Here is a 144,179-nt window from a genome sequence, read left to right as displayed (position 1 = left end):
TAAAAAAACATAATTAGAAAGAAAAAAAAAATCCTAAAGAGCAAGAGGCCTATGATGGAGAGAAACCAAAAAAAGGGTGGAGGGAGAAGGGCATTTTATCAGGGATTCTAGTTCACCATTGATTGATTTACTTTTTTAGAGAAAAGAGCACAGCAGGGTGGGGTGGGGAGGGGAGTAGAGGAAGAGAGAAAGAGACAATCTTGAGCAGGCTCCATACCCAGTGCAGAGCGTAAGGTGGGCTTGATCTCATCACCCTGAGATCATGACCTAAGCCAAAATCCGCTTAATCCAGGTGCCTCCATTAATTAATTTCTGATGCAATTCATTGACTGAAGCATTAATCCAATTCTGGTCTATATATACATTTGTCCTTTTTTTCTACTGGATTTTAGGTATATATTTTAAAATCCCAAATTATGTATTTCTATTAACATTTTACAGAAATAGTATTTGTTCAGCTTTATATACATACAACTTTATTCCCTCATCATTCTTTCATCTCCTACTATCCTCCAGAGATCATTTTCAAGAAGAATCTTGAAATAAAACCTTTAGAAATGCCTTTAGTGCAACTCTCTTGGTGACAGATTATTCTCATGTGTTGTTTTTATGGAAATGGCTTCATCTCATCCTTGTTCTTGAGAACATGTTGAATTCTCCAGAAGATGCAGAGATGAATTTTGGGTACAAGATGTTTATAAGGAAGAGATCTGTGAAGGAAAGGGGTGGAAGCAGGACTGGGCGAAGGAAGAAGTGACTTGCCTGCCATGAATTCTGATAAGCCTCCACAAACTGGTACGGAGCCCTGGAGCAAATAATGACCTTCCAAAGGTCCCATGTTGGGCCAATAGCCAGGCCTTCTTAGCCCATCCAGCAATTGCTAGTTGCAGGCCATCCCAGGAAGGGCATGAAGTCAGAGAAGGCAGCTCTCTGCAGCTGAAGGGTGTCTGCTAACCACACTTCCTGCAACTGAGCAGCAAGTCTTTTTTTGAAGGGTATCTGGCAGTGCATCTCCATGTTTACCACAAGTTTCACAAGGTGCAAAATTCTGGTTGAAATTTTTTTCTCTCCATATTTTAGAGATAATATTATACTGTCTTCTAGCTTTCATTGTTATTGAGGACTCTATAGTTCTGTTGGTCTTTTTTGTTATTGTTGTTTTTGTTGATCTGTCCTTTCTTTGGACTGTTTTCAAGATTTTTGTCTCTGTTTTTCCCCCAAAATTTCACGGAAGTGTTGATTTCTTTTTATTTATCCTGCTAGGGCTATACAGTACCTCCCTGATCTGTGGATTCACGTTAGCAGTTTTGGAAAATTTGCAGCCATTATCTCCTTAAATATTATCTCTTCTGCATTATCTCCATTTTCTCCTCAAGGAACTCACTCCTTGGACTCTAATTAACCTCTTTTTAGGACTTTTCATTCTGTCCTCCATTTCTCTTAACGTTACTTTCGTATTTTCCTTGTTTCTCTTGCTGCATTCTGGATAACTTTATTTTCACTTACATACACTAGTTCATTAAATTTCTCTTCAAACAGTAGTCTAAACTGTGGTTTTGCATTTCAGAAATCCACTGAGTTTCTATTTCAAAAATTATGTTTCTAGACATCTAATTTTTAGAAAAACTTATTTATTCCAAGTAGTTTCTTGGAGATTGGTAATCTTTGTGACTATATCTGTTATTTCTATAAATATTACATGCTTATTCAGTATCTCACAATTTCAGTATCTGTAGTTCTAAGTTTGATGTTGTTCTATCCAATGACTCTCAGTCATAGGGGCTTGTTTTCTCATGTGTTTGGTAACATTATATTGTGAGCTCTTTGGTTAATCAATCAGTGGGGATCCTGCAGAAAGAATTTGCTTCTGCTGATTGCCAGGAGGTATAATTAACTTGCTAACACTTCAACCTCTGACCCCGGTGACCTAGGCTCACAAGAGAGTACCTGACTCCCTGTCTTAACATTAAATTCCCAGCTGGCCCAGGTCTCAATTTCCACCACCAACCACCACACTCAGGCAGCCCTTCCCCTCCCAACAGCCTGAGAGCCCCTATTTGACCAGCCCTAACTCCTTATGTGCTGGCTCCAATTCATAATCATTTTTGAAGTGAGGAACCACTTGGAGATCTCTCTTAAGTCATGTAAGATCTGTGATGTCTCAAATAATGTGTTCTTCACAGATTTCATTGGTTCAGGCTTTAATTGTTGATGCTTCCATTCAGACATATTGTCAGAAGTCTTAATGTCATTAGGAAGTGGAGCATATTTTTAATTTTGCTAATGCTCTACTTTAAGACAAACTTCTCAGAGCTCTTTAGCAAACTTACAAAATATTAGTGAACTCAATGACCTTAACATAGTCTATAAAGTCACTGATAGAGAATATCTGTGATTCACTAAAGGACATAAAATGGAAGATTTCCCATCTGACATGATCAGGCAGGTTGTTAGCATTAAAAAAAAAAAATCACACACACACAAAATATTTATTTGAACTTAAAATAGTTAAACATCCAATGTAAGGTTGAGGCTTTTTCTTTATTGCTCATCTGCTAATATTTCAGTTTTTTCTTACATGCTACAAGCTTATCACCATCCGTGATTTCTATTTTATTTCTTTAAAGTAAACGTAGCAAATACTCATAAAGCAATCTATGTGCAAATCCTAGATTTTTACAGTCTCCTCAACCAGATCTTTAACAGTTCATCTTGCCTATATTAACTTCAATAATAATCTTTTTAAAAAACAACCTGACTTCATCAAATCTTTCCAAAGCAATCAACTTGTTTTCATGAAAATAATGCTTCCTTGGGGTGCCTGGGTGGCTCAGTTGGTTAAGCGTCCTACTCTTGATTTTGGCTCAGGTCATGATCTCAGGGTCCTGGGATAGAGCCCTGTGCTGGGCTCCCTGTTCAGCAGGGAATCTACTTCAGGATTCTCTCTCCCTTGCCCCTCCCCCTCACTCACCCTGTATCTCCCTCTCTAAAATAAATAAATCTTAAAAAAAAAAAAAGAATGCTTTCTTTTCCAATCCATTCTTCACTGATTTATCTAATATTTAATTCCATACTGAAGTAACACATGCTACTTAACATAAACAGGTTCTAGATAAACATAATGAATTTAGATAGACATAATAAACACCATTAACACATAACTACTGGTAAGGAAGAGAAGTCTGGCAGGTATTCCAGAAAATAGTCTTCCAGGAGAAGCATCCAACATGCACTGGTCATCAGTTTATTTTATAGAAGGCTTGGGAAATATCCTCCAACCTAGCAAGCCAGCTAATCTGAAAAGTGAGTTATTTTGAGCATACTGGTATCTGTACATGGCACTTTTTAATTTTTGAGGGAGCTCAAGTCTCACCTCCTGGTTCTACCTCTACAGAAAGGTGTCTGATATGGGCCAAGAACAGAGTGGAATCCAGAGAGGACAAATAAGCCACTGTACCAACAGATGAACATTTTGTAGGAGAAGGAAAATAACTGAAAAGGATTGGGTGAAAACTCTAATAACCCTCTTTCTCTTTTTTCCCTTGCTGATGTGTCCCTTCCATTGGAAGGGCTATTAGAATTAGGAAGGAATCGGGAAGAAAATAAGCATAGAGAAGGGTAGTTTATGAAGGCTCAGCTTTAGGCCTTAGGTAGAAGAGCTATCATTTTCAGATCTTCACTCACTTTCTCCAATTATGGTACAAGTAAACCTCAGAAGACCAGAAGTCGACCTTGGGTAAAATTTATAAGGCAGTTCTTTTGGCCTTTCTCTTGTTAAGAGGGCAAGAGGAAATCCTCTAGATAGATAAATGGACACACACACATTGCTTTGCAAAAATCACTGTAAGCAGGTAGTCAAAAATTTGGGCTTTCAAATTATAGCCAACATTCTCTTTCTATCAGCTATGCAAAATTATACTGTAATGTTCACATAAGAACATGTACTTGCATGCATAGTGCTTGTATTTGGTGGTAAATTTAAGACATCACTTATTTTAATTTTTTCCATAGTTACCCTTTGAGATTGAAGTGCTATATTTTATTTGAGGGTTAAGATGATAAAACATTTGGGACGCCTGGGTGGCTCAGTTGGTTAAGCGACTGCCTTCGGCTCAGGTCATGATCCTGGAGTCCCGGGATCGAGTCCCGCATCGGGCTCTCTGCTCAGCAGGGAGTCTGCTTCTCCCTCTGACCCTCCCCCCTCTCATGCTCTATCTCATTCTCTCTCTCAAATAAATAAATAAAAAGAAAAAAAAAGATGATAAAACATTTATCTAAGAAACTGTTAAAGTGATTATCTGGTCACTTTTAAACTTTAGGACCTCAGGAAGCATTTCCCTACTCAACTTATAAAGAGACATATTTTAACTTGGCTATGAAAAATTTTCATTGGACATGCTGGAAGAATAAATGTACTCTTCTAAATTAATCTTTGTATACTTACTAAACAACTTGTATTTTTAGCTATAAAATAATCCATATCATATTTAAAATGTTTTCACTAGATTTCTCCGTATTTTTTTTAAAGGAACAAAAGAGTAAGAACTCACTTTAGTCACAGAATTATCTGATTTCCATATCGATTTTCTCCTACTGAGCTAATGAATTCCTTCAGAGTAGAAGCTGTATTTCGGCACCGTTGCTTTCTCAGCAACTATCAATATGCCTGAATGTTAGATATATGTAATAAATGGTTGTTGCATTAATGAATTTTATATAGGAAGGGAAAGAAGAAACTGTGGCTTATGGGAGAAAAGTTTCTAGATTCATTTAATACCAGACTGGTAAGAACATTAGAGATTACTCAATTTGATCCCCTAACTTTAGAGATGAAGAAATTACAAACTGAGTGGTCTAAAGACACAAAGTTAATCAGAGATACAGCCAGAAACAGAATGTCTCCCAAATACTCATTCATATAAGTGGTTTTTTGTTTTTGTTTGTTTGTTTTGCATAAGAAGAGGTGTAAAATGATGTAAAACTGTGGGCTTTGGAATCAGAAAGACAATTCACATCCCAGCTCTATCACTGTATGAATTTGGGTAAGTTGTATAATTACATGAGACTCAATTTCCGCATTTGTAAAACTGAGTACAATCTAACTTACTGGGCTATTCTGAGGATTAAATGAGATATGTGTATAAATTTGCTGAATACAGGACCTGGTGCACAGTATACTTAATAACTAGAAGCTTCTATGATTATTATATTATGTTGCTTTCTATTTTACTATTCCCATAAACTACTGAAATTATTTCTTCTTAAATTGGTATGGTGATGCCTTCAAAGACTACTGGAAATAAGATTTATTGGCATGTCTTTATTATAGTGACATACTAGAATTTATTTGTATTTATTACAGTGATAAAATAGAACTAGATTATACTGAATTTTTTTTTTAAGTAAACTACACTCAACATGGGTCTTGAACTCACGAACCTGAGATCAAGAGTCACATGCTCAGGGTACCTGGGTGGCTCACTCAGGTCATGATCTCAGGGTACTGGGATCGAGCCCCGAGTCGGGCTCCCTGCTCAGCTCCCTGCTTCTCCCTCTCCCTCTGCCTGCCTCTTCCCCCTGCTTGTACTCTCCCTCTCTCTGTCAAATAAATAAAATCTTAAAAAAATAAAAAAGTCACATGCTCTATCAACTGAGCCAGCCAGGTGCCCCTGTATTGAATATTTTTAATGCCATTTTGCAGTTCAGTAAAATAATGATTCTCAAAAGCTGTAATGAGAATGAAACAGTGACAATTTACATGGGACAGAAAAACACCACAGGTCACCATTCGTTGTTATAAATATCAAAGGTGATATAGAATAATGCTTGCTATAGATCAGGGGTTGGCAAACTACAGCCTCCAGACCAACTTTGCCACAATTCTGTTTTTGTAAATAAAGCTTTACTGGAACTTCATTTGTATATACTGTCTATGCCTGCCTTTGTATTACACCAGCAGAGTTAAGTAGTTTAAAAAATATATATATATATATATATATATACAGCCAGCAAAGCCTAAAATATTTACTATTTGACCTTTTATAGAAAGTTTGTTATGCCCTGCTGTAGACTGTGGCAAGTACATTTTTTCCTAAAAAGGTGTTAACCATTTGGACAGCAGATATATCTACAAATAAGACTTACACTGAACTCATGACTTGGGCTATTCCGTGTAACAGAAGCCAGAATAATAGCAACTTGCAGGTTTTAATATATTTTATCCAAAAGTGCCATGTGACAGGATTTTACAACCTATACATAAAGTATTAATATTTTATTATTATTATTTAATGTTTTATTTATATAATATTTTATATTTTCCTACAAGAGTTTTAGAATATATATATTTTTTATTTTATTTATTTATTTATTTTTAAAATTTTATTTATTTGCGAGAGAGAGAATGAGAGACAGAGAGCATGAGAGGGAGGAGGGTCAGAGGGAGAAGCAGACTCCCTGCTGAGCAGGGAGCCTGATGCAGGACTCGATCCTGGGACTCCGGGATCATGACCTGAGCCGAAGGCAGTTGCTTAACCAACTGAGACACCCAGGTGCCCCAGAATATATATATATTTTAAAAATTTATTTATTTGGGGCACCTGTGTGCCTCAGTCAGTTAAGCGCCTGCCTTCGGCTTAGGTCATGATCCCAGAGTCCTGGGATCGAGCCCCGCATCAGGCTCCCTGCTTGCGGGGAGGCAGTTTCTCCCTCTCCTCCCTGCTCATGCTCTCTCTCGCTATCTCTATCAAATAAATAAATAAAATCTTTTAAAGAATTTATTTATTTTGAGGGGGGAGGGGCAGAGGGAGAGGAAGAGAGAGTCTTATGCAGACCCCACGCTGAGCATGGAGCCCAACGCAGGGCTTGATCTCACAACCCTGAGATCACGACCTGAGCTGAAAGTAAGAGTTGGATGCTTAACCAACTGCGTCATTGAGGCGCCCTGATTTAGAATATATTTTTTTCAGGGAATTCCCACTCTTTTCCTGTATTATAGACACTGAACAAATTTGAGGAAGTTTGGTGCTAGGAAGTCACAGACAACATATTTACCACTTTAAAAACTAGCAGCAGAAAAAAAAGATTAGTAGTACTATATATTTACCCAGAATTACTCACTGTTGCTCATGTGGGAAATGTAAAATATACCCATTTCTCCCGTGATCCTTTCATACACATTGCTGATCCCTTTTGGAATTGCATGGAAGCACTCTTATCAGAAAATGAAGCTAAAATCATAACAAGTTAGATTTGACATTATTCTGCTATTTTTGTATTTTTCTGGATCAAGACTAGATAAATAACAGATGGGTTCCCTTGTGTGACTGAAAGAATACAAACAATATTTTTTGTTTGTTTTCTATAAAAATGATTTTTTTTTTCAGAATTCTACAAATGGCTCTAAATGTGAATGTGACAGTCTCAGCTAAGCTGCCTGTATTATGGTAACATATTTCTATTATGAAACAGAGGTTCTAGAATCAAAATTCCTTGGGATATAGAGCACTGAATTAGATGGATGGAAGAGATGAAAAAAATGAAGAGGCACTTTAGGAAAGGAAACGTTTTCTTTTGAAAATCAATGTTTAGAAGAAAAAAGTGAAGGATGGGAATGATCCTCCTTCAAACCTCAATAATTATGTACTTGCAACAAAAGAATATTGAAAATTTGCTTTGTGCAAGGCACTCTACTACAAGGTTTAAATTTATTATCACATTTAATCTTCATACCCATGAGGTAGATATTATATTTAACATGTTATTTCTTGTGTTTTACATAAGGAATTGAGGCTCAGACTATTAGAGGCAGGACATAAACCCAGCCTATGACATTAAAGCCCATTTTTAAACCAATATATTATATTCAAATAGTTCTCTAGAAATATTAACAATCTTTGAGACTTTAACTCTTTGAGACTTTAACACTTCTATAAAATGCTTTAAGCCTCTTAGAAGGCACTAAATAAATATAGGGAATTATTTTTAAAAGAAAAAAAAACAACTCCTCAAGTACCTGGAAAACTACTGTGTTCTTTAAATAATACATAAGATGGAAACATATTCTAGGAATAAACCCTACTGATTATAAGCTGTAAAATATGCATTGTTCTGACAACTCAGGCTGTATTTCATAATTCTGGATTCAGGCAATAAATATTACTTTCTCAAGTATTACTTAATACATTTTTAAAAAGCATTCTTGCTAAATAAACAGTTGGTATAAAGTATTTAAAATATTTTAGACTACATCAGCCCATTTTTCTTCAAATTAATTAAATACATGCAATTTGCATTAAATCCAATTAGTACTCCAGAACAATGTGATCAACTACTTCACAAACCCATTTTTTAAATATTTGAAAACTTCAGTAATATGCAAGATGACTATTAAGTAACCTTACCGATTTTAAAGCAAACATATTCAAATATTATGTTCTTTAAGTTACCTGAGGAGGCTACTGTAAGGATAACATCATTGCTTAATACACTTAAAAAACTTCTCATTAGGAATTATTATCCGAGCCTGCTAGGTATTCTTTTAGATATTCTCAGTGATAGCAAATCTTGTTCAATTACATGTGGATATGACTTCAAATAGGAATTTAGTAACTCTGGTGCTCAATTTACAAGTCTGTAGAAGATTCCTCTAAGGTAAAATTCTGAATTAAAACTAATATAAAAATTCTAGTATTTGAATATTAAAAAATCATAAAGTAGGACAAATATTTTATGATTCCACTTATATGAAGTACCTAAACTAGCCAAATTCATAGAGACATAAAGTAGAATGATGGCTGCTAGAGGCTGGGAGGCAGGGAAGAATGGGAGTTATTGACTGATGGGTACAGAGTTTTAGTTTAAGAAGATAAAAAACTTTCTGGAGATAGAGATGGCTGCACAACAATGTGAATGTATTTAATGCCACAGAACAATACACTTAAAAATGGTTAAAATGGTAAATCTTATCGTTATCATTTAATGGGGATATTTTACCACAATTAAAAAAGAAAAAAAATCCAACCTACGTGGCTGGCCCTATTGTTTGTCAGTGGGCTATAGATTGCTGACCCCTGATACACTTTGTTTTTTTGGTTTTTTTTTAAACATATTATTTATTTATTCATTAGAGACAGAGAGAGAGAGGCAGAGGGAGAAGCAGGCTCCCAAGGAGCAGGGAGCCCGATGCGGGACTTGATCCCAGGACCCTGAGATTATGACCTGAGCCGAAGGCAGACGCTTAACCATCTGAGCCACCCAGGCGCCCAACACTTTGTTAATGTGACTCTGTATAAGCCATATTATTTCTTACTGCTTCAACTTCCTCCCATTAAATTGGCAGAAATGAAGCCATACTATCTATTTCATAAGACTGTTGTGGATATCAAGTAAGATAATAGGTTTTAACCACAATGAAGTTTATACAATTAAGAGTTCATGTTTACAGCACTTTCTTCTTCTTTTTGGGGGGTGGGAGGGGCAGAGGGAGAGGGAGAAAGAAAATCTTAAGCAGACTCCCTATGGAGTCTGGTGCATAGGTGTGGAGTCTGGTGCAGGGCTCCATCCCACAACCCTGAGATCATGACCTGAGCTGAAAACAAGAATCAGAGGACACTCAACTGACTGAGCCACCCAGGTGCCCACCCCTACAGCATTTTCTTCTTTTTTTTGAACAAGCCAGATTTAAAGATTTTATTTCTATTTAATTGAGAGAGAAAGAGCAGTGAGAGAGAGAGCACAAGACGGGGAGAGCACAAGAAGGAGAGGGAGAAATAGACTTTCCGCTGAGCAGGGAGCCCAACATGGGGCTCGATCTGGGACCATGACCTGAGCCAAAGGCAGATGCTTAGCCACCCAGGTGCCCTTTAAACAAGCCAGATTTAATTCAACATCTATTACTTAAGCAAGATTGAAAAGCAGGAGTCACAAGGGAATTAATAGGATCACACACACAATAAAGCTTTAATTGTACCTGTACTATCTTCCAGAACAGCCTCTGAACTACTGTGCTGAAGAAAAAGGTTAATACTAACTCTGGGGAAAAAAAATACATACTGCAGGAAATTAAAAACAACAACAACGTCTGTATATGAGTATTATTAATCCATGAGGTGTTAGTGTGAAAAACAGTTCTTTTATTAGGTTTAGGAAAACTTCAATAAAAAAAAAAAAACTAAGAGATTTCCTAACCTGAACTAATAAAAGGTTCCCCCCAAAATAAGTAAATAAATAAATCACGAAGATGCCTGAAGCCAAGTATGGGAAACAAAATGAATGAACAATCAACATGGTTAATAAAAGATTTTTGGTTAAACTTAAAATGACTATTAAATGCACTTTAAAAATTTAGAAATACTGAAAATGCATGAGTTAACCTTTTAAGAATTTAGAAAAATGAAGCAATTCTAAGAGAAGCATTAGTAAGAAAATAAGAACAGAAATAACTGAATTAAAAAGATAATCCTCTAGCAAGATCGATCAAGGTGGAATAGAGAACATACGTTAGAAACAAAAAAATGGTAAAAATTTACAAAACAAAAAATATATGAATAACTTGATACTAATGTATTTGAAAAGTTAGATAAAATAATCTTCTAAAAGTAAAATTAACAAAATGCCTTTATAAGAAATAAAACACCTGAATAAAACTATTACTATTTAAGAAATTGAAATAATAGTTTAAAAAACCTAGTGTCTTCCACAACTTCTCTCGCCTAGCTTTAAAGATCCTAGGAGAGAGTTTTTTGTTTTTTTTAAGATTTTATTTATTTATTTGACAGAGAGAGAGAGCGAAAGCAGGAACACAAACAGGGGGCACGGGAGAGGGAGAAGCAGGCTTCCCGCCGAGCAGGGAGCCCGATGCAGGGCTCGATTCCAGGACCCTGGGATCATGACCTGAGCCAAAGGCTGACGCTTAATGACTGAACCACCCAGGCGCCCCTAGGACAGAGTTTTTAAGAGGAGGATATACCAACCCTTTCAAAGAGCAAATAGCCCCTACTTACTGTAAAAATTGAGAATTAAAAAGAAAAAAAAAAAAACAAAAAACCTCACTTCATGAAGCTGTTATAACCTTGATACCCAAACTGGACAAGGACAATACAGGAAAAGAAAACATTATCACAATCTATCTTACTTACGAGTATAGAAGCAAAATCTTAAAACATAACTAGAAAGCAACGAAAAGACAAATCTGTTCTTATTTGCAGACAAGTACTTCTACAAAGAATATATAAAAGAATTTACACACAATTAGAATAAAAGAGTTCAGCAGGGATGCTCAATATAAGACCAATATATGCATTCAATTAATGGCATTCTTGTACACCAACAATAATCGATTTAAAAACATAATAGAGAAAAGATCCCATTTACAATTGCAACAAAAACTGTAAGGTACTAGGAACAAATAAATGAATAAATACATAAATAAACAAAAAAATATTAAAACTCAGTATTACAATGACGGCAATTTCCCCCAAGTTCACTTAAAATAAAAAATAATTTCAATCAAAATGCCAACAGTGTTTTATGTTTTACATGGATAAACGGATTCTAAAATTCATATACAAAAGTGGCAAGAATGGTTAACATAATTTTGAAGAGCAAGGTAGGGGAAATGTGGATTAACACAAAGTTATAGAAATAGACCAATGGAACAAAAGAGAGAGCCTAAAAATGGAACTTGAATATGACAGAGGTTGCATTACAATTTAGATGGGCTATTTGATAAATGGTGCAGAAAGCATAGTGCTTATTCATATGAAAAATAAAATTATGTTCTTCATAACGTAGAAAAAATATATTTCAAGGGATTAGAGATATGAGTCAAAAAAATCAAATTTTAAAAATTGCTAGGGGCCCCTGGGTGGCTCAAGTGGTTAAGCATCTGACTCTTGAGGCTCAGGTCATGACCTCGGGTCCTGGGATAGAACCCCACATAGGGCTCCTCACTCAGCACAGAATCTGCTTCAGATTCTCTCTCTCCCTCTGCCCCTCCCCCTGCTCACGCCCACTCACTCTCTCAAATTAATAAATAAATCTTTTTTAAAAATAAATAAATAAAATAAAGCAAATAACCTAACAGAGCAATGGACAAAGTAGCAAATGAGTGAAATCACAGAAGAGAAACCCCAAATGGCCAATAAACCTATGAAAACATGATCAACCTTAAAAGGGGAATAAAAATTACTATGGCATTGAGATACTGTTTTAAAGTCTGGCAAAACTTAAAAGCCTGAGAACACCATGATGGGGAAAAATGGGAAATTCATACTCAACTGTGAGTGTAAATTAAAATAACCATTTGGTTTGATGATGGATCTTACAATGCAACAATTTCACTTTCTGGTACATACCTAATGGAAATTCTTGGACATGTGCAAGGAAGATAGATATTATAAGAACGTTCACTGCAAAATGGTTTATAACAGCAAAAAAAGTTGGAAAGTACATGTTCATAAAAGAATGAGTGAATAAATTGCAGTATATTTATATATTAGACTAAGGCAGTTGAAATGAACAAATTAGTAGTACACACATAAAACTGAGTGGAAAAAAGCAAACTACAGAATGATTTCACTTAATGGATTTTTAAAACTTGCAAATACCAAGTTTTACAGATCTGTAAATACTCAGCCACAATATAAAAATATTGGGAAGAATGAAAAACCACCATCTTTATGAGAAGGGTTACCTCTGGGGAGGGAGAGGAAAAAGAATGTGAATACCTAAGGGAACAGAGGCAGGCATCAGCTGTGTGTTTAATGATAGTTAGCCAGCCAGCCAGAAAAACAGAAAGACAGATATAATGTTAAGATTTCAAGGCAGTTTGGATATGAGTGCACAGGTGTTTGCTACGGTATTTACTATACTTCTATATATTTGAAACATTTTATAATATAAACTTCCTTAAAAGGAAACACATTTTTAAAAATGAACTAGAGGGGCCCCTAGGTGGCTCAGTAGGTTAAGCGTCTGCCTTTGGCTTAGGTCATGATCCCAGGGTCCTGGGATGGAGCCGCATTGGTCTCCCTGCTCAGCAGGAAGTCTACTTCTCCCTTTCCCTCTGCCCTCCCCCCAACGTCGTGCTCTTTCTCAAATAAATAAAATCTTAATAATAAATAAAAATGGACTAGAGCTACAGCATTAATATAAATACATCTCAAAAACTAAATGTTAAGTTAAAAAATCAAGTTACAGAAACATGTATAGTATGGTATCATTGTATTACATATTTTTGTAAAACAGTTTTTCCACAGTTACATACATATTGGTAGGTTGTATAGACTTTCATGGGAATGGTATATTCCAAATTCAGGATGATGGTTACCTCTGGGCAGGGTGTAAGAGGAACAGGACTGGGGAAGGGTACATAGGGAGCTTCAGCCAAATCTGTAAAGATTTCTTTTAAAAGTCTGAAGCAAGGGGCACCTGACCAGCTCAGTCATTAAAATGTGAGACTCTTGCAGGGTAGTGAGTTCAAGCCCCAAGCTGGGTGTAGAGCTTACTTAAAAATTTAAATAAATGAAAGTCTGAAGCAAATATGGCATTTGGTAAAGCTTGGTACTGGATGGTTTTTAGAATCCCGTATTTATATATATGTATGTATGTAAATAACAGCAGGAACAATAATAAATGAAGAAAATGAATGAGAGTTAACATCTACTTATTATGTAGTAGGCACTCTTCTAAACGCGTGCATGTATACTAAGAACAACCCGAGGAAGTAGATTCTGCTTATTTCTAATACTATCTATTATTATTTTAATACTGTTAGATTCTATTACTCATTTTACAGATGAGGAATTAAAGCAGAGAAGTGAAGCTGGCCTAAGATTATAAAGTTAGTAAATAGTGAAAGTAAGATATGAAGCCAGGATTTGTGCTCCAGAGCTTAAAGCTTAATTACCATGTTACTGTTATAATGTCATTCTCTATTCTTTTCAGTATACCATAAATAATTAATTTCCAATGTTATTTCTGTATGTTGGAAATTAAAAACACTTTTAACCCATGACCACACAAAAAAATGCATATACACACATACATATTTCTGTGCAGCTCACACTGGTTCTAAAGATGCTGAAAGAATTCTAGGAATGTCCTGAAAATAGTGGCATCCCAACTACTCTATCAATTTATATATTTGAGGTTTGGTATTTTTTAGATTGTTATTTTATAATCAAACATTATTTTTCAGTAGTCCTAAGATAATATATATCTGAAATCTTAGATAACTTATATAAAGAAGCATATGATTTAATTCAACCATCTCTTTCTCTCTCATTAGAGGCAAAATTCCATTACTTAGCTTCAGGCCTGAAAACTCATATTAAGAGTTTTTAATAAGTCATTCTGTCAAGAAATTCAATTTCAATCATTCATTTTTTCTGGTCTCTCAATATAAGTTGTTTTTTAAAAGCCCATAGCTAATATTTATACAATAATAAACTGGCATTCTCAGTCATTAAATATTTATCAGCAGTGGGGTGCCTGGGTGGCTCAGATGGTTAAGCTTGTCTGCCTTCGGCTCAGGTCATGATCCCAGGGTCCTGGGATAGAGCCCCACATCGGGTTCCTGGCTCAGCGGGGAGCCTCCTTCTCCCTCTCCCTCTGCCTCTCTCCCTGCTCATGCTCTCTCTCTCTCTTTCTCTCTCTGTGTATCTCTGTGTCTCAGATGAATAAATAAAAAAAAAAATCTTAAAAAAAAATATTTATCAGCATTGATTATGTGCTAATCACATACTCTTTGTCCGTGGTACCACTGTTACCATTTCTTTTTTTTTTTTTTTAAGATTTATTTATTTATTTTAGGGAGAGAGAGAGAGAGTGAGAGTGAGTGAGGGGTGTGGGAGAGGTGTGGGGCAGGGGCAGAGGAGGGAGAGGGAGAGAATTTCAAGGAGACACCCCGCTGAGCACAGAGCCCACAGGGCACTCAATCTCAACCCTGAATTCATGACCTGAGCCAAAACTAAGAGTCAGACGCTCAACCGAGCCACTCAGGCACCCCTACCATTTCTTAAAAATGTCTTTTCTCCATCTACATAGCCACATTCTCAATGTTATCATCTACTAACCTATAGAATATGTATTCAAAAAATATGAAAATATGAAAAAGTTCTTGCTTTCAAAGACTTCACTGTCTAGCAGGAGAAAGAGACAAACAAGAATTATCTATAATACATAAATACTTTTAAAAAGGTAATTAAACCTTAACGGTCAGGAAAGATGAAAGGATGGCTGGTGCCCTTTTAACAGCTAACCTGGAACGTGAACAGGAGACAGCAATGGAGACTGTTCTTTCGAGAAAACTTATCTTAAAAGGAAGAGAGGATGATAGCTAGGGGCACAGGTTCTAGAGAAGGTTTTAAGATAGAGAAATACTTAGCATCAACTATTCTGAACTACTTTCCTTGCTACATTCCTCTCCTAACACTAAATCCCAGTCTGGATATAAGCAAGTCACTTAACATTTCTAAGCCCCACGAGAGAGATGTTTAAGAACTCTAAATTATGAGGAAAATTGAATAAATTACCTCTAAAGTTCTTTCTAGACCTAAAATTCTATGATTCTGTCACTATGATTATCTGACCTGTTTAAATTCAAAGGTAAATCATAAAATACTCAGTATGCAAAAAAGAAAAACCAAGACCAATTAAGAGATGAACTAGTTTGTACAACTGCATTCTATTACTTTTGCAAAACAGTTAAAACAATTCCTCTTCTGGCCATCAGTAAAATTTTCACAAAAGACAGTGCATTTTTACCAGTTGGTAAAGAGCTTCTCACCCTCAAACCTGTAGACTTCTAAACAATCCCCAAGCAAACTGTTCTGTGACAACAGAAGTAAACTGCTTAAAAGCCCATAGCTTAGACTTGTAAAAGTCATCTTTTAAATGGAAGAGGTTTATAGAAACATGTATATTACATTCTTTCTACAATATATTTGTTCATTATCTTTAAAATTTTAATGTACCGGTTCATAAACAGTGTTTTTTAAAAAACTAGCTAAGATTAGATCTTCACAGTAATATGCTTTTTCACTATCACACATTCTGAAATTTAGAACAAGGTTTCCCTTACCTGATATGGACATGGAATGTGATATTCTCTGCAGCGTTCTTGTATCCATGTTGTTTCCCAGATGCCACGGTAAGCTTGTTCATAAAAGTAGCATCCAATTACAACCAAGAGTGGTACGAGATAAAGAATGCTGAAAACACCAATCCGGATCATAAACTTCACCAACTTATCTTGGTTCTCCTTTTCTAATGGAATTTCAATTCGAACTCTGTTTAGGGATATAATGCCAGCTAAGAGGAGAGAAACTCCAACTACCACATACAGGCAGAGGGGAGCAAGAACAAAATATCTCAATGCATCAACATCGTAGAGGCCAACAAAACACACGCCACTGATATTGTCACCTTCAATTTTATTCATCGCTAAAAGGATGATAGTTAGAGTTCCAGGGATGCCCCATGCACTGGCGTGAAATAGCAATGCTTTCTTCTCAATAGCTTCACTACCCCACTTTGGCACAGCTGCCAAGAACCATGTGATGGTAAGAATTACCCACCAAACACTGCCAGCCATAGTAAAAAAATAGAGTACCATAAAAAGCATGGTACAGGCTTTATTATGAGATCCTTGTGTCACTGTGGAAGCCTTATACTGTGCAGGGCTAGATGCATTGCAGGCTACTCGGTCTTCAAGCAAAAACCCAATGAAGAAAATTAATGATACCATCATGTAGCAGACAGCATAAAATATAATAGGTCTTTCAGGATAACGGAATCTTGTGACATCAATTAAAAAAGTTAAAAAAGTAAACAACGTGGCAGAGAGGCAAATGATTGAAATCAATCCTATGAAGTATCGAGCAAATGAAAGTTCTTCTCTCCTAAAGTACATATTTGGACAAGGAGGTGAACAATCACGCACGTGTAAAAAAGAATAACCAAGATCAGGATCAATTTTCAACTCTCGAGGACACCAAAAACCATAGTCCCTCTGCACTGCCACTGGAGCTCCTTCAGTAGGATCACCAGCTAAATTCAGATCCACAAGTCGAGGATATGGCTCATCACAATCTGGGAACCTAAAAAAATACAAGATGAGAACCATTTTCACTTATTGGGAAGTCTATTGATACTTAACAATTTGGATTTCCAAATTTAGCACTCATGACCTTATTCATTCTAATATCCTTGGAGTACAATTACATTAAGTAGGAATAAAGTAAATGTTGATTCTTGTTTATGGGCCATACAATTAGACTGCCCACTGTTGATCAAAAAATGATATGGTTTTATACTTAATTTAGTTTTGGCTTCAAAAACAATACTTTTTAAAAGTTTATTTATTTTTTTTAGTAATTTCTACTCCCAACATGGGGCTTGAACTCACAACCCCTGAGAACAAGAGTTGCATGCTCTTCTAACTGAGCTAGCCAGGCGCCCCAAAGAGTATTCTTTTAATTAAAATAGTCTAAAATAGCCATCAATAAGTAACACTGTATATAGAGAGTATTTAAGACACACACTTTAAAATAAGATTTTAAAATATATACATTATTATAAAAGAAATGAATACATAGCTCTAACAAAAGAGTAGCTTTTTCCCAATCTTTAACTAGTTACCCTAGATTCAGTGGAACTTCCTTAAGCAGAAATGTTAAAAAAATCTTTCCCAAATGCATAGCCCAAGGTGTTTTGAATTACATTAGCAATAAAAAATCCTTATAAGTGGCTGAGTTTTTAGATCTTTTCTTCCCATTTTATATTTGCTCCCTGCTTAGCATATTGATTAATTACAGTCCTTCTAAGGTCTCTAATGTGAACTACTTCTTTCTTACCACCCCTAATTTCTCTCCAATCCATTACATTCTCTAACTCAGTTATTCTCAAACTTTGGTGTACATAAGAAAAACTTAATATTGTTTTAAAAATAAAAGTTCAGGGGCACCTGGGTGGCTCAGTTGGTTAAGTGCCTGCCTTCGGCTTAGGTCATGATCCAGGAGTCCTGGGATCAAGCCCCAAGTCGGGCTCCCTGCTCAGCAGGGAGTCTGCTTCTCCCTCTTTCTCTGCTCCCCCTCACTTGTGCTCTCTCTCTCTCACTCTCTCAAATAAATAAATAAATAAAATCTTTTAAAAAAATAAATAAAAATAAAAATAAAAATTCTTGGGGCGCCTAGGTGGCTCAGTCAGTTAAGCATCTACCTTCAGCTCAGGTCATGATCCCGGGGTCCTGGGATTGAGCCCCATGTCGGGCTCCCCGCTCAGCAGGGAACCTGCTTCTCCCTCTCCCTCTGTCCTCTTGCTTGTGCTCTCTCTCTTGCTCTAATAAATAATAAAATCTTTAAAATAAATAAATAAATAAGAAAATTCCTGCTTCCCACCACCACAAATCATATTACAGTATACCTGTGTGAGGGCCCAGAAATTTGCATTTTAGCAAGTTTCCAAAGGGACAAGATCTGCAGACTTGAGAAAGTATCACAGCTGCAGGACAAATAAAACGGGTTTGTGGTGCAGACATGAGTAAAGATACCATTCTCATGAACTTCTTGCATCTTCAGTTGTCTTGCCTGTATCAGTTCCTAAGCCTTCAGACTCCCACTAACTAGATGTCTAACAGTTTATATGCATCAAATAGTTTCCAAGAAACCATCGTTGATACTAAGTTTGACAAAAACATGCATAACCTTATGCTGTAGCTGATTAATCTTTTATTTTCTAACATAATCCATTTTCTTCACTGGACTTGGAATTATAAATCTAAATGAGAGAAACTTATTGCATTTAAGCATTTGTTTATATCCTGCAGTATGTTAGGCATTAAACATAAAAAGACAAAAAACCAGGCTTTCTATCCCGCAGTCTAAAAGGAGATACAGGGGCGCCTGGGTGGCTCAGTCGGTTAAGCGGCTGCCTTCGGCTCAGGTCATGATCCCAGGGTCCTGGGATCGAGTCCCGCATCGGGCTCCCTGCTCAGTGGGGAGCCTGCTTCTCCCTCTCCCTCTGCCTGCCTCTCTGCCTACTTGTACTCTCTCTCTCTAATAAATAAATAAAAATCTTTAAAAAAAAAAATAAATAAATAAAAAATAAAAAATAAAAAAAAATAAAAGGAGATACAAACTTGTAAATACAAAATTCAGCAGTGGGATATATGAACAAACAAACTCTATATAAAGTATAAAAATAATACAAAGGATTAATTCTTCCAAAGGATGAGATTATGAAAGACTTCATAAAATAAGACTCTCAAATACAGGATTCTGAGTCAGTATTTGACAGTTCTGGTGGTATGCCAATCAGTATTCTAGCAAGAAATGCAAGCAATGGCAAAGAGATTTGAACAGGGTAGTTTAATATTGCTGGAGCATGAAGTGGGCATGACTTGTGACAGGAGATCAGGTTGGAGGGATAAGCATGTTGCAGAAGAGAGAGAGAGAGAACAGTGATACTAAATTTAAAACCATGCAAAGTTATACTTTATGCTTTTATGACTGTGTTTGTATACCCAATTGCCCCTCAATATATATATATACTTCACTCTATAACCTTTCCAAAAACCAAACTCTTGATTTCTACTCCTTAAGTTTCCCCATTTCCATAAGTGGTAATTCCATTCTTCTAGTTGCTCAGGCCAAAAACCTTGGGGTCATCCTTGAAATACTTTCCCTCTAATACATACCTCACAATCTACCAGCAATTTCTATCATTGTACCTTATGACATATCTTCTCATTTCCTCCACTGCCTCTGTGCAGTTTGAGCCTAATATTAATACCTCTTCCCTGAACTTCTGGAGTGTCTCCCAATTGATCTCCATTTCCACACAGCAGTCAGTGATCCTTTACAGACATGCCACTCCTGTGCTCATGATCATGTCTCTCCTGCTCTAAGTCCTCTAATGCTTTCCCACCTCACTAAGAGTCAAATCCAAATTCTGTATCAGAGCTACAAAGACCCTACGGCCAGTATTTTTCTGATCTGATATCCTTCCATTCTCCCTAACTTACTTGGCTCCAGATTCTCTGGTTCCCTTGTTCTTTGACTAATCCAAGCATGCTTCCATTTCAAAGCAGTTGCACTAACTGCTGTTTCCTATGCCTAGGTTATTCTTCCTTAGATATCTGGATTATTTGTTTCTCATTTCGTTCGGGTCCCTACTCTAATTCTTCTTTATCAAAAAGGCCTTCCCCAATATCGCCATAGAAAAGAGTCTTCTGCTTCCACCCAACCCTATTTTTTTTCTTATTAGCATTCATTCCCATCTGGCATTATCTATTTATTTGTTCTCTCTCCCACCACTACTAGAATTTTAGTTCCATAAGAACCAACACTATATTTTGTTCACTACTTATCTTCAGCATCTAGACTAATGCCTAACACACAGGACACATCCAATTAATATTTGTTGAGTTAATGATTGTTGAATAAACATACTCATACAGACCTAACCCAGGTAGTTAGAAAGATGACTAGGAGCAGTGTCAAATGGGAGCAGAGATATTAGTTGATTCAAATAATACCAGAATTAAAACAGATAAGGCAGGGGCACCTGGCTGGCTGAGTTGGTAGAACATGTGACTCTTGATCTCCAGGTTCTAAGTTTGAGCCCCATGTTGGGTGTAGAAATTACTTAAAAAAAATAAAACATCTTAAAAAGAAATAAAGCTAGTTAAGGTTGTGGGAATGAGACAGATATGAAATTAGTTAGATAAAAGCAATACAGTTTGTAACTGATTGGATGTGGGAGCTAAGGTCAATGAAGGAGGAACAGAAGGTGACTTATAGAGAATTAAAAAATGAGCAAAGGAAAATCAATGTTAGACATGTTGAAATTGAGGTATTTGAGACAAATGCAGGCTAGGATTTCCAATGGCTGCTAGATATGCAGATTTGGAACTCAGCAAGAAGATGTCAAAGCTATAGATTTAGGTGTAGGAGTCAGCAGCAAATGAGTAAGAGTTAAAATGAGTGAGATGAGATCATCCTGGGAAAGCACATAGAATCAAAAAGAATAGGAACAGAACTCTGGAAAGCACCAATACTCAAGGGGTAGTAAGAGGAAGAGGATCCAAAAAAAGAAATTAAGAATAATTGGTCTGAGAAATAGCAGACCAGAATAGTTCACATATGATGGCTTAAATGATTTTCACGAAAAGAGGGAAAGCTGAGGTTGTGGAGAATTAGTATGAAATATAGAATAAAGGTGAAATATGGGTTTGAAGTGAGTGATACAGATTTGACAGAGGTGCTGAGAGGAATAAACAGAGATTATTCTGTTGACCAATCTGGAAATTTGCCAAAGACAAACAGCAAACAGAACTGCTATGGTTGACATCTTAAATATATAGCACAATTAATTTGTAAGAAATGGGTTGAATCAATCCAGTTGGAAATCTGAACAAGTTCAATAGAAGGAATGAGTTGAAATTGCTAGCAAGAGTGTCATTTCAAGTGATAGACCACAAAGCTTAAGTAAGGAAATAAATGAGATTAGGAAGAGTGATATTAGGAGAGGGGAAAAAAAACCCCAAAGTCTTGGAGTGTCCAGGTAGTTCAAGAGCAATAGGAGCAAGAATTAGGAGAGATGTGGAAGAATGAAAGGTTGTTATAAAAGACCGGTTTGCCAGAATTTAAGGTTTCATGGTTAGTCAATGCCAGGCAACAGTGAGGACATAAAACAGATTTAATCCCATCAAAATAACGAGGATGATAATGAGATTTCTATACTTGTATATAAACTATTAATATAAAAAGACCACTAAATAATGGGAGTTAGCTACCAGAAACATAAAATAGAGTTCCTGCCCAAGTAATTCATAACTGTTATTATAAACACCAAGAAATTAACAGACTTCTAAAAGAGGGGCTGTAAACACTTCTACGTGTTTGGGGATAAAGTGGATGGTTACATGGGACTAGATAAGGAAACATGTTAAACAGGTGGGAAATAAAGTAGACAAATACGAGAAAGCAAAATGTCAGTGAACTGACTATAAGAAACTGATATGTTTTATTTCTGAAGTTTTTCCAAATGCCAAATGAGAGTAACAACACCTGCTTTTTACCCACCTCCAAGGGCTATTTTTAGATGACAAAATTAATTTTAATATGAAGGAGAAAAAATGTTCATTGCAGCATTACTGATAACAGCAAACACCCAGAAATAACTTAAATGACCATCAATAGGAAATGGTTAAGTAACTATGGAATATTAACATAGTAGTCCATTACGTAGCAATTAAAAGGAATGAACAAACCTACAGATATAAATATACATATATTTTTAAATTTTAATGTTGTTTATAGATCTGTATATATGTAGTAAGAGTATAAAAACAAATATAGAAATGATTAACAACATAGTCAACATAATTATTACCTCATCTCTGGGGAGGAAAGAAGGGAATGAAATCAAGATGGGTACCAAGGAAGGAACTTTCAGCTCTACCTGTATTATTTCTTAAAAAAAAAAAAGTGACTAATCCAAGTATCACAAAATGTTAAGACTGGATAAAGTTAGACAACAATAGTACATATGCATTTATCTTATTATTCCTTATTTCTGAAATATTTCACAATACAAAAAGGTACATTATTATATTAGAAATATAGTATTACTCTATACATTATTACTAACAATAAGCATTCTCTCATATAAATCTATAAGACTGTCTAGTAAACATCGTCAAATCTTTAGGAAATGCTTATAATCTATATTTTGGAAGTGATCTGAAAAGTATCTGACATTTCCTAATTCTGGTTTGTTAATTCATGACAAAAAAAGAGTTGACAGAACTACTTTAGTCATTAACACGTCTAAATCATACAGATATTTAATTTCCACTAAGTGATCATTAAAGACATTTAATGCTGAGGTAATGAATGATTATTTTCTTCTCTATATTTTCTAATTGCATTACTAATAGCATTACTTGTATAACCAGAAAATAAATTTTTTGAGGGAAGAAAAATCAACTTTATGTCTTGATTGTTTTTCTTAATTCTTTTAAAAATTTCTTCATTGAAATGTTTTTTCCTTTTCTATCTTTTCATTTAGTGATTTCAAGTTCCTAAGGAAATGAACAATTCTGAGGCCATGAAACTGCTGTTCAAAATTAAGATTAATACATACTTCAAAAAAAGTTTTTAAAAACTGATGAATTAGAGAACAAGTAATTTTAAACATACTGTAGCATTAAGTAATGATCCATGAAAATCTATGATTTTCGCACCTACTGCATTCCATATCTTCAGGCCAAGGAACACCAAACATCTCCATGAGCTCCGAACACTCACTGTAAGCCCGCTGACACAGCCTACGACAGGGAAGTGTGACACGTCCATATTCCATACAAATAGGAGCATAGAGTGCACAAAGAAATGGCCGAAAATCCCGAGAACAATCCAGATTCACCATTGGGTGGAACGGCTAGGAAAAAGTTAAAATTGAATAATTAGAGAAAGAATTGTATACAAGTTAAAGCTTCCAATATAGAATATTACAATATTCTTTTTTTTTCCATTTTAAAAATTTCTGAAGGCTATTAAAATTTCTGAAGGAAAGTTTTTGGTTTTTGAAACAAAATCTTCTTCTATATCCCTAAAGATTCTGAATTGGTTAAGACTGAGGTGTATTTCAGAAACTATATGTGTATTTTATTAGTTAGAGGTGATATTAATGAAGAGGCAGGACTGAGAATCACAGTATGATCCATTTTACATAGGAAAGAAAATCCATAAAAGATATGTGCCAAATGCTCAAAAAGTGATTATTGCTTGGTGACAGGATTATAAGAGATTTTAATTCTCTTCCTTTTATGTATTTCAATTTCTACATTTTCTTCAACTAACAAGTATCAACAGGAGAGAGCAGACAAAATGCTAAAAGAGGAAAGGGAGTGGGAGTGGAGGAAGAGAAGTAGTTATACATAGCAGTAGTTATTTTCAGAGTGAGGGAGAGGGAAGGATCTCTCACATTTGTCTCATATTTTCCTGTTCTTGTTACATTAAAAAAAATTTTTTTAAACTGATATCACATGACATAAACAGAACTAACGCTGTAAACTGATACTAAGGAAACAAAAGGAGAAAATAGTGGCCCCAGACATAAAACCATGCTTAAATAATCATTATAACCACAGGAATAGATCAAATATCCCAATAAGTATGCATCAGAGTTTTTTACTATTAAATATTTTTTCACTTATTTATATAATAGTTTCAGAATCATTGCTGATTTTGATCTGGTAACAGATATTCTCACCACTAAGCCTTTCTATCGAGTAAGAATCAATCAATTTTTACATTGATATATAATATTTTCCAAAGGCCTCCTATACAAGATGCAGTCAGAAAACCAAGAGTCACTTAAAGAAACTGAGTTAATTGTATAATGGACATGGTACCCAACATATAACAATAAACTATATGTGACCATCACTCCCAAGGATGAAGGAGTAGCTTGTGTTAAACCAATGTTTCCATCAAGAATAATTTTAAAATATAGAAAAACAGTTTTAAAACATCTATTTAAAGCTACTGAAGAACTGTTGAAGCAAAACAACTAGAGAGACCAAGAATATAGAGAGTAGGAAACATGGAAAGGGGCCTGATAAGTGCAGCTGCTTTTCCAAGGAGGCATTCGTTGAATCTGGGCATAAGGCAAGAGGCTGAGAATCAAGCTTTGACTAGGCTGGTGCTAGAAACCAGCACAGCTTTGGTGGTCTTACAAGGCTACAGACAAAATTCAAAATGAAAGGAATAAGACGTAGGTGAGAAGGGGAAGTGCCAAGGATTGAGTCTGACACAGAGCCAATTTTCCCTTCAAGAAATCTGAAAATTCTGAAGCTGCATGAGGAAGGAGCTAAGAAGCTAAGCAGAAAGCCTCAGAAAAGCAGAGTGGAGATTTTGGCAGTTTTATCATACTGAGGAAACATGGATTAGAGTTCAAGTCCTGCCAGGGGAACTGAACATACCAGACTCTCTCAGCTGGAAGCCTCTGAATAGCTACACTCTAGTTGCAGTGGCAAATCAGGAGGCAGAGACCTACCAAAAGTGTAACCCTGCCTCAACTCAGCTCAGTCCCTGATGGAATTAAGGTGATCCACCATTTATCTGCTAATTAGAAGAAAGGGTGAACTTTCTCTGGAGTAATGGAATATCTTCTGGAACCTCACCAACATTTCATAATGTCTAACACTAAAAAAAAAAATTACTAGGTATTTCAAGAGACAGGACCATATGGGGTGCCTGGGTGGCTTAGTTGGTTCAGCCTTTGGCTCAGGTCATGATCTCAGGGTCCTGGGATCCGGCCCCCCATCAGGTCTTCTGCTCAGCGGGGAGTCTGTTTCTCCTTCTCCTTCTGCCCCTTCCCACCTGGCTCATGTGCACTCTCTCTCTCTCCCCTCAATCTCCGTCTCTTTCTCTGTGTGTCAAATAAATAAATAAAATCTTTAAAAAAGAGAGAGAGAGGAGACAGGACCATATGATTAAAACCAAGAAAAAAAATTACAATGTTTTGGTGATCCAGCTATTGAGCTTAATATACAAGACTGTATATAACTATGTCAAATATGTTCAAGAAAATAACAATGAAGAATTTCGGAATCAAGTGGAAATTTTGTAACTGAAATATACAATTGGAATTAAGAACTCATTAGATTTATCAGAAGACAGAATTGGCAAAACAAAAAACAAGGCAATAGGAAATATCCAAACAGAAGCACACAGACCAAGAAATACTGAAAAATACATTAAAAAAACATAAGAGACATGTGAAACATGGGAAAGCCTAAGATATACATAACTGGAGTCTTAAAAGGTGGGGAGAAAGAGAATGGGCAGAGGCACTATATAAAAATATGATGACTGAGAATTTTCTAAAACTAATTGAAGATAACAATCTACAGATTCAAAATCTTCTGCAAACCCCAAAAAGGATAAATATAAGAAAATCACATGTAGGCAAATGTTAAATTGTCGAAAACTAAAGAGAAATATCTGAAAAGCAGCCAATGGGGGGTGCAGGGAGATAATTTACCTTTAACAGAGCAACAGTTAACACTCAGAGCTGACTTTGGAAAACTATAAAACAATAGAATGACTTACTTAAAGAGCTAAGGAAAAATAACTGCAAACTTATAAGTCTACAGCCAGCAAAAACATCCTTCATAAATGAAGGCAAAATAAAGACATTTTCAGACAGACAAAAAAATCAGTCACCAGCAAACCTGCACTCAAGTGTTCTTCAGAAAGAAGGAAGATGATCAAAGATGAAAACTCAAAAGTACTTAAAAGCAACAAAAGGGGTGAATATGTGGGAAAATATAAACGAATACCCCCTGTACCAATAAAAAATAATAATGTCTTAAAATACATACAAAACACAGATATATATATATATATATTAAGATTTTATTTATTTATTTGACAGGGAGAGATAGTAAGAGAGAGCACAAGCAGGGGCAGCAGCAGGCAGAGGGAGAGGGAGAAGTAGGCTCCTTGCTGAGCAAGGAGCCCGATGTGGGGCTCAATCCCAGGACTCTGAGTTCATGACCTGAGCTGAAGGCAGACACTTAACCAACTGAGCCATCCAGATGCCCCCAAAACACAGGTATATTAATATGCATAATAATAAAATGGAAAAGATGGTAGGCCAGAGGGAACACTAATGGGGTAGTGTTTAAAATAACGATTTTATTAAGAGTATTATAAGTCATAAGTACATACCATAATTTCTAGGATAAACAATAAAAGAATGCACAATGAGGTAAAACAGAGGGAAACAGTAGAACACAAAAGAAGACAAGATCGGAGAGAAAAAGAAATGCAAAACAGTTTGGTCACATTGAAATCAAATAGTAAGATAGTAAATATTAGCCCAAGTACAACAGTAATTACATTAGATATACATGGATTAAAAACTCTAAGTAAGGGGTGCCTGGGTGGCTCAGTTGGTTAAGTGTCTGCCTTCCGCTTGGGTCATGATCCCAGGGTCCTGGGATCGAGCCCCGTGTCGGGTTCCCTGCTCTTTTGGGGAGCCTGCTTCTCCCTCTCCCTGCCGCTCCCCCGGCTTGTGCTCTCTCTGTCAAATAAATAAATAAAATCTTAAAAAAAAGAAAAACACTTTTAAAAAGACTAAGAGTTTTGGACTAGGTAAAAACAAAAACAAAAACACTATGCTGTTTACAAAGACACATTTTTCAATATAAAGAAACAGGTTAAAAGTAAAAGAAAGGTAAATGGTAATGCAAGAACTAACCAAAAGAAAGAGTAGATTTTTATGACAAGAAGTGTTCCCGGAGATAAAGGGCATTTCATAAGACAAAAGAATCAATTCACCAATACTAAAAAGTAGATCTAAACATATATAGACCACTTAACATAGCTTCAAATTATTTTAATCAAAAATAGACAAAACTAAAAGGGAAAATATACAAAGCCACACTCTGAGTGAGAGATTGATACACTTCTCTCAGTAAGCGACAGAAGAGCAAGACAAAAATTCTGTAAGAATACAGAAAATCTAAACAAGCCAATTACAAATTTGATCTAAATAACATTTATAATCATGATGTCTAACAATAACTGGATCCTATTTAACAGACACATGGAATCTTTATCAAAATTGGCCATATTCTAGATCCTAAAGCATGCCACAACAAACTTCAGAGAATTAAAATCAGTCACAGAAGGTTCTACGACTAAAATGTAAGGTATAAATCAATTACATAAAAAGCCCAAACCCAACTGCTTGAAAATTTGGAAATTAGACAACAAACTCCTAAATAACCCATAATTAACAAAGGGAATCATAAGAGAAATGTAAGTTATATATATAATTATATAGATTATATAATCTATGTATAAATGTAAATAAAGACAAATATCAGCAAAAGCTGTACTCAGAGAAAATTTACAATCTGATATACACATATCAGAAAATAAGAAAGCCTGGGGTGCCTGGGTGGCTCAGTCGTTAAGCTTCTGCCTTTGGCTCAGGTCATGATCTCAGGGTCCTGGGATCGAGCCCCGCACCGGGCTCCCTGCTCAGTGGGAAGCCTGCTTCTCCCTCTCCCACTCCCCCTGCTGGTGTTCCCTCTCTCGGTGTGTCTCTCTCTGTCAAATAAATAAATAAAATCTTAAAAAAAAAAAGAAAAGAAAATAAGAAAGCCTGAAAATAATCAATGACTTAAGCTCCATCTTAAGAAGCTAGAAAAAGAATGGCCAAACGTAGGGATGTATAAGGAAGGCAATAACAAGAAAAGAAACAACTTGAATTATCAATATCAGGAATGAAGGAGAGAACATTACTAGAAAAATAATGTAGATACTATAAACAATAAATTTGAGAGGTGCCTGGGTGGCTCAGTCGTTAAGCGTCTGCCTTCGGCTCAGGTCATGATCCCAGGGTCCTGGCATCGAGCCCCGCATCGGACTCCCTACTCAGCGGAAAGCCTGCTTCTCCTTCTCCCCCTCCCCCTGCTTGTGTTCCCTCTCTCGCTGTGTCTCTTTCTGTCAAATAAATAAAATCTTTAAAAAATAAATAAATAAATAAATAAATTTGACATGATGAAATGAACAAATGCCTTGGGGAAAAAAATCACAATTTACCAAAACTCATAAAAGTTTATCTTCTATCGACAAAGAAATTTAATCCATTATTAGAAATGATTCCCCCCAAAGAAAACTCTAGGCTAAGATGGCTTCACTAGAAAAATCTGTCAAACATCAAATCAAGAAGTTGGCAGTAATCTCACACAAACTCTTCCTAAAAAAGGGGAAAAAGGAACCTTTCCCAATTCGTCTAATGAAATCATCCTAATTTTTATAACAAAACCCAACAGGAACTATCTAAGAAGAACAATTATTCCTCATGATTATAGATATAAAACTTATATCAGTAAATTAATCCAGAATATGTAAAAAAGGAGTAATACACCATACCAAATGAACTTTTTTCCCTAAGGATAGAACACTGATTAACATCTGAAAAACCAGTTAATGTAATTAATGGCATTAACAGAAAAAGGGGGGAAAATCACATGATCCGCTAATAATATAGATGTAGTAAAAGTATTAGATGAAATTCAATACCCATTTATTACGAAAACTCTTTGCAGAGTAAGAAGAAATTTCCTCAAATCTTCTGGGAAGTACATACATCAAACCACAGCAAACCTCATACTTGGTGGAAAATTACTGAAAGCTTCCCAAAATCAAGGATGAGGCAAAAGTACCTGTCATCAACATCTTATTTAACACTGTATTGAAAGTCCTCACCAGGGCAGTAAGAAAAGAAAAAGAAATAAAAGGTAAAAGAATTAGAAGGAAAGAAATACAAAAATTAAAGGTACATGGATCAGAAAGAAAGAAACTATCATTATTCATAGATGACTTGTGTTCCAGTTACCAAACTTTTATCTCTCTGTTCCAAATTCACCCCTCAATACCTGCTCTATGATAATCGATGGGATTCATTCACCATTTCTCCTTTACAGTAAGCATGAGTTTAAACTTTCTCAACAAAGAGTGTTGGAGGAAGACTGCAGGGCAAAAGGGCTTCCTTGTTGGTTGTGGTTGCTGCAGTCAGGCAGCAGGGCAAATGTAATATCTATGATGCTCTGTCCCACCATGTGCCCAGAAAGGCCTCTTAGTAGCCTCACAATCACAGCATAGCTTGGTGACCCCCTTCCTGCAGCCCTTCCAATATGGACATTGGATGCTTGAGGCCTTCTACCTGCAGCACTGCCCTGACTCCCTCTTTTTGCTCCATCACCAGCTAACACTTGCTCATGTCCTGAAGACTTGCTTCCTCCTTGCCCAGCAAGTATGGACCAGCTCTGGCCCAGCCAACCCAGTGAATTTCTCTGCCATCCATTGAGCTGCGACTACATCACCTATAATTAAGGTCTGAGCCTTGGTGTCTGGTTGTCCCTTCCAAGACTGTCCCTCTGCCCTAGAGAACCCTGTTGAGCTCTCTATCTTATAAATACTCTCCTATACTAGCTTATTAATTCTTTCCTTGTTTAAATCATTGAGTGCTTCTGTCTTCTAATCTGTTACAAAGAAAATCCAAGATAATCTATAAACCATTAGAATAAATGAATTTACCATGAACACTGGATACAAAATTAATTAAGACAAAATTCATCTGTATTTCTACATTCCAGGAATATATTAAATGAAATTTTAAAATATCACCAATAGAAAAGGAAATTAAGAAAAAATTCCATTTTTAAGAGCATCAAAAAGAAAGCATAGCATCCTATACTTAGGAATAAAGTTAACCAATGTGGTGCAATACAGAAAACGATAAAGTATTACTGAAAGAAACTGAAGAAGACCTAATAAATAGACATCCATATTCATGGATTAAATGGCAATGTTATTGGTGATACTCCCTAACATGATCTACAGATTCAATCTCAAATAAGAGCTGGTTCTTTGAAACTACCAATAAAATTGATAAGTTTCTGACAAGACTTTTAAAGAAAAAGGAAAAACACAAATTACCAATATCAAGAATAAAAGAGAAGGTGTCACTGAGGCTCTGTAGACATTAAAAAGACAATAAGTGAATATTACAAACAACTCTATGCACATAAACTAGACACCTTAGATGAAGTAGACCAATTCCTCAAAGGCAGACTACCAAAACTCACCCGAGAGGAAACTATCTGATAATCTAATAGTCCTGTAACTACTAAAGAATTTGAATTTGTGGTTAAAAACCTCTAGAAAAAGAAATGTCCAGGTCAGATGGTTTCATAGATAAAATCTAACAACATTTAAAGAATAATTAACACCAATTCTAAACAATCTCTTCAAGAAAATAGCAAAGAAAGGAACACATCCCAACTAATTCTTTGAAGCAAGGGGTGCTCAATATTAAAACCAAACAAAAATAATACAAAAGAAGAAAACTACAGACTATTCCTCATGAACATAAATGTAAAGTCCTTAACAAAATAGTAGCAAAGCAAATCCAAATATATATTAAAAGCATTATATATCACAACCTAATAGGGTTTGCTCCAGAAACTCAAGGCTGGTTCAATATTCAAAAGTGAATTAATGTAATCCATATTAACAGGCTAACAGAAAAATCACATTAACATATCAAATGATGCAGAGAAAGCACTTATGATTTTAACTTTTCAAAGAATTAGAAATAGAGGGTAACTTCCTCAACTTGATAAAGAGCATCTACAAACACCCTACAGCTATCATAATTAATGGCAAAACATGGATGTTTACCCCTAAGATTGGAAATAAGGGAAGGATGTCTGCTCTTACCACTCTTATTCAACATGGTACTGGAAATCCTGCCCACACACTATAAAGCAAGAAAAGGAAAGAAAAGGTATAGAGATTGGAAAAAGAAATAAAACTGTTCCTATGTGTAGTTAACATTACTGTCTACATAGAAAATCCCAAGGCGGGGCGCCTGGGTGGCTCAGTCGTTAAGCGTCTGCCTTCGGCTCAGGTCATGATCCCAGTGTCCTGGGATCGAGCCCCGTATCGGGCTCCCTGCTCTGCAGGAAGCCTGCTTCTCCCTCTCCCCTTCCCCTGCTTGTGTTCCCTCTCTCACTCTGTCTCTCTCTGTCAAATAAATAAATAAAATCTTTAAAAAAAAAAAGAAAAAAAAAGAAAATCCCAAGGCATCTACAAAGAACACCTCCTTGAATTAGTGAGTTCTGCAAGACTGCAGGATATAAGAAAAACATACAAAAAAACCCCAACTCTATTTTTTTTTTAAGATTTATTTGTCCATTTTGAAAGAAAGAGGGAGAGAGAGCACTCATGAGCTAGGGGGAGGGGCAGAGGGAAAGAATCCCAAGCAGACTCCCTGCTGAGTGCAGAGTCAGTCAAGGAGCTCAATCCCATGACCCAGAGATCAAGACGAGCCAAAATCAAGAGTCGGATGTTTAACTCACTGAGCCACATAGGCACCCCAACGCTATTTCTTTTCTTTTCCTTTTTTTTAAAGATTTTATTTATTTATTTGAGAAAGAGATACAGAGAGCATAAGCAGGGGGAGGGGCAGAGGGAGAGAGAAAAGTAGGCTCCCCACTGAGCCCAGAGCCCCACGCAGGGCTCCATCTCAGGACCTAGAGATCACAGTCTGAGTCAAAGTCAGATGCTCAAATAACCGAGCCATCCAGGTGCCCTGGCCTAACTCTACTTCTATATAAAACTGTATTCTATTTATAAAGAGCACATGAAAACTAAAACAATACACTTACAACCACAAAAAAAAAGAAAGAAAAAAGAAATACCTGGGTGTAATCTCAACAAAACATGTATAGGACTCATATACAGAAAACTATAAGTGATGACAAAATAAATCAAGGAATATAAATAAATTAATAGATACACACTGTATTAGTTTGCTAGGGCTGCTGTAACAAAGTACCGTAAACTGAGGGGCTTAACCAACAGAAATTCACTGTCTTACATTTCTGGAAGCTAGAAGTCTGAGATTAAGATGTTGGCAGAACCATGTTCCCTCTGAAGGTACAAGAGAAGGATCTGCTCCTAGTCTCTCTCCTAGTTTCTGGTAGTTCCTTGGATTGTGACAGCATAAATCCGATCTTCACTGCATTCTCCCTGTGTCTCTTCATATCGTCTTCCCTCTACGTGTGTCTATCTGTGTCCAAATTTCCCTTTTCTAAGGACATCAGTCATATTGAATTAGGGCCTACTCCAGTATGACCTCATCTTAACTAATTACATTTGTAATGATCCTATTTCCAAATAAGGTCACATTTTGAGGTCCTGTGGGTTAGAACTTCAACATACACATTTTAGGAGGACTCAGTTCAACAAGTAACAACACTGTTCATGGGTTAAAGATTCAACATTAAAGTGCCAATTCTCCGGGTGCCTGGGTGGCTCAGATTGTTAAGCGTCTACCTTCGGCTCAGGTCATGATCCTGGAGTCCCGGGATCGAGTCCCACATCGGGCTCCCTGCTCAGCAGGGAGTCTGCTTCTCCCTCTGACCCTCCTCCCTCTCCTGCTCTCTGTCTCTCATTCTCTCTCTCTCAAATAAATAAAATCTTTTAAAAAAAAAAATAAAGTGCCAATTCTCCCCCAAATAATTTCCAGATTTAATGAAATTTCTACCAAAACGCAGCATGACTTTTAGTAGATAAAGATGAGTTTATTCTAAATTATATGAAAAAAACAAAAGAACAGATTTTGAAAAAAAAATTGGGAAGAATCATGCTATCCAATTTTAAGACTTACTATATAGCTAACAGTAATCAAAACAGTGTGGTTATCAGTGGAGAGACAGATACAAAAGATCAATAGAACATAATAGAGAAGGGGCGCCTGGGTGGCTCAATTGATTAAGCATCTGCCTTCAGCTGGGTTCATGATCCCAGGGTCCTAGGATTGAGCCCCACATTGGGCTTCCTGCTCAGCGGGGAGCTGCTTCTCCCTATCCTCTCCCCCTGCTTGGGCTCTCTCTCTGTCAAATAAATAAATAAAATCTTTAAAAAAATTTAAAGAATAGGGAAGCCAACATAAGGATGGACAATTAATTTTTGAGAAAGGAGCAAAAGCAATTCAACGGTGAAAGGATAGTTTTTTCAACAAATGGTGCTGAAGGTAGTGGATACTTATAGACAAGAAAATGAACCATACCTTATACAGATTAACTCAAAAGTGATGCATGGATTTAAATGTAAAATATAAAAACTACAAAACTTCAAACAAAGAAAAAATCTTCCAGACCAAGAGTTAGGTGAAGAGTTCTTATACCAAAAGGACAATCCATAAAAGAAAAAAAAATGGTAAACTGGAGTCAATTAAAATTTAAAACTTCTGTTCTCTTAAAGACCTTGTTAAAATGATGTGAAGACATACTACAGACTAGGATAAACTATTTGTAAACTATATTATCCAACAACGGATTTGTATCTAGATTATATATAGAAGTCTCAAAACTCAAAAATAAGAAACAATTCAATTGCAATATGAACAAAAGACAAACAGACATTTTACCAAAAAGGATTTATGAATGGCAAATGAGTACATGAAAAGACATTCATTATTAATAGCCATGAGGGAAATGTAAATTAAAACCACACGAAGTATCACTATATACATATTAGAAAAACTGAAATAAAAAATTTTGACAATACCAAATGGTAGTGAGAATGTAGGGAAAGTAAATCTCTCATACGTTGCTGGTGAGAATGTAAAATGGTACAACCACTATGGAAAATAGTTTAGCAGTTTCTAAAATTCCAAACATATGCTTCTCATATGATCCAGCAGTCACACCCCTGGGCATTTATCCCCCCCAAATAAAAATTTATGTCTGCACAAAAACCTGTACACCAATGGTCATAACAGCTTTATTTATAATAGCAAAGAGCTGAAACAACTCAAATGTTCTCCAATGGGTGGCTGATTAAACAAATTGTGGCATATCTGTTTAACAAAATATTCAGAAATTAAAAATAACTATTGACACATAGAACTTGTATGGTTATTATGCTCAATGAAAAAATCTCAAAAGATTACACACTGCATGATTCCATTTATATAACATTCTTTTTTTTTTTTTTTTTTAAAGATTTTATTTATTTATTCGAGTGAGAGAGAATGAGAGATAGCACGAGAGGGAAGAGGGTCAGAGGGTCAGAGGGTCAGAGAGTCAGAAGCAGATTCCCTGCTGAGCAGGGAGCCCGACGTGGGACTCGATCCCAGGAATCCAGGATCATGACCTGAGCCGAAGGCAGTCGCCCAACCAACTGAGCCACCCAGGCGCCCCCATTTATATAACATTCTTAAAATGATAAAATTACAGATAAGAGAACAAAGTAATGGTTGCTCAGGAGTGGGAAAAGGGAGGAGGGAGAAAGGAAGCATAAGGGAGTTCCTTAGTGGTGATAAAACAGTTAATTGTAGCAGTGGCTACATACATCTATATATGTGATAAAATCGCAAAGACTAGGAGTGTGCATGGTTGGCTCAGCCCGTGGAGCATGCGACTCTTGATCTAGGGGTTGTGAGTTGAAGGCCCACGTTGGGCATAGAGCTTACTTAAAAAAAAATTGTGAAGACTACACACACAGACACATGCATATACACACACAAAAATGAGTACATGTAAAAACTGGTGAAATATGATAAGGTCTATAGATAGTACCAAGGTTAACTTCCTAGTTTTTATCCTGTATGACAGTTATATAAGGTACTAGGAGTGGGGTTGGGAGGGGGTGGGGACTAGGAAGGGTACACAGAATGTCTCTATACTCTTTTTGCAATTTCCCATGAGTTTATAATTATTTTAAAATTAAAAGTTAAGGGGCGCCTGGTGGCTCAGTCGTTAAGCATCTGCTTTCAGCTCAAGTCATGATCCCAGGGTCCTGGGATGGAGCCCCGCTCAGCAGGAAGCCTGCTTCTCCCTCTCCCACTCCCCCTGCTTGTGTTCCCTCTCTCGCTGTCTCTTTCTCTGTCAAATAAATAAATAAAATATTTTTAAAAAAATTAAAAGTTAAAAACATTATATTCACATGATGATGTATGTACATACATCATACATAGACGCATATGTATGTCTTAAGTCTCAAAACTTGCTTGGTACTTAGCAACACATAAAATATCAACCAATCAGATATTGTTATGTTACTATGTTAGTAAAACCTCGATCTGTGAATTATAGATGAATTATAAAATTGATTTGAGTGATTATTTTGTGCTGCCTGCAATGAGCCTAAAGCTACAAGTTTATGCTCCTGCCACTTATTAGCTATAAGTACCCTGTGCTATGTATCTCAGCTGGCAGGATTTACTGGCACTAAAGGGATAGGCAGTTAAGTGCCTTATACACATTATCTCATTTAATCCCTCTGATAATTATTAATCACATTTTATAATACATATGAAGAAAATGAGACATTAAAATTAAGTAACTTGCCCAAGATCACAGAGCTACAAAGACAGACCCAAGAGTCAAGACCCTGGCATTCCTATCTAGAGCCCTTGAACTTAACCAATTTTTTCCACATAACCTCTCTAAACCTCAGTTTTCTCCTCTGTAAAATGGTCTTGATAACATATAAATAATAGTATATAAAACAGTTAGCATACAGGACCCAGTAAAAGCTTAAAAGGGGATTAGGGAAGAGTTGCAAGTTAACAGAGCTATAGCAGTCCTATATGGTGGGCCTAAGGAACCCTGCTGAATTTGAATGCCCTGTTCTCAACAAGTGAAAGTCAACTGGAATGATGTCATTAAAAAGCAAAACAAAGCATTGATGACTATTATGCTGGGTGAAGGAAACCAGAGATAAAAAAAATAGATACTGTATGATTACATTTATATAAAACTCTAGAAAATGAAAACTAATCCACAGTGACAGAAAACAGATCACTGGTTGCTTGGAGCAGGGAGTGAAGAGGGGGGTAGACTACAAAGGCATACAAGAAAGCTTTGAGGTAATGGAAATGTTCTCTATTTTGATTGTGTTGATGGTTTCACGGTATATACATGTGTCAAAACAGTGAACATTTTAAATGGGTCAACTTTGTTTTACACTAATTATACCTCAATAAAGCAGTTATATAAAAACAGAAATATCAGTATTTTTCAAATGAGCAAATTGCCTTGGTTTGAACTCTAACAATTTTTAACCTCAGCAAAATCAAAATTAAAAGAGGGAGCCTGAATACTGTAAAGTTGAGAATATATCAGATAATACTATTAAAGCTCTATCAAACAGAAAACAATTTGATTAAATTTTTAAAGATTCCTGCTGCGTACCTCCTTAAATAGTAATACTTTTTGTTCACTAAATCAAGACCAGGGTATAGGAAGTTTACAAACTGAAAAGTAACTTTCTAAAATTAAATTTCTGGTTTCTACAACAAAGGTGCACTACACGGAAACTTCCATTCTTTGTTCAAATTCAAATCAACCAAGCCTTTGTGCTCCCATTCTCTTTCTTCTTTCAAATTTCCATTCCTGTTACCATAGGAACCCGATAGCTGACAAGCCTTCAAGCACAGCCACAGCCCAAGCTTAGCAAGGGGTATGAAAAGAGGACAGAGTCAAAGGCCAAAATTTGACTCATGAGAATCAGAATTCCAATCTTTGTCACTCTACAAAGGGTCTGGTAACCATAGAAACTGTATCCTACTGCGTTTGGGAATGTTATGACTAAATTCACTAAATGTGAAACCAAATGTGGAATGGCCTTGGAAATTCAAAAAATTGTATTCATTCTATTTCAGATCCAAATTAGAATAAGAAGTTATTCAAAAACAACTTTTTAGAATAATTTCAAGTGATGTAAAAAACTCCTTTTCTGTAAAAATAAATTCTCAATAAGATCTAAAATTTTAAGAATTATTTTGTATTAAAAAATTCTAGGTTTGAAAAACACCTTTAATCCTACAGATTTTTCTTCTACAAATCTCAATTTTAAAAAAATGTCTTGAGATAGTGTACTAAATACTTTCCAACAATATTTCAGTAAGGTGGTTTACAGAAATTTGCCATTATGAGAGGAACACTTTTATCTTCTTAAGTCAAAGGGGAATTCCCAGAGGAGCCCATAAAATTTGACTTTTAAGGAAGTTTTAGTATTTCAAACATCATGAACAGTTCTGAACTATGATCTCTCTCAAAAGATAAAACCTTACAAACAAAATTCTACCACACTTCATAATTTAATTGCAAATAAGTATTTTAAAGGTATTCCTTTAAAGTGATTTGTCACACAAGAAAATCAAAGAAAAAATTTAAAGCTTTTTTTTTCCTTAAAGTCAGAAATAACTAAATGCTATTAATTCTCCACTGCTTGTATGTACATTTTTCAATTTAGAAGATTCTTAATTCCTGACTGGTTTCCCTGTCACACAATAGACTTCTCAAGCCACTTCACTAGGTGGTTGTTTGCTTCAGGAAAACCACCTTATTAATAGTAAACCCAAACAAAAGACAGTAAGGGAAGTAAATCTGATAATGCATGTATTCTGACGATATAAACCATGAATTGCAACCAAATTTCATTTTCTAAAAAGCCTACGCACAAAATGTGAATAATTACTACTACATAGGAGTATATTACACTATTCTCTTACAAAAGACAAAAAAAATCTTTCAAGACCCATTCAAATACTGTCTACAACTGATCCCTTTAGTAGAAGATCCTTCTCTCTTTTGAATCCCCTTAGCACTTTATGCCTTTTTTTGTGGCATTTACCAGGTTCTTCCTTGTGTTTCAGTCATTGAATCAAAATATATTTAATAAATACTAACTCCTGGGCACTGTAACTGAGAACTAAACAAAAAAGAACGGTTGGGATTATTAAAAATAAAGTTTCTGCACTAATTTTACTATTTTAAAAGCATGTGTTTCTTACAGAAAAATAAAAAAAATACAAACATTAAATAAGACACAGAAAACATAAATTGTGCTAATTCAGGAAAACCACTGTTGGCCTTGGTGAAAATCCTTCCAGATCACTTACTCTGCATAAACACACACATACACATTTTTAACAAAAACAGGGTGATACCATAAATAATGTTATCCACTCCTTTTTTTTCCTATTTAATAATGTATCAAGTATAACCATTAGAATTTTGACAAAGATCAAGAAGAGAATATTTAAGGCAGAAAGAACATTAAAGCCCTAGAGATGGGAAAGATGGGTTGCTCTGTTCTTTTGCTTAATTACACCACTTATAAGTACAAACACATGATGCCCAAAGCTCTGAGTCACTTTGATTAGCTACTCCCCACCCCTCAAAAGGCAAAGTAAAATACTAGTGTTCATAGTTACATGGTACCTTTGGTATTGGGATTACCATCCCCATCAAGCACACTTCTATTTACAACCGAAGGACATTAAGTGCTCAGGTATAATATAAACATGACCAAGACTACTATTATCTCTTAAGGGACTTAGTTTATAAAGTTTCTTAATTAATTCAAACATTTTATTTTTTAGCAGTTTATTTAGCAGTTCCTATGTATGAGGCAGTGTTTTGGGTGTTGGGCATACAAAGATGAATAAGGACAAGCCTTGATTTCAAAAGAAAAAGACTGAAAACAACCCAAATGTCCATCAATAGTAATTGGATAAAAAAATGAGGGCAACTTAACACCCACTAGGATGACTATTAAAAAAAAAAAAAAAGAAAAACAAAACCAGAAAATAACAAGCGTTGACAAGGATGTGGTGAAATTGGAATGTTTGTGGCACTGTTGATGGGAATGTAAAATGGAGCAGCTGCTATGGAAAACAGTATGGTGGTTCCTCAAAAAATTAAACACAGAATTATCATATGTCCAGCAATTCCACTTCTGGGTATATATATATCCCCAAAAATTGAAAGCAGGGACTCAAACAGGTATTTTACACCCATGTTCACAGCAGCATTATTCATAATAGCCAAAGGTAAAAGCAAATCAAGTGTTTGATGGATGAGTGGATAAACAAAGTGTGGTATACACATACAATGTAATATTATTTGGCTTTAAACAGGAAGGAAATTCTGGCATATGCTACATGGATAAACCTTGAAGACATTATGTTAAGTGAAATAAGCCAGTCATAAAAGGACAAATATTGTATGATTCCTCTTATATTAGGTACCAAGAGTAGTTAAATTCAGAGAGAAAGAAAAATGGTCGTTGCCAGGGGCTTGGAGAAGGGGAGAATGGGGAGTTACTGTTTACTTGGTACAGAGTTTCAGTTTTGTTAGATTAAAAGTGCTAGAGATGAATAGTGATGATGACTGCATAACAAGATGAATATACTTAATGCCACTGAACTATACACCTAAAAGGGTTGGAACGGTGAAGTCTGTATTCTAAAAATTTCCATTTCTAAAAGAAATTTCTAAAAAATTTTTCTAAAAAAAATTTTTAATGAGCAATATCTATAAATACTACTATAGAATATCCATGATATACTGTTAAATGAAAAAAGATAGAAAAAACATAGTATGATGCTATATCAAAGAAAGGTGAAAGAATACACATGGACAGATATTACATAAACATTTTATATAAATTTTATGTTGTATTTACAACTCTTTAATGGAAGAATAAACAAAAAACTTTAAATGACTATGTTTAAGAGGAAGGAAAGAACAAGGTAGAAGGGAAAGGGCCAGAAACTAGACTTCTCCGTCTACAAAAATTTAAAACACAATTAGTTAGAAAGAAAGAAAGTTAAACCAAAAAAAATTTTTTAAATCATTCTTCAAAAAATGAAACATATGAATCTAAATGTGTATTGAGTTTAACCACACAGAGAAGTATTTAACTTTAAAATACAGTAATTTGGGGGTGTCTGGATGGCTCAGTCGTTAAGCGTCTGCTTTCCGCTCAGGTCATGATCGCAGGGTTCTGGGATGGAGCCCCATACCAGGCTCCCGGGTCGGTGGGAAGCTTGCTTCTCCCTCTCCCACTCCCCCTGCTTGTGTTCCTGCTCTCGCCATCTCTCTCTCTGTCAAATAAATAAATAAAAATCTTAAAAAAATAAAATAAAATAAAATACAGTAATTTGACTGTATGTCCTTGGTGAGTTATATCCCTAAGGACAAAAAGAAGTACAAAAAAAATCAAACTGCTTTCAGTAATCATATTGTTAGTAATAATGTTATTATTCTTAAATTATATAATGTATATGTATACAAAGCTTTAGTATAAGAAAAAAGAGAAACAAGATTTTAATATGTTAAATAAAAACTCTGCAATATTATTTGAATTGAAAGTATCAGTATAAACTCATGATGTACTTTCTTTTAAAAAAAAAAAAAGTGTTTCCTAGCTTTGCCCACAAATAGGCCTAAAAATGATTAACGTTGTATCAATAGGCTTAGCACTCAGATAGTGGTCTCTAAATATCATTTCCAACTAAACAGAACCAGTGCTCTCTAAAGAAATCTGATTCAAAGTTTGAGGCAGAATTCTTTTTTTCTTTTAAAACTTTTTTTTTTTAAGATTTTATTTATTTATTTGACAGAGAGAAACACAGCGAGAGAGGGAACACAAGCAGGGGGAGTGGGAGAGGGAGAAGCAGGCTTCCCGTGGAGCAGGGAGCCCGATGTAGGGCTCAATCCCAGGACCCTGAGTTCATGACCTGAGCCGAAGGCAGAAGCTTAACGACTGAGCCACTCAGGCGCCCCTGAGGCAGAATTTTAAGGAAACAGTTTCTTTGGATCATACCAGAAAGCAAGGAAGCTATGACAGACTACTAGGGTAGTGTCAAAAACCAGGAGCTACCTTGAAGAGGCTTCTATTACCAAAGACAGTACAGTTAGAGCCCCAGTAGGAAGAATAATAACTGCAATGGATTGAAAAACATCAAACATGTTAAATCCATGAGTTTATAATGATACTTTGGGGGAAAAAAAAAAAGACTTCATTTGTCACCTTTGAAGGATGCTTGAGAATCAACTCATTATCTTAAAAACTAATAAATACAGGAGAATGATCAAGTACTTATCCTGTCTTTCTTATATAAACTGTAAATGAGAGTAACTTTGTAGCCCAATAGTCAATAACAGGAAATTTCTGTTTATAAAAGCATTCCAGCTAAGAAATGAAGAATGCAGAATTTTGCCAAACTTTAATGATATTATCAATCTAGCAGATGATCATGAATGGATGCCAAAATTATAAAGAGTGACAACCAGATATTATGTGCCTATGAAGTTTTCTTTAAAAAAATCAAAAAAGGAGACAGAAGAACATGGTAAACAAAACCACAGGGATGCAATCAGCAAAACAGATTATGGGAAACTACAGTGCAAACATATTACAAGAGAAAAAGGAGAGAAGAAAGGGAAGGAGAAATTATATATTAAAAGAAACTTAAGAGATATATCAGTTCAATGCAATATATGAATCCTGATTTGAAAAGCCAACTATAAAAATACTGTGAAATGATCAGAGTAATTTGAATTAACTGGAGAGTTGATGGTATGGAGGAAGTGATAAAGATGATACTTAGACATTTTGAAACAGTTCTTACTTTTTAAGAGATATATACAGAAATATTTATAGATGAAACTATGGTGTTTGAGATTTGCTTCAAAGTAACCCAGTTGGATGTACAGTCATAAATGAAACAAAACGAGCTGTGAGTTGATAATTTTTGAAGCTGGATGATAGGTAATGGGTATATGGTGTCCATTATACTCTTATAGTTCTATAAAACTGAAATTATCTATAATAAAAAGGTGGGGTTTTTTTTAAGTTACAGTTTGAGTTTGGATAACATGAAGACTGGTTCAAACGTGCTTTGTTCTTAATGAATCATAAAAGATACCAGGAAATTGAGCTTTTAGGTTCTGTGTTCCCTGAAGGATGTATCCCGCTGCCAGCTTTCCATGCTACAGAACATCTTTAATGAGGATGACAAAAGAAAACAAGAAATGGAGGCAAACACAAACAATCCCAAGAGTTTCTTCCTCTGATTCTCCTACAGCAAGTCTAGTTTCTTAAAAAAAAAAAAAAGAGTAGGGGCATCTTGGTGGTCAGTTAAGAGACTCCGGATTTTGGCTCAGGTCATGATCTCAGGGTAATGGCATCGGGCCCTGCATCAGGCACTACACTGGGCATGGAGCCTGCTTAAGATTCTCTCTCTCTCTCTGTGCCCACCCCCACGTCCGACTCCGACTCAAGTACGTGGGCTCCCTCTCTCTCGTTCTTAAAAAAAAGAGTAGACAAGTGATCATCATCATAAAGAGATGAATGCTTGTTCCACACACTAACTGAAGTTAAACAGGGTGATAGGCAACAAGGACTACTGCTTTGCATTCACACAGCACTTTAATTTTTCAAAGTTTTTAAATTTACATACCATTTACATCATTTGACCTTTTTTTAAAAGATTTATTTATTTGTCAGAGAGAGAGAGCACAAGCAGGGGGAGTGGCAGGCAGAGGGAGAGGGAGAAGCAGGCTCCCTGCTGAGCAGGGAGCCCAATGTGGGGCTTGATCCCAGGACTCTGGGGTCATGACCTGAGCTGAAAGCAGACGCTTAACCAACTGAGCCACCCAGGCATTCCACATCATTTGATCTTAACCACCTTATAAAATGGATAGGGACAAAAATTTACTTCCTAGAGGAAACCAACATAAAGAAGTTACAAAACTAGTTAGCGGCAAAATACAAATTTCCTATCCCCATTTCAATGCTTTTTTCACTAAACTGTCTGCTTCCTATTCAACTGTATTTAACTATCCAGTATAGGGGGAAAGGCTGTTCAGATCTCTTTCATTACTACTGCAGTCACAAATACCTAATAATGTGTGGTTGGTAAAGACAGTTACTAACAATTTGTTGACAATTTGTTGTCCATGCTGGACAGCTCCCAAAAATTTACTTAGCAATTTGGACAGCTCAAAATGGTTTAGGAAACTCAGGAATGAGATGTTTTTTTCGATCAAAAGCCACTGATAGGGGAAAAGATACCAAGTTAAGAACTCATAAAAATTTAGTTGTGTGTTTGTGTATAGATGACTACATTTTAGAAGGGGCAGATAGAGAAATAATAAACATATTAGCAAAGATTTTTTCTTTCCAACTTAATGACTTGACACTTACATTATCCCATTTATTTAAACATGTCCCAATTTCAATGAAAGTACAAAGAATCTTATACCTACAATGAAAGAATAGCAAACTGACTGTAAACAATATTTGAAATAACCCAGATTCTGTACTTTCTCTCATCCGTGGTATCCTAGCTCACTGCCATATACTATTCTATTACAGGCACTCATTATGATTCACCAAATCAGTACAGGAGTGAACCCAAGGCAGACTTGAAATACGGGCCAGCAGAAAGATGCTAGCCCTAAGAAATTATCTTTCAATTCACCTTGTCCCACAGTGAACACTCAAAAATGTGCTTCAATTGCTCCAATTACTTGCTCCTGGTAAAAGCTGACAGATACATTCTAAGATCAGAGATAGAGGGTATCATCAGCAGATTCGAGCCCTTGTAAGAACCCAAGAATCCTTACTTCCTTCTGGAAGGGTGGAAACTGCTGAGTTTCCATGCCCTTTGCTATTACAGAAACTTTACACTCTCAAACCGTCTGACAATTCTGTCAGTGGTGTTAGTGTCTTGATATGACAACCATGCAACAAACAACTATCTGCAACATTATTTACTTCAAAGAACTAGAGCTTTCTCTTAGAAGATATTGCCCACTTTGGTGCTCTCCCCAGAATGTGTGGAATTTAAACAGAAGCAACCTTATTGCCAATAAAATATCTAGACTGCACAGGCAACTCTGGGAAGAGGGCAGTGATAGCTTACTATGCCATTATTATGAATGTCCCAAGAGCCTACACCTGGAATGCAAGGTCCCTTGGAACAAATACATTATTCTTCTAGTACTTTCTCTTTAGGATCATTTAGAAATGATATTTGGAATAGAATTAACATTTGAAGTTAACCTACTGTGTGCCATACACTTTGCTAGCTACTTTATAAGTTTAACCCTAACAGCCCTTCAAGGTTTTTTGTCATTTACTGCCTTTTCACAAATGAAGAAACCAAGGCTAAGGGACTTGTTAAGTGACTTGTTCAAAGTCCAAAGCTACTACAAAGCAGAGACAAAAGTCGAACCCAAATCAGTTCAAATATCTTGATGACTTGCATCTTAGTACCCTATTTGCTTTTTAAAGCAGTTATACTGACTTAATGATACTAAAAACAAAGGTATTCCTACTCCAATTTTTTATAGGAGAATTGATGGGTTTAATACACAGTAAGGACTACTATGTCCAGAACCAAATTCATGTATTAAACCAATATCCATTTTCATAACCTAATCTGATAGTCTATACCAAGTCTCTCTCTACCATTAGACCTTATATAGTCAGAAGAGCAGAAAATGTTTTGTTCAATCTCTATAATATTTTCATATATTTGTAATACATAAGATGCCCTCCACATTTCAAAATCTATAAATAATAATCTTTCTACAAATTTGCCTAGACAAATTTATGTAGTCTAGTTGGAAGTAATGAGTCTTTGGGTTTTACCATGAAATGAAGCTTTCCAAAACATGTAGGCTTCAATGTGCTGAAAGCACTATAACAATAGATTAAAGACTAAAATACAAAACATTCTCTGTATAATTATTATTAGCTCCACTTTACAAGCAAAGAAACTATGGTAAGAAAGCTCACATAATTTACTCAAAGTAATAAAGCTAGAAAATGGTAGAGCTAGAATTCAAACCTAGGTTTGTATAACTCCAAAGCCTATGCTCCCTATTGCCACCACCTGCTGCCTCCTAGTTCCTATCTGGTAAACATATTATCCTTGTTCAGAATTCTAAAACCCTTATAGAAATGAATGCATACTTATTTAAACCTATTGTTAACTATATTCATTAATTTGTCATAGTTTCTAAAGTAAAATCATTAAAAAGTTACCTGAAGAATTACCATTAGAAAAATTCAGGTAAGGCAACACATTTTCATAAAATTTGGAGAGGTCAAGAACATAATTTATACAACCAAACCTTTTTGTTCATCAGGAGTTATAATTCTTAAATTGATGTGATGGTAAAACCAGAAAAATTTTTTAAAATTTTAAGAAAATTCAAATACCATAAACCACCAGCCTATAGGCTGAACAAAGAACTTATTTTATAAGATCACATTACCTTCAATAGTTAAGGACTGAACTGTGACTATTATTATATTCTACTCTTTATCTGAGGTTTTATTAACAGCCAAACAGAAAAAATGGAATCATATCATAACGTGGACAATTTTAAACTTCTGAATGGCTATTATTTCCCATGTTCCAAGTGTTTCATATTTCTTTATAAAAGCATATCTAAAAATAGGTCAAGAGTAACACTCCCCAAACATCAATTCTTCCATCTATTAGAGCTTGAACCTAAATATATAACTTCTTAATGTACAAGATATAGTTAAAAATAACATTCTTCTGGTTTTTTTTATCAGACACATTCATTAGATTAGTTAATAAGACAATATAAGAATCATCGTCTAAGATATGTCAAATAATAGATCAAGTCTTACCTCCATTGCTAAAGCTGCTGTCTGTTGGTCATAGTGATTCAGAAGATTAGGCATGAAGGTAGTATTATAAGGCAAATCTTGGCACATCCTCAAGGTAATGGGTTCACAAGAAAACAAACTGTGCCCACCTGTATGTCCCACAAACATAGTCAACGGCCAAAAGTAGAAGACGATCCAACCCACAGCCATCCTTCCTGGATCTGAATGAGATTTGGATGATCAGGCCTACTCAATATGTATTTTAGATCTTTATACACCTGCAGGTCTCAGCTTGAAAGTATTTCTTCTATATCTTACTGTTAAGTTCTTCAAACAGTTAAATACTCTTTGCACCGTCAGAGGTTTGTTAGCTTGGTCTCACAAAAGGCATTTGTTTTTGGTTTCACAATATGGGAAAATGACATCATCTTGTCTCTTCTTTTCATTTTATTACATAGGGCACATTTGGCCAACATATCAAGTTGATCAACCACATTCCCAAACAACAGATTCCATCTTAGGAGAAGAGCTATTTCTTCCTTTGACTGAAATATCTGAAAAGTACTTTTTTTAATGGGAGATATCAGTAATTTCCTCTCAAAATATTGTAGTCTTGATACTAAAGTCTTTGATGAGTTCCGTAAAGTTGCAGGATACAAAACAATATACAAAAATCAGTTGTGTTTCCGTACACCAACAACGAACTATGAGAAAGAGAAATAAAGAAAACAATCTTTGATGGGAGATATCATACTGACCTCATAGATAAAATACATGGGTATTTCAGAGACATAGTATAGTTTTTCGACTTTATCATTTATGCTACAGATATACTAAAACAATCCTTAACCAGAATTTAAAGACAAATTTTCTTCCTTCAATTGTTTATATAACATATGGCTTAATTTCTTATCTAGAATGGCAGTTTTCATTTGTCACAAGATATAATTGATCCATTTTGAAAAGTTCTTATGCTGGTGTCCTAAATTTAAATATCTGCCATACCTAGACAAATAAATAAATAAAATCTTTAAATATCTGCCATATTTATAACCAAAACTATTGAATTTATATGTGTTTTAATCATTAATAGTGCATTTTTACATTAACTGACTTGGCAGAAGGTATCTGTGAAAACAGTGAAATATAAATAAATTGAAAGATATGAATTCAAGTCCCTTATTAGTTGTGTAAGTGTAAACATATCATTTAACTTCTCTGAACTCAGAATTTTTCCTCCTGAAAATACTCTCTTACAAGGATGCTATCTGAGTGAATTATGAGATAATATATGTAAAAGTACTTTATAAAATGGTAAAGCAGCATCAAACATTAGGTAATTTTATTACTAAATTAGTTATATAAGGGCTATCTCCATCAACCAATACTGAACTGGCAGATAGAAGGTTCTAAAAGCACTACCAAGAAATTTTTCCAACATTACATCATCTTTTTAGATAGTGCAAAAACAGTATCATAGATGTAGAAATATTTGACTAACAAATGTTTCATTGCACAGCCAGGCTGCAGAGAATAAAAAAATCCCTAAAAAAAAAAAATATCACAGCAGGAATAGGAATGATTCCCAGTACAGTTTCCACTAAGCTTTAGATTCTTTTGACTTGCCCCTACTTTTCCAGGGGCAAGAATACATATCTTATTTGGGGCTGAGAGGGTGTGGGCAGAACGAAAGGTAGGTCTGGAAGGAAAAAGCATTTACTAAGCTATCATACTTTCATTTGGCTTAATAACGATGTTAAATTTAATTTCATTTTGTTTTATATACATTGGTTATTTCTGTGTTTGCTGTGGACAGCCTATGTTCGAAAAACATGAGTTCAGGTTCAGAAACTCTCAGAGACCCAAGTTAATAGGACAACTTAAATACTAAAGCCCATGATGGCTCAGACCTTGAGACCTGGACTGGTTTCACTGAAGCAGGGAAAGAAACTGTTCTTTGTTCACTATCAATGCCTGGGACCTCTGTATCCCAAGCTTTAGTTACTAAGTAGAAAAAATTATTTGGAGAAAATAAAGCAGTGGCTGAATCTTTCTAATTTCTTACTCTAGTACATGGTATTGAGTGCTGGAAGGGAAAAGGAAAGTCTATGAATTAGGAATACTACGAATTAGGAATACTAAAGTTATGAGCAATCCCTGCCCCAAATGACTATTCTCTCTATGCAAAATCTCTAAGTCAGAGATCTTTGCGACAGCTTTCTGGCCTGCCATATTTTTTTCCTCCTTCAAGCTGGCCCCAGAAATGTGAGGTCTGGCTATAGAAAACTGGTAGTAAACACAGTCGTTTATATTTAAGCTTAATTACGTGCAACACGTAACAATTATGCATATCATTAAATATGTGTCAAATAACTACTGAAAGCTTTATTTGGTCACAGTATTAAAATATCCATGTAAGTTTAGTCTTTGTAGTTTATTGCTTATGCAGCATGTTCATCTGCTTGCAACTAAAAAAAACCAAAAAAACAAAAAACTAAAGAGAACATTGCTCCTTTTTTGAATATATACATAGTAATACCAATAATTTTTCAAATTTCATTTAGACTAAAGAATTTTTCAAATTTCATTTAGACTAATTTTTTTAAAGATTTTATTTATTTATTTGACAGAGAGAGAGAGAGTGCACAAGCAGGGGGAGTGGAAGAGGGAGAAGCAGGCTCTCTGCTGAGCAGGGAGCCCAATGCAGGGTTTGATCCCAGGACCCTGAGATCATGACCTGAGCCGAAGGCAGATGCTCAACGGTCTGTTCTACCCAGGTGCCCCTAAACTAATTTTTCAAACAGGTGTTTCAAATTTGTGGGTTCAAGGAAGACTACCATATAAAAGAAGGAATGAGAAATACCTCATTGGATTTTTAAAACTAGAGGACACCCCCTTATACTTCTACCTACTTTATTTTACCTGATTTCCTCTAAATTATTCCTTTTGCCTCATGTACAAGTGAAGCTTCCCACTGTCTTATAAAAGTTTCCTTTATGTAATACAACACCCAAATTACCATATATCAAAACACTTCTGTAAAATCTATTGTTAGGCTGGAGTAGGATGAAAATCTTAATATTTTAAGACTGTAGTTTATGATTATTGAAATAAAAAGTGAATTCAGTAAGACAAAAAGAAAATAAGGCAGTAAAAATATTAAAACAATTTATATTTCCTCCAAATAAGAGGTTCTCTAATTTTAATGTGTAGTAGATTCATTCATTCCCCTTAGAAGTCTAGAAATCTGAATCTCTGGAGAATGAACTACATTCTAACAGTCACCTCAGGTACTGTTACAAATGGTCCATAAGTCACATTTTGAGAAATTCTACCCTAAAATAGAGTAATTTAAAAGAGTACAGGTACAGGGGCGCCTGGGTGGCTCAGTTGGTTAAGCATCTGCCTTCGGCTCAGGTCATGGTCCCAGGGTCCTGGGATTGAGCCCTGCATCGGGCTCCCTGCTCTGCAGGAAGCCTGCTTCTCCCTCTCCCACTCCCCCTGCTTGTGTTCCCTCTCTCGCTGTCTCTCTCTCTGTCAAATAAATAAATAAATTCTTTAAAAAAAAAGAATACAGGTATATTTAAATATAATTTTATGCTTAGCGAAAGTAATACCTAAAACAAATTTAAAAAATAAAAGCAGATAAATAACACTTTAATAGGAAAATGGGAAAAGGACATAAATTTATGAATGACAAATAACCAACGAACACACGAAGATATTCGACTTTACTAATAAAAAAATGCAAATATGAGAGAACATTTTTGCCAATCAGACAGGCAGAAATAACAATGAAGGAACACAGTATGGGAGAGGATGCAGAAAAAAGCACATTTTCAACATTCCAACAATTAGAAATACTACTGTAAACCGCTTGGTATTTTAAAAACGGCTACTTGGGCGCCTGGGTGGCTCAGATGGTTAAGCGTCTGCCTTCGGCTCAGGTCATGATCCCAGGATCCTGGGATCGAGTCCCGCATCGGGCTCCCTGCTCCTTGGGAGCCTGCTTCTCCCTCTGCCTCTCTCTCTCTCTCTCTCTCTGTCTCTCATGAATAAATAAATAAAATCTTTAAAAAAAAAAAAAAAAAAAAAAAACGGCTACTTACCTCAAAAGCCCTTAAAATGTGCACAATTTGATGCAACAAATCTATAATTTATTCTAAGTAAGCACACAAGTACACATGATGCATAACCAAAATATGTGAGAGTAACACTGTTTATAAAATAAAAAACTAGAAATAACTGAAAAGTCTACCAATAAGGGATTCATTTAAAAAAAAAAAACCTACGGTACAACCACATGGTGGAATATTATATAGTCACTAAAAATGATGAGCAAGATCTCTATTTACTGACATGGTAAGACGTAACAATACAGTAAGTAAAAAAATAAAACAATTTTCTAAACAGCATACATATCCCATTTCTGTCAAAAAATATATGCACAGAATAAAACTATTTCAATTGCTTAAATATATTATAAATGCTCTGAGATTTTATAAAAGAACCTACGGTACATTATTCTGTGTATGGAATAATTAACTCTGCTAAACCTCCCAATGTGTGTGGACTAGCTAACAAGAATAAATACTAGTTGAATCACTGATTTATTGGCTGTTAATTAAGCAACAAGCCAAGGGACACTCTAATGCCCTATTGCAGACAGTAAGAAAAGGAAAAAAGTGATGATCAATTTAGTTTGAGTAAAAACTGATTTTCAGTATTGAAAAAAATCAGATCACTGATCAGCTGAATCAAATGGTAGGCACAGTTTAAAAGAACTTTGGATAGATATTCCAAATCGCTCTTCAATAACATGGGATACCACTTCTAAACAGGATTGTGTGGGTAGCAAAAGTCATTTTTCCTAAGGTAGGGTCATCTATGGAAAAGCTGTAAGCTGAAGTTCCAGACCTGCAGGAAATAGAGAAGATCCTGCACCCAAAGAGGTCCTGCCAAAATATAGCAACTCATTAAACAAAGGTTAACAGTCATTTCGGCATTCTTACTGATATTGTTTATTATCGGAATCTGCCATATCTCAAATAAATAAAGGGACCTGCTGAGTGAACATAACTGGAGCAAACAGGTTCAGGGGCCAGGGGCCATCAAAAAGTGAGTGATATGGCAACAGCTGTTCACGTCCTACCTGTGGGAAGAGAGGCACACTCACTTCTCCATAGAGCAATGTAAGATACATGGAAAACTGATTAAGTTGCCTGATTATCATTCCATCAGAAAACAAAAGGACATCTAATTTTTATAAATGTGTAATATCAGGAATCTGATACTCCCTAATTACCAGTTAAATTGTAAAAGCCCTTAAAATAAAATAAGCTGAGTATTTGTCCCGAACAACAGCAATAAAGGGGTAGGAGATTCAATTTTGGAAGACTGTCTTTCCAGGCTGGCTGCGAAACCAGACCCAAAGAACTTAGGTGGGAAAAGCAGGAGGTGGCAACTGTGAAGAGGAAAGCAGGCTGAATCCTGAAGAAATACTGACAAAGCAGGTCCTGAGGGCTGTGAAGAGGGTCCTGCAAAAGATTAGGTTCAGTAATTCTATTCCAATTCATACTTTTTGTACAGAAAATGATCCATTTCATTATTCTTGGTTTAGATTTAATTTTCTTGACACCTTATAAATATAAACAACATTTTGCATCTCCAATTCAGAAATACTATCCGAAGGCTGCCTCACACACAGTGGCTACAGTTGGAACAGGGGCGATATTCTTTGTCTTCTTTCAGTTTTCCAAGAATGCACTGCAAGGATTAACAATGACTATCTCTAAATAACGAAGTTTCTCCTCTAAGGGAAATTACTGTATTGTAAGAGAAACAAAATATACACTCAGAGCATATTCACTGTGCTAAGTATTACTTTCCTTTTCCTAAAATCCACGTGTCCTCTGGCCTTTTGTTTTCCACATCTTATTATTTAAAAAATGAATTCATTCTCAAAATTTTGTTTCCTGGTTGCTAAGTTTATATAGCTTCATATTTAATTCATAGGGCTTAGATTCCTATTAATCTCTGAATGAGGATCTCTTTTCTGCTCTATTTCATCTCTCTAATTTTTAAAGTCCATCTGGGCATCTACCTATTTCCACAAATAACCTAACCATCCAATGTGCTGAGTGATGATAGGGCTTAAAAAAACCAAACAGGAAAAACAAACACATCTACGTTCAAAATTAAAATGAATGATAGGCATCAATGACTGGATCAAAATCCAGTCCATTTTACAAATTAAAAATTACTTTTAAGACTAAAAAAAGCAGAAGATCTTTTAAAACTAACCTGAAAAGAAAAATGGAAAGTTAATGGGGCATCTTGCTGGCTCAGTGGGTGGAGCACGTGACTCTTAATTTTGGAGTTGTGAGTTAGAGCCCCAAGCTGGGTGTAGGGATTACTTTACAAAATAAAATCTTCAAAAAAACAAAATGGAAAGTTAAAAGATGGCCAGATTCTGAACTAAAAAAAAAAAAATTGATTGAAATTCCAGCCCAGTTTCCCCTTCCAATTAAGATCTACTCATCAGAAAACCCCCTAATATCAAGCCCAACTTTTTCCCTTAGCAGGGTTTGTATGCTTTGACTATAAAATTATTTCAGTGAGATAAAATTTAGAAACCAGGATTTTTTTTTTTAAGCTCACTAGCCTAGTTTTTTTTTTTTTTTTAAAGATTTTTATTTATTTATTTAACAGAGATAGAGAGCACAAGTAGGCAGAGCGGCAGACAGAGGGAGAGGGAGAAGCAGGCTCCCTGCCGAGCAGGGGGCCCGATGCGGGGCCCGATGCGGGGCTCGATCCCAGGACCCTGGGACCACGACCCGAGCCGAAGGCAGCCGCCCAACCAACTGAGCCACCCAGGCGCCCCCAGGAGCCTAGTTATATACTTCATTCCTTGGATCCACCAAAAGTGTCAATAGTTCTCAGGGTAATGAAGTGAAAAGCATTTGATGCAATCATCAGTTAAAACTCCTTCCTAGCCAGTAAAGAGTTGTTACTCTTTCCTCAAATCTATATTGAATAATTTCTTCAACAGACATTTTCCAAATCATTCTTTTTATTTGCATTATTGCTCTTTTCGTCAGCAGCTACAGGTTTAAGCAGTCACAGTTCTAGAGTTTTAGGAGTTAAAAAATAAATAAATAAAACATGAGGCCAACATCACTCTCCTCTGTGAGAGGTAAAGATGTAAGAACTGTCTCCTAACACATTTCCTAAAGAAAATAAAGTCAACAGAAGCGTAACATCAACAAACTAATATGCTCAGAATTACTTTTGAGTATACAATCTTATAGTTTTACTAACAAACTAATATGAAATTTAAGATGGGTAGAGAGTTTTTCCTGAAGTGGGAAACAGAGGACTTATTATGAGTGAAAAACTCCTTTCTCCTTCCCCAATGACAAAGCCTTCCACACTGTACTATACACAGGAAGAATGTGCACTTTATTAAATTCCTCTCAACCTTCCCTACTTCAAATACCTCAATCGTGGAACTCCCAAGAAAAATCTACCTAAATGTTCAAAGCACAAAATAAAGCCCCCAAAAATATAGTAGCTAAGATGGGGAAAAGAATGAAAGAGCCAACAGTCATTTCTTCTACTATTAATGGGACAGTTATAGATTCGGGAGAAGTGTAGAGGTAGAGAGTATTAGTAAGTGGATGAGATTAAAAAAAAAAAAATAGTAGGAAAGAGAAGGCAGGATGGTAGATTTTATTATTTACTTATTCTCCTGATAGTTTCAAAACATTTGGTGGGTAGAGGAGGAACATTTCACTAAATAAAAGGCAGAGGGTAAGAGAAGGGCTGCATCTTAATTATATTTTATCTTCAACTCCATCCCTTCAAGCCCACCCATTAAGCTTTCACGCCTCTTTCCTACTTTCCCTAACTCTGAATCTTTTTACCCTTATGCTGTGGCTTGGTAGTTCATGTAAATGGCCCCACCCCCCTTTTTTTTCCTGGAGGAAAAAGAGAGTATTGATTTGCTTGAAAGTATGGATGGAAAGCATTATCTTGCTTCTTAATAACAGAACTAAGGATTTATCTATTCCTTAGACTGTCAGCACACCACTGAAGACTAAAAGAAGGTTGAAGAGGGAGGTAACATCCCTCATGTCATTCAGGTCTTTGTTTCCTTGCTCTTGCGGTATTGGCTTTGCAAAGTAACCCAATTCCCGCAAATAAACGTTACAGTCTATCAAAACTACTTTTATAAAATAAGATTTTGTTTGGATACTTTTATACAGCAGTCATTTTTATAGCTGTTGGTCTGCTCTGATGCTGCATCTGCCCAAATTCAGAAAGGAACCAAAATTCAAAATTTCATTTTAATTCTGGGCAAAAAATTGGACCTCCTTTATTGGGTAGATACTTTTCAACTTCAAATCTATCCCATACCTAAATTAATGGCATGCGCTTTTGTTCTAAAAAAAAAAAAAAAAAGAAAGAAAAGAAAAAAAAAAAGCCCTCTTTCTCCTACAAGGAGGCACCTAACTCCAAGACTCCTGAGATTTAACGAGCTTCTGGGAAGATGTTAAAATGTCTTGAAATGTTTTTACAGCACCTTTATTTGAGAGGCCATCTATTAATTACCCAGCAGTACCGTCACGGCAAATACACATTAGCATAAAAGAGGGCAGCTGGGGGAAGCATTTGGGAGGGAGTGCAGACTTTGGAAACTGATGGGATGGAGGGGACAACTTTTAAGCGTTGGAAATAAAAGGTCGGCCAAATGCTAAAACATCTAGTCAAGGGGCAATTCTAACGTGGGTCTCGGGCCGGCCCCAAGCGCCCGAGGCGCGGGAGCCCTAGATGCATTGTCCTCCCCCCCGCCGCCGCTGCCACCGCGTCCTCCACCCACGCTCCCGCGAGCGAGGAGCGCCACGCGCCCCCGCGGCGCCGACCCACAGAATGGGCGCCCATCCCAGACACCCTCCTCCGCCCAGGGTTTGGGCCGGGGGTGGCGGAGAGGGAGCCGTGGTCCACACTCGCACAGGTTGCCCAGCGCGGGCTTAGGATGCAGAGGGTTAATAATCTCCCGAGCATTTGCCCACCTCAGCCCGCACCCCAAACTCGGCTCCTCCGCACCCCTTCGGCCCGCCGTGGGTCCCGAGAAGCCCCTCCGACACCCCGCCACAGCCTGGCGCCGAAGGCTTTTGTTTTGGCCGCGACGAGAATAACGATCCCTGAGGAGGAGGCGCCGGAGCTGCTGGTGGCTCCTCAGCACAGGGTTAGGCAGAGGAGCGGGCAGCCGCGGCGGCACCTCCTCATTCCCCACACTGCCCGCGCCCTTTTCCAGCTAAGCCGGACGGGGAGCCGCACGCCTCGTCGCTCACCTCACACCTCGGGGCCGGGCTCCAAGGGGGCTGCAGCGCCGGCCCGGGGCGGCCACGGGTCTCTCAGGTAAACGGAGCCAGCGAGGACCAACAGCGCGCGCCGCCTCGGAGCGAACGCGAGCTTTCGGGAGCGCCGGGGCGCGCGGCCCGGGGAGCGAGCGCGCCCGCGCGCGCACGCACGACGCAGGCGCGCTGCGCACACTCGACCGAACGCTCCCATTTTGAGCCCCGCTGAGAGGTACCTGCTCTCTGGGCTGGGTTGTTCTCTACCTCGTGCTTCGGGTGACGCCTTGCACTGTCCCGCTCCGGCGGAGGGCTTTCGAACTCTGGAAACGTTTTTCTTAAATGCACTCAGTCCTCTTTGCAAAAGCCCTCCCTGCCCTGCTGAGAAAGCGCGGCGACTCTCATCACCCAAGCCCGGGATGCTGTTACTGCAAGACCGCCAAAACCTGTTCTGAGAACGAGTGTGCTGACCTAGGGACCCCTGGGAATTGGAGTTGTCAAGAGTAAGGTTACAGATGTTGAGGGTGGCACTGGGTGCAGATAGGAGGAAGCATCTGGCCTGTTGCAGAGCTTCACGCTTAAACAACAGAGCAGACTGGATAGCTGCCTGGGAACAGTTTATATCCGCGTGGCCAACACCTTAGTGCACAGGTGGAGCTTGTGGTTATTGGTAGCATTCCCCCATCTTTTTCTCCGTAGAAAATGTTTCCCTTCTCTTCTACATAAATCATTTCAGAGTTGAAAGGGTTCTTAAAGATCATCTAAACCCAATCTCTCATTTTTCAGACGAGGAAAAGAACGCTTAGAAAGGTTAAATGACTTACCCAGAGTCCCGCAGCTTTTTTTTTCTTTTTTAATTTTTTATTGTTATGTTAATCCCCATACATGACATCATTAGTTTTAGATGTAGTGTTCCATGATTCATTGTTTGTGCATAACACCCAGTGCTCCATGCAGAACGTGCCCTCCTCAATACCCATCACCAGGCTAGCCCATCCTCCCATCCCCCTCCCCTCTAGAACCCTCAGTTTGTTTTTCAGAGTCCATGTCTCTCATGGTTCGTCTACCCCTCCGATTTCCCCCCTTCATTCTTCCCCTCCTGCTATCTTCTTCTTCTTCTTTTTGTTTTCCTTAACATATATTGCATTGTTTCAGAGTTTTAATAGGAGTCCGGATTCATTCAAAGCCAAGGCTGTCCTTTTTACTATGCTGTTTTACCTACCTTTCGCTTCCTTTTCCTCCCTTTGCAAGCTAGACGTCACAGGCATCATTTTGTTCTGTTGATAGCACATGGGTCTTAAAGTAATATTGATCCTGTTGCACAACAATGTGAATATACTTGCCACTACTCAACTGTACACTTAAACAATGGTTAAAGTGGTAAATTTTATGTGAAGTGTATTTTACCACAATTTTTAGAAGGCACTCAAGTGTTAAATAAATAATGAGTATTGAGCTTAGACAGTCATAAATATAGTTTAACATCAGATGGTGAGCTATGGGGGAAAGCATAATAAATGAGATCTGAAGTGACATTTCAATTTTCTTAGTAAATATTTGGGCAGTAATAGTTGTTTTTTTTTTTTTAAGTAATACGGATCCTTCAGCTGATTCTAAGCAAGTCAGTATGTCCTGTTGAGCCAACACTGCCTTTTCTGAGGGTGAGTAGGCAAATTGTGTATGTGAAAATCTGTGTGTGCTTGCTTCATGTATTTCCAGATCCTTTGTACCTGCAGAACCTCTGAAGACGTGCAGCTAATGTATTTTTATGCAATTTACACACCATCCCGTGAAAACTGTCAGGCATAGGACATATCATACCCCTAATGGGAAGGTGGGAGTGATGTAGAAATTATCACTGCATGTATCAACATGATTAAATCTCAAAAATATAACATTGAAAAAAGCGAACTAGGGACGCCTGCTCAGTCGTTAGGCATCTGCCTTAGGCTCAGGATCAAGCCCAGCCTGCTCAGCAGGAGGCCTGCTTCTTCCTCTCCCACTCCCCCTGCTCGTGTTCCCTCTCTCACTGTCTCTCTCCCTCTGTCAAATAAATAAATAAAATATTAAAAAAAAAAGCGAACTAGAAGATACGTAAATTATTGTATCTCTTTAAAAACATCTAGCCATATTGTTTATGCTTACATGTAAAAAGCATAAAAAATGGACAAGTAGGCTACACACCAATTTCATAGATAGTGGTTGCCTCTAGACAGGCAGAGAGGGGAATCAGATCTGTAAAGTATACAAAAGGGGCTTCTGACTGTTAATCACACACACGAAGCAACAATGTTAATATTTTTAAAATTTTTGGGGGGTACAAGGGTGTTTCTTAATGTAGTCTCTAAATTTATGTATGTTTGAAGTAATGTTGAAGTATTTCAGACATTGAGCTGGTGTGTTCACTATGAACATAGCCTGACTGATGTCATTGAGGTCAGAGGGGAAGGGAGCATCTGCAGTTAGACAGATGAGGTGCTGGATAAGCAGATGCCCAGAGGGTGCTGGTTGAGAGGACAGTCGACAGGGAGCTTATTTTCAGGTATAAAATTATGCAAATTCAACAGGGATAAAGTGAAATGGTTTCTTTTATCCCATCTCTCTTTCATTCCATGTTGTAACCACCAATAGAAAGTTTTTAATGAGTGGGAACTTCACAGAGAGACATAGCATGTTGTTAAAACTGGTCTCTTTCTAGATGAACCCGTTTTGAAACCATAAATGTTAACTGGTAATACGGTACATGGTAATTTAGTATTGTGTCGACTGCCTCCCCCAGACCCCTACCCCCCACCAAAGGCTTTGTTTATTCATTTACATACAACCTGATCATGTGGAAAAACCACTAGGCTGGAATTCAGACAACCTAGGTTCCAATTTCAATTTGGCCACTTACAGATCCTTTGTTAACTCAAGGGAAGCAACAATCTCTATGAGCTTCACTCTTCTATTTCAAGTTGGAGATATACAAATGCTGCCTATTTCAAAACTATGAAACAATACAAACATAGGTTTACATTTGTTTAAGTTGGACGGGAGCATATTCTTACCTACTTTAGGAAGCATAAGATAGTGAAGGTTTGGGGGGTTTTTGTTTTGTCTCTTTGTGTTACCTGCTGCCCATAGGAACTGCTTTGTATTTACCGAAGTAGCTCCGTCTGGAATTTTGAATTTTTGGTTGTTCTCCAGCACGTGTTTATAGTTCTATCACAACAGTTATCAATATGGGCCTTATATTTGTTATTTACACACTGCATTTTCCAGTCTTTCTCATTAGATCTTTTTTATCCTTGTGTTCTCACTCTGCCCCTTATTACATGGTGGGTGCTCAAGAAATTTAATTAAATTAGACCGGATTGTAAAATTTTCCAAATTTGTAGTTATTCTTATTAAGCCATGCCATCTGCTGGTTCCCTGGTGTATCTGTCAGTCAGCCTGAATTCCCGTTGAAATTCATGTTGAATCATTTGTGAGATTGTGTGTTGGGCAATTTTCCCACGTCCTTCCACTTCCGGTTGCAGGTGCTATTCTTCCATTGAACCAGCGGCATGTTCTTTTTCCTCCTACCCCGTTTTACCTGTTGGCCACTCTTAAAACCCGGAAAAGTGGAGTTTACATTTCGGCGCCCCGGAATGACCAGAGAACTATAATTGGGCATGCTCAGTAGGTTGCCCTCAGTTGGAACACAAATATGTCTTGAGTGCCTGTCAGTGCTGCTTGTGTTGGGATTGGACACATCTTTCTCCCAGCGTTATACTGGGAGATTGCAGCCCCTTCCACCCTCTTGGCGCTCGGGCTTTTTAATATTATCCGTGTGCCGAATTTTGGAGCCAGCCCTCCCGAATCTCTTGACCAATCAAGAGACCACACATTGTTGCCTAAGAGACCCCGGATGCCAGCGAAAGGATTTATAGGTGGTGATTGGATTACTGGAAGAAGGGTGGGGGCTGGACAGAGGCAAAGAAAAGGCTGCCATGGCAACACCAGCGCTTGAGGCTTGAAGAGGGAGGTGAGCTGAAAGAGGTGAGAGCAGTGGGCAGTGCATGAGAAGGATGGAGACTCTTTTCAGAGCTCCACTCTGAGATCCTCCTGGGCCTCTCGGAAACCTTGTTAGTGCTCCTGGGGATTACATTTTGCTCCGTTTCAAGGGCAGTTAAAGTGCCAGATGCTTCATACTTACGAAATTAACAACAACAATTTATTTCTGTGCCTATCAAACACTAGCTCTTTGTCTTTAGTGTAGCTTTTGCTTTGTTTCTAACTAGTTGAATATAAGAAGAATTTGTATTTAAATCTAACCATACCTTGTTTCATGATGATATCATTTCCTTCTCTGATGATACTGCAATGTACAATGTGTGTTGGCAGAGAAACTCAATCCTATTCTGCTCTGTAAATTCCAAATAAAAACCCGATAGTCCTGAGTTTAATTCCAGTGCTCAGTTCATAATGTTGTGAGTTTTATCCTACATTTCTATTAGTTTTAATCTTTAAACTGCTTCTTCTCCACTATTGTATTCATTCATTCAGTTGATTTGACAAATATTTGAGCACCAATTATGTAGCACTGGGATTAGGATTCACGTGAGCAATGTAAGAAAACCACATGAGGAAAGAAGCATCAGAGTTCTGTACTAGTTGTTTTGTACCAAAGTTCAGTGTGTCTGGGCAGATAGTGCATGAAGGGAGAGAGCGGGGGATGAGGCTGAAAAGGTAGATTGAGGTAAATTCATAGTGGACCTAGACTTCCATGCTAAGGACTCTGATTATGTTGTAGCCATCAGAGAGCCTCTGAAGGTTTTTGAGCTGAAAAGTGACACAATCAACTGGTCTTTTTTTCTTTTAAGATTTTATTAATTTATTTGAAAGAGAGAGAGAGCATGCACAGGCAGGGGAAACAGCAGGCAGAGGGAGAGGAAGAAGCAGACACCCCGCCGAGCAGAGAGCCCAACTTGGGCTACATTCCAGGACCCTGGGATCAGCCAAAGGCAGAGGCTTAACCCACTGAGCCACCCAGGTGCCCCTCAACTGGTCTTTTAAAAAATATTTCCCTTAGTAGAATGGTGGTTACCAGAGGCTGTGGGGTGAGGGAAATGGGGAGACATTGATCCAAGGGTACAAACTTTCAGTTATAAGATGAGTAAGTTCTGGAGATCTAATGTCCTGCATGGTGACTATAATTAGTAATAATATGTTTTATACTTGAAAACTAGTAAGAGAGTAGTTCCCAAGTGTTCTCACCACACCCATACACACACACACACACACACAAATGGTAACTATGGGAGGTGATGGATGTGTTAAATACTTTGATTGTAATCATTTCACAGTGTATACATATATCAAAATATTAAGTTGTACACTGTAAGTATATACATTTTTTTGCAAAAAAAAAACCCCTAACAGTAGACTGCATGCTCTATTAAAGCAGAGACTCTTATCTTTGTACCCCCTGACACAGGACTAATAGGTCCTTAGTGAAGTCAAATAATGGTTGCAGTGTGAGGAATGGCTCAGAAAATGGGATTGGAGGTTTGTGACCATTGAAACTTTACCAGAGGACCCATCCTAGCTGTGGAACTAGAACCATACATTGAGGATTAGGGCCAAAGACCCTCTTTCTTTCTTTTCTTTTTTTAATATTTTTTATTTTTTTTAAAGATTTTATTTATTTATGAGAGACAGAGCACGAGTGGGGTGAGGAGCAGAGGGAGAACCAGACCCCCCACTAAGCAGAGAGCCCGATGCAGGGCTCGATCCCGGGACCCCGGGATTGTGACCCGGGCCGAAGGCAGACACTCAACCGACTGAGCCACCCAGGCACCCCTTTCTTCCATTTCATTCAGAGAAAAATTAAAGATCAACATTCAAAGACAGCCACTAAGGTGGAAAGAGGTCACACCAAAAACAACAGCAAGCTTATATGTGGAAGGAGAGGAAGACAACTTGCTTTCTCTTGTTGACAGAGTGGGGACAGTTCTTTCTTGTGTATGTTATATAAAAATGTCTGTCTTTGTAGTCGTCCTGAGTGTTTATGCCGTGAACATGTGTGTGCATGCAGATATGTACAGTGCCCATCTTCTGGAATGGAAGGAGGAGGAAAAAAACACAGAAGGATAATGACGAAAGCAAGGGCAGGACAACCACATTTGAATGCTTCAGCAGGACTGTATTACCAAGAGGGCTGTTTCTCTTGGCCAGCCCCACCCCCTGAAAACCAAGCTGATTGAAGAAAGTCTAATTCAAATAATTTCTAACTGTTAGGAACCAGGAAAAAGAAAACATCCAGTGCAGGGCCTTAGGAAAGCCCAAGAGAAGCTACTTTGTCTTAATTCAGAAATTGTGCCTAGCTTGTTTCCTCCACAAACTAGAAAGTTCTCAGCTTATAGTGGGAGTTTTTCACCTGGGGTAAGCAAAATTTTATGTTCATATGCAGTTTTGTAGGGAAAGGATTCATAGCTTTCATCATGTTCTCGAAGAGTTTTATGGCCCTCAAAAAAAAAAAGATTAAAAACAACAACTGGTTTAAAGAGAGGAAAGATCAGACGTAAATAAGAACAATAAAAAAAAAAGAAATAACATGATTTTTAACTGGGCAGATCTAGGCTCAGAGACCATGCTTTGTATCTATAATTTGCCCACTCACACGTACTTTTATAGCTGCCAATTAATAATACTGTAATGAAATAATTTCTTATACCTTTTGCAATTTGGCTAAACATGTGTGACTCAGATACTTAGGTGTTAGAGGTTGGGAAGAACGTGAGTGCTGATGTGAGTCCACTTTATACCAGTGGTTTGGTGGCAGTAGGCAACTACCAAGAAGGATTGTGTAATGATGCCCCTGTGGTTTTCAGACATTGGCTTTATCTTCAGCTATAACTCAAACCTGAGAGCGAATATTACCTGTCAAGGGAGAGCCTCAAAGATTTCAGATCTAGCTTTTGGGGGAATCCCATATCAGCCAAAAAGTAATGTGGTTTTTTTTTTAATTGTCCAATCTTTGCTTCTGTAGAGTAATTTTTGGAGCCCATAGATCATGCAGGCAAGCCCTGGCTCTCTCAGTCACCACTACCACCTTCTGATATGAAACCCACCTTCAGAGAGGAAGGAAGGCAGAAGCAAGCAGAAACTCTGAGGATGTAATATTGAAACTATCCTCAATCTGCTTTAAATGTTTTCCACCTTAAAATATTTTGCTATGGCCCTTTAATAGTTTTTTTACTATTTTATTTATTTATTTGAGAGAGAGAGAGCATGAGCAGAGAGAGGGGTAGAAGGAGAGGGAGAAGCAGACTCTCCACTGAGCAGGGAGCTTGACCCTGAGATCATGACCTGAGCTGAAGGCAGATGCTCAACCAACTGAACTACCCAGGTGCCCCCCTCTGATAAGTTTTGAGGCACTCTGTAAAGTTCTAAGAAAGACTGCAGGAAAGTTACTAGTTACTGAGACTGCCCATTTGTCAGGCACTCTGCTGGACCCATTTTCTCCTATCTTTGAAACAGTGGTTGAAGGTAGATGCAGATAGATTGAATGCTCAGATAGACTGAATAATTTGCAAAACATTATATAGCTAGTAAGTTTTAAAGCCAGGATCAAACCTGTATAAAGGTAAAAAGTTTTGTAATTTTTTAATGTAAGCAAATGTAATATTTGCAATGTAAGTAAGCGAAAAGAAGAAATTTACTGCAAGGATATCAGGTGGCTCACAAAAAATGGGCAAGAAAGGACAAGGGGCTTCTGAGGGGTGAGGCAGCAGAAGCAACTTAACAGAGCATCGATGCTATTGTGAACAACCACCTCAGCTGTCAAGTTTAGGATGAGCTAGCGTCAGTCCAACTGGCCTAGCTTGGTCTCAGGCCAAGGTCTTAGCTGGAGAAGGTGAGGCCACCTTGATTAACCAACCCAGCAGATTCTAAACAATGAGGGGAAAGTAATTCTTCATGGAAATTAAAATGTTTTAATCAAATGAATGTAAACCTATACTCGGCACCTAAAAACAGCACATTTCCCCCGGTAAACTCAAATCTGTCCATCTCTAAGGCTTGGCTTTGTCCATTACAGCATTCTACTTCTTAAATATGATATCAAGCTAGAACCCTTGTTACTTAGATATCACAAAGGGGGGAGGAAGAAAGACACAAGGGACCAGGATGGAGTGCTTTCTAATGCACTATGATTTTATAAATTAAAAGACTTCTTTCTGGCCATTAGGGTATGTTCTTAGCTAAGAGTGATTTAAATAGACCTGATCTGATTTCTAGTTCCACAACCTACTGTCTGTATAAAGTTAGGCAGGGTGTGTAATGTCAATGAGCCTCATTTTCTTCATCTATAAAATGAGCTAAAACCCACTACCTCACCAGATTGTTATGAGCTTTAATTGAGCATGCGTATAAAGTGCCTGACCTGTAAAATTCTCCCAGTAAATGTTCTCCCCGCCCCCCAATTCTCTATCTCAATGTACTAAAAGATGGTATGGTGTTAGTATTTTTAGTATTCTGAAGATTATAAGATTCATTTCTTCTGATAGGTATGGTTTTTCTTATGGAAGAATAGTCCGTTATTTCATGATGGCATTTGCACCTCCAAAAAGCATAGATGGTCCCAAAATGCAGACAAAGATGAGTACCTGGACACCTCTAAATCATCAGCTTTTGAATGACCGGGTAAGTGACCAGAGCTATTTTATCAGTTGCATCCGTGCCTTAAAGAAAAAAAAGTATTAAAATCTTAGTTATCAAAATATGAACAGGAATTGTTTAGGATTGTGTAATGGGTTATAATAAAAAGCAAATGGAGAATTTTTTCAAAAACTTTTATTGAGCCCTTGCAATAGACAGAATCCCTGCCCATGATGAAAATGTCTTAGATTTGTTCTTTCCTCTACTGTTATTCCTCCTCTCTCTCTCATCCCAAATGCCTTTTTTCTTCCATCACTGGTTCTCTGCTGGAACCACCAGGAATGAGAGAGGAGAAGGTAGTCTGTGAGGAGTTCCCAGAAAAAATTTTCTTGCTAGAGTTGCAGTTACTGGATAATGCTTCCCATTTAACCAAATAAAATGAGTAAGTCTCAATTGATTACTCGCATTACTCAGCTTCTCCTAAGAAGTTTATTTCCTACCTGCATTCTGGGAAAGCACTAACAGAATACACCAAAGGATCGCAGAGGTGGGAAGCTGAGTGTCATGCTGGGGTGTGATTGGCTAGCCTCTGGGGATTTCTATTCCTGCTTCAGTTGGGAGCAGAAGTTACCAACAGGTCAGTGAACTCCTATTATCAATACCTATTATAAGGACCACACCTAGTTGTCAGTAAAAAACAATCAACATCAATAAGACTGACTTCAGGGCGCCTGGGTGGCTCAGTTGGTTGAGCGACTGCCTTCGGCTCAGGTCATGATCCTGGAGTCCCTGGATCGAGTCCCGCATCAGGCTCCCTGCTCGGCGGGGAGTCTGCTTCTCCCTCTGACCCTCCCCCCTCTCATGTGCTCTCTCTCATTCTTTCTCTCTCAAATAAATAAATAAAATCTTAAAAAAAAAAATAAGACTGACTTCATTATCTTGCTCCTACACACCAGTTCCTTCTCCTGGTAAAAGGCACCACTTGACACCAAGTCACTCAAGCCAGAAATTATCCTTCTCCCTGCCAGCTCTGGGTTGGTTTTCCCCAATTTACAAGCTAATAACTTAGCCTGTTACTTATGGCATAGGAGACACTACTGTTTCTTAGGAAAACACAAGATTCTTGAATCAGAGACAAAAATCTTTGTTACTCACCGTGCAGCAAGCGGCAGGAGCATCATATTTGCATTGGTCCTCTTTGCCTACCTTGTCCCACAAGACTCCAGAAGGCCCAGAAAAATACTACATACACCATGGGTTTGCATCACAACTGAGGAACAGTGAGCGCAGGGAATCCTTTGCTTTTATAGTAAGCAGTAAGAGCCTGCTCTTGGTCCCAAAGGGAGATAGTACCTCATTACCCAAGGTTGCCTTGCTCCAAGGCAAGAAATGGCCCAAGGAAAAAGCAATGGACACCTAGCACTCTTGGCATTCCAAGACATTTAGGAGTATGAGAAGGAGGCTCAGGAAGGTGTGTCTACCAGCACCCCCTCACTTCCACATCCAATTCATTTTCAAGTTCTAGAAGTCTTCCTCTTCATCTGGGCCCCTTTCCTTCATTCATCTATATGCCTCCAGCTTCACATTGTCGGTTCACACCGTCATTACCCTTTGCCCGATGCACCGCTGTAACCCCTAACTGGTTTCACTGCCTCTATCCCTACCAGTCCATCTTCTATTCTGGTCCCAGAGTGATTTTTCTAAAATACCAAACTAAAAAAAGAAGAAGAAATAGAATAAAAAAATAAAATACCAAGCTAATCCTTTCATGAGAAATTGATAACAGACTCTGCTCCAAAGAGTAAATTCCAAACCTCTACACCTAGCACAGGGGACCTTTTGTAAGTTGACCTCAGCCAGCCTTTTAATTCCAAACCCTGCCACTGCCTTCCTCCCATCCTAGGTCCGGAACAACTAAGTGGCCTCCAGATGAGCCATAATCTCTCACACCTCCACTCCTTTGTTCCCCTTGTTGCCTCCCCTAAGAGCTAACTCAAATGTCATTTTCTTTGGAAAGCCTTCTCCGGCTTGCTTCTCTTTGCTCTCATCACTGTTTACCCACTTTCCCCCTCGACTGTAATGTGTTAAGAGTTGAGATTCTGTCTCTTCTCTCTATATTTCCAGTGCCTGATAGAGTTCCTGAGGCACAAAAGATAGAGTCAGGGTTCAGCCACCCTCCCTGGGACCTCCTTCACTGAGGCTCCTCTTCTAGTCCCTCCATCCCTCCTTCTTAGTCTGGATTTGACCCTTTGCCTCTACACCGAACAGATATGCTAATCACCCTGGGAAAACAAGAGCATCAGTCCCTACCCCTCCTGTTCAGTACTTTCCTGTTCTACTCCTCTGATGTGAAACACGAGCAATCTGGGGAGAAAGAGAGCAGCGAGTGTAGCGATCGGAATAGTGAGAAATAAAAGGGAGAGAGACTGAAAAGGAAAAGATAAAAGAAGTGAGGAAAGAAGAATGAGACATAGAATAAGAAGAGGGGCCAGGAGAAACAAAAGGAAAGGCAGAGAATGAGAGACAGACGTCTGGCCTTCATCTGGCCCTGAACACAAGCAAGTCTGTTGAAAGCCCTTTATATTCAGCTCAACAACTGTTTATTGAGCACCTGTTTGTAAGTGTTCTTGGCACTCCAACAGTTTATATAACAGCTTCTCTGCTTTGCCCCCCTCCCCCTAAAAAAAACTTCGGTGTTTAGTTTTGAAATCTGTTTTCTCCTAGAATTGTGAAGGCTCTACACATATGCAAAAAAGTGACTTGAATTGAAATACCTATTTGTTGGATGCCTTGATTTCAGAGATTTTCTTCGAAAAATTCGAAGTCTTGATCGATTTAACAGCTAGGGAGAAAAAAAAAGTATCTTAATTGCCTGATTGCCTGTTGCAGGTTGGTTTACTAGAGAAGCAGACTCTGAGATTAGCATGTAGGGCATCGATTGTGGAGGGCTCTCTGGATTGGCAGCAGGGAAGGGAAGGGAAAGAAGGGAGAAGTGGGTGAGGGGAGGAGAGGAGGGGAAGGGAGAAAAGGCCACGGGTTTTGAGGCCTGGCCCTGTAGCCACCAGCCTTTATACTTCCACACTGGGGGCGCCTGGCTGGCTTAGTTGGTGGAACATCTGACTCTTGATCTCAGGGTTGTGAGTTTGAACCCCACGTTGGGTGTAGAGATTACTTAAATAAATAAATAATAAAAAATATACTTCTACACTGACCGTTCAGTAGATGCTAGCTGCCCCATGAAGGGCTTGACCTTGAACAAAGCCGAGCTCTCAAGCTTATGGCTGACAGCCAGCAGCACTCCCCGCCAAGTGGGTGAATAAATCCTGGACAGTGCATCACAGCCAGCATTACATTGTCTTATCTTGGTTTTTTAATAGCTTTTGTCTCGAAATGATAATCTCTAGAGATAATATTTATTTTGTTCTTTAGACCTCTCATTTTTTAAAAAGATTTATTGTTTTGAGGGGGGTGCAGAGAGAGAGGGAGAGAGGGAATCTTAAGCAGGCTCTCGGCTGAGCGAGGAGCCTCACCCAGGGCGTGATCCCACAACCCCAAGATCATGACCTGAGCCGAAATCAAGAGTCAGATATTTAACCAACTGAGCCACCCAGGTGCTCCTAGACCTCTCATTTTTTATCAAAAAGTTATTTTGTGGTTTCATTAGGTTCCAGTTTGGAGTAAAACTATTTTTTAAAATCTGTGCATGTGTATATACATGTATGTATATGTATAAATGTACATAGATACACATAAAATTTGTATACAGGTATACCAAACTATTTTTTTTAAGTAATCTCTACACCCAGTGTGAGGCTTGAGCTCACAACCCTGAGATCAAGAGTCACATGCTCTACTGACTGAGCCAGCCAGGTGCCCCAATACCAAACTATTAATAGTGGTTTCCCCAGAAGAGTTGGATGGCACTGGGGGAGGTGGTCCTGTTAGAAGAAAGCTTTCATTTTTTACTTTACATAGTGCAATACAATTTCTAAAATTCCAAATTCGAAAACAATCTAAAAACAATATAAATTAGAGAGAGAACAATAATTCTGGGAATTGAAAATTCTGGTTCCAGATCACTGATAATTTCCTGTGTGACTTGAGTAAGTCACCTACTTTCTCTGGGCTTTACCATCCTCCTTTATAAAATAAGTATGTTGGATCAGATTACCTCAGAGGTTGCTTCCAGATCTAACATTCTGACTGTGTAAAAGACATTAAAAATAGACACCAAGGATATAGCTGGTCAGAAGGAGTCCATACAATAATTTCAAGGTTTTTTCTATACTTCTAAATAGGGCATGTGTCACCAATGATTGGTATAATTTTGAGGTTCTGTTGTCTGTTTTATTTTTGTCTTCAATTCTGTAGTAAAATAGAAAATATGTAACTATTTCAGTCTTAAAAAGGGTCACAGGATTTTTTTTTAAGTTTTTACTTAAATTCTAGTTAGTTAACATACAGTGTCATATTAGTTTCAGGTGTACAATGTCGTGATTCAGTACCTCCATACAATACTCGGTGCTCATCGGGGTACAGGAATTGAACTTCACAGCAGACTTGAAGCAGAGAGATTGAATTCAAATTCAGATGTCTTCAAAGAGAGCATGATCAGCATAGGCAAATGTAACAGATTTCAAAATAACTTGGGCATTATGAATTTTGAGAGGAAGAATGTTTTTAAAGTATGCATTTCTTTGCCATCTAGTGTTTTATTTACTTTTTTAAGATTTTATTTATTTATTTGACACACTGAGAGAGAGAGAGAGAGCGCAAGCAGAGGGAGGGGCAGGCAGAGAGGGAGAAGCAGACTCCCCAAGGAGCAGGGAGCCCGACATGGGGCTCTGGCCCAGGACACTGGGATCATAACCTGAGCCAAAGGCAGACGCTTAACCAACTGAGCCACCCAGGCGCACCTGCCATCTAGTGTTTTAATTGAAAGTAACCAACATTTCTTTTTCGAGATATAGTACAATACATGTTAAAAGGTGTTCTGAGAAAAAGCACCTTGTTGCCATTAATCAATCATAATTTAGGAGCCCCTAAATGTCTCACTCGTACACTGTAATGATGTCACATGGTGAAATATGTAACTGCACTGTCAACAGACTAAAATAACAACCGTAGGATTTTGACTTAACAGCAGGCTCCAAGTAAACTGTGATATAAACAAACTGCAGTGCTCTGCGAGGAAAGAAGATCCATTTTATATTTCTATTTTGAATCAATACTTTGTTTTCCAGCTCTTTAAGATGACAAACCTGATTGCAAATCTTTGGAATAAAGACTTGCTCCAAACCAGAGAATATAAGACTGACTGAGACCCTGACAAATAATGTGTCCCAAATTCTCTTTCTTACAAGGGTAGAGTCAGAACCAGATCTGAGCTTGTCTATTGGTTTTCCTCTCCCCCCTCACTCCCATCAGTTTCTACTTGGGTCTAGTGGCCTTTGTAAGAAATGGATTTGCTTGGACCTGCTTAGACTTGGTCATTGGCCTTCTAAAGACTATTGTTTTAGGGACGCCTGGGTGGCTTAGTTGGTTAAGCATCTGACTTGATTTCAGCTCAGGTCATGGTCTCAGGCCTGTGAGATCTAGCCCCACATTGGGCTCTGCACTGGGCGTGGAGTCTGCTTAAGATTCTCTCTCTCCCTCTGCCTCTGCCCCTCCCCACCCTCCAAAAAAAAACCAAAACAAAAAACTACTGTTTTTGCCTGAGTGACACTCCCCACCTCCCACCCCATTCCTTTCCTGCTACCTTCTCGCTAAGTTTCCTCTCCTCTTCAAGTCAATGCCCCTTTGTTTCCAATGCCCCATATTGTCACTGGGTGCCATGATGGTCATCTCATCTTCCTTTTAAAAAGAGGTTGTGGTCTTGGGACCTAACATTTTCTTCTTCCCCCAACAGTTATTGCAAATGTATGGCTGGAAGTCAGGTTAGGGAAGACCATGGTTCTAGTGAGGAACCCAGTACAGAGTTGAGCTGAACAGACAGCCTGGAACCAGTGATTTTTAAAAATTTTTAAATGTAAGCCTTTGGTCCTCTTCTTGTCCTCTCTAAAATAAGGAAATTCAAAAGATCTTAGGGGTTCCTTTTAGCTCTAAAATGCTATGACTTTTGAAACTTTTTTGTTGTTGTTCAATCAGCAGGTGTTTATTGAGGGCCTGCCTTGCAACCTAGACAGATTATAGAGAAAGTGGTTGTAATCCACATGGGAAGATGAAATGACCAGAGACAATGAGAGAGCCATAGCAAACCCTATAAAGCCCACGTGGAGCGTGGGCTATAACTGGAATATGAGTTGGGAGGAGCTAGATCCCCTGGGCATCTGAGAAGTGCTGGTGCTGGTGACTTGGATTGACCAACAGATGATTGATAGGCTTTGGTTAGACAGAGGGCAAGAGTTCAGGAAATATCTGAATCCACATTTTTAAATCTTCTATATTCTATAAGTTCTCTTCTATTTTCATCCAGAAATCCCATGTTTATCTGTGCCATTATTTGAGGGTCCTAATAGCCCAGGTGAAGGTTAATAGGGGGCAGGGGAGAAGGGCATCCTTTTCCTTCTTCTCTAATGTGAGAAAAGTGTCTACCTGTAATGTAGGAGATTCTGTGGCCAGGAACAAAACTGATGTTTCACTGGCCTTGAGATTGTTGTTGAACCAATTATTTCAAACCCCCTTTTGTATGCCCTTTCAAACTAGCATTTGAGAGCCTAAAAAAGGAAGGAAAGCATTATCTTGTTGGAAGCATAAAACCAGGGGCGCCTGGGTGGCTCAGTCGTTAAGCGTCTGCCTTTGGCTCAGGTCGTGATCCTGCGGTCCTGGGATCGAGCCCCACATCGGGCTCTCTGCTCCGTGGGAAGCCTGCTTCTCCCTCTCCCCTCCCCCTGCTTGTGTTCCCTCTCTCGCTGTCTCTCTCTCTGTCAAATAAATAAATAAAATCTTAAAAAAAAAAAAAAAAAAGAAGCATAAAACCAGCTCCTCCTCCATAAAAAGGGAAGAAATGAGCCTTAGCTAGTCTCCAAGTGGGAACATTCTTACAGCGCTAGAGAATTTAGGCAGCGCTAAAAGGAAGGGAAAAACATCAATCCCAATTTTGAAAGCTGACAAGAGGGGCTGAGTGTGGGATTGAGAGAGACATTCGCATCTGTCCATGACTCTCCCTTGCTTCCTCTCTCCATAACTCCTCTGCCAAACATTCTCCCATCAGTCTCCTTTCCTCATTCATTCAAATACACATATGACTGAGGCTCAGAAAAACATCTCTACACTAATACAGAAATCCACTCACATTGTACCGATACATCCGTAAGGATATTCCTTATCACAACCGATTCATTCAATCCAGCAAACAGGCATACCTGTAATATGCTATGTACTCTACAGTAGAGATGTAACAATGACATGGTGTCTGTGCTAACTAGTATATAATAACAAGCCTATCCAGATAAACACTGAGTTGTAAGCCCAGAGGTACACATACACAAATTTCTAATCCTACAGACATATCAGCGCATGTACACCCATGATATGTGTACACACCGAAATATAAAAAACAGAGCTGCTCATTCATAAATTTCACAGGCTCTCATACTATTGATATTTGGGGGAGGATCCCCACTTTCCTGTTTTTCCTTTGTCCGTTTTTTCATCTCCTTTCAAATTCCAAAATTGGTTTCACTTTGCCATTCCATTCTTTTCTTATTCTTTCCTCTAAAAAAAGCATTGCTTTTTCTTTAAGATGAGTTATTCCACATGGATAAACTGAGAAAAACGATATCATCTCCAAGTTAAAAATAAGTAAAGTACCCTCTCAGGAATGAAATCTGTCTTTTTATACTTGGTTCGTATAATGAAAAGACTGTCAATTTTTATTTATTGATAGTTTAATGATATCTTTCTTATAATGGGTATTTTGAACCATGAAATATAAAATCATTCCATTCTTTTTATTTATTGTAGATATTTGAAGAAAGAAGAGCTCTGCTTGGAAAATGGGTAACCATTTAAAATATAGTTACTTCTCTATTATGTCACATTATCATAGAGCCCAAAGAATTCAGTTTGAACATAAAGTAATAAGTGATCACTCATTGCCTGAGAAATTTGACTGGTACTCTCTGTATGTATCAATAACAGTTCTATACTCACAAAATAGCATTCTGTCTCTCACGAAGTAGGGCTTATAAAGGGGAGTTGGATCTGAGATGACAGCTTGGTAACTAGCACAGTTCATCCACTGGGCTACTTAGCATCCTTCTATACCCTTCTACCTATACTTAAATTTCCAAAGGAAAACTGTAACAACTTTATGCTTTTATTTAACAAGACACAACTATCCTCTACACAACTGAAAGCATCCTCACCCTTTCCTCAAAGGAGACACAGAGTCCCAGTGATCATTGTCCTTCCCTGGGTCATGATTAGTCTCTGAGCTGTGTTGACTACTCATCAAATTCCTCTATGGCCCCACCTGTCTCTACCACCCAAGAGAATTGAAAGTATATGGTCATGCAAAAATGTGTACATGAATGTTAATAGCAGCATTAATCATAATAGTCAAAACGTGTAAACACCCAAATATCCATCAACTGATGAATGGATAAACACAAAGTGGTCTATCCATACAATGGAATATTATTCAGCCTTAAAAAGGAAGGAAATTCTGATACAAGCTACAATATGGATGAACTCTGAAGGCAATACGCTAAGTGAAATAAGCCAGACGCAAAAGGACAACAATTGTATGATTCCATTTATATGAGGTACCTAGAGTAGTCAAATTCATAGAGACAGAAAGTAAAATAGAGGGCGCCTGGGTGGCTCAGTTGGTTAAGCGACTGCCTTCGGCTCAGGTCATGATCCTGGAGTCCCGGGATCGAGTCCCGCATCGGGCTCCCTGCTCGGCAGGGAGTCTGCTTCTCCCTCTGACCCTCCTCCCTCTCATGCTCTCTGTCTCTCATTCACTCTGTCTCAAATAAATAAATAAAATCTTAAAAAAAAAAAAGTAGAATAGAGATTACCAAGGGATATGGAATTATTATTTAATAGGTACAGAGTTTCAGTTTGAGAGGATGAGAAAGTTCTGGAGGTGGATGGGGGGATGGTTGTGCAATAGTATGAATGTACTTAACGCCCTTGAACTGTACACTTAAAAATGGTTAAAATGGTACATTTTATGTTACATATATTTTACTAAAATTTTTAAAAGGTAAGAAAATTTTAAAAGGTAAGAGAAAGAAATAAAGTACTGATACATGCTATAACATGGATAAACCTTAAAAATAATCCGCTAATTGAGGGGCGCCTGGGTGGCTCAGTCGGTTAAGTGTCTGCCTTTGGTTCAGGTCATGATCCCAGGGTCCTGGGACCTGGGTGGCTCAGTCAGTTAAGCATCTGCCTTTGGCTCAGGTCAATGTCTCAGTGTCCTGGGATGGAGCCCCACCTTGGGCTCCCTGCTCAGCAGGGAGTCTGCTTTTCCCTCTCCCTGTGCCTCTGCCCCTCCCCCATTCATGCGTGCACGTGCACCCTCTCTCTCTCTCAAATAAATCAATAAAATCTTGGGGCACCCGGGTGGCTCAGTTGTTAAGCGTCTGCCTTCGGCTCAGGTCATGATCCTGGGGTCCCAGGATCGAGCCCCACATCTGGCTCCCTGCTCAGCGGGAGGCCTGTTTCTCCCTCTCCCACTCCCCCTGCTTGTGTTCCCTCTCTTGCTGTGTGTGTCTCTCTCTCTCTCTGTCAAATAAATAAATAAAATCTTTTAAAATAAATAAATAACTAAAATCTTTTTAAAAAATAATACGCTAAATGAAAGAAACTAGACACAGAGGCCAAATATCATATGATCCCATTTGTATGAAATGTCCAGAATAGGCAAATCCATAGAGACACAAAATAGATTACTGGTTTCGGGCGCCTGGGTGGCTCAGTTGGTTAAGCGACTGCCTTCGGCTCAGGTCATGATCCCGGAGTCCTGGGATCGAGTCCCACGTTGGGCTCCCAGCTCAGCGGGGAGCCTGCTTCTCCCTCTGACCCTATCCCCTCTCATGCTGTTTCTCTCTCTCTGTCAAATAAATAAACAAAATCTTTAAAAAAAAAAAATAGATTACTGGTTTCCAGGGGCTGGGGGATTGATGGTAATGGGTATAAGATTTCTTCTGGGGGATAACGAAAATGTTCTGGAATTAGATAGCAGTGATGGCTATACAACCTTCTGATTATTCTAAAAACGACTGAATTGTATATGGCATGTGAACTATATCTTAGTTTTAAAAAGAAATCAGGATTACTTTTTAAAAAAAACTGTAGGGCGCCTGGGTGGCTGTACTCAGAGAAAAATTACAATCTGATATACACATATCAGAAAATAAGAAAGCCTGGGGCGCCTGGGTGGCTCAGTCGTTAAGCATCTGCCTTCGGCTCAGGTCATGATCCCAGGGTGCTGGGATCGAGCCCCACATCGGGCTCCCTGCTCAGCAGAGAGCCTGCTTCTCCCTCTCCCTCTGCCCCTGCTTGTGTTCCCTCTCTCGCTGTGTTTCTCTCTGTCAAATAAATAAATAAAATTTAAAAAATAAAAATAAAATAAATAAATAAAAAAAACTATACTTAGATTCCTTAACTCTTGTTATGTGTAATCAACTTGAAATATCCCATCTTTAAAGCATATAGTCAACGCTTTTTCCTTAAGGGAACATCTCTGACCTGGAATGTAACAGTGGACAGGACGCCCTTTCCTAGCAGTTTCAGTAACTAAGTGTCTTAGAGAAGTTTGGGCTTCTATAACAAAATACACATCAACTGGGTGGCTTATAAGCAACAGAAATTTATCTCTCATCGTTATAGAGGCTGGGAAGTCCAGGATCAGGGCGTGGGCAGATTTGGTGTCTGGGGATATCCCATTTTCTGGTTCATAGATGGCAGTCTTTTCGTTGTGTCCTCGCATAGCAGATGGGGAGAGGGAGCGCTCTGGGGTCTCTTCTATAAGGACACTAATCCCATTCATGAGGGCTTCACCCTCTTGACCTAACTCCCTCCCAAAGCACGCCCCTCCTAGTACCATCACCTTGTGGGTTAGGTTTCAACGTATGAATTTGGGGGGGATACATTCAGTCTGTTGCACTAAGATTAATATAAAATACTATTTTTTTAAGTTATTATTATTTTTTTTTTGACAGAGAGAGTGTTAGTGAGAGCAGGAACACAAGCAGGGGGAGTGGGAGAGGGAGAGAGAGGAGCAGGGAGCCCTATGTGGGGCTCAATCTCAGGACCCTGGGATCATGACCTGAGCCGAAGGCAGACGCTTAACGACTGAGTCACCCAGGTGTCCCTAAAATACTATTTCTTAATGTTCTTGGTTGTCTTAGTTGGTCACTAGTTCTTTTTTGTGCTGGCCTATAAGCTCCAGTCTAGGATATTTGTTACCTAAGTAAGTTTTTAAAAAATTATATACATAGTATATCTGGAAGGATGCACAAGAAAAGGGGCAACATTGGTTTCCCCCAGGGAGAACTGTGAGTCTGGGACAGGGTGGAAGGGACTCCTTTAGCTGAATAGCCTTTTGTACCTTTTGATTTTTTTAATCATGTGACTGTATTATCTAAAAAAAATTTATAAAGTAAATATGATAAAAATTAAGAAATGAAAAATATCAAAAATTTAAAATCTAGCTGAGTTTTTCTCAAATCCTATTTATATTTCTAAACTAACTTTATATCTGTTACCAAAAACTTAAAAAGAGACTTATTTAGAATGACTGTTTTTACACTACCATTCCACATACTATCAGTGGAAACCCCTAATTAATGTAACCAAGGCCAGTGTTCAGCCAGTAGTTGTGGTGACCAACTTTTCATTGGTTGGTGGCATTAACAGCTGTTAAGTATTTTTTATATCATCCTGTAAAAAATTCAAGGTCTTTACACTTTGTAAAGATCTTGCTTATTCTTTTCTTTTACCAAAGCTAATAGAAATATATTTGCAAAGATCACTAATTATCTCTCTTCTCCAATAGACTAATTTACAGAGGGAAAGACATGGTTCTATATCTTGCGCCTTACACATTCTTTAACACTACGAGGCATTTAATAAATGCTTTCTAAATGAATAAATGATATTGGTTTTTCTCTTTGTCCCACAACAAATTTATTCCTTAAATTCACTATATCATATGGTAGTCTATATACCAGCACAAAAGCCACATGAATTGTTTAAGGGGCATATTTCCAATTTGCCTTATTTAATTTTCTCTCTCCATTTTAGTTTTTATTATTATTATTTTTTTAAGATTTTATTTATTCATTTGACAGAGATGGCGCAAGCACAAGCAGGCGGAGTGGCAGGCAGAGGGAGAGGGAGAAGCAAGCTCCCAGCCGGCTGAGCAGAAAGCCGCAGGCAGGGCTGGATCCCAGGACCCCAGGATCATGACCCGAGCTGAAGGCAGACGCTCAACTGACTGAGCCACCCAGGAACTCCCGCATTTTAGTTTTTAGATTTTTTTTTGTTTATTTTCAGGAACACCATAACAGGTTGATAACATAAGAAATACACTTCCAAGAAAAGAAAGGAGAAATAAGTATACAACTTCTTTTACTTAGCATTACTTGGGCTATTCATTGTAGGGATCAAGTATCAGTTGAAGGCTCAATCTTGTATTAGAAGTAAAGTCATTTTTTAAAATAATCTGGACATTGTGAAGTAAAATATAATATGAAATCTATCCAATGATAGATAGTCCAAAAGATATTTGGCCATAGAATGTCATTTTTGTTTATACATTAGTACATGGTCTTGTCTGATTGTCTGTACAGTAACAAACAAAATAATTAAGAGAAACTGAAAAGCTCCTCTACTTTCCAGTTCCATGTTACTAGTTAATCCCTTATCTCTTAAGTCTTCTCTGCCCTTCAATCCCTGTTAGAAAAGGCAATTGCCTCCTAAGAAAAACAACTCCCAGAACAACAGCAGAAATATTTTAGTTGAAAAGAAAGCATCTCAAACTTTTTCTCACCTTCTGTGTTGTTAACAGAAATAATAATGGGGGCATCTAGCTGGCTCTGTTGGTAGAGCATGCAACTCTTGATCTCAGGGTTGTGGGTTCAATCCCCACATTGGGTTTAGAGATTACTTAAAAATAAAGTATAGGGGCACCTGGGTGGCTCAGTCAATTAAGCGTCTGCCCTCAGCTCAGGTCATAATCCCAGGGTCCTGGGATCGAGCCCTGCTTGGGCTCCCTGCTCAACGGAGAGCTTGCTTCTCCCTCTCCCTCTCCCACTCCCCCTCACTGTCTCTCTCTCTCTCTGTCAAATAAAATAAATAAAATCTTTAAAAAATAAAGTATAAAAAAATAATAGTGTTATTTGAAAAAAGTAGAAAGCATTACTTTTAATTTGCTGGCAACAATCATAATCAGAGCTAAAATTCAAAAGAGAAGCAGGAGAAAATATTTTGTAAGTTGCATGATAGGTAAAGATTAATATCTAGGATTATAAAGAGTTCCTACAAATCAGTAAGAAAAATACAAACCCCCCTCTGGAATAAGGAGCTAACAGAAGAATGAGAAATATACAAAAATATATAAATGGCCAATAAACATATAAAATATGATCTGTTTCACTAAAGTTAGAGAAATACAAATTAAAACAATGAGATTCCCAACCCCTCCTTTTGCCTATGTGACAAAATTGAGGAGCTAGGTAATATCCTATGTAAGTAAGGATTTATTGGAGAGTAGGAGGATATGCATAAACACATTTGGAGGGACTGTCAAATGGTAAAGACTTTTTTTTTTTTTTTAAAGATTTTATTTATTTGACAGAGAGAGACACAGCGAGAGAGGGAACACAAGCAGGGGGAATGGGAGAGGGAGAAGCAGGCTTCCCGCTGAGCAGGGAGCCCGATGCGGGGCTTGATCCCAGGACCCCGGGATCATGACCTGAGCCGAAGGCAGACGCTTAACGACTGAGCCACCCAGGCGCTCCAGATGGTAAAGACTTTTTTTTTTTTTAATTTTTTAAAGATTTTATTTATTTGAGAGAGAGAGAATGAGAGAGAGAGCATGGGAGGGGGGAGGGTCACAGGAAGAAGCAGACTCCCCGCTGAGCAAGGAGCCCGATGCGGGACTCGATCCTGGGACTCCAGGATCATGACCTGAGCCAAAGGCAGTCGCTTAACCAACTGAAGCCACCCAGGTGCCCGATGGTAAAGACTTTTAAAAGACAATTTGACAAGATTGATTAAAGTTTTAAATGCAAATGTCCTTTGAACCCGTAACTCCACTTCTATTTATCTGTACTAGAGAAATATTCACATAGCACATGAAAAGGCATGTTTCAGAATATTGCAGTTGGGGGTGCCTGGGTGGCTCAGTTGGTTAAGTGACTGCCTTCGGCTCAGGTCATGATCCTGGAGTCCCAGGATCGAGTCCCGCATCGGGCTCCTTGCTCAGCAGGGAGTCTGCTTCTCCCTCTGACCCTCCCCCCTCTCATGCTCTCTCTCTCTATCTCATTCTCTCAAATAAATAAATAAAATCTTTAAAAAAAAAAAATTAAAAAAAAAAAAGAATATTGCAGTTGGGTTTTGTTTTTTGGTTTTTGGTTTTTTTGGTATTGTAAATGGTGTCGGTAATAAATTGAATAAATAGATTGTGGTATAGCTGTGATGAAGGAATGAATAAAAAAATGAATATGCCATGAATGAATGAGAAAACAATATGCTCTGGGTTCTTTACATATCAGGTCATTTATGGCTATATTTTGTTTGTTTTTTAAACTGCTGCACAGTATCCTACAGGATGGGTATACTCTTTAATTTATTTAACCGTTTCCTTATTGATGGCTCTATGTGTATGCTAATGCATAGAAATGCATAACTTTAAATTGTGGGGATGCCTGGGTGGCTCAGTTGTTAAGCGTCTGCCTTCAGCTCAGGTCATGATCCCAGGGTCCTGGGATCGAGCCCTGCATCGGGCTCCCTGCTCCACGGGAAGCCTGCTTCTCCCTCTCCCACTCCCCCTGCTTGTGTTCCCTCTCTCGCTGTGTCTCTCTCTGTCAAATAAATAAATAAAATCTTTAAAAAAAAAAACAAACAAACTTCAAATTGTGCAGCAAATTGTGCATAGTGTCCATCTGGAGGATGGAATGAGATTGGATGGGGAAGAGCAGTCACAGAGGATTTTCATGTTTAATTGTATATGTACCTTTTTGAAACTTTTAAATAATAATATGTTTATACTTTAATGTGAAAGTCAGTTTTTGATAATAGGACTCAGAAATTCAACCAGAGGGATGCCTGGGTGGCTCAGTCGGTTGTGTCTGCCTTTGGCTCAGGTCATGACCCCAGGGTCTTGGGATCAAGTCCTGCATCTGTCTCTCTGCTCAGCGGGGAGCCTCTTTCTTCCTCTGCCCCTCCCCCAACTTGTTATCTCAATCTCTCTCTCTCTCGCTCTCTTGCTCAAATAAATAAATAAAATCTTAAAAAAAAAAAACTCAACCAGATTGAGATAAATAACCAATAAGCAAACAATAACAAGCCTTCCTCTTCATCTTGTCCCTCACTCGCTGTGAACTTTTCCTTGCCAGTCGGAGTGAGATAAGTGGAACCCGAAGTCTCTAGCAACTGTCCTCACTTCCTGCAACTGCAGTAAAAATCCTTGGAACAACTACTCCAAACATAGGATTTTCACAGTTCTATTGAGTCCTGAAAGCCCTATAAAAAGGCATTAAAATAATTATAAAATATAATCATATCATAATTGTGATATAACATAGCATAATACAATTGATATAATATTTTTTAAAAGGAACTAACTGTAAAGGGAGGTACCGTAAGTGATACCAGGATGGAAGAATGGTCCTAGCTCCTCCCCAAATCTCACATCTTGGATTCCTGGCTACTATGTTTTGGGTATTTTTACTTGAAAGGTGATGGGAGAGATGTAGGAGATTATTGAATTCCTGGACAGTTAACTCTTCCCCGGATTATTTACTTTTTGGATTATTCCTAGCACCTTTTAAATTCCAAAGGGATTTTCCCCAACCGTGAAACATTCTTCTGAGTCCTCAACCCACCTTCAATTGGTAGGAGTTCAAGGAATGCAAATTCATTTTCTATTAGCCTAAACAAACACAATTAGAAAGGAAAAATCCCTGAGGCAAAGAACACCTATCAAAGCCAGATATAAATTACCTTTTGACCACGGTAATCAGGGAAATAAATGAGAAACCAACGTAATTATCTTTTTAATCTCTAGAGGAAAATGTTTTAATGTTTTCTTTTATAGATTTCTTAAGCATTTTATAATCCTAGGTTCTTTTATATTCATTTTAAATCACTGTTCTTCAACCTGAGCTCATTCTCTTTGTGGGCAGCAATGAAAGTAAATGAGCTAACCTCAGTCATTCTAAATGTGCTTCCCATCCTTGCCAATGCACGGACATGATAATCTTATGCTTTTTAATTTAATTTAATTGTTTGCATATATATTCTTTTCACACTGATTTATTATTCTTAACATCACTTTGATATTTTATAGTGATAGCTACCATGTCTACAATGAGGCATGCACCTTATTAAGAATTTTATACATATAGCGGGGCGCCTGGGTGTCTGCCTTCAGCTAAGGTCATAATCCCAGAGTCCTGGGATCGAGCCCTGCATCAGGCTCCCTGCTTAGTGGGAAGCCTGCTTCTCCCTTTCCCGTTCCCCCTGCTTGTGTTCCCTCTCTCACTGTGTCTCTCTCTGTCAAATAAATAAATAAAATCTTTAAAAAAAAAGAATTTTATACATATATTATTTCATTTAATCCTCACAACAACCCTACAATTTAGATATAATTATTCTTAATGTATAAATGAGGAAATTGAGAAGTTGTTAGTGGTGGAACTGGGATTTAGTGATTTATTTTTAAAAAGTATTAGAAATAATAGAATACTGTATGTGAGACTTCCAATGGCCTCATTCCCAAATCCACCATCAATCTGTAATGCCATACTTTCTCTTATCATGTTGAGATATTACAGTTTGCATAGCTGATTCTCTGTTGTTAGACATTTTTGGTTATTTCTGATTTCTTACAGTGATAATAATATCACATGAAAATTTTTTTGTAACCATAATCGTCCTGGGTCCCCATGTAGCTCAGTTTCTACAGAACCACAGAGCACTGCCTAAAAGTAATTTTAAAATGAATTCCAATTTTCATTTCGTGTTTCAAAGAAAAATCACAGCAGAACCAGTTTAAAACTCTTGACAGTATTTATCAGGTCTCCCTTTGTTAAATAACAGAAATTCAACTGAGTAATTTAAAAGACTAAATTGACTCTGTTGATCAATTTGTGAATCAGGTAGCATCCTATCTAGTAAATAGAAAGGAGCTCTGTTGAGCTACAGAAAAGGACAGGTTTTGAAAGGTAGAGAGAACCTAACAATGGAAATTATTAGCAAAGAACACATTGTTTTAGGTAAGGTTGCTTTCCTAAGGGGAATGGAAGGGGTCTGTTGGTAAATTTCCTAGTGCTGACTAGGAAATTCCATGTTGACTGGTTAAAGGTTATATTCCTGGGGGATATATAATACTACAATTAGGTTAGTATTAAATCTTGGTTTGCTAACATGGGGCCCTTAACATAAATGACTCCATTTTGGACTATGGTTTTCTTTTTAATACCTTCCTTCGTTCCTCAGTTCTCTCACAGTCTCTAATTGGTGTCGAGGCAATGGCATTCTGAACCCCCAAACTCCCAACAAGCCAAAAACCTAACTGCTTTTCTCTCTCTTCACACTTCCCCCTTGGCTCTTGATTTTATAGATCAGTGTGGTTTCTCTGGCATGGTTCTTCCCCTGGCCCAAGTCATTCTGCTCTGGCTTCTCTCTTCATTCTTTTTTTTTTTTTTTTTAAAGATTTTATTTATTTATTTGACAGAGAAAGACACAGCGAGAGAGGGAACACAAACGGGGAGTGGGAGAGGGAGAAACAGACTCCCCGCCGAGCAGGGAGCCCGATGTGGGACTCGATCCCGGGACTCCAGGATCATGACCTGAGCCGAAGGCAGTCGCCCAACCAACTGAGCCACCCAGGCGCCCTTCTCTCTTCATTCTAATAATCCATCCCAAAAGGAAAGAAAACCCCCATTGTGAGAGCTGGAAATATGAATTGTGCAGAAATAGGGAGAGGAGAAATCAGGAAACACTCGCACATGAATAGATTTTATTCATTTATTTGTACGTTGAGGTTTTGGGTTTTTCTTCCCTGCCACGAGCCCACTATCAAGGCCCCTACATGAGTTGTGTCTTTCCACAACGTCAGAATTCCAAACTCAGTGACATGTTACTGTGCATTTAACTTGGCTTCATACACAACACACAAAACAAAGTACCATACAAAATCACACAACAGAGAAGCTATAACAAGGGGCAAGAAGTTACTGAACCAAATGCGAGGTCAGTCCCTGAACGCACAATTGAGGTAAGGCCTCGGTCCAGTCTAGGTCAGCTCTCAGCTCATACTGTTTATTATGTTCAAGCAGTGGAGAATCTCTCTGATGTTTAAGATCAATCAGGCAAGGCCTTCGGTCAGTACAGTCAGAAGTGGAAGGCTCAGTGTCTGCAGAGTCTGACAGTCTGCTGCAGAAATCCTCTGTTGAAAGGAGTTTAATCAGTCTGGGGCCTTTGCAAGACTCTCCTGGTTCTAGTGATTATCAGCTCTTGGTTCTTCCAGGTTCTCCAGCCTTACTGATTATCAGTTCTTAGTACTGCCAGTCTGTGCTGGTTTTAGTGATATCTGGTCTCAGCTGCAACATCCTTGGCTGCTTACGTCCCTGCTTGACATGAGTGACTCCATCTTGCTCGCTACATCCCCCCTTGAATAATAGTTTCTAAACTGAGATTCCTGGATCATGAAATAGATCTATAATAGTGAATAGTTTTGATCAAGAAGTCTTCTTGCCAATTAAAAAAATACATCATATGACTATAATGAAGTTGACTTGTCATGCTTTATATGCCTTGTTAGGTAGTCAGTGTATTTTATGATTACAACTAAAGTTCCTTATAAAATTCTCACTAGCTTATGACAACCATAGAAAATATCTATATGTGAAATGCAATAGTATACAAAATACAGGTCGCTCTAAACTTTCCTATTTTTCTTCTCTAAAATGGGCTAAGGAAAAAAAGAGAGGTTTAGACCTCCAGTAAAGTGGCTCATTCGATTGGTGGGTGTTCCCATAAGAGCCTTTCTTTTGGTTTTGGCCAGCCCTCAAATTCTTATCTTTGATCAGTCATTGATCTTGGGACTGATTTAGGGTTATCTCTGGGGAAAATAGTGAAGTAACCAAAGCTTTTGTTTGGCATGCCCCAGATTACTCTGGCATCTACTTCGTGTCTCTGGCACTTCCCCCCGCCCCACCCCCCAGGTCTTCCTATTGACATATTCTCTCCAATCAATCATTTACACATTAGTGGGACTTTAACCCTTCTCAGGGATATTTGCATAGTATACCTTATCTCCAATGGTGAATGCAAAGCTTTGTTTCTGGTCCTGGAGTTTGGCACTTAGGAGCTAATACAGAAACTCTGGCCAGAGAGGGACTGCCCAGGTGCTTTCTCTTGGGGGGGGAAAAAAAAAAAATATATATATATATATATATATGTATATACACATTTTTTAAGATTTTATTTATTTATTTGACAGAGGAGAGAGAGAGTGAGAGAGCACAAGCAGAGGGAGCAGCAAAAGGAGAGGGAGAGGGAGGCTCCCCTGCGGAGCTCAATCCCAAGACCCTGGGATCATGACCTGAGCCGAAGGCAGACGTCCAACCGACTGAGCAACCCAGGCATCCCCGAAATTATATTTTTAAGTATATATTTTCTCAGTTTATGAATATGGCCAGCTCGCAACTTACTGTCCTTATGTAACTACAAGTTCTGAGGTCAAGTGCACTTCAGTGTACACACTCACGTCTTGCACATGCTCGCATGTATAAATGTGAGAAAGGACAGGTAAGTGGCAAAACATCAAATTTATTAATTAGGGGAAGATATACATGCTATTCATTAGGAATAAAATATTAAACTCAATTCTATGCCATTCTTATCCCTTCCTCTAATGAATCTCTGGTATCAGACTGAAACTGCACAGTTTTTTTAATCTTTCTTTTTTCCAGTTTGATAAATGGACAGACTCTCAACGGAGAAGAATCTTGACAGGCCTGTTAGAACGTTGCTCCCTGTCACAGCAAAAGTTCTGCTGTCGAAAACTTCAAGAAAAAATTCCAGCAGAAGCTCTGGATTTTACTACCAAGCTTCCAAGGGTGTTATCTTTATACATCTTTTCTTTCCTGGACCCCCGAAGCCTTTGTCGTTGTGCACAGGTAAAGGCAAAGAATCAGTATACAATGTTTTGTAGTGATAGCCTAGAAAATTCTAAAAGCACATATGCAAAACCAAGAAATAGATGAGATGGTCAATATGTGTAGTCTATATAGTTTGAATTAACCCCGGTCTTCTTTGTGCCTCTGTATTTAGTGCTCAAAAGTAGTTGTAAAATGATGTAAGACGTCATTAGTGTCCACAGAATGGTATTTGCTGGTTGGAGAGACAAACATATATATGAAATGGTTCATCAGCAGAGTAGTCTTATACTGCATAGCATACAACTAGAAAACAATTCTAAATTGTATAGTGTAGGCTATTCATAAACAGAAAACCTCAAAATAAGGTACTAGTGGGGTATGTACAAAGAGTACAAGACTAAAAGAGTTCCGGGGGCACCTGGGTGGCTCAGTCGGTTAAGAGTCTGCCTTCAGCTCAGGTCATGATCCCAGGGTCCTGGGATCGAGCCTTGCAGGGGAGCCTCCCTCTCCTCCCTCTGCCCCTGTTCGTATGCTCTCTCTCTCCCTCTCACTCACTCTCTCAAATAAATAAATAAAATCTTTAAAAAAAGACTAAAAGAGTTCAGAGTGTGTAGACTCGCTTCCAGGGGCCTTGGAAAAGGGGCTGACTGTTGTTTTCCTACAAATAAATCCATGGTCTATTAAAGTATACTCCCAATTCCTTACAAGGTAAAACTGGTAGCCATTTTGTTGAGAATTTTCGTAGAGTCTGGTAACACCAGAAATTACTTGTTACCATGTGTTCACAGATGTGTAACATAATTTTAGTCTTTAAAATTAAGAAAATGAATGCAGTAAGAAAGAGGAGTTACTCAATAAATGGTTTTGGGACAATTGCGCAGCTGTCTGAAAAAAGATTCTAGTAGGATAAAAGATTGGTATGAAATCAAGGGAAACCATTAAAGTACTCAAAGAAAACATAGGCAAGGAGGCCTTTGTGAGTATAATACCCTGAAACCTTAAAATAAAATAGACAATTTGGGACGCCTGGGTGGCTTAGTTGGTTAAGCGGCTGCCTTCGGCCTAGGTCATGATCCCAGCATCCTGGGATCGAATCCCACATTGGGCTCCTTGCTCAGCAGGGAACCTGCTTCTCCTTCTCTCTCCTTCTGCTTGTGCTCTCTCTGTCAAATAAATAAAATCTTAAAAAAAAAAAAAGAAAATACACAATTTAAGGGTGCCTGGGTGGCTCAGTGGGTTAAGTGTCTGCCTTCAGCTCAGGTCATGATCTCAGGGTCCTGGGATTGGGCCCCACATCAGGCTTCCTGCTCAGTGGGGAGCCTGCTTCTCCCTCTCCCTCTGCCCCTCCCCGCTGCTTGTGCGCACTTTCTCTCTCTCTGTCGAATAAATAAATAAAATCCTTAAAAAAATAAATAAAATTTTTTAAAAAAAGAAAGAAAGATTCCCTTTGATCCGGCAGTTCCCCTTCTTGGAGTGCCTCGATATGCAAAAATTGTCTGTATAAGAATACTGCAGTATTGTTTGTAATAGTAGAAGTTTGGAAACACTGGAAATGTCCACCATTAGGGGACTGGTTAAATAAATTGCAACAGGGCGCCTGGGTGGCTCAGTCGTTAAGCGTCTGCCTTCGGCTCAGGTCATGATCCCGGGGTCCTGGGATCGAGTCCCACATCGAGCTCCCTGCTCTGCGGGGAGCCTGCTTCTCCCTCTCCCACTCCCCCTGCTTGTGTTCCTGCTCTTGCTATGTCTCTCTCTGTCAAATAAATAAATAAAATCTTAAAAAATAAATAAATAAATTGCAACAATCTTTAAGATTGATCATCAGCGAAAAAAGCAAAGGTGCAGAACTGTCCTACCACTTTTGAAAGAAAAAGGAATATATGCATATTTATTAATATAGGCCTAGAATGTTCCTGGAATGACACACAGGAGCTGTAGCAGTGGTTACATCCAGTGAGGGGAAGCAGTGACCAGAGGATGGGGATGAGAGAGACTCTTTTACCGCATGTCTCTTTGGATCTTTAAATTTAGTATTAATGTACATATATTACTTATTCCAAAAATGAAACATTCCTTAAAAGAGCATAGCATTCTAAATGTCCAATAGTAAGAGACTATCATATAACCATATGATGAATTATTGTATGGCCATTAGAAAACATTTGGCCAAGAACAAAGATGCTTATAATATGTGAAATGAAGAAAGCACAATTTAAAATTGTATATATAGAATTTCCCAATTTTTCCTGCATGCTTAGGAAAAAGAAAAGAACTCTGTCAGGTTGTTAATAAAGGTCATCTCTGATTGATGGGGTAACGGGTATTGTTTTTCTTGAAAATTCTTGGAATTTTCCAAGTTTTGCACAATGAGAATGTTATCATTGGAGGAAAATGTTATTTGAAATCACTAATCCTGTCATATATGTGTATCATATGTCAGTCTTGCAAGATCTCAGCATTACATTTGTTCCCAGCCCTGCCTGTGAGGAAGACACAGGCAGTTGTCCTTCAGATAGATTTAAACAATAATACCATTGCACCAAGATGACCTTTGAACTGTTTAAAAAGATGGGGGGTGCTGATAATTTTGAAAGCTCCTACCTACCCTTTTTTTTTTTAAAGATTTCATTTATTTGACAGAGAGAGACACAGTGAGAGAGGGAACACAAGCAGGGGGAGTGGGAGAGGGAGAAGCAGGCTTCCCTCAGAGCAGGGAGCCCGATGCGGGGCTTGATCCCAGGACCCTGGGATCATGACCCAAGCCGAAGGCGGACACTTAACGACTGAGCCACCCAGGCGCCCTTCCTACCTACCCTTCAACTCTCCTCATTCCTGTCTACTTTAAAACAAACAAAAAACACTGAGAAGCAAAAACAAAACATACAAAAGCCTTATCTACCCTGGGGGAATCAAAACCAACTTAATACCCAGGTCAAAACAAGATGTAAGGAAAAATGAAGAAAAGGGTGAGAATTGAGAAACTTTTCTCCTCATCCCCTCCCTGCAAAACTTCACCTTTCTGCTGAATTCTGAGTTAATTAACCATATGGGGATTAAAGTCGATGTTGTTTCATTTCTGCGTTGAACAAAGTAGATGTGATTTCTGTTCCTGCCTGCGGGGCTCTGTCAGATTCTCTACCCTTTTTCATCCTTCCAGCTCCTGAACCTGTTATTTCTTGTAATTGTGCCCTCCCCTCTCCTGTATGTCTCCTCTTCAGCACAGAAAACAATGCTAAACATAATGGAACTCAGCACTTGGTGGATGGAATGAGGGAGAATGGGAGGGCCAGATAAATGGATGTATATTACAGTGTTCTGCCCTTTCTTCTTTCTTTCTTTCTTTTGTGTGTGTGTGTGTGCTCAAAAATTATTAATGATTTAATTAGTGTTGAAAAAGAAGCCAGTTTTCCAAGGATGAAATTTGCGTTGGAAGGTTAGGTGTCATCGTTGCAACTCTTATAACCAAGACACAGAACCCGTAGTCTGAACTTTATACATGATCTTGACCCTAGTTTTCAGCAAGACTTGTTCAAAATCTGGAGTAAGTTATTGTAAACACTGCTGCACATAGTAGGGTCACCACCATCATTTGCTGGATGTGTGAAATTGACCATAATACTGGGGGAATGGCATGTACAGAGCTAGTAGTGTATGCTTTATGGAATCTTAAAGGCTATATAGGACACACCATATGATACCAGTAATTGCTTTCTGTTTATAAAATTTCTATTTAGTAAAATCATAAGAATGGAGAGAAAATGGAAGCATACCAAAATATGAGTAAACAATACGCAGATCTGAGTTTCTATAACCCTCATATAACTTTCAACTTCAGGAAATTCTAGGAAGCTCCAAAATCTATCTGAGCCACAGTCCTCTCGTTTGCAACCTGCCTCCTTACGGGGGATGGTTAATAGGTACTTGATAAATTTTTTTTTTTTAAGATTTTATTTATTTATTTGAGAGAGAGAATGAGATAGAGAGAGCATGAGAGGGGGGAGGGTCAGAGGGAGAAGCAGACTCCCTGTTGAGCAGGGAGCCCGATGCGGGACTCGATCCCAGGACTCCAGGATCGTGACCTGAGCCGAAGGCAGTCGCTTAACCAACTGAGCCACCCAGGCGCCCGGTACTTGATAAATATTAGTTGACTCTGAATCTAAGGGTGATTTAACATTTAAAGAAAATCCTTCTGCCTGGGTAGGGAGCACTTCAGGTAGGTAACTTTTTAAGCTTTGATTTGGAAGAAAGAGTTATCTCGGGTCTAGGGTGACAGCTGAAGACCTAGAGAAAATGGGCATGCAGACTGAGTAGGGCTTTTTTTTCCTTTCCAATTGTTTTTCCAGGTGAGCTGGCACTGGAAGAATTTAACTGAGCTGGATCAGCTCTGGATGCTCAAATGTTTACGATTTAACTGGTACATCAATTTCTCTCCAACTCCCTTTGAGCAGGGTATATGGAAGAAGCACTACATTCAAATGGTAAAAGAACTTCATGTTACCAAGCCTAAGGTAAATTTGGGGCAAAAAGCAACAAACGTACAAATATCAGCTATTTAGGAATACGGAAGAGGGGCGGAAATTGGGTTAAACAGGTGATGGGGATTAAGGAGGGCACTTGTGACAGCACCGAGCACCAGGTGTTGTATGGAGGTGTTGAATCACTAAATTGTACACCTGAAACTAATATCACACTGTATGCTAAATGGAATTAAGAAAGATGGGGCGCCTGGGTGGCTCAGTTGTTAAGCGTCTGCCTCCGGCTCAGGTCCTGATCCCAGAGTCCTTGGATCGAGCCCCGCATCCGGCTCCCTGCTTGACGGGAAGCCTGCTTGTGTTCCCTCTCTCTTTGTCTCTGTCAAATAAATAAATAAAATCTTTAAAAAACAGAAGGAATTCTAGAACTAAGAAGTTGGGGAGGAGAATAATGAGTATACTAAAGTTCTTTTTAATCTAGAAACTAAGCAATGTAAGCAAAGGAAATACACTATTACTTCAAAATTCTCCTTTTCTGAGAACTCGATAGCCTTTTTCAAGACATACATGTTAGCTGAGAACCCTCATCAGACACTTTTAAACCAGCAGTTTCCCAAGAGGTTAGGACCGTGGAGCTGCTCACTCTGTTCGGATTCCTGGATTTCCGGATCTCTGACTCACACGCCAGGCAGTTCTGACACTGGGACTCTGTGGGTATTGTGCAGTATTTGCTATCAATGGGTCATCAAATTCTACTTTATTAATTCAAATTTTCTGATTCTACCGGGTGAGCTAAAGGTTATTTTTATATCATTTATAAAGAAAAGTTTTCCAATAAATCCATAATTTTGGGAGGGAATAATGAGTATACTAAAGTTCTTTTTAATCTAAAAACTAAGCATGTAAATCATTTGCATATAATGATAAAAAGTAAATAATGCAAGAGTAATTTTTCTAGTTGTTTTCTCTGCATTATAACCAATGTTTATGTTCATTCTTATAGTCACAGTTAATTAGATAACTCATGGGAAAATTTTATGAGCCTTTTCTTTATGGTATGATCTATACACATGCAGAGCTATGCATCGTTTTGTACAATAAATGAGTTCCTGAAAAATTATGTGTAAATTAAAAATTTTTAATGATTTTTAAAACCACAGGGGTATCATATTCTATGAAAAAATTGCAGTGAATCCTTTTAAAAATGAAGAATCCTTTTGAAAGATGAATAGTCAATTCCTAGCTTGTTCATTTAGGTTTAGTTTTATTGTTTTAAAGTAGAATCCATCTACATTTAGTATAGTAATAAACTATGCATAATTAATACTGTTACAATTGCAATGATAAAACTAGCCTTTCTGATTTCAGTAATTGGTGTGCTCCATGAGGATGTCTTTTAAAAAGGAAACTTAAACTGCAGTGATGGAAAAAGTTATTTTAAAAATTGCCATAGCTATGATTTCTTTTCGAGATTTGATAAGGCTTTTCTTGACTCTCATTTTCAGTTAGGGGCAGGGAATGGCATTCAATAGCTGAAGCTTGGGCCATTCTGGGGCAGAGAAGAGAAAAGTGATTAACCAACTTGTACAGGGAAAAGAGGCTTTGAGTATTATTTATAAAACCGCTTGAGGGGCGCCTGGGTGGCTCAGTCGTTAAGCATCTGCCTTCGGCTCAGGTCATGATCCCGGGGTCCTGGGATTGATCCCCGCATTGGGCTCCCTGCTCTGCGGGGAAGCCTGCTTCTCCCTCTCCCACTCCCCCTGCTTGTGTTCCCTCTCTTGCTATATCTCTCTCTGTCAAATAAATAAAAGCTTAAAAAAAAAAAAAAGCTTGAAAGCTTTGTCTTCAGCCATAATTCTTTTCTATAAAATGTGCATAACTGTATTTTAAAATGATGATTCATTCTGATGCAAGAAAATTGCCCCCTCTTTGCTTAGTATTAAATTTCTTTAGGGAACACTTTGTTATATTGAAAGTTAGTTTTTCTGTTTAATAAATAGACCTAAGTTAGAAAGACTAAGGAGTCATGTGACTAAGGTTAATAAAGTCATGTGACTAAGGTTAAAAAGTCAACTGTCAGCCCTGTGCATACTTGAGTAATTTGGGTAATTCCGTGTGAGGTTGCTCCAGTGATGGTGAACGTAGGCAGCCACTGGATTAGAGCATAATTTACCTTTACTCAAGCACCTTCCCTGGTTCCCTTTCCCTCAACACCCTGTACCTGGCAGGTGCTCCACTAGAGCTTTTGAAAGCATTTTATGAGCAAATGGTTGTGGCTAATTTTAGTTTCCCCAACCTTAAAATGAGAGCACTGGACTAGAATGATCTTTATACCTGTCTGTCAGGCTATGCTATATCTACTCCAAACAGCATAATTTCAAAAAGTCTTCATCTAGAAAAAGAGGAGTAAGTTGAACCCAAAGTGGATAGAAAGAAGAAGCAATAAAGAGCTAAGATCAATGAAATTAGAACAAACAATGGAGAAAATCAGTGAAACCAAAGCTGCTTCTTCAAAAACATAAATAAAATTCCTAAGTTTCTAGGTAGGCCGATGTAGGAAAAAAGAGAAAACATAAATTACTAGTAACAGAAATGAAAGAGGGGGCATCACTACAGATCCTGTAAACATGAGAAGGATAATGAGAGAATATTATGAACAAGTCCATGTCACTAAATTCAACCACCTGGATGAGATGGACAATTCTCGAAAATACAGATTACAAAACAGTCTCACTAGGAAATAGGAAACATGAATAAATCTTTATCAACTTAAAAATCAAATTCATAATTTTCCACAAAACTCCAGACCCAGATACCTTCACTGGTGAATTCTATCACACATTTAAGGAAGAAATATCAATTCTACGTAAACTTTTTCATAAAATGGAAGACAAGGGAATGCTTCCCAACTCATTACCTTTATTCCAAAACCAGATGGGGCCTTTACAAGAAAACAAAACAAAATCACAGATTAATATCCTTCATGAACGTAGACATAAAAATCCTTTAAAAATATTAACATATTAAATCAAGTTCTATACAAAGAAAGAATAATACATGATGACCAAGTAGGAAGTATCCATGGAGAGTAAGGTTGGCATAATATTAAAAAATTAACCAATGTAATTCACAGAATAAAAGAGAAAAGATGTATGATCATTTCAGTATATGCAGACAAAAGCATTTAACAAAAGTTCGACATCATGATTTTAAAAATTCTCAAAGACTAGGTGAATCAAACAAAAATTTTGTTTACTTAATACAGAAAAATCAGTTTTCATTATATCCTCTTTTGTTAGTGTCAACCGTTTTTTTTCAGAATGGATAATGTTTATATATAATTACTAGCACTTATGCCTAAATTTTTCCCCTGAAACTTTTTATCATGTATTATTTATTCCCAGTAGTATCAAACTAAGCCTTCTTCAGCAAAAACAGCTTTTGTTCAATATAAGCTCAGAGAAATGAAAGGAATGTCCATGCTAAATGAGACCTGAACAAAATATTGAATACCAAACCAATAATGAGCTATGAATTATATAAATATAAAATGTCGTCTTAATTTACTAAACTACAATCATTTATTAAATTAGTAAATATTTATTAAATACTGTTTTGTGCTAGGTGCTGAGTATAATGATCCTAACCCTGCTTTCAAGGAGCTGAGTCTAGTGACCTAGGACATAGACAAACACATAATTACAATAGAAATATATACAAAGAACAGTTGAAACGGATAAGAAACTGATCCTGCTTGAAGGGATGGGGGAATTTCTTAATTATCACAAACAATTCAAGCAAACCAATTTACCACGCAAAGCTTCCCTAATCTCTTAAGAACAAAAATTAAGCCTTTAATGGCTTCTCAACATACCATTACCGCTTCCCTTAGGTTACAACCACATAAAAACCTTATGAATTTCACACACAAAAATAGACTTTCCATTTGGAAAATTAAAGCAAAAGTATTCTTTGAGAGCAGTTAAGATTTTGATAACTGATAAAATCTACAGTCTACCTCTGTATAACTCAAAGTTGTCCCTACATGCTACAGATAATTAAGCCTGGAGTACTATTTTTTGAAATGTGTACGTTTTTATGAGTCAATTAACTGCAATTGTGGAAAACTTATACAATGATGTGGTAGGCGTGGTGGCAGTCCAGGATAGAGAGGGTTAGTACAAGGACTTGAAGCAAAACAGTACTAGATTCACATTCTGACCCTCTGTCTTACCACTTAGGTAGTAGTGGGCAAGTTCATTGGCTTATTCCATCTTCAGTTTCCTCTTCTGTAAAATGGGGTAGTAACTATTACCTTTTAGAGTTATTATGAAGGTTAAATAAAATAATGCATGAAAACTTCCTGAGACAGTACTTGTCACAAGGACTCCTGGGGTGGTCGGCTGCTATAATTGTCACCATGATCATTGCAGTCGTGATGATGATGTTGATGATGATGATGATGGTGGTGGTATGATGATGTTTTATTGTTGTAATTATTATGATGTTTTAAGAACAGAAATAATTAATTTTCTTCTTCCAGACACCTCCAAAAGATGGGTTTGCTGTTGCCAACGTTCAACCAGTTACAAGCAATTCTGCAGAGGAAAAGCAGTCCCCTGCATCAGCTTTCAGGTCCTCTTCCTCTTTGAGAAAGAAAACCCACCCAGGGGAGAAAGAACTCCCACCCTGGAGATCTTCTGACAAGCATCCAACTGATATCATTCGCTTTAATTACCTGGACAACTGTGACCCCATTGAGCAAATCTGGCAAGGGTGAGAAATTCCATGCTCTTCTTTGTTAGAAACAATTTGCTGGCACTTAAGTATATGAAAAGAGGAAAAAAGCATTTCTTGTGAAATACAAATGCTTTTCAATACGTAGAAGCAAAAAGTCATTGAAAAGTAAATGAACCATTATTGGTAAATTTACCTGTTCATCAGGATTTGTTTGCATTTTGTAGCTACCATGATTTAACATTACAGCTTCTTTTAATATTTAATACTTCAAATTTCAATCTAGCACCATAGAGTTCATTCTGGTCTTTTCCTTTTTCATATCTGCACCTCCCTTCTCTGACAAGGAGAAACCTGGCTCTCATGTTTATTTATACAAATTATATATGTACATATAATACATAATCAAAACTATGTATGTACATATATAACTTGTATAAAAATTGTATACTATATAATATGCACATATATATAAACAGTATATATTTACTTACAAATTCTGAAAGTAATCTCAAAATTGCTAACCCATTTCATCATTAAAACAAATCTGCAGGGATGCCTGGGTGGCTCAGTTGGTTCAGTGGCTGCCTTTGGCTCAGGTCCTGATCTCAGGGTCCTGGGATCAAACTCTACGTTGGGCTCCCTGCTCAGAGGGGAGTCTGCTTCTCCCTCTACCCCTCCCCCTTGCTTGTGTGTTTGTGTGTGCGTGCGCGCGTGCTCTCTCTCTCAAAAAATAAAATATTTTTTAAAAAAGATTATTTATTTATTTATTTATTTGAGAGAGAGAGAACCCAGCAGGGAGGAGGGGCAGAGGGAGAGGGAGAGGCAGACTCCCCACTGAGCAGGGAGCCTGACGCAGGGCTCGATTCCAGGACCCCAGGATCATGACCTGAGCAAAAGACAGACACTTAACTGACTGAGCCACCCAGGCATCCCTCATTTATGACTTTAAAATATTGGGAATAACTTAAATTTTCCTACATGGAGAGTATCTGTTAAATAAACTATGTATGGTGCATTCATACGATGGAGTATTAGGCAACTATAAAAATGAGGACGAACTCTATGAACTGGTAAGGAGTGAAAGGTAAGTTGTTAAGTGAGAAAAGCAAATGTCAAGGGAGCACCTACAGTATGCCACCCATAGTACAGAAAGCAGAGAAAGTAAAAAAATATACATCTGCATCTGTATACACATATGTACCTGTTAATCCACACATGTATGCGCATGTACAGGATAAACGAGAAATAAAGGAAACAAATTTTGAAAGGTTTTAAAATGTTTTAATATATCTGCCATGTTTTCAGAATATATTTCAACAGATTAACATCAAGGCAGCCTAAGAGGGGGAACCATACTGTGTGGGTTCAAATCCAGACTCCCACACTTCTAGTTTTGTGATCCTGGGGAGTTCCTTGACTTCTCTGTGCCTTGGTTTCTGCACCTGTAAAATGGCAATAATGGTAACACCTAACTCACACGATCCCTGTGGGGTAATCCTCATGTATGTGACATGATTATGATAGTACCTGACATATAGTAAGTAAGCACTTCTTTTGTAGGATGGTTTCTTAAATTATATGATTTGGCTAATTAAAGAAAGGGTCATCCCAGAAAGTCTGATTACTTGGGGACATTGAGATTACATGTGTATCTTTGGGACTATTGAAGTCCCTTCGGAGGTGAGATGAGAGTGGTATCCCTCATTAGGCAAGACTCAAGCTCTTGGAGGGTGCAGACCATGCCTTACTCATTTTTATATCACGACTGACCAACTTTGCAATACTCACTAACTGATTTTGAGAGAGGTGTAGCCTTTCAATTCATGAACTTTTTTTTTTTTAAAGATTTTATTTATTTATTTGACAGAGAGAGACAGTGAGAGAGGGAACACAAGCAGGGGGAGTGGGAGAGGGAGAAGCAGGCTTCCCGCTGAGCAGGGAGCCCGATGTAGGGCTCGATCCCAGGACCCTGGGACCATGACCTGAGCCGAAGGCAGACACTTAACCCACTGAACCACCCAGGCGCCCCTTCATGGACTTTAAATTCATCTGGTTGTATCAGAAAAAGTCTAATTAGTTTGCTTATAATTTAGAAAATACTGGGCAGAAAAAAAACAAGGTACAAAACAGAGCATAAAAGAAATACTACCATTTATATTAAAATAGGTGGAGAAGAAAATATATATATATATTCATAAAATATCTATACATAAAATATCTCTGGAATATACACAAGAAACTGATATGTATTGTTTGCCTTCAAGGAGGAGAATGGCAAGTTAGAGACAAGGATAGATAGACAAATTTCACTGTACATCCTTTTGAACTCTTGAATTTTGAATCATCGTGAATGTATTGACTATGTATTGATCAATGTACCCCTGAAGATAGTATTTAAGAATTTGTATGTGGCCCTTGGTCTGAACTATGGTGGTAAATAAGAAAGAGGCAAACTTAGATACCCAGGCATATGAATAGTACATTAACATGAGATAAAGTGATAATGTCTTGAGTTTTCTGTGACCTCAAATACTGTTTGTGAAAGGCAATAATTACATTAAATGTTAATGTACTGAACACCCAATCAAAAGGTAGAGATTATCAGAATGGGTAAGAAGGCAAAACCCAAATGTACACTTTTTACAAGAGACACACCTTAAATTTAAAGACACAAATAGATTTAAAAATGAAGTGATGGAAAAAGATGTACCATGCAAAGAAAAAACATGAGAAGGCTAGAATGACCATTAATTTCAAATAAAACAGACATCAAGACAAAGAGTATTACCAATGATAAAGAGGGACACTTCATAATGATACAGGGATTAACTAAGCAGAGAGATATAACTATTACAAATGCATTTGTACCTAATTACAAAGCCTCAAAATACATAAGACAAAAATTGACAGCTTTAAAGAGGTAAATAGACAATTCCACAAACACATTTTTTTAAGTGCATGTGCTACATTCACCAAGATAGACCAGATGCTTGGACTCTTCAAAGAGTCAGTGCCATGGGGGAAAAAAAGAAGTGGGGAAAATATTCTAGACATAAGAGACATAACAACCAAATGCAGTGTGAATCTAGATAGGATTCTGATTTTTTTTTTTTTTTTTTTTTTTTTTTTTTTTTAAAGATTTTTTATTTATTTATTTGACAGAGAGTTACATAGCGTGAGAGGGAACACAAGCAGGGGGAGTGGGAGAGGAAGAAGCAGGCTTCCCGCTGAGCAAGGAGCCCGATGTGGGGCTCGATCCCAGGACCCTGGGATCATGACCTGAGCCGAAGGCAGACGCTTAACGACTGAGCCACCCAGGCGCCCCCTAGGATTCTGATTTTTAAAAGAAGACTATAGAAGGCATTCTTGGGACAATTGCAGAAATTTGAATATGACCTGAATATTAAATGATATTAAAGAACTACCATTCATTTTCCAAAGTGTGATGATACTAATGTGGTTAGGGAGGCAAATGTCTTTATCTTAGGAGATGAGTGTTGAAGTATTTAGGGGTGAAGTGTCTGCAATTTATTTTCCTATGGTGTGGCAAAAATACGTATATACATATATATGTGGCATGTGCATGTATATATGTGTATCTATGTATATATAGTGAGAAAGCAAAAATAGCAAAATGTTACTAATTGTTGAATCTAGTTGGAGAGTTTATGGGTAATCACTGTGCTATTCTTTCTTTTTTTTTTTTAAAGATTTTGTTTATTTATTTGACAGAGACAGCGAGAGAGGGAACACAAGCAGGGGGAGTGGGAGAGGGAGAAGCAGGCTTCCCACTGAGCAGGGGAGCCTGATGCGGGGCTTGATCCCAAGACTCTGGGATCATGACCTGACCTGAGCCGAAGGCAGACGCTTAACGACTGAGCCACCCAGGCACCCTGTGCTATTCTTTCAACTGTTTTGTATGTTGAAACTTCTTAATTAAAAGTTGGGGGAAATTTTTACAAATTAAGCAATAAGAAATATTTGGGAAAGCTGATTTTTTTATTTTATTTATTTATTTATTTATTTTTTAAAGATTTTATTATTTGCGAGAGAGAATGAGAGACAGAGAGCAGGAGAGGGAGGAGGGTCAGAGGGAGAAGCAGACTCCCTGCCGAGCAGGGAGCCCGACGCGGGACTCGATCCCGGGACTCCAGGATCATGACCTGAGCCGAAGGCAGTCGCTTAACCGACTGAGCCACCCAGGCGCCCAAAGCTGATCTTTTTAAATAAAATTTTTTATGGCGTGTCTGGTGACTCAGTTGGTTAAGCATTCTGACTCTTTATTTCGGCTTGGGTCATGGTTTCCACATCGGGCTCTGGGCTCAGCATTGAGTCAGCTTAAGATTGTCTCTCTCCCCCTGCCCTTCCCCCTGCTCTCGCTCACTCTCTTGCTTTCTCTGTCTCTCAAAATAAATAAAATCTTTAAACAAACAAATAAATAAAGTTTTTATAGTGGAAATTCAAATATATAAGAGTAGAGAGAATACAACTGCTTGTAACCATCAGCTAGCATTAACGGTTTTGAACTCATTAACTTATCCCTCACCCACTCTGGCCTTCCCCCAAGTCACTTGGGAGACGAATATAAATGTCATATTATTTCATTCATACATACTTCAATCAATGCCTATCCTTAAAAGATAAACTCTTTCTAAGAATCATAGTATGATATATATATCACATCTAAATCAATGGATGATTTCATAATATAATCAATCAAATACCAAGTCAGTTTTGAGGTATCTTTGAACGTTCATAAATGATATTTTTAAACATTTGGCTTATTTAATCAAGTTCCAAACAAGGTCAGGGCGGGTTGTATTTAGTCCATGTGTCACTTAAGTCTTTTTTGGATCTAGAGGTGCCTGGGTGGCTCAGTCGGTTGATCATCTGCCTTCCACTCAGGTCATGATCCGGGGTCATGGGATGGAGTCCTGCATCAGGCTCCCTACTCAGTGTGGAGTCTGCTTCTCCCTCTCCCTCCTGCTGTGCTCTCTCTATCAAATAAATACATAAAATCTTTTTTAAAAAAGTATTTTTTGGATCTATAGGCCAAAGTCAAATATATAAAGCAAAGTGTATTTGGAGAATTCTAGCTTCTGCTCCCACCCCTCCATACTGTTCTTTGTTCTTGATTGGGTCGCAATGTGAAGCCTACTCATAGGTAACCGTTTTTCAAGATGTTATGGTAGAGGCCTCTGTCCTTTTTTTTCCCCCTTGCAATTTGTTTGTTATAGAAATCAGGTCATTTATCCTGTAGAGCTTCTCACATTCTGAATTTTGCTGATTGCACTCCCAACATGCAGCCTAACATGTTCTCTGTCTCCTGTACTTGGCCATACTGGTGGTCCAATCCAGAGGCTTGAGTATATCAGATCATGTACTTCCATCACGAGGCACGTGATTTCTGGTTGTCTCCCTTTTTTGTGATGTTAGTGGCTATTGAGGACCATGGCCTAGATCCATTACTGTAGGCAAACTTTTTTGGAGAACACCAGACAAAAATACGTTAGGCTTTACAGGACATGTCTCTGTCGCAACTGCTCAACTCTGCCATTGTAGCCTGAAAATAGTCAAAGACAATAAGCAAACAATACGCATGAGGATGTCCCAGTTTAGCTTTATTTACAAAGACAATTGGGCCAACTCGGCCTCTGGGCTATATAGTTTGCTGATCCCTACTTTATCCAACTATATATGATAGTTTTAGAAAATAAATACTAATACTAATTCAAACAATAGGATTACTAAAAATGGCTTAAGATTTCTTTGCCTGTGTTTTTGTCCTTAGGATAGATTCTACTAAGGATATTCAGACAAATTACTGTGTTTAAAGTCCCATGAGGTAATCCCTCCATGTGTAGTAATACCACCAGCTTCAGAGACAAGATTGTTTCTTTCATTTTGTTCTTAGATTTTAGGGATTTTCTTCCTTTGTCTTATTTTATAATTTTGAGAAAAATTGAGCAGGTTCCAAAGTCAAATATATAAAGCAAAGTGTATTTGGAGAATTCTAGCTTCTGCTCCCACCCCTCCATACTGTTCTTTGTTCTTGATTGGGTCGCAATGTGAAGCCTACTCATAGGTAACCGTTTTTCAAGATGTTATGGTATAGTCCTTCCATTTAACAAAATTTTAAGCAAACACACACATCCGTTTCTGAAATAAATGGTAGCACACAACACATACCATTTTATTCACCTTTCTTTTTTTCATATAACAATAATATCCTGGAGATCACCCCCCAGTTGGATGTAATAATACCCAGCTTTCCTTTTTACAGCTCGTAGTGCTCCACTGTGTGGATGGGCCGGAGTTGATTTAGCCAGTTCTCTAGTGATCTACATTTGGCTCATTTCCAGTTGAGTGAAAACAATCATTTAAAATCACAGGAACAACCAAGTCCAACAGACAAATAGCTATGCAAATTTAAAATGATTGTTTGTAATGTTCCAATGATTTCTAATTTACAGAAGGAGGAAAAGACATGAAATGAACCCAGATTTCAGTCGACAATCACATGATAAGAAAAATAAATTGCAGGGCAGATCTAAGCTAAGGAAAGCACAGTCACTGGTAAGTATTGCTTATAAAAGCTTCTGCACCGTAACGTTTATGAAAATTGCTAGATCGCTAATCCTATTTGTGAAATGAAATTTTTTTTTTTTTTAGTCAGAATCATCAAGTGGTGGTTTAAATTCTGGTCTCTGATGGACAAGCTGTGTGACCTTGAAGGCAGCCTTTATTTAAAAAAAAAAAAATTTTTTTTTTTTATTTAAGTATAGTTGACACACAGTGTTACGTTAATTTCAGGTGTACAACATCATGATTCCACATTTCTAGACATTATGCTGTGCTCACCACAAGTGTAGCTCCCATCTGTCACCACACAACACTATAATATCAGTACTATATTCCCTATGTGCTACCTTTTATTCCCACGAGACTCTAAGTCTCTATTTCCTCATCTGTTAAAAAAAACAACTGGGGGCGCCTGGGTGGCTCAGTTGGTTAGGCGACTGCCTTCGGCTCAGGTCATGATCCTGGAGTCCCAGGATCGAGTCCCGCATCGGGCTCCCTGCTCGGCAGGGAGTCTGCTTCTCCCTCTGACCCTCCTCCCTCTCATGCTCTCTGTCTCTCATTCTCTCTGTCTCAAATAAATAAATAAAATCTTTTTAAAAATAAATAAATAAATAAATAAAAAATAAAAAAAACAACTGGATGAACTGAAGTGTATGAATCCGCTGTGAAAAGTATACAATATAAAGGGAACATTGTTATCAGGGGTTCTTTCTTCTGCTGTGAGTCTTTTGGGGTGGGGGGAGGATGGGCTATAGAAATGTCTTTATATAAATTACTTACCTATGGGGCACCTGGGTGGCTCAGTGGGTTGAGCGTCTGCCTTCCGCTCAGGTCATGATCCCGGGGTCCTGGCTCCCTGCTCAGCGGGGAGTCTGCTTCTCCCTCTCCCTCCCCCTGCTAGTGTTCTCTTTCTCTCTCACTCACTGTCTCTCTCAAATAAATAAATATCTTTAAAAAAAAAAAAAAAGAAATTACTTACCTAAAGAGTGAAGTTTCCACTTACCTAAGAAAAGGTGTACTTTCCATAGCTTTCCTGCAACCAGTGGAGCATGATTATAAAAGTACATTTCAAGTAACTTCAGAAAAAATGAATGAGGAACTTTTCTTTCCCTAATTAAAAAATAGCTAATTGACTACCTAATAAAGTCAGTGATTGTGACTAGGGAGCGTTATTATTTCATAGCAGAGTTTCCCAAATTGTGGTTCTGTACCCCCAATGGATCCCTCTCAGCACATAGGAGAGTCTTTGGAGCAAAGTAGAAGGGAATAAGGGTGGAATAGAAAGTTTGTTTTAGTAGTAAAAATCTAGAAAGAAGCTGAGGATACACATTTAAGGAAAATTAATATAAAATGGATGTCAATTGGGAAAGGAATAAGTATTACTCATGAATAAATCACTTTTATAGCTCAGCTTTAAAGCTCTATTACTTTGTTTCAATGTATTTTCAAGTGTTACATTTCAAAAAAAAAAAAGCTTTTTTAAAAATAGGGCAGTCTGTATTCTGAGGGGCCAATTTTGTTGGACTAGATGAGGCTTATCACAGACACATGTACAGATGCCCAAGAGAATGGAGAAGCTTAAAGCAGAGCAGTAAAATTGTCGGTGAAAACCATTAATTGAGAAAAATAACTTCATGAGGCTTATCACAAAGGCCATTTAGGCATGCTTCTGCCTGGTTTCCCAGCCTCTTCTAGGCCAGGAGTAGCAGAGAAATCTGGGGGAGAGCCGGGAATTTAAAGGACGATAAAAGTTGATGGTTGATGTATGCTTACAAATTATCAGCCCAGTCAAACATTTCCCTGGCTGAAAACACAAAACAAAATCAAAGGCTAAACAGAAGCCTTCCCCAGGGGCTTTTGACATTAACCATCTGTCACACACTTAGAAGGGCTTGCTTAAGTTAAAAAATTCATTATATTTCTAAACTTAAAAAGTTGTGCTCATTAAGGCTGGAAGGGAAACTGGGGCAAATTAAACAATGATGGAGAACAATGAAGCCATTAATAAAATGCAGTGTGCACTTGGATTGATCTACTTGTATTGTTTATGTAAATATACTAATTATCATCACTGTTTATGCTTAGCGGTTTTGATCAGGAACATAAGGCATAATCGAACCCTCCAGAATTGTGCTAAGATCTTTCTGTTGGTAATGACGCCTGGGACAAGCCTGGCCGTGTTGGGCCTCGAGGCTGTGAGTGGCTCAGGCCCAGTCTTCACGCGGTGCCAGTTTGCCCCCACCATGGGCCACGCGGCTCAGAGGAAATAAGCAACCTCCTCAGAGATGCAAGGCGGTGGTGAAAACTCGGAAGTGGTGGATGTGGGACCTGAGAGAAGAAGATATGGGTTTTGAGGAAATGCAATGTGGGGACAGAAGGAGAGAAGGCAGTAAAACTCTGAGAATTGCCACTGTAGAGAGAGGGTAGTGGACACAGCCCGGTACAGTTGCAATGGAGAGAACCCTGTGTTCGTTTGATGGAAAGTTCTCACATCGTTTAGATAGCTGTACGCAGGAAGGTTTCAGGAGGAACTAGGGAAACAGGTGAGCAGGCAGAACTCAGGGGAACACATGATAGAGGTGAGGATAAGAAGGACAGACGGACAAAGCTGCCCAGAGGTACCTGAGACCTGAACACTGAGTATTCCTTGCCCCTGTAAGCAGAAAATATTTGGAGAAGGCAGAGCTTCATGAAATGGAAGGGTTGGAACAGAAAAAAGCATGGAGAAGTACAGAGACTATTCCTTGAGCTGTCTCCCTCTTCACTTTTTGCCTACCGTGACTTACAGCTTTCAAATATGAGCGACACCTCCAAAAAGAGAAACCTGCTTAGGGAAACAGTTTCGAAGCCAAACAGTGAGCTTGTGATGTTTTCTATTATTTAATAGGCTTGAGTTTTCAAGACCCACCCCTTAAAATTGTACCTGGTTGCCTCCGAAGGCTTTCAGTTCTAAAGCTGCCTCTTTACAACTGCTTCATTTACCCACCTTTGGTGGGAATCACTGATAGAATAAAGCCTAGATCTGATTACTAATGCTTTCCGATTTTGAAGACCGTTTATTAAAATCAGATAAATATCAAGAAATGTCTATTACACTTAGTTATGATAATAAAATTCCATACAGAACAAAGCAATTAAAAAATAGAAACACTACCACAGTATAGCAAGTACTACTATCTTAATCAAACTCAGGAATTTTCCCATTGTGTATAAAGACGTGGGAAAAAATTGTTTTTTTTTTTAATATTAACAGCTGGACCTGCAATGCCTGTTTGGGAAGGGGGGGGGGGGTTTGCACTGGGGAAGCCTCCTTGATGAGCTTGTGAGGAGGGATGCCACCTTGAGCACTTGGATTCTATAGGCACCTGGACTTCAGAGGTGGGGAAAACCTGCTCTGCAGGAGATTAGAGGAAGTTTGTTGTTTCTGCTCCTGCGTAGGGTGGGGGGGTGGGAAGGAGAGAGAGAGCCAGCCAGGTGGAGAGAAGCTCAGACAGGTAGGGGAGCAGGGTCAGTTCCATTCTGATTGAATTTATTTGCTGTTGCTGGGATGTCAACCCCGCTTCCATCTCTACAGTAAATTCTCAAATTACACATGAAAGCAAGATCTCAGAAGTCTAGAAGACCAGAAAAACAAAAGCTCCTGGGACCATTCACAAAATGGGTAGGCTTTGGACTTCCTGGGACCTGGAGGTAGACTCAGACGACCCCAGCCCACATCTTGTTTCCTGTCATTTTTCCTTTTTTCTTTTTTCTACCAAGTATAAAAACCTGAAGTACCTTTTATGTCACATTCAACGTTTACTTGGAGACTAGAAGTCGTCACTTTCTAGGTTCTGATTTGGCCACGGATTTCAAAAAGCTTGCTGTTTCAGAGCATTCACCTAAATACAAGTAACACAAGCCTTGAATAGCCTTATTCTAATTGCTTTAGATAAGACCTTATCTTTTTCTGTGCTCTGCTATTCCAGCTTCTGCACTTACCTTCTTCAACACTTTCCAAGATAACTTGATTCTTAAGTGTTCTGGTTTTTTAAATGCTTCTGCAAGCTTTCTCACCTTTTTCTTTTTTCCCTCTCTGAGTCCAAAAGGAGGAAAAAAGAATATGCTCTAAAGTGATACCTGATTCTTGTCATGGAAAGAACAATGGCTTAAGAATCAGGAAACCCAGAGTTCTGGCCTCTGCTCTACAGTTAACTAGCAGTCACTCAGCCTGTGAGTTTTCATTTTCCCATTTATGAAATGAGAGTTTGGATTCCAACATCTTTAGAGTCCATTCCAGGCTACAGTCTGGAGCTGTGGGACCCCGCAGTCCCCTACACGTCCTCTCCCTGCTCTCTTCTGATACCTGAGCGACACAGCTGCAGCTAAAGTGACTTTACGTAGAACGCCAGAAAGAATCCATCACACTCGTGAGTTCCTATGATCAACCAATCAAAACTGGTTTCTATCTCCTATCTTCTTCTTGGAGCTTTAGAAAATACAGTTGATTCTAACAGAAGTGTTTACGAAACAAATGTATGTCATGTTTTTCCTGTGGGCAGTCTTTAATAGATTTCTTTCAAATTCTGATGACTTCCCCAGGTATTTGTTTTCTAACGTCTATTTGGTTTGGATGTGCAGAACTAGAAATCTCTGTGGGAGATTTTTTAATCATTTAGCTCAAGCAGTGAAATTCCTGAGACTTCCATTTGGAATGCAGAGTAAGAAAGAACATGGACTTTGCCCTCCGACAGACTTGAGCTCTTTTAACGAAATGGTGTGACTTTGGATAAGTACTAAACCTTTCTGAGCCTCCATTTCTTCATCTGTAAAATGGGAATAATGATAACTCCCTTGCAGGATTGTGATTTGGGCCATTTATTAACCCCTGGGAGGTTCTGTCTCCTCCTCTATGAAATGGAGTTAGGAATGACACTAACCTCACAGGGTTGGGAGGGGGGATGGAAAGCATTTAGGTTAATGCCTGGCTCAAAGAAGCTTTTGGTAAATAGTAGCTAGTATGGGTAATAGCAGTAAGCCAGATCAAAATCCCACCAGATCAGCACCGGAGGCTGCAGGAGAGAGAGAAGGTAAGAAGCTGCAGAGGGAAGGGTCAGCCAGGCAGCCAGGGGGCCTTGGCAGGAGGCTCCAGCCTATGGAATAAGCTTCTCCGTCCTGCTTTTACTTTTGCTTCCTCTCAGCTATTTTTATCTTTGTCTTTTCTTTCTCTCCTGGTTTCCACTATATGGAAAATGGTTGCATCCGTAGCTGTATATTGAAATGTGAACCACGTATTTTTTTTTCCCCTGCATGGTCTCTGTGCACTCTTGTGCCTGCACATAGTTCATGCATTCACTCCTCATCTTTGTTAGGTTTTTTATTCCACACTCAGGCTGGACAGTGAGCATGTGGTGAACTCAGTGCTGTGCATTCTGTGAGGTATGCACTCCACTGCTTGCTAATTACAGTATTGGTTGGTGTTACTTTTTGATACCTAAGAGAATAAAGGGCCTGCTTGCTAAGAATCTCTCAGGCAGGACCACTACTTAGAGTGTTTGCATTTATCCTTTGCCTCTAAGAGAGCATAGTTTACTTGTTCTGTCTTGTTATCTCTTGTTGTATGATGCTATGCATAATAAATTACCCTGGCATTTCCAACAGGAGTGACTCGATCTGCTTCTCTTTTTGCTGAATATTTAGATGGCGGCAAAATGGCTACCTGCTTTTAAGAGTTACATATAAAATATTTGACACAGATTGGCTTCTCTTTGGGATCTACCAGAAGAGAAGAACCGTGTGTGTGAGTTTTGTAATATTATTAGTTATATACATATTAGTTATGACAGATAGTTAATCACTGCTACTACTGGGGTTTTAAAAATATATATATGTGGGTCGCCTGGCTGGCTGAGTCGGTAGAGCATGTGATTCTTGATCTCAGGGTTATGAGTTCAAGCCCTGCCTTGGGCCTAGGGCTTGCTAAATAAATAAATAAATAAATAAATAAATAAATAAATAAATAGGTGTATGTATAACATTTAGTAATATAGTACTTCACACCAAACTACAGTAGAAGACAATTTTCTAAGACATGGCTGTTTTGCAATTCAAGTTCACTATCATTGCTAACAAATAACCATTCGAACTTTATGGCCTATGCACATTTTGCAACACATCCCTACGTTACTTCACTTGGGAGGCCGAATGGTGCCATTACATAGTCTTGGATTGAAATTTCCAAACCCTGCCCAGGGTTGCTTAGCCTTCCTCCACAGCTCACAGCTTGACTACAGGGTTACTTAAAAGATAAACCAAGAGCAAAGATAGGCCTGCGGCTTCTTTAAAACTCTGTTCATGATTTTTCCCTAACACCTTCCCTCTGTGTCTCACGGAAGCAGAGTGAGCTAGGAGGAAAAGAGAACACCCCCTCCGTAGCGTTGACCAAAGCAGTGTGACCACACAGGTGTGAGCAGCAATCTGGGATCTTAAGCAGAAACGAGGATAGGAGGGATTCTCCTCACAGAATTCCCAGATTGAAAAATCCAGGGAGCAGCTCCATCCTAGAGGTTAAGCAAACACTGAATGGGAGCCAGGATGAGTAGTCATCCGTTTTAGACTTTCTTCCCAGAAGGAAACCCCTCTAGGTGGGCACTCCTCAGAGCCTTTATCCCCACCAGTGACCCTTACTTACTGCTCAGTCCCCATCCTATGCTGAGGCAATTTATAGGAATGAGTTGAAGCTGTGTTTATACTACTAAAACAAACACTTCTGATCTTATGATATTCAAACACAATATTCCATATTTATACATAATATTACCACATTACTCTTGAACTGAGTGTCCTAAAGTTGAGGGTAGATTTTTAAAAGGGGGGAGGTGGGTAAGATCTCCTATAGAGTAAAGATTGTCACCTTCTTTACCTTTCTTTACCGTATCACAGGCTTGAGAAGATTTAATGAAATAGTAAGTATCACTTGAGTGGCTCAGTTGGTTAAGCATTCGACTCTTGATCTCAGCTCAGGTCTTGATCTCAGGGTTGTTAGTTCAAGCCCTGTGTTGGGCTCCACGCTGGGCATGGAGCCTACAAATAAATAAATACATACATACATACATAAAATTTTAAAAATTAAAAAAAAATTTTTAAAGAAATAATAAATGTGTGACACTTAGCACAACGCCCGGCAGTCAGATATTTGCAAGTGGTGGTGGTGGTATTTCTAGAAGAGTGAATGGCACACTTCAGAGGCTATCATTATTGATTACTATATTTATCTGTTTTCCATATCCACATACTCCTTTACCTAATCAATTCTCTTACATGATCCCTGGGTTTATCCAATGCTGGTGTTTGTATCCGTGATCATTTGCAAATTTTTGCAAATAACGTGAATGGAGAACAAGAAAATAAAATTCAATTGAAGCATGATAGACACAGGGATATATTCAAGCTGGTATCCATAAGTTGTTCCTGGGTGGGGGTGCCTGGGTGGCTCAGTCGGTTAGGCATCTGCCTTTGGCTCAGGTAATGATCCCAGGGTCCTGGGATAAAGCTCCACACCAAGTTCCTTGCTCAGCGGGGAGCCTGCTTCTCCCTCTCCCTCTGCCTGCCACTCCACCTGCTTGTGCTTTCTCTCTCCCTCTTTCTCTGTCAAATAAATAAATAAAATCTAAAAAAAAAAAAAATTGTTCCTGGGTGATAGCCCTTCTTGGGCCTTAGCCAAATGGCCATCCAGACTGAAGATAGGAATTTTCTATCCCCACTTCAATATCCACTTGCAAAGTGCTTTCAGCCACTGCCCTGAAATGAAAGAGGAGGAATCATTGGTACATCTATTCATTTATCCAACAAGTATTTTACAGGTGCAAGAGTGGGCACTAGGGATACAACCATAACAAGATACAGTCCCTGTCTTCCAGGTGCTTACAGGCTGGAGGGGGACAGCTTCCAGCCAAGGAAAGGGTAACTCCTAGGTATCTGGGTTGGGTAGTTGTGTTAATGCTCACACCACCCACCACTGAGACTGGAAATGCAGCAGGACGTGCTAGGTGTGAAGTACCTGTGGGACTACAAGTATATGTATTCAGAAGAGAGCTGAGTTTATGAGCCAAGAGCTCAGGAGAGACAGTGGGGCAAGAGATATAAATCCAGCAATTGAAGACATAGGCACTGATTGCCTAGGACGTGGGCCAAGAACAGAACCCTGGATAATTCTGTTGTATAAAGCATGGCCTTCTATTTCTCTTCTATGTCCTTCCATTTAAAGACATGCTGACAACACTTGGAGATATTATTGGGTAAATATCTCTAGAAAAAGAATAGTAAGGGGGCACCTGGCTGGCTCAGCTGGTAGAACACATGACTCTTGACCTCGGGGTTGTAGGTTCAAGCCCCATGCTAGGTGTAGAGATTACTTAAAATATTTAAAAGAAAAGAAAACAGTAAGTTCAACCAGTGAGAAAAATATATTTGTTTATTTTTAAGATTTTATTTATTTATTTATTTAGAGAGCATGTGAGCAGGGTGAGGGGCAGAGGGAGAGGGAGAGAGAGAGAGAGAGAATCTCAAGCAGACTCTACACTGAGCATGGAGCCCAACACGGGGCTCGATCCCACGACCCTGAGATCATGACCTGAGCTGAAATCAAGTCGGATGCTTAACCGACTGAGCCACCCAGGTGCCCCAAGAAAAATATATTTAAATTATAGATGGTCCCTGGGGCGCCTGGGTGGCTCAGTCGTTAAGCGTCTGTCTTCGGCTCAGGTCATGATCCCAGGGTCCTGGGATCGAGCCCCGCATCGGGCTCCCTGCTCGGCGGGAAGCCTGCTTCTCCCTCTCCCACTCCCCCTGCTTGTGTTCCCTCTCTCGCTGTCTCTCTCTCTGTCAAAATAAATAAATAAAATCTTTTAAAAAAATAAATTATAGATGGTCCCTGGCTTCCAATGGTTTAACTTGTGATTTTTTCAACTTTATGATGGTGCAAAAGCAATACACATTGAGTAGAAACGATACTTTGGGTTTTGGATTTTGATCTTCTCCCGGGCTAGCAATATGCAATCCTACACTCTCTCGTGATGCAGGTCAGTGGCAGCCAGTCAGCCACACAGTCAGGAGGATGAACAACCAATACACTTAACAACCATCTAGTTCTCACTTCCAGTACAGTATTCAATACGTTACACGAGCTATTCCACACTTTATCATAAAATAGGCTTTGTGTTTGATGACTTTGCCCAACTGTAGGCCAATGTAAGTGTTCTGAGCCATGTTTAAGGTAGGCCAGGCTGAGCTATTAACAGTCAGTAGATTAGGTGTATTAAATGCATTTTTTTGACTTACAGTATTTTCAGTTCATGATGTGTTTATCGGGACACAACCCCATCATAAGTTGAGAAAGATCTGTAGCTGATTCCATCTCTCTTCATGGGAACAGGTTGAGGAAAGGCTATAGCAGATGGACCTGCACATAAGTAAAGATAATTTATAACAACATTGTTTGTAAGAGCAACCCCATCCTATTGGGATTTTTATGGAGGTTCCATCATGTAGGCACGATCAATTATTAAGTCCATTTCTAGCCCCTCTCCCCTCTCTGGAGGATGGTGAGTGGGGCTGAAAATTCTAAGCTTCTAATCAAGACTTGGTCTTTCTGGTAACCAGCCTCCATCCAGGAGCCCATCCAGAGTCACCTCACCAGAACAAAAGATGCTCCTAAGTGCTCTTATCACTTCAGAAATTACAAGGGTTTGAGCTCTGTGCCAGGAACATGGGACTGAGACCAATATGTGCTTTTCTATTATCTCATATCCAGTGTTGGTATAAAAGAAATTCCTAGTTATTTCAACCAGATTATCAGATGCTTTAGATCAAGATCCAAGACTGTCAGATTTATACCCTTTATGTAACTTCCCCATGTTTTCCCCTTAAATCTTATCTTTTCTCTTGTAATGATGGACATTAAAGCCTTAAAATGAAGAGGGTCTGCACACTTGTTTTCAGAGACAGAAAGAAAGGGTGGATGTAAGGAGACCATCTTCCCAGAGCTGATCTTGGAGGGAAGAAAAACCCAATAGTCTGGATAGGCGGTGACAATTACCAAGGGGGATGGGGGTATGGTGTGAATCCCTGCAACCTGCCTTGGCTAAAAAAAGGAGAGCTTGAGAGGAGCCTGCCTCAGCATGTGAACTTCCCCCCCACCACCCAGGGGGACTTAGGGGAAAGGGGTTCCTCAAATGCAGTGATAAATCAGCTTTGCAGAGTAATAGGATTAAATTCGAAACTGTTACAGGTGAGGTGTGACTAGCCCATTCTTGTATCCCAGAGAGCTAGGCTTTTTCTTCATTTAACAGGTATTATTCTATTTTCATTGTTACTAAAATAGCACAAAGGAACACCTCTATTTGTTCTTTTACCTTATGTTGATCTTAGAATAACACCGAAAATGCTTACTGTGCGTTGATCTTCAAACTACACTGGAAGCTTTAAAGGAGGGAAGATTATTTGCTCCCATTCCTTCCCCTTTTTCCTCTCCAGTTCTAACAACTTGCTACATTTAATCCCAGCTTAGCCTCCTTTTTCCTAGAAAAATCAACAAACATGTATAGGCGGGCACCCGTAGATTTACTGAAGTATAAGATTCCAGCTTTGCTCTCAGGGCATTTGCAGTCTTGCCAGGATTACAGTCAGGAGCAAATACTAATGTCCAAGAACCTATGTTCAATGCAAAGTCAGAGGACTCGGTAATAATGGCTTCAAGAATCCAGCTGAGGCAGAAATCCCTGAGGGTCAGGGCACCTGGGTGGCTCAGTCGGTTAAGCGTCTGTCTTTGGGTCAGGTCATGATCCCAGGGTCCTGGGATTGAGTCCCACGTTGGGCTCCTTGCTCAGCGTGGAGTCTGTCCTCCCTCTCCCTCTGCCCCTCTCCTGGCTTGTGCGCTCTCTCTCTCTCTTGCTCTCTCTCAAATAAAATCTTTTTAAAAATTAAAAAAAAAAAAAAGAAGGAAATCCTTGAGGGTCAAGACACTCAAGCTTCTTGGAGAAGATGGACCTTGAAGGACAGGTTAGATTTAGAGAAGGAATAGACCATGTGAGGCTGGTGTAGGGTGTGAGGCAAGACTAGGGGGCATCTTTGTGGAATAACAAGGGACCCGGTTCGCTGGACGAGAGGACAGGAGACAGCAACAATTGGCTGAAGCAGTTTCTGATTCAGTGAAAGTCTCAAGTAGGATTTCCCCAGATTAATAGAAGCCCTGTGTATGGCGAACATATCTGGCAGAGCATGAGAGGGATGTAACAAAGGATCTGACGGCTGGGACGTGCTGGCTGAATAGGGAGTCATGGGACCGGGATTGTGTTCAGGGAAGGAGACAGGGTCTGCATATCTGCCCCATCTCCATCTGACTCTCTGCACAGTAGAGGCCAACATAAGAGGGAACTTACGAGAGTCCATCGCTTGTGCTCCCTGCAAGCTCAGCTCGTGTTCTTTCTTTCTCTTGTTCTCTCCATCTCTCCCTCTCCCCTTTCCTGCTCACGGCCAGATGTCCAGGAGAAATCCTTTCTCACTGTGAGTTTTGGTTGGAATGTCAACCTGTGACATTTGCCTTTTTAGAGCAAATGTGTGCATGCACAGATTAGTAGTGAGTGTAAAATATGGGAACTCTACCAGTACTCACTTGGCCTGGGAGCCTCACGTCTCCAGACCTGGCTCTGACACTTTTTTGCTCTGTGAACTGGGGCTGGCACGTAAACGGCCTGTCCTTCGGTTTTGTTGATTTGTAAAAGGGAGATGCTAATACCTCCCTACCTACCTTGCGGAATTTTCTTGAGGTTCAAATGAAATTATGGTCATGAGAGCACTTTGGAGACTAACCAGACTGATTCTTAGCTCGAGGTGAAGATTGCATGGGGATTAGGGGTGGTGAAGTTGGGAAGTCTCAATAAATCCAACCCAGCCCTATGATGTGAGAGAGCTGTTTTGCATCATTAAAATGGGTTTAGTTATATAGCTTCCTCTCTGCTCTTTCAGTGGCTCTCACTGGAATGATGTCTTTTTCCTCCCTAGATATCCCTAAATGCAGAACCCAGCGCCCCTCTCCAAGTTCCCGCTCGTCTCGCCTGGTCTCCTCATCGGTGGGCAGGGCTCCCGGCCACCAAGGCAGCCACGAAAATCCTCACGCAACATCTTCAGAGGCCCTCTGGGCTTCAGGCATTACCCAGCCAGGCTCCAGATCCGAAGTCAATTTAAAAATGTGAAAGGATTTTGATAGAAATGACAAGGTGCTCTACACATTGGAGAGTTGGATGTTACTTGGGTCCTCTCTTAGAAACTTTCAGCTTAGGTACCTACTTGGGACAGGGAGTTCTACAGTATTTCAGTCAAAGGTATTCATGGCCTAAGTGCTGACATAGTTACAAACTTAGATACAAATATGAGGCTAGATACCATGGGGTTGATAAAGGGACACAGGATAGCAACAGTGGTAATATTGGGTGTGTGGGGCAGGGTCCCAGAAAGATGCAGACAGCACACTCCCAAGGCTACTTGAGCAGTTTAATGATGGGGCTGTTTACCATGGTGTCTCTTTGGCTAGAGCTGCCATCACAAAGTACCACTGTCTTCATCTGTTCCAGCAGCCATAAGAAAAATACCAGAGATGGGTGGCTTTTAAACAACAGGCATTTATTTTCTCACAGCTCTGGTGGCTGGGAACTCTAAGATCAAGATGTTGGCAGGGTTGGTTACTTCTGAGGCCTCTCTCCTTGGCTTGTGGGTGGCCACCTTCTCCTCGTGTCTTCACATGGTCTTCTTTCTGGGTGGGTCTGTGTCCTCATCTCTTCTTATTATAAGGATACAAGTCAGATAAGATTAGGGCCCACCCATATGACCTCATTTAACCTTAATTACCTCTTTGAAGACCCTATCTCCAAAGACAGTCACTGTTTTGAGGTCCTGGGGGTTAAGACTTCAATATAGGAATCTGGGTGGGGGTTTGGGGGGCTGGGACACAATTCAGCCCACAACAACACTGTAGGGAGGGTTAAGAGAATCAAGATGAGATGGGGAAGCACCTAGGAACTAGCAACAGTGGAAGCCTTTGTTATCCTGTGGCATGAAGAGGCAGAAAGGAAAGGGCCTGTTGTTCCTAGAACCCAGTGAGACCTGTAGCCACAGAGAGGGGCTCCCCAACAGGATGTATGCTCTGTGGTGGAGGAACACAGTCACTGTAGATAACAAGGCCTAGCAGGGAAGGAAGAGGGAGAAGCCCTCTCTCTCCCCACCCCTCCACACTCCAACAGCACTTGGTTTTGGTCAGACCCATCCAGAAGTCAGAGAACGAAGACGACTGGGGAGAAACATGGCCAGGAGTGGGTGGGAGGGGTATTATATGAGTGGGACAGTGAGAAATAACCAGCACAATGGGGGCAATGTAAAAATGTCCAAAGAAGGAATTATAATTGATTTTTAAGCAATGTAAGTGGGCTTCAAAGAGTCATTGGAAATCAGAAAAGGTTACCTGGCTGCAAAAATATTAGTCATACATTCTAAACTAAACCACCTACTCATGTAACCATTTCAAGGTCCCAGAAGTTAACCATTCTAGGATACTTAGTTACCTAAGTAAAGCAGAATGATAGAAAACCAAATGTTTGTCAATCATGTAATGTTGAACACTCATGTTCTTGTATTCCATACTATAACATACATATACATAGTTGTTTTTGAATGGTTCAAGATGGTGGCCTGGAAGGATGGCCCAGGATACAGTGGTTTGGATGCCCAAATGATTGGTATAGGACAAAACAGAACCAACTTACAATTAATTAGTTTGCACTACCCAAGGTGATGCTAACACATGACTCTGAGGCAGAGAATTAAAAAAAAAAAGAAAAACACCCAGGATGAGACCTGGTGTTCTTCCCATGGGCAGAGCAGATGGCTATCTGTTAAGATTTCCTCTTCCTGAAGGCGGAGCCCTCATGGTCAGCCCTCAGGAGCCAAGGGCAGCTGTGCACCTGGGGTGGCCTACAGCTCCACGATTCTGCCCTGCTTTGCCCCCTGGATTATGTCAGGATCCAGTCACATTGTGGGCCAATATTTGAATGGACCAGTCTGGAGTGTGTCCCTGTCTCTTCTGAAATAAACCAGAATCTTCTGGGGCAAGGACGTATCAAGAGAAAGAAGGGCTCATCTAGTACAAGTGGCTACATCTTGTCTCAACAAGCTGTATTTGGGTTATCTATTCCTATAAAACAAACCAGCCCCAAACTTGGTTGTTTACAACAACAGTCTGTTATTCTCGTCATAAATCTGCAGTTTGGGAGGGGCCTGGGGAAGAGCTTATCTCTGATCCACACATCCGCCTCTGGGTCCTTCCAATAGAGGGCTGGAAGATCCAATTCCAAGATGGTGTAGGGACATGGCTGGGAAGTGCATGCAAGCCTTTCACTGGGTGTTCAGCCAGGGCTGAGGGCAGGGGTCCCTGTTCCTCTTCATTTGGGCTGGGGTTCTTGTAGCATGGGGACTGGGTTCTAAGGATGAGCATCCCAAGAGAGAGACAGGTGGACTCGGAATCACCTCTTTTGTCCTAACCTCGCAAGTCTCATAGTGTCACTCCACTATGCTCTGGTGACGAGTTTCAAGAAGAGCAGGCAGAGACTTGGGAGAGTTGCAAGGTTCTGGAAGAACATGTGGGATGGGAAATATAATTGGGGCCATTTTAGAATAGACTGTCTGCCTCAGGATGGTTCCTTGTGTGACCCTTAGTCATCATTGGTCACACCACAGGCCGGGTGGTTTAAACAATAGACATTTATTTCTCACAGCTCTGGAGGCTGGAAGTCTGAGATCAAGGTGTTGGTGGGTTGGCATCTGGTGAGACCTTTCCTTTGGGGTTGCCTTTTCTTTGTGTGCTCACATGGCCTCTCCTTGGTACCTGTGTGTGTGGGAGGGGTTTTCCCTGGTGTGTCTTCTTATAAGAACACCAATCCTATCAGATCAGGACGCCACCCTTATGGCCTAATTTAATCTTCCTTCCTTCCTTAGTGGCCTCATCTCCAAATACAGTCATTCTAGGGGTTCAACGTATGAATTTGCGTGGGGACACAAGCATTCGATCCATAACATTTCCCCATATTGATATGAATTAGATCATAATTGAGAAAGATAAATTTATATTGCTATTCCTTAATTCAAGAAAACTATCGAACTCCAACCTTGTGCCAGACTCTCTGCTAGGCTCTGGGAATATAGGTAGGAGGAAAAAAACTTCCTGCCTTTAATGGGTTTATAACCACGGGGGAGACAAAGCAGCCATTAAAATAGAGCAGGGGCTGCAAGGAGCACAGGCTGTGACAGCTTTGGGAGGGGACAGATAAATCCCTCCATCTGGAGCTGCACAGGGGATGGCCAAGCAGAAATAGAGGATGAGTGGTACTGAGGAGTCAGTAGGAGGCGGGACAGTTGAGGGGAAGCATTCGGGAGAGAGGAACAGAGCACGCGGAGACCCAAGGCAAAACTAGGGTGACTGCCATCCTGGTTTGCCCAGGGCTGGCCTGCTCTTAGCACTAAAGTCCCGCATCCAGGAACCCCTCAGTCACTGTGCCTTGTCCACGGCCCTGGAGATAGTCCAGCATAGCAGGGTTGGTGAGAGAGAAAGCTGAAAACGTGGGCAGGAGTCCAAATTTAGGGACCAAGGCACACTAAGGAGTTTAGACTTTATCTTGAGAGAAGTTGAGCAATCAAGAAGTGATCTTATCCAGGGGAGTGACTGGCTAAGACTTGGATATAGGAAGAGCTCTATCTGCTGGATAATTAAGAAGAGGGACAATTCTGCAGGGCTGGTCAGGGAGCCATTGCAGACTTCCAGGGACAAGAAATAATGCAGGGGGATGGAGAGAACCGTAGGATTTAGAATAACTTAAGGAGAAGTAACAGAACTTGGAAATACAGATGGGGGGGGGTGGTGGTTGGTGAGAGACCAGGAGAATTCAAGAATGGCTCCCTGGTTTCTGGCTTGGGCAACTGCAAAAAGTCTTAGGAAGTAATTTGGATGGTTTGGAAAGACCTTCCCCACACCACCGTACACAAGAATACCAACAAAGCAGCTGTTCTGCCTCCCATACAGCTCTTGTTTGACCTAGAAATTCTCAGTTATTGCACCATTGACCCAGAAGTCTCAGCCACAGCCACTAGACTTATAGGAACAGAAGGCGGCTGGGGGCAAGAGAGGGAAGAAGACAGGCATTTATTACACTTGAAACTTCCTAAACGATTTATGTCCTCTATCTTATTTAATTTTGGCAAGAATCCTTTGAGGCAGGCAGGTTGTCATCCTCATTTCATAGCTGCAGAATTGGGGACAAAGTGATGGGGCGCCAGTGGCCACAGCCACGAGCAGGCAGAGCTGGGCTCTAAACTTAGATGTGTTTGATCATAAAGAACTGTTTTTGTTGTTGTTTTTATTGTTGTTGTTTGTTTTTTTGTTTTTTTGTTTTTTACGCCACGCTGTTTCCCTGATGAGCACTAGTTTCTACCTGATTGGACATTCTGCACGTCTACTGCCATACCTTGACTCCATCTTCATTCAGCATTGAATGTTTCCAGGAGCAAGAATGACGAGAGAGCTTCTTAATCCTTTGTAAATGATCCCTGCACTTGTTATACATGCAAAAACCGTAAAGCCAGGGGACCTACGTAATTAGCTTTGGGAGCATCAGGGCTAGGAGAAACTATGGAGAGAGTGTCCCAGTCAACAGCCAATTTAGGGAAGGAGGAAGTGTCGGGAGATGAAAGTCAAGAGGGAGGGAGCTAGGGGAAGGACACAAAAGGGAAGAAAGGAACGCGTGATGAGTTTCCAGGGCCTCCCTCCAAAAGATGGGTGAGTTTGTCTAAACATTACAAGGGGGGTGCCTGGGTGGCTCAGTTGTTAAGCATCTGCCTTCAGCTCAGGTCATGATCCCAGGGTCCTGGGATCGAGCCCCGCATTGGGCTCTCTGCTGGGCGGAAAGCCTGCTTCTCCCTCTCCCACTCCCCCTGCTTGTGTTCTCTCTGTCAAATAAATAAATAAAATCTTAAAAAAAAAAAAAAAACCTTACAAGGGCCTCTGGAAACCTAACGACGGGACGCCTGTACCCCTACATGGGAGGCTGTCCTCCCAGCTCCAGGGACACCCTGGAGCCTCAAGAGAAACTCCAGTGCCAACCCCAGCTCCTTCTTAACCAGCGAGGTTTACATTTTGATATGAATCTTGGCTTATCTCCTGCGAGGTCTTAATCTTTCTGTATTCATGTAGTAATCTATCCATTTTTCTTCTAGTCTTCTATTGTTATTTCTGCATATATTTTACTCTCCCCAACCCCCCACCCGCCTTCTGGATTGGGAACTCTTCAGAGGATCCCAGTTTCATTCACTCTGTATTTCCACATTTTCTTTTATGCAGGAGGGGCATAACTGGAGTTTGACTGTTGTCACTGAAATGTCGTCAGACGGTGTGATAATGTTCATTTCTCAGCCGGCTTCTTTATCCACTGACACTGACAGAAAGTGGACACAAGAGGGCGCTCCTTCCCCACTATCTCAGTCCAGGGAGCTGCTCCTTTTCTGCCCATTCCAGTCTCCTGAAAATTTAGACATGACTGACATCGGGGCAAACATATTTTTGCTACTATTGGGGAGAGGTTCGGGGCAATTTTGAATATTTATACAGACACCCTTAGGGAAATATGTATTCAACTCAGGTCTTTGATTTAATTCGAATCAATCAAATACCCACAAAGTCAGTTTTTGAAGAACTTAAAGTCTAAGAAGAAACATATATTTTAAAAAAGTAACCTACCACTTTACACCCATTAAGATGGCTATTGTCGGGGGCGCCTGGGTGGCTCAGTTGGTTAAGCGACTGCCTTCGGCTCGGGTCATGATCCTGGAGTCCCGGGATCGAGTCCCATATCGGGCTCCCTGCTCAGCGGGGAGTCTGCTTCTTCCTCTGACCCTCCTTCCTCTCATGCTCTCTGTCTCTCATTCTCTCTCTCTCTCAGATAAATAAATAAAATCTTTAAAAAAAAAAAAAAGATGGCTATTGTCGAAAATATCAATAACAAGTGTTGGCAAGGACGTGGAGAAATTGGAACCTTTATGCAATTGTTGGTGGGGTTGTCAAATGACAGATGCTATGGAAAAATTAAACCTAGAATTACCTTATGACCCAGAAATTTGGGTGTAAACCCCAAAGAATTGAGAATAAGGATTCGAAGAGATACTAGTCTCTCCATGTTCATAACAGTATTATTTATAGTAGCCAAAATGTAGAAGCAACACAAGTGTCCACTGACAGATGAGTGGATAAACAAAGTGTATTTGAATATTCTTTAGCCTTAGAAAGGAAGGAAATTCTGACATAGTCCATAGCATGGATGAACCTTGAGGCCATGATGCTAAATGAAAGAAGCCAGCCTGGCTGGCTCAGTCGGTAGAGCGTGCATCTCTTGATCTTGGGATTGTGAGTTTTAGCCCCATGTTGGGTGTTTACTTAAAAAAATAAAATAAAATAAAATCTTAAAAAAAAGAAGAAGACAGTCTTAAAGGATAAATACTGTATGATTCCACTTATATGAGGTACCTAGAGTAGTCAAATTCAAAGAGATAGAAATAAAATAAAGGTTTCCAGGGGGCTGTGAAGGGGAAAAATAGGGAGTTAGTATTTAGTATTTAGTGGGTATAGAGTTTCCATTTAGGAAGATGGGTAGTGGTGATGGTTGCACAACAATGTGAATGTACTTAATGCCACTGAATAGTACACTTAAAAATGGTTAAAATTGAGGATGCCTGGGTGGCTCAGTCGTTGGACGTCTGCCTTCAGCTCAAGTCATGATCCCAGGGTCCTGGGATAGAGCCCCACATCGGGCTCCCTGCTCAGCAGGGAGTCTGCTTCTCCCTCTGCCTGCCAGTCTCCCTGCTTGTGCTTTCTCTCTCTCTCTAACAAATAAAATAAATTTTTTTTAAAAAATGGTTAAAATAGTAAATTTTATGTTATGTATATTTTACCACACCAAAAAGAATAAAGGGGGAAAACACCCAAGATATATAGTCATCAGTACTAAAATAGAGGTGCGTACTAAAGATGGAGCAGCTTATGCTACATGGGGGAGAGGCTGGGGAAAATTATAATCAGGGATAACAGTGATCTGGGTCTTAAAGGATGTATAGTGGATAAAGCAAGATAAGTTCTTAGGCTCTTCTTGATGCCCTAGATTAGTTTTCAGGCTACAATAGTCTCTCCTACACCCTACTTTCTCCCCAAGCTTATTCTTTTTTTTCTTATTTTGTTTACTTCCCATGATTTAGGTTTTCTAGCCCCTGCCCTGGTTTTATCAGAATCCAGACTTTTTTTTTTAATAGAACTTGATAGATTACAGTGCCCTTTCTCCTACATTATTTTTTTTAAAGATTTTTATTTATTTATTGAGAGGGAGAGAGAGAGAGAGAGAGCATGAGAGGGAGGAGGGTCAGAGGGAGAAGCAGGGAGCCAGATGCGGGACTCGATCCTGAGACTCCAGGATCATGACCTGAGCTGAAGGCAGTTGCTTAACCAACTGAGCCACCCAGGCGCCCTCTCCTACATTATGAACACATTTGAACTTTTGAACAATCTCATGAGACAAACATGGAAGACACTACTATCACCAATATACAGATGAAGGTTCCAAGATTCACAGATGTGAATGGACTTGGCCAGGGTGCTCCAGTTAATACAGAGCCAGCACAGGAACTAGATCTGTACTTCCTTTCCCTGGCATTGGTTCTAAATACCACGTGGCCTCCCCTATCCTCTGCATCCACGCTGGGGTCAACTGCTGTCTGCAGCCCCACTCTGACCTTGGGCTTTCTTTCTGTGGCTTTTCAATCAGTAGGCTTCCTTCTCTCCTCTCACTTGGCATTTCTGTCCTTCCTCCTTACATCTCGCACCCTCACCACTCTTAGGATCCCAGCTGATAATTCTTCCTACTTTCTACTTATTTTAGAAATAAATCACCTTAGGGCGCCTGGGTGGCTCAGTGGGTTAAGTGTCTGCCTTCAGCTCAGGTCATGATCCCAGGGTCCTGGGATGGAGCCCCGCATCGGGCTCGGTGCTCAGTGGGGAGCCTGCTTCTCCCTCTCCCTCTGTCCCTCCAACCCCCAACCCTTGCTTATGCTCTCTCTCTAATAAATAAATAAAATCCTTAAAAAAAAAAGTCATGATTTGACCCAGCTTTGTTCCTCTCCTTCATTTCGTTAAACACTCTCCTGTAAGTTACATGTGTCTCTTCCTCTGTTCTTTAATATCTACTCTCCTTAAATCAGGAAATCTGGTCTTAGTTTTAACCTCATGGCAATTGTATTCTCATGGTGTCTTAGTCTGTTTGGGCTGCTAAAACAAAATATCGTAGATTGGGTGGCTTATAAACAACAGAAATTTATTTCTCACAGTTCTGGAGATTGGGAAGTCCAAGATCAAATTGCTGATATATTTGGTGTCTGGCAAGGGCCTGCTCTCTGGTTTATAAGCCACAGCATTATCCCTGTGTCCTCACACAGTAGAAGGAGTAAGGGAGCTCTGTGGGGTCTCTTTTATAAGGGCACTAATCCCATTAATGGGGGTCTACCCTTGTGACCCAATCACCTCCTAAGGGCACCTCCTAATACCATCTCCTTGGGGGCTAGGATTTCAACATGTGAATTTTAGGGGGACACCAACATTCATACCACAGCACATGGGCTCCCAGGACCCTTCTAATTGCCAAATAAAATGGCCATTTCTCCATCTTCATCCTACTGGATCTCTGTAGCATTTGATCTAGATGAGTATTCTTTTCTTTTTAGAAGTCTGTCCCCATGTTGGTGACTGCTCATGAATGCACCATCCCCCACAAATGGAATCTAAGGTAATCTAGAGAGGTTTATGCAAGAGCGGGTAAGTTGTCAGGCTGGTCTGCCCCTGCCTGCCTGAGCAGAAGTGCCTGTAATTCCTGCACGTGGCATATTCTACCCCACTTTGTTAAGCAGACTCTTTTACTCATTAATGCTCAAAGAACTAAGAAATGATATATACTCTGAGAAAGGCCATACCACCCTGAACGCGCCCGATCTCGTCTGATTTGGAAGCTAAGCAGGGTCGGGCCTGGTTAGTACTTGGATGGGAGAAAGGTCCAATTCTAACCCAGTGTGATAGAAAGGTGAAAGAAAATTTAATTTATTTTAAGTAGGCTCCATGCCCAATGTGGGGCTCCAACTCATGACCCTGAGATCAAGAGTCGCATGCTTTACTGACTGAGCCAGCCAGGTGCCCAGAAATAATCTTATTTCATCAATAGTTTCAATTTTCTCTCATGGTGGGATCTCAACCCCAATACACCTGAGGGAAATGACTCTCCTATTAGTAATTAGTATTAGTAGCTCTCTGCGGTGATGATTCTGGGGGAGTACATAAATATCGGAGTGGGTAATGTGATACCAAACTCAAGAGAGCTGAGAATCACAGCTCTGTGACAAGGCAATCTTACAGAAGAGCCTGAATCAATAAATACTTCTTGTATCAATAAATATTCCCTTGTTAATATCATTAAAACTGAATAACTGAGCCCCCACCCACTTGGTAATCAGTGTATTTAGCAAAGATACCATCCTTTGTCCTCAATAAAAAAGTTGTTTCTTTTCCAGACCCCTTAAAAGATTCTGAAGCCAAGATAAGATCCTTGCAATCAGGGAAACTACAATGCAGCAGGAAGGTGGATCTTATAGACAAGAAACTACTGCATTCTAAAGATGTTAAGCATAGTTGTAGTTCAAAAGAACAAAGTCTGTAGGGGCGAGGGTGATTGAAAAGCAGTTGTGAAGGTGACCCAAGCCCTGGAGGAAGGGTGAGGCTTGGATAGACAGAGACAAAGAGGTAACAGTAGGAGCAAGAAGACAGTGTAGGAAAGAGTTTGCTACTAAGGGAGGAGGCAAGGCTTGACCTGTGCCCTGTGAGGGCAGAGCCCGAAGGGCAGGTGGAGAGGGCAAGGCTAAGGGCAGGCAACACCCGAGCAGGATGTAGTAAGGAGCTTTGTGGGTTGTTGCACAGAGAAATAATATGATGAAACCATTTCCAGAAGATTGGTGAGAAACAGGATAGATTTGAGAGGTAAAAGATGATAGGTGAGTGAATTGACCACTGCAGCAAGAATTCAGGTGTAAAATGATGGACTGGATTAGGGAGAGTGGCCCTAATGATTAAAAGAAACGGATGGATTAAAATGATAGGCCTTTCTCAGTATCCACAAATCAATCCACGTGATACACCACATGAACAAAATGAAGGAGAAAAATCATATGATCATGTCAGTAGATGAAGAAAAAACATTTAACAAAATTCAATCCATTCATGATAAAAACTCAATGAACTAGGTATAGAGGGGGATGTACCTCATCATAACAAAAGCCATATACGACAAGCCCTCAGATGACATCACAGTCAATGGTGAAAAGCTGAAAACTTTTTGCTAAGATCAGAAGGAACACAAGGATGACCCACTCTCGCCACTTCCATTCAACACAGTACTGGAGGTCCTAGCCAGAGCAACTAGGCACAAAAAAGAAATAAAAGGCATCCAAATCAGAAAGGAAGAAGTAAAACTGTCTCTATTTGCAGGTGACATGACATTATATATAGAAAACCCTAAAAACTCCACCAAAAAAACAATTAGAAATAATAAATGAAATCAGTAAAAGTGCGGGATACAAAACCAATATACAAAAATCTGTTGTGTTTCTATACACTCATAAACCATCACAGAGAGAAATTAAGAAAATCCTATTAACAATTACATCAAAAATAATAAAATACTAGGAATAAGGAGGTGAAAGATCTGTACACTGAAAACTACAAGACACTAATGAAAGAAATTAAAGAAGACACAAATAAATGGGAAGCTACTCTGTGCTCATGTGTAGGAAGAATATTGCTAAAATGTCCATAAAACCCAAAACAATCTACAGAGTCAATGCAATCCCTATCAAAAGTCCAATAGCACTTTTCACAGAAAAGAACAAACAATCCTAAAATTTCTTTTTTTAAAAAAGATTTCATTTATTTATTTATTTTTAAAGATTTTATTTATTTCAGACAGAGTGAGAGTGAGAGAGAGAGCATGAGCAGGGGGAAGGGGCAGAGAGAGAAGCAGACTCCCCACTGAGCCCAGGAAGCCCAACGCAGGGCTTGATTCCAGGACTCTGGGATCAGGACCTGAGCTGACGCAGATGCTTAACTGACTGAGCCACCCAGGGGCCCCAATCCTAAAATTTCTATAGAATCACACAAGACCTCAAATAGCTGAAGCAATCCTGAGAAAGAACAAAGATGGGGACATTATGCTTTCTGATTTCAAACTATATTATAAAGCTATAGTAATTAAAACAGTATGGTATTGGCATAAAACAAACACAGATATCAATGAAATAGAATCCAAAAATAAACCATGCATATGTGGTAAATTAATTTATGACAGAGGAGCTAAAAATATACAATGGAAAATGGATAGCCTCTTCAATAAATGGTGTTGGGAAAACTGGACAGCCAGATGCAAACAAATGAAACTGGATCTTTATGTTCCACCATGCACGAAAATCACCTCAAAATGGATTAAAAGCTTGAATGTAAGACCTGAAACCATAAAACCCCTAAAAGAAAACATAGGGGTCCCTTGACATTGGTCTTGGGAATGATGTTTTAGATTTGACACCAAAAACAAAGGTAACAAAAGCAAAAATAAACAACTGGGACTACATTAAACTTAAAAAGCTCCTGCTCAGCAAAGGAAACCATCAACAAAATGAAAAAAGCAATGTACAGAATGGAGAAAATATTTACAAATCATCTGTCTGATAAGGGGTTAATATCCAAAACATGTAAAGAACTCCTACAACTCAAAAGCAAAAAACCAAACAATCTGAATTTAAATTGGGCAGAAGAACTCAAGAGACATTCTTCCAAAGAAGACATACAAATGGCCAGTAGGTCCATGAAAAGGTACCTAGCATCATAATTGCAAGGGAAATGCAAATCAAAACCACAATGAGATACCACCTTACACTTGGCTATTCTCAAAAAGACAAGCAGTAACAAGTGTTGGCAAGGATGTGGAGAATGGGGAACCCTTGTGCACTGTTGCTGGGAATGCAAACTGGTGCAGCCACTAAGGAAAACAGTATGGAGCTTCCTCAGAAAATTAAAAATACAACGACCCTATGATCCAGGAATCCCACATGGAAAGAAAATGAAACAGGATATGGAAGAGACATCTGCACTCCCATGTTAGTTGCAGCATTATTCACAATAGCCAAGATATGGATACAAACTAAGTGTCCATCAATAGATGAATGGATAAAGAATATATTACTGAGCCATAGAAAGAAGAAAATCCTGACATTTGTGAGCACATGGATGGAACTTGAAGGCATTATGCCAAGTGAAATAAGGAAAACAAAGAAAGACAAATGCATGGTATCACTTTATATGATCTTAAAAACAAACAAGCGAACAAAGAACAACCAAGAAACTCATAGAAAAGTGGTTGCCAGGGGGTTGGGGGGTAGGGGAAATAGGGAGAGGTTGGTAAAAAGAGGCAAACTTTCAGCTGTAAGATGAAAAAGTTCTGAGAATCTAATATAAAACGTTGTGATTATAGTTGATAACACTGTATTGTATAATTGAAATTTGCTAAGGGAATAGAACTTAAAATGTTCACACAGGAACAAAACAAAACCTCTGCATTTTAAAAACATTTCCAGGTGTTTCTTAATGCCATTTGATGTTTGAAGAACATGGCTGCATACCATTCTGTTCTTTCCCATGAATTTTTTGTGTAACACAGTGAGTTAGAAGGAGGGATAATCATGATTTTAAAGTTTTCACCAACTAGAGAGTTGATTTGATCCTCTAAGACTTTATAGGGTTTGTTCAGACAGGTGTGAGCCAGGACAGAGTTCCAGGGAGATGGAATGGTTTGTGCACAGCAAAAGCAAAAAAAAAAAAAAAAAAAGGCAAAAGCAAACAGAGATAGACAACTTTGTCTGAAGTCAAGAATTCATGAAGGGGATGGGCGCCTGGGTGGCTCAGTTGGTTAAGTGACTGCCTTCGGCTCAGGTCGTGATCCTGGAGTCCCGGGATCGAGTCCCGCATCGGGCTCCCTGCTCAGCGGGGAGTCTGCTTCTCCCTCTGACCCTCCCCCCTCTCATGTGCTCTCTCTCTCTCTCTCTCTCAAATAAATAAATAAAATCTTAAAAAAAAAAAAAGAATTCATGAAGGGGAGTAGTAGTGATAGGTCCAGGTATTTTTTTGGGAGTGCAGTGTGTTCTCTAACTTATTTATGATTAAATTTTTAATATATTTCATTTTGTCATAAAAAAGGAACACAATTTTTAAGAAAAGAAATGACCATACAATTGACATGCGTTATAAAAATCACAGCTACCAACACATGTGGCCGTGAAAAAACCAAGCTGTTGAAGTAAATGTGATCTGTTGTTGCCAGATCTGTGTTATTATTTATTTGCTGCTTTTTCATTCAGCTTGTCATCTACTAATGCTAGCAGATAAAAGTTGGGATCCTTACCACTAAAGGGTAAAAAAAACCTTACAAGTTGAGGAAATTCTATCCATTAAATTTTCTTTTCTCTATGAATTGGGCAAAGGTCATGGTTATTTGATATGAGGGCAGACCACCTTGGTGCAGCTCACAGAACACCAATCTTCCCAGGGAGTATGGATTAAGCCCCACTGTGCACCGTGGGAAGCAAGGCCCTGAAAGGATAAATGTGAGCTTTTAGGCAGATTACTCTGGTAACCGTATATAGGATGGGTTGTTGAAGGGAGCAACCAAAGACAGGAAGACCAGCTAGAAAATTACAGCAGCAAGCAGCAGTAATCCAGGCTTGGGATGGAGTGATAGGACTTTATGTTTACATGGAACTTTGTTTTAGAAATTCTTTTCACAAACACTTCTTAAAACGATTATGTGAGGTAGGAAGTATCATTTAAAAAAAAAAGCTGGAAGTTTCATTTAAAAGGTGTCTCTGTGAGAGATCTTAAAAAAAAATAATTGGCAGGACTTAGTGAGTGGTAGAGTGGTGGGAAAGGAGTTGGGGGCAGTGTGGGGGGCGGGGGGAGGAGGACAGGTATCAAAGCTGATCCCAGTTTCTGAACTTGGACAAGTGGGAGAATGTTATTAACAGAAGCCTAGAGGAAAAGCTAATTTGGAGGGGGGTAACTTTTCTTTTTTCTTTTTCTTTTGAAATAATTTCAAACTTAGAAAAAATGTATTTATTTAAGTCATCTCTATACCCAACATGGGGTTTGAACCCAAGACCCCGAGATCAAGAGTCGGATGCTCCTCCAACTGAGCCAGCCAGGTGCCCCGAAATAATTTCAAACTTTGACAAAAGTTATACTAAAGGAATAGTACAAAATAAATATTATATTCCCTTTGCTCAGAGACTCATTCAGCTTTTGCCCGGCATCTCAGTAACGTCCTTTAGAGCAAAAGGATCCAACGCAGGATCATGCATTGCACCCAACTGCCCTGTCTTTCAAACATTCTAGAGAAGTTCCTTGACTTTCCTTTCCTTTCATGGCCTTGACTTTTTTGAATATTACAGCCCATTTTGTAGGCTGTCCCTCAGTTTGGGTTGTCCAATGTTTCCTCATGATTAGACCAGGTTATGCATCTTTGACTGGAATACCACAGAAGTGACTGAACGCTCATCGCGTCATCACACAGTACTGATTTATCTCATGACTTGTGGTGTTAACTTTCATGACTTAATCAAGATGGCACCTGACAATTTTTTCCATGGTAAAGTTCCTCGCCACCTTCCTATCGGATTGCTAAACTATTTTGTGAGGTGGTGGCAAGGCTGCCTTCATGGCCGTACCACCTGTGTAGCTGTCCTGGGTCCTGCACTTCGAAGGGTCCCAGGCTTGGGTTATTTATTGCTCAGTTCCCAAAGAAGGAAGGAAGGAAAGGGCAAACAAGCATACATTCAATTTTTGAACTGTGATATTGGAGTTGCCGGGACACCTAAGAGTTAGAAAAGCCAGACTAGGGCTTCAGAGGGAAATCTGGGCTGGAGATAATGCCTGGAGTTTTAGGAGCACAAAGATGGTAACTACAATGGGGAGGACAGTCTCTCCGAGGGCATTAGAAAGAAAAGGAGGAACTGAGGACCTAACCTTTGGGAACACACACAGATGCAAACTCCGCGAAAGGGAAGCCATCGAAGGACCTGGAAGAATGCACCAGAGAGTGAGGGAAACACAACAGTGCTGTGTTACAGAACCCAAAGGAAAGAGGGGTTTTATAAGGCAAAGAGTAGTCAGCCATGTCAATGCTGTGAAGAAGTTAAAGGAGATGGCTGACCAAGAGAAAAGATCCCTGGTTCTAATAACTAGCCACGATGAAGAGATTATTCATTTCTCCTTTTTTTTTTTTTTAACAACGGATAGTGGTGGCTGTGGGTTAGGGCATAGGCTTGAAGACAGAAATGGTGCTGGCAAGGCCAGCTTCCTGGGTGTACCATCACGCACAGAGTCCTGTGCTTGAGAATAGTCCCTGGCTTGGCTTAATGCTCTTGAAGTTCTTAGCATTTGAGCAAGAAGTCCTGCATTTTCATTCTGCCCTAGCCTCTGCAAATTTCAGAGCTGGTCCTGGGCGAGGGAGCAAGTGTAAACCATTTTTTACTTTGGGAATATTTGTTGATGACAGTGAAAGGGCAGGATTTTGTGTCTCTATGGCAAAGCAGAGGTAACATTTCATTTAGCCTTGGGCGTGTGTGTTGGCAGAGGGTAGTGGATGGTAGTGAAGGGATTACCCAAGCCGGTGAGGGAAGGTGGATTTACAGAAGGGGAGAAAGATAGGCTCAAGGCCCTTGGTGCGTCAGACTTAGCCCTGGAAAGGCAGCGGAACTGGAGGGAAACTAAGAGGTAGAAAGCCAGCCCAGGCGAAGAAGGTGCGCCAGCAGGCTGTGGACAAGCCAAGCGTCAACGGGAAACCTCGTCCCGCGTTAGTAGCGAGCCTGCACCTCCGGACGGCAGGGCGCGCGCGGGGAGCGGCCGGGCAGCCTCCCGGGCGACCCCGCACCGACGCTCGGGCGCGCGCTCGGCTCGGGACGCGATTCCGACCCGCTGGCCCAGCACCACTCGGGCACAAAGCGGCCGAACGCGCAGCCAAGGCCGTGCGTCGGGGCAGCGGGCCGGATCCCGGCCTCCTCCTGCTGCCTCTCTCCCTTCGTGCCCTCCGCAGGGCTGGGGCCGGCGCGAGCGGGCCCGCCGCCCTCCCCGCCCGCAGGCCGCGCGCCCGGGGGGTGGCGCCGGGAGGCCTCCGTGGGCCCGGGCACGTCCGCGCCGCCGCCCTCCCGGGCCCCGCGCGCCCGCAGGCTGAGCTGGCGGGGAGGGGCCTCGCTCTCCCTCCGGGGCTCGGGCGCTTCCGCCGGCCGCGGTCAGGGGGAGGCGCTGGGCCGGGGGAGAGGACGGAGCTGGGGGCGCGCGCGGGGCGGAGGGCGGCGAGCCCACGCGCGGCCTCTCCAGTAATCGCCCGGGGCTGCCAGGAGGCGTCCCGGGCGCCGCTCCTCCGCGGACAGGCGAGTCGGAGCAGCTCCGTGTGCCCTCGCGGTGGGGGAAGGAGCTCGCGGAAACCCGCCCGAGCCAGGCACGGCCCTCCCCAGCCGCTTGGGCCTCGGCCTCTCGAGTCTTCCTGCCAGCAGCCGCGCGCTCCTCCGCGTCTCCCCCGAGGGCCCTGCGGAGCCTTCAAAACTTTTGAGAGAGGGCTTGGAGGAAATTAACCTGATTCAACGCGTTGGGAAGGCCGCGGAAAACTAAGTGGAGATTTGAGGCCGGTTTCAACCTCCATCTGCCACCGTAGAATCAAAGTAGTATGTGCTTACTGTCTAAACCGTGGCAAATACAGAAAAGTGTAAATAATTAGACCAAAAAAAAAAAAAGAAAGCACCCACAATTCCACTACCCACAAGCAAACACTTTACATACCGGGATAGTTCTTCACATGTTGCTATGTATATATATTTTTACATAATTGATAATTCTTTTTTTTTAAGATTTTATTTATTTATTTGAGAGAGAGAGAATGAGAGAGAGCAAGCACATGAGAGGGGGGAGGGTCAGAGGGAGAAGCAGACCCCCTGCCGAGCAGGGAGCCCGATGCGGGACTCGATCCCGGGACTCGATCCCGGGACTCCAGGATCATGACCTGAGCCGAAGGCAGTCGCTTAACCAACTGAGCCACCCAGGCGCCCCATAATTGATAATTCTTACAAGTTATTTAGTAGCTTCTTTTTTATGCTTAATATAAACATTTCGTTGAGTACATCGGGTTTTTTTTAATGGTTCTATACTAACATGTACAGCTGTACCAAAATGTAACTATTTTCAGTTTTTAAAGGTTCGAAGGATACAAATACTTTTCAAATTCTTGATTCTTCATATTAAATTGTTCTCCACAATGTCTGTGCTAATTTATGTTTCCAGTCTCACTGAATGAATGGCTAGTCTTACTATACCTATGAATATCAATCAGAGAAAGACATCAGGCCTTGAATAGATATCCCCATCTCTCCTTCTGGGCATGAAACCTCTGCTCTGCCTTCTTCCTTTCATTTAAAAAAAAAAAAATTTTTTTTTTTTTTTGTAAAAGAAAAATTCAGAGCCTTTGGGATCCTGACATTCAAACTATTAGAGACTTTGCCAGTTCTTGTTTTTCAGTTTCCCCATCATTTTCTATTCCCCTAAAGCTTAAGCACCATACCACCCAGTCCGTGTCTTAGAGATGGAAGAGGAATCAGTCAGAAATCTCTCTTCTAGAACCCTGGCCTCCCCTGTGTCCAGGTGAGGCTCCTTCAGTATGTTTCCTCAGGAGCTTCGGCCCACTAATAGATGCAGTGGCTCCCATGGGGTCAGGTCAGTAAGTCAAAGCTTAGGTTTTAAATAATTATTCCAATTAAGAATCCCTTGGAGGGGTGCCTGGGTGGTTTAGTCAATTAAGCTTCTGACTCTTGATTTCAGCTCAGGTCATTATCTCAGGGTCATGAGATCAAATCCTGCATCGAGCTCTATGCAGGGCATGGAGCCTGCTTAAGATTCTCTCTCCCTCTCTGAAAAAAAAAAGAAAAAAGAAAAGAATCCCCTGGAGAAGCAACCTAAGTGTCCATCAAGGATAAATGGAGGAAGAAGATGTATGTATGTCCGCACACACACACACACACACACACACACACACACATGGCATGCAATATTATTTGGCCGTAAGAAAGAAGGAAATCCTGCTATTTGCAACAATGGATGAAACTTGAGGACATTAAACTAAGTGAAGTAAGTCAGATAGGAAAGACAAATATTGTACGGTATCACATGTGGAATCTAAAAAAAGCCAAACTCATTAAAAAAAGGGGGGGGTGAAATGGCCTTTACCAAGGGCTGAGATGGGTTTATTCCCCAAATCAGTGGCTGAAGGGACTGCGAAGCTTTCTGGAGCTGCGGCATTGCATTATAAGAATGAATAATAATAGCCAGTCTATTGAGCCCTAGCTTGCTCTGAGTGTTATAACAGGTCATGGCCACCCAGTGAGGGAGGGTGGCTCATTTTATAGATGAGGAAACTGCAGCTCAGAGTGGTTTGTCTGATTCCTTGATACCTGTAACTAATAACGCGTGTTATAACACATGTTGCTTCCCCGCCCGCCCCGCCCCCACCCCCGCCTTTGCACCTGCAGAGAGAGCATGACCTGAATAAGATCTACACTTATATTTTAAACCCTTTTGTATTATGCCCACACAATCATAGCACAGCCCTGATGGGATCAAACATAGCAGCAGCAACCACTTTTCATGTTTACTTCTATTTGGCTGCAAATTTGTCATCACGTGGTTTTCCCATATTCTATCCATTAAGCTGGCCTGCTTCCCCAGCCCCATAAAATTCAGCTTGCTCCCAGGGCTGCCCCCGGAGCCTCCTGTTTTACCCTTATCTTTGAAGTCAGTACTGTTCATGTGTTTGCCTGGCATCTCCCATCTGGGCCTCTGACTTTGTGATGTTCTTTTTTTTTTTTTTTAAGATTTTATTTATTTATTTGACAGAGACAGCGAGAGCAGGAACACAAGCAGGGGGAGTGGGAGAGGGAGAAGCAGACTTCCCACGGAGCAGGGAGCCCGATGCGGGGCTCAATCCCAGGACCCTGAGACCATGACCTGAGCCGAAGGCAGACGCTTAACGACTAAGCCACCCAGTCGCCCTGGCTTGTTGTTTACTTCTACTTTCAGGTTTCCTGAAGACTATTAACCATTCTCTTAGTATCACTAAATCACAAAATGGTTGAATTTTCAATCTAGAAGGGACTTTCTGCATTGTCAAGTTATCATTTTACAGACGAGGTGCTCAGATCACAGGCGTCCAGTGCTCTTTCCTGCAGTCTAGGGTCACTGGCTATTTCCAGCATCCCAGATAAGAGCAGGTAACCCACCAATGCCCTTAGATAGAGCAGAGGCCTCTGTCTCTTGGCTACTCAGCATGGTTGCTCAGCCAATCCTGAGTTATTGAGCAATGTGGATTTTGCCTATGTTAACTCTGCAAAACGTCCTGATAAACTGTCGTTTATGGCTCTGCCTCAGCTAAGCCTCTGACCCTCAGTAGTGTAACAGGCAGAAGAGGGGGTATAAAGGAAAACCATTCAAAATTCCTGCTATAAAAACAAAACAAAACAAAATTCCTGCTATATCCTACAGAAGGAACAATCCTCCCTCTTCTTGGCCCAACTCTTAAAGCTTCCTTAAAGCTAGAAAGAGCTTTATTTTGTTTTTCAAGTGATTTAAAATTTATTTGAAAACACTACCACAAACATACAGTGTATTCACACCTTTACAATTCATTGTCAGATTTTTTAAGTAGTATTGTTTGTGTTGTATTTTTATATAATTTATATATTGTTTCAATTCTGCAATTCACTTTCCTCCCTCTTTGTATGTATACAGAGAGATGCAGATATCAAAAGTGATGAATTTCCCCAAACTGAGCACACTCAGTTACTTGCATTCAGATCAAGAAACAACATTCCCGTCATCCCAAAAGCCCCCCTGTACAGAGCTTTTTGTTGTTGTTCTTTCTCCTCTCGTTTCAGAAATTTGCCTGATGTGCAAATGGATTTTAATTTGATTTAAAGATGGCACATTTCCCAGCTTCCTAGCCTGCAGAATGTGTACAATAGAAGAAATATTTCTTTCCTTCCTACTCTTATGAGGCCAACTTAAAGTCAAGTTCATTAAAAACTCTGGCATCGTAGGAGAAAACTTGAGGGTGGATTCATAGATTCATTCATAGTTAAAGCTTCCAGAGACTTTGGAACAAGGGGGTTATGGTTAAGGCGGTGTACCCCTCAAGGGGCAAGTCAGGAACTTGAGCCCAGGCCTCCCCACGTCTTTCCTAGCCTTGTTAATGTTATGTAAATAGCCACCACTGAGAGTAGAGAGGTACCAGGAAGAGAGACTTCGGGAAGATTTCCTGTGGAGAACTGAGTAATAACACTGTGGCCAACAGTGGAGGGTAGAGGTGGTTCCCCCTTTTCTACTTTGCCAGAGAGAACTCTGCTGCCCCCTGGTTGCTGCCCGGAATAGTCTCGAACAGGGTCCTGAATCCCACGCTAATCAAACTGTGAGCAGAGGCACCCCCGGGGTGATGTAGAAAATTCACAGGGGCGCCTCAGGATATTTTACATTTTTGAAGGAAACACGGTGATACCTGACATCTGGCACAAACTGCATAAACCATTACTTAAAGGAAACCCACAGTTTCAACATTAGATTGCATACATTTCTTTTGACGATCCTATCTTTATGGAGTTGGGTTTTCGGTGGACGCTGTGTTCAAAAGAAAATTGTGGGGAAAAAGGATATGGGGATGGTTGTGTGCAGTCCGATTCCAAGGTTTGCGAAGTTGTACAGTGCTCCACAGGTGCACGGATTTCATTAGAAAGTAATTGTAGTTATTTAAGAATAAAATAAAAATATCTACTTCTTTCCATTTAGGTGTCTTATTTTTGTAAACAACCACTAAATTGTTTGGACCTAACTACTTGATAAACGGACCCATTAGGTAGGTATTTCCGTTGGCCGAGGGTCTCGGTGGACTTTTGCCTTAGGCATAAGGCTGGGTGAGATCAGCTTTGTTAAGTTACTTTACTTCTGTAATACTGTGTGCCAACTGGATGGTCAGCTGGTAGACCCAGGGTTTAGGATGATTTTACTCAGATGAGGAAACTAAGTCTCAGAAAGTAAATTGATGGAGATCATCCAGGTAGGGCAGAGCGAGCTTTTTTTTTTTTTTTTTCTTTTTAAGATTTATTTATTTGAGAGAGAGAGAGTGCCAGTGCACCAGCAGGGGAAAGGGCGGAGGGAGGGGGAAAGAATCTCAAGCAGACTCCCTGCATTGCTTCGGGGCTTGATCTCAGGACCCTGACACCATGACCCAAGCCACCCAAGTGGAGATCAGGAATCCGCCCCTTAACCAACTGAGCCAGCCAGGCGCCCCCAGATCCAGGCTTTATGGGCCTGAAAGTTGTACAGTTGTTGGAGCTTTACACTTGTCCTCTTTAAGAACAATAATGCACAATTCATTTCAAATTTGGGTGGATGGCTTGGCTTGCCAGGGGTCTATGTAAGTGAGGGGTCCTAAAGCTTAAGGTTCATTGGCTTCACAGCAAGTCCACTTGGCCACCAGCTGGGAAGTAGTGGAGATGGAATTCAAACCCTGCTTTATCTGCCTCTGAAGACACAAAATAGGAATTTTTTACCCTGAAGATAAGAATAGAAAACCAAGGATGTGAAAACATTCCTAGAAATGTAAACCTAGCTTGGTTATCTCCACACTTGACACCCCCTCCTCCCCAAGAAGGAAGCTGAGAGTGGGAACACAATTCCTGTAACCTCTCATTGGACAGTTGTGACAGGGGACTGGAAGGGGCTTTGGTGTCAAAGCTGAGTTTGAACTCTGGTCCCATGGCTTCCAAGCTCTGTGATCTGGGAAAGTTACTTACCATCTCTGGGTGTAACTGGAGCAGCAGTACCCACAGCCCACCAGATTGTGAGGATTAAATGAGCTATCACAGATGAAAGTGCCTGGTCTACAGCAGGCACACGAACTCTGTTAATCTCCCACTCCTTCCTCTGCTCCCACACAGATATCATATGTTTTTGGAGACAAAATAAATATACACAAGCTAGCTGGTAGAGTTTCCTTAATGTGTGGGTAAATTAAGTAAATGCACATATATGGCAAGCAACTGTCTACAAAAGATGCAAATCAGACTAAGTTGGCAGATACTTGCCTGGTGTCTTGTCTTGGTTCAGTGCCTACCTCAGTGTCTACTTTCAGGGGTTCCCCGTTATCCACAGACTAAGGTCAAATCTCCTTATTCTGGTATCTGAAAATTTCCAAAATCTGGCCTCAACTTAACATTTTCTTCCACTATGATCCAACCCAAACCCCTCTTCTAACCCAACTCACTTCCTCAATGACCCTTCAATATCCACCATGGCCTCAGCAGAAAGCCACTTCCCCTACCAGGAATCCTCTCTCTTTTCCGCAGTCCTGATTCCTACCCATCCTTCAGGACCAGTTCTGTCTCTCGCAGTAATCTCTGACTGATTCCAGCCTTTGGGGATTCCAGTCCTGTCAACTCCTACTCCTCCTCCCATTTGTGCCAAGCATTCAGATCTTAACTGCACACTGCCTGATTTTGTTCTACAGCTTTTAGGGGAGTTTGTTTTCCCTTCCAATTGCACTGTAAGTTCAATGCAGTGTCATGGAAATAACATCAGACCGAAACAGAGACTTGGCTTCTGTTTCTAACTTGCTGTATAACCCCAGACAAACAGCTTCCTTTAACTCAGAAGTGAGGGGGTTGGATAGGGAAACTCTAAGATTCCTTTTCTAAAAGTAGGGCCCTCTCCACAGGGCCCAGCTCAGTGACATGTATATATAATTTCATTCGAAAAACACTCAAACATTTGTTGATCACTTATTCCCAAAGCACTGGCTCAAGAATGAATAAAAGGTGAACAATAAAGGGCTTGCTCTCAAGGAACTTACAAGGGAGGACTAGATACACATAGTCACTTGTGGAATTTACGGAATGAGGGTCGGGAGCTAAAAGGTCAGGAACTGGTTGACCATCTGTCTGACATCGCGCCGGGTAGTTGCCTCTGTCCACCCTCTCCACTGTTTGCTTCCCTGGCTGACCTCATTCTCTGAATCCCATGTTTCTTCCTGTTCCGGCACTAAACCACGCTCACCTTACAGAAGCAGAGCTCAGAAGCTCCCTGCTTCTGTCCCCACTGTGCCACACATCCTGTTCCCCTTGGCTTCGAAGTCAGCTGCGTTGCTTTCCACGTGGGGATGCCCCAGTCAACATGGCTACCCTGCCCTCTGCCCTTCCATAACTATCTGCTGGAACCTGAAGGCAGTCCTCTAAAGCTGGGCCTGACCTGATAGAGTAATCTGGCTGCAATATAGAGTGGGAAGCTCCAGGGAAGAGAAAGAACATCGGGCATCAGGAAGAACATTAAGAAACCCAGGGCATCAGGAAGAACATTAAGAAACCCAGCATGCTGGGCAGCCCGGAGTGATTTCTTTGATGACTTTGTTATATGTCAAGTGCTGTCCTCAACACTTTACCTATATTAACTCATTCAGTCCTCACAACATCTCTGTGAGGTAGTTAGTATCATTATCTTCGATTTACAGATGAGGAACCCAAGGCAGAGAGAAGTCAAATAACTGCCCAGAGAGCTAGTAGGTGGAGAAACTAGGGCTGGAATCCAGGCTGTCTGGCTCCACAGTCCACTCTCCCAATCTCTAGCTAAAAACCGCCTCTTCTTCTGTCAGCTATGGTTATTTCCTGAAGCTACCCTGAGACAGACAGAAGGTAACAGGCAGATCCATTTTCCCTGGTGTGTGGTGGGGAGATCTGGAAGGTGTAAACTGGATAACCAAGACTGGAGTTACTGGTTTCAGGGTCGTGGTCGACCCCCGAATTGCAGGAAAGGATCAGGCTACAGAGAAGGCAGGCCCTGGCAAAAGGAGGTCTGAGTTCTGGTCTTGGTTCTGATCTAGAAAATATTTCGGCATTTCTGAACCTCAAGTTTCGCAACCTTAAAAGTGAAAGGGAAGGGAGTGGCGCCAGGTGAGCTCCCGGGTCCCTGCGACATTCCGGTTACGGAGTGGTAATGGAGAGGTGTGGGAAGACCGTACAATATAGGTCTGTGTGTGCAGAAGGACGCCTCTGTGGGAGGAGGCAGGAAGGACGTGTGTTTATGCAGCGGAGGAGGGGGGGGTGGTTGTGTGAATATGCAGGGTCTGTGGACCCAGGCATGAAACTTAAGGAAAGAGGCTCCGCCGCCTGGGGACTTGGGGGAGAGGAGTTGAGGGCAAGCCCTGAAGCCGGGCTGCGCGTGGAGGGTACGTGAGGAGGAGCCGCAACAGTGGCAAACTCAACGGGAGGCCTAGCGCAGCGCTCACCGGGCGAGGGGCCAGAGCTAGGCCCCAGCCGGGCCGGACGAGGGGCGGGGCAGGCGGGCCGAAGCCTACGCGGGCTCCGCCGGCGGAGCGAGCCTCGGCCCGCGCCCGCCCTCCCCGCGGCCGCCGCCGCCGCCGCCGCCGCCGCCGCCGCCTCGGCCCGCGCAGGCTCCGCCCACAACACAAATCACGTGTGCGCCACGCACCCTCCCTCGGCGCGGGGGCGGGAGAGCGGGCAGGCCGCGGGGTCCCGAGGGAGGAAGCTCCGGGGGCGGACCAGGGGACTCGGCACCCGGCCGAAGACTCGGCACAGAGCCGGGACACGGCCGGGGCCGGCGGGAGGCTCGGGGGGGCGGGGCCTGTCGTGAAGGGCGGGGCCTGTTGCTGGGGCTGGCGCAGGAAACGAGGAGAAGGGGCCGGTCCTACTGGCTGCCTGTTTGGGCTGCTTGTTTACTCCTAGCGGGGGAGCTTTAACCCGAAGGGCGGGAGGGAGAGAGGGAAAACCCGGAGCCGGATCTTCGAGCGGCTGGAGCAGGAGTGGGCGGAAGGAGGGAACCGCCGCGAAGGTGCCAAGGCGGCTGCGTTCCTGGAAGGGTCCAGCTGCAGACGCACTGGACAGTTTTGCTTGTTTTTTGGTGTGTTTTTTAACATTTCCTAGTCTGCTCAGTGCTCCCTCCTCCTCCCACCTCCCGCCTCCTCCCTTCTCTCTCTCTCTCTGTCTCTCACACACACATGTTGGGAAAAGGTGCTGGCCTGCAATCCTTTGGCCCTGAAACTCCTTAACCCTAGAGTGGGCTCCCCAGAGGAGAGGGCTGTGCCTACGTGCTCATAGGGAGCCCTGCCTCGTGAGGTGCATGCCGGCGTGCGTGTTGTCCCTGAGTGAGTCTCTGATACTTTTCTTAATCCAGGAAATGATTCATTTGCAGTATCGTCATATATTTTGCGTATCAGCGTGTGGCTGCAGTTACACAAATAAGTTAATTTTAGTCTGTATTCTAAGCATTCCAGCTTCTTGGGCTTCTACCAACTTGTGTGGTAGATGAAAGAGCTTTTCGTAAAATGTAAAGTGCTCCATAAATGTACTCGCATAAAAATAGAGGAGAGGGGGCCGGCACTGTTGTAATGCCGTCTTCAACTCCGTTTTTTATTATCTGAAAATTCGGTTGGTACCAGCATGCAGACACTGTAACATGTAATTTAATATTGTACTGGTAACTACCATGGAACCATTTTATATGTGAGGAATTGAGGCCCAAAAAGACGAAGGGGCTTGTCAGCAATCACAACTAGTAAAAAGAGCACAGGAACACAAATCCTTTCACTCCCGAATGGGTCCTTCCCTCTCCATTCCCGTAGTGGACAGAGGTCATTTTCTCTGTCCAGCATTCATTCCTTTGGGCTTAAGTCCTCTATTTCCTGTGGTTTTATTTAGGCTCAAAACCATAGTCCTATTCCTCTGGCAACAGTGGTCCAAAGGGTGGGCATTTTAACTAAGAATCAATTAGTCTCTCCCTGCAACTAGTATATGAATACCAAGGGAGAAATTTTGCGTTCTGCTGCTTTTGCTAAATTGGGATGACACAGTTGGTAGCTGCCAGCAACAGTCTTCCCAAGCCTATGAAAGAAGCTCTTTTTGCAGGGGGCGGTGGGAGCTCCTTTGAAATAGGGAAGACTGGGACTAATAAGAAGGGGCAACCAGAAGTGAGAGGTTTAGAGCACAAACCCTAACAACTTCGTTTCAACCTGAGGCCTAGCTGTGTCTGTGGCCAGTACAAACTCCTGGATTTCCCAGTTAAGTGAGCCAACAAATTCATTTTTTTGCTTAAGCTAGCATGAATTGAGTTCCTATCACTTGTCTCCAAAGAGAGGCCTGTCTAATAGGTTTGGCACAGTATTATTTATTTATCCCTCAGAAAATAATGGAAGTTGGGTGCTTGCCACAACTATCACTTCTTAAGTATTCTAGTTCCCATGAGTCATACCAAGTGTGAGTCCCATGGATGTGGGTAGACAGGAGAAAATAGAATTCTTCCTCAATATTATTGTATGATAAACAGGACACAATTCAACAAACCCAAATTAGAAGTTGGACAGATAACATTCAACTTTGGAATATTGTGACGGTCTGAATCATGAAGAGGATAAGACAGAGTTCCGAGATGAGATTCTTAGAAGGCTTTTAGTGAGATGGTAAATAAAGAGGGACCAATAACAACTACAGTTGACTTGGAACAACATGAGGGTTAAGGGTGCCCCTCAAAGTAAAAACTCCGTGAATAACTTTTGACTTCCTAAAACCTGATGGCCTAGGACGCCTTACCGATAACATAATAAGTTGATTAACACATATTTTGTATATGTATTATATAGTATATTCTTACAATAAAGTAAGCCAGAGAAAGGAAAATGTTATTAAGAAAATCATAAGGAGGGCGCCTGGGTGGCTCAGTTGGTTGAGCGGCTGCCTTCGGCTCAGGTCATGATCCTGGAGTCCCAGGATCGAGTCCCGCATCGGGCTCCCTGCTCGGCAGGGAGTCTGCTTCTCCCTCTGACCCTCCTCCCTCTCATGCTCTCTGTCTCTCATTCTCTCTCTCGCAAATAAATAAATAAAATCTTTAAAAAAAAAAAAGAAAATCATAAGGAAGAGAAAAGGCATTTATGATACTGTACATATATTTATGGGAAAAAATCTGCTCATAAGTTGACCCATGCAGTTCAAACCCGTGTTGTTCAAGGGTCAACTCTCCTCTATTGATTAAAGTTAAAAGAGAGGAAGGTGAACGGTCAGTTTTAAAGAGGTAATGAGGACAGGACATTGAACTGCAAGGAGCAGGGGCATTTAGAATCACAGAATCTTAGATCATTCTTCTTCCTCCGGAACAATTCTGGTGATGGACAGCTAGCTAGGTCACCAAGCAAAAGGTGGTCAGTGGTCCAAGGAAAGCAGGAAAGAATGGTCCTTCCCATCCTTTGTCAACTATTCTGAGGGTCTGGGGATAAAACTTTAGAGGCCCTGTGTGCATTCCTTGGGAACTCAGCAGGGAGACTGGATCTGGCCTGAAACTGCTGTCATGAGAAAAAAAAGAAAAAAAAAATTGAAATATAAATGTATACAATACCAATCCCTTGCCATTCCTTGACTTCCAGGGGAAGGATTCTTGGCTAGCTCAGTCAGCTGCTAGGTCTTTGACAAAGTTAAGAGACAGAAGTCAAGAGTAGGCTTATTTCTCCACTTGAGGGAGGAGAGAAAGGGGAAGTGGTAGTAAGGAAGCAAAGAGAACACGGTTGAGGACAGTGGAAGAGAGGAAGAGAAGGAGAGAGAGACAGCTGTTAGTGGGAGGTAGGGGACAGATATTCAAAAAGAGGATTTCTGGAAGCTTTGTTGTGTGTGGTGGGATGACATTCTTCCCTGGATTCAGCCTCAAGAGAATCTCAACGAAGACTTGCATTATTTTCAAGACATTTTTGAATTGAATTTGTTTTTCTCCTGGGTCTGTCACCCAATTTCACAGGTCTGCCATCAGCATTTCATCACTGCTCCAGCTAACTGAAGGTGCTATAGCATCTCACCTTTTCCCGAAAACATAGAAGACATCAGAGTGACAGTAATAACTTCCCTTTAGCAAGGGGTGGGTTAGCATACTGGCAATGGTGCCAGTGGTTGCTAACGTCCATGATAGTAATGATTTCCAGCCATTTGGGCTCTCAGTAGTCATGTCAAAGAAGCCTGGCAGATTATTGGCTAGCGTATTTCAGGGATTCTCTCTCTCTCTTTTTTTTTTTTTAAGATTATTTATTTGCGAGAGAGAGAATGAGAGACAGAGAGCATGAGAAGGAGGAGGGTCAGAGGGAGAAGCAGACCCCCCGCTGAGCAGGGAGCCCGATGCGGGACTCGATCCCGGGACTCCAGGATCATGACCTGAGCCGAAGGCAGTCGCCTAACCAACTGAGCCACCCAGGCGCCCCAGGGATTCTCTTGATTAGTTTAGATCAGAAGGTAAGCCATGAAGGAAGAGTAGAAATATCCAAGAAATAACAACCTAGAACGGTCTGGGTGTGGATAGAAAGCTGGTTTTCATATATGGCAGATTTCACTCCCCTGTTTGGGTGCTAAATGACTGAAAACCCAGTTGCTAAATAACTGAAAACCCTCCCGCCTGTAAGATTGCTGGAGTAATCTGAGACATATCAATTATACTATCAGAAGGAGAAGTTTGAGATTTGGTGATTCAACAGTTTATGAGAGGATTGAGACCGGTCATATCTAAAAGCCTCAGTGGCTCAGCTGGTTGAGCATCCCACTCATGGTTTCGGCCCAGGTTGTGATCTCTGGGTGGTGAGACTGAACCCTGCATTAGGCTCCATGCTCAGTGCAGAGTCTGCTTGAGATTCCCTATCCCTCTGCCCCTCCTACTGCTCTCTCTCTCAAATAAAAAAATAAACAAATAAAAATCTTTTAAAAAGAATAAAACAAGTATGAGAAAATCAGTGTTACCAGGTGCATAATGCAAAAAAGTAATTGAACAGGATTTTATTAATTCACATGATTTCTACTCCAATGTATTATAAGGATTATTAACACAGGATGTGGCCTAAAGCTAGCTGAATTGTAGCTTAAGAAAATCTGTGTGGAACTGGATACATTATCAAAGTAAGATTATGAGCAAGTGTTTGTTTGACTTTCTCCAGAAAACCAAAGAGCAGGAAGCCCCATTCTTTTCATCTAAATTAATTTACGCTGGTGTGTGAAAAGAGAAAGTTTCGTCAGTAAATGATTTGAACTTGGAAAAATTAAAGTTGAAGGAGAATCTAAGTTTCAGACCTTGCTATCTATGCTGAAACATGAGAGGGAATTAAATGATGTGTATCAATCCCTTTTTGCTTCTAGGGTCTTACAAACTGGTCTTGTGAAGTTGACATCCCACTGGATGCTGATGGAGGCCAACCTATGAGAGATGTAAGAAATTGTGCTGACTGCAAATACAGTAACATGTTTGGTACAAATAGGGAACAGTGCCTCATGTTCAATTCACAAGAGCCAGAAATTGTCATAAAGTAATTGGCAGCGTTTAAAATGCCTTTAGAAGCATGCTTTTTGGGCTTTTGTGTGATTGGCTTATGGGTTTATGGAGATTTAAAAAATCTTTTCATGGGTGCCTGGGTGGCTCAGTCATTAAGCGTCTGCCTTCGGCTCAGGTTATGATCCCAGAGTCCTGGGATCGAGTCCCACATCGGGCTCCCTGCTCAGCGGGAAGCCTGCTTCTCCCTCTCCCACTCCCCCTGCTTGTGTTCCTGCTCTCGCTGTCTCTGTCAAATAAATAAATAAAATCTTAAAAAAAAAATCTTTTCACTTTGTTTATCAAAAAGTCATTCAGGGGGCTCCTGGGTGGCTCAGTTGGTTAAGCTCTGCCTTCGGCTCAGGTCATGATCTCAGGGTCCTGGGATGGAGCCCCACCACATCGGGGTTCCCTGCTCAGCAGGGAGCCTGCTTTTCCCTCTCCCTCTGCCACTCCTCCTGCTTGTGCTCTCTTACTCTCTCTCTCTAATAAATAAATAAAATCTTTAAAAAAAAAAAGTCATTCAGTTGATCAACCCCAAATCCTGGGCAGTGGTTAGTAATAAGCTCATCACTGATGTGGCCCTGTGGAAATTATTAGTATTTCCCAGTGTTTATGGTGCTGCCATTCCATGGTATATAGAGTGGGTGCAAATCCCGTACCCATTGTGTTTCACTTGTCACGAACTATGGTACTCCTTCATGATTGTTCCTCCGTATGGGAGTTAACCAGGGTCTGAGCCTTTCCTGACGATCTGGGTGGTCTGGATTGTGGCAGGCACACCTGCCTTGGGCAGGAGTTTGGTCCTACAGAGGAGTAACGACGAATGGCAGAATCCTTATGTGAGGCTAGTGAACAAAATGGAATGTATTTGAGGGGATGAAGTTTAACATCTTGGCAAAAATGAAACTCCAGTAAGTTCGCTAGAGAAAAGGCCAGTAGCCCCTTCTCTAGGGGACTGGGGGTCCTACTACCACGACAGGGAAAGTAAGAATAGAAGCCTTAAGGGCAAAGTTACATGACAAAAACATGGGGCAGGAAAGTAATTATTATTGTTGATTGGAACCCAAGAAAATGAAATAGAGGCAGGCATGGGTGGGCCTTCACAGTGTATACTTTGCGGCAATCCTTTGCTTCTGACTGGTTGTCTTGCCTTTGCTTGATCCCTGCTCTCTCTCTTTGGACTGTCCCCAATCTGTTTTTCTAGTAACATTTGTAATCTAGGGGTCGAGGTGACTTCAGGCTCCCCGCAACCGCAAGGCATAACCCGGTCCTCTTGACTTTCGCAGTCTAATGTCTCCTGTCCTTTCCCACCTTATCTAAGGTTGTTTATCTCTTAAATAGCTCTGTTATCTCTCCTATGGGTGGGAAAAGCTGGCTGCTTCAGCCCATTTTAAGGACTTTCTCTGAGAAGACTATTATTACAGAGGTTATAGTGTGGAAGCCTAACGGAGGAGGACTCCAGTTAGGATTTAGTGTTTAATAGTATTCGTTGAGTTGAGCTGAATGGGTATTTTCACCATGTGGTATTTTCCTGTACCTGGTATGCTTCACAGTGAGAGCCACGTCTAGATAGTCTTAAGCCTGTACAGAAATTTTTTTTCCTCGGACTTGCACGCCTCTGGTCTCGGTTACTAGCACCTCCCCTGGGGCGCAGTGTAGGATGAGCTGGAGTTGGTCCACCCTCAAAATGGTCCTGTTCTGGATTTTATCTTCCTGCTCTGAACAGTGAGATAAACATACTTTTAATCCCCATTTTTAATGCACTCACTAGAAAGCAGACAGTGTTGTTCCAGAATGGATTTCCTGTGTCATAGAAATCACAGAAGCATAAAAGGAAAAACCAGATGTGCACAGAGAGCTGGCCTGGGCTTACACATTCTTGAATACCCAGAGTCATAGGGCTTTATGGTCCATGTTCCTAAAGCCAGCTCATTTTTTCCTCCTTTTGATTATGTACTCTTGCTCATATTCACGGAGTTTTAGAGCTGGGAGGAAGTAGGCACAGATCTGGGTGTTTATGCAGCGGGGTGTATCTGTGGGTATCTTTACACGTGTGAGGACTTGTTTGCTCGAAAGCGTGGCTATGCAGATCTAAGCAAGCTGTTCCAGGGATACCCTTAAGCTTTGAACAACCTACTTGCAACCTATCAATCCTTTCTCTTTAATGAAATGTAAAGCCCACCTTCTCCAGGAAAGCCTTACAGATTGAGTAGATCAGAGAGAGGACTGCATTTGCCGCAGGCATACCCGAATACTACTGTCTCTTTGGAGTTTCTGAGTTTTGTGCCTTGTTAATGAAAATGCTTAAAATACATGCTGGGCCTGTTTTTGTCCACTGGGATATATTGTGCCTTTTCTCAATCAAAGGAAAA

General features: G+C 39.9%; 2 protein-coding genes across 2 annotated transcripts in view; one reads left to right on the top strand and one right to left on the bottom strand.

Annotated features, from left to right (window-relative positions):
* The window catches only part of FZD3 (frizzled class receptor 3), an 89,505-nt gene extending 42,764 nt beyond the window's left edge, over nt 1-46,741 (bottom strand). Inside the window, exons 1-3 of the mRNA XM_021698867.2 lie at nt 46,077-46,741; nt 23,252-23,448; nt 16,085-17,102 (exon numbers count right to left, since the gene is read on the bottom strand). Coding sequence (XP_021554542.1) covers nt 16,085-17,102; nt 23,252-23,448; nt 46,077-46,265 — 1,404 coding nt within the window. The 5' untranslated portion in view covers nt 46,266-46,741. The remainder of the gene's footprint in view (nt 1-16,084; nt 17,103-23,251; nt 23,449-46,076) is intronic.
* Nucleotides 46,742-59,344: 12,603 nt separating this feature from the next.
* FBXO16 (F-box protein 16) lies at nt 59,345-112,406 on the top strand. The gene is made up of 8 exons (XM_021698753.1): nt 59,345-59,437; nt 63,949-64,084; nt 72,005-72,040; nt 84,202-84,408; nt 88,734-88,898; nt 93,406-93,638; nt 100,076-100,178; nt 112,224-112,406. Exons 2-8 carry the CDS (start codon nt 63,986-63,988, stop codon nt 112,404-112,406), a joined length of 1,026 nt encoding a protein of 341 aa, XP_021554428.1. The 5' UTR covers nt 59,345-59,437; nt 63,949-63,985.
* Nucleotides 112,407-144,179: the final 31,773 nt, after the last annotated feature.

The sequence above is a fragment of the Neomonachus schauinslandi genome, chromosome 2 (assembly GCF_002201575.2).
Source record: "Neomonachus schauinslandi chromosome 2, ASM220157v2, whole genome shotgun sequence".
In the NCBI taxonomy this organism is placed as follows: Eukaryota; Metazoa; Chordata; class Mammalia; order Carnivora; family Phocidae; genus Neomonachus; species Neomonachus schauinslandi.
Note: the sequence above shows the minus strand (reverse complement) of the source record. Positions and strands in the feature narration are given on the sequence as shown.

What these genes read in the sequence shown, in the direction of transcription:
- FBXO16 (XM_021698753.1), top strand. Translation starts at nt 63,986, where the DNA reads ATGATGGCATTTGCACCTCCAAAAAGCATAGATGGTCCCAAAATGCAG. An exon ending in ATCAGCTTTTGAATGACCGG is followed by an intron (nt 64,085 to 72,004) that starts GTAAGTGACCAG and finishes TATTTATTGTAG; the next exon opens with ATATTTGAAGAAAGAAGAGC. An exon ending in TAAGGAAAGCACAGTCACTG is followed by an intron (nt 100,179 to 112,223) that starts GTAAGTATTGCT and finishes TTTCCTCCCTAG; the next exon opens with ATATCCCTAAATGCAGAACC.